Raw genomic sequence first — 144,179 nt, 5'->3', positions numbered from 1 at the left:
GAAAAGGAGAGAGTGGATGTTTCTTTCCTTCAGATACATTTTTTAAGGCAACAGGGGAAAGAAACAGAGGACAAAAAGGATCTGCAAAAATTTGAAAAGGAAAGGAGCTGGTTTGAAGAAAGCTGAAGAAAAAGAAACTGACATCTTTGGACAGCCCAGATCAGCAATGGGGTCAGACAGGGTTTGGATCTGGGTTGCTAAAGAGACAGCAATAGATGTAGGCTGGTCCCTGGCCGGAAGGCCTGTGTAAACCACCTCCAGCACTCTGGGCTTGAGCTGTAGGCCTCCTTCCATCCTTAGAAACGCTCTTTCTCAATGGAAGATACCTACTTGTGGCCTCAGTTCTGTTTCTCTTAGTGGCCATCATTTGCTGGCCTCCTAAAATGATGTCTCAGAGCAGGACAGGTTATTTTAAGGAGTAAGTAACCAATAACCAACCCAAGAAAAGCAATCCCTAAAAGTTACCTGAGTTCTGAAAATTTCCCAATTAGGAACTTATTCCTTTATCTGTAACCAGCTTCAGCATGCATCAGAATTACTAGGTGGACAGTGAGCTATGCCTCACCCTGGTCTGGGATGGGGCCTGATATTTCCTGACAATCTGCATTTCTAACAAGTTTCTGAATAGTGCTGATGCTGCAAGCTCTGCCATTAAGGGTCCTTGGCTTGGAGTATCACCCTTGTCACCGGCTCCATGTTTCAGGACAAGTGGCTTGGTGAGATAAGAAGATTCTACTTGGAATTAGGCGCACTAGCTTTGTCTCTTGTTAGGTGTCCTTTCTAAGTCTCAGTTTCCTCATTTGTAAACTGAAAGTTGTACTGAATAGAATTATCTTTCTCTGAATTTTGCTTTAGACACTTTGTGAAATTAATGGGGGTTTTTTTTGGTCGGGGCGCTCCTGTCTCCTGTGACTTGGAATCACCTAGGGGCTTGTCAGCAGAAAGACACAATCTTTATTCAACCACCACTTTGAGTAGGGACTGCTAGCTTTTCTTTCAAAAACCGTTCTCTCCTTTTCCCATTACTACTAGATTCACTAAAGGCAGCTGATTATATAGCGTTCATAATAAAGACTACATTTCCCAGCCTCCTTTGCAGTCAGATATTACCATCTGACTACTACTGGCTGCTGGGATGTCAGTGGCTACGTTTACATCTTCTAGTTTATCCCCTTACTTTTTCTTACATAGAAAAAGTATGTTCTACATTGTGCCCTACTCCCTTCCTGCCAGTAGAACCAACTTCAATCAAAAATTATGTATTGAGTAGCTACCATGTGCCTGGCATTTTTCTGGCACTTGTAACACCTCAGTGAATAAACAAGACAAATATCCTTGCCCCAGTGAAGTTTACAGTCTAACAGGTGGAGACATACAATAAACATACCTTTGTTGGCCACCATTCAACCAGGCACCATAAAGCATGTAATGTATGGTATGCTTGGCCTCAATGCTCAAGCCAGATGGATTTTCTCAGTCCTCAGGGTGGGTTTCTCTGAAGTGGGCCAGCAAGCTTTGACCGGGGAATATACACTGTGTGGCAAACTCCAGCTCTGGGCATGTGCCAGTGTAAACTAAAGGCTAAGGAATAACCCTTTCTGTACCACTTCACTCTTTACAAAATGCCCTGAGACTATTGAAAAACCAACAAACGAGCAAGGCACCCACCTCCATGCCTCAGTTCTTGATGGAGGAAACAAGGGGTGGTGTGAAAGCGTGAAAGAGGATTCATTTTGGCTGGATTTTAACGGAGGAACACTAATTTGGGAGGCCCAGTGCCGTGAAGTATGAGAACTGTAACAATGACCATTTCTCTGGTGCCTTAGGAACTAAGGTGCTGGGTGCTGCATGTACCTTACCTGGCATCACCACAGCCAAGAGTATAACTAAAATATTCAACAATCAGGAAGGTGCAGACACCAAACTCTCAAAACTGACCCTGCCTATAGCTCTGGGACCAGATCTGCTGCTCCTGCTGCTGTGTCAGACAGGCCCTCAGGCTGCTGATGCAATGGATCAGCAGCTATGCCTGGAAGTCCCAGAAGGGGATGTTTAGAATGTTTAGGAGTAAGGGAAATCCAGGAGCTCAGTGGTTTTTCACCAACCGCTATAGATACATCTGAATATTCTAATAACTGGAATACCTCTACTGGTGTGTACCAGCTGAATAGTGACCTGCAAGATAAATGTTGTCATCCCAGTTTCACAGATGAGGGTGCCAAGCCTCAAGGCCTGAGGAGATTTCCCTGAGAACTCATGGCTAGTGAGTGAAACGCTTCACTGGGGAGGAAAGGATGTCAGAGTTGCTGGGAGGATGTGGGAGTGTCGGGGCCTCAGCTTCAGAGACAGTAAAAGGTTTCAGCTAGGAAATCTCTCCCCTGACAGTTCTTATCCGAGGAGCTTAGAGAAAAGCAGCTACTCATTGAAAAGCTTATGAGTGTGGATCTCAAGGCAACTTCTTCCTCCCCAGGGAGTCCAGGGTAAATACCACGAAAGCTCATCAGCCCTGCCCAGATGCTGAAGCCTCCCTCCCCATGAGGGACAGTGCAGCATTCCAGCTGCTCAGCCGGGCAGCTCTGTGTGCAAGGAACGGAATAGAATGGAATGTCCAGATATTGCCGGGCAGAGGGCCATGGAACAGAACATTTCAACGTGGCAGCAGGAAAGGCCTAGCAGAAATCAAACCAATTGGCTGATCATGAATATTTAGGAATCACTCGGCATGTAGAGCATTAGCAGGTGTCAGAGGTCAGCTGGGAGGCCTTTCACTAGTGTCAAATCACACAGCCAGTGAGGAGAAGGCGGAGGCCGAGTGTCCCACCCCTGCTTCACCCACAGTGCTCCTCTTTCATTTGGTTTATACATTAGGGTACTGATTCCAATTGCACAAAATGGTTCCACTGCTTTAAAAAAAAAAAAAAAAGATTTTTGCTGTTGATAAACCACTGACCTCATTCACTTGCCACATTTCACTGATGAGAAAACTGGGTCTCAGGGCTGGTGACTGGCTGTCCTACCATGGGAGCGGCCTCCTGATGGCCAGTCCAATACTCTACCCCCTTGGTCTCCCATGCATCCAACACTGCCGGGCAAAGGGGTGGAAGAAGATAAGAAAAGTGATGCTCACCTTCACTGGGCAAACGGTGGGCAGACTTAGTTGTGAGAAAGGATCAAAATACCCAAAGCTATCATCCCTGGATGGATTATGTCTGGCAGACAGTCTGGGCTGCAGAAGCTCAAGGAGGGAGAAGCTGGTTGTTCTGGAATGTTAGTGGTGAGAAGATGACTTGAGCTGGACCCTGAAGGATGAGGACTTAGAGGAACAAAAAGGAGAGAGAGGGGAGACATTGGGGAGGAAGGTGTGAGAAAAGGGCTCAGCAGCAGATGGTGGAAAGGTCCTGAGAAATGTAGTATTTCCTACCATATCAGTAAACAAGAATGTCACAGTCATCAGCAATTGCAGCCCTCCAATATGAGTTCATAAGCCCTAAAGGCACTTAGGAAGGAGAAGAACACCTGAGATTTGGCAGCCATCAAGTTGTAGCCACTTCCTACAGTGAGCTAAAGGGAACTCAGGATGTGAAAAACACAGGATACTGGCCCCAGATAGCTGAGATGCATGTGAAAGGTATGGCTTCAGTGAGCCCAGACTCTTGCATCTTCCCATACATAGAAATGTGCTAAATTCCTTAGCTTGGGATGTCTGGTTTTCTTTAAGTCATAAAAATACTTTGATGTTCAGACTACCTGCCCTTTGTTGCAAACTTCTATATAACCTGATTCCTCCCCTCTGCCCTCTCAGAGCAGTTCTCTCATGGTTACTCGAGATGGCTGTCTCCCAGGTTAAAGTCCTAAAAATCCCCGCTGAATAAAATATTACTTTCAACTTTTAGGTTGTGTGTATTTTTTCAGTCGACATCCTGACTTGAGGAGGTTGGGACAGTAGCCGTGCTTCTCTGCCAGTCACTTATTGCCTCAGACCACCGCTGTTCCTCCATCATATGACAGAGTTATATCAGAGCCCTGGTTCCCAACTCTCCCAGTCATCAGAATCACCAGGATGGGAACTTTATGATAACTTAGGTCCTGGGTTCTGCTGGTTTTGAGGGAGATGCTTTAAGTACTAGACTTTGAGAATCTTGAGCCCTCTGAGTTCCCTTTTGGCTCTGAAATTCTACAACCTTAAGATGCTTCCACAGGCATTTGACTCTCTCCCCATGGAATTAAAAAAGCATACTATTCTCCAACAGATGTGTGCCTGTTCAGAGTGTCAAGGAATAAGAGCTGCATCTTTCAAGGAGGAAAGCAAGTCCTACCTCCTGATCCACTCAGGCTCTGCAAGTCCCCAGGCACTGAAGTCCTTTGCTAGCTGATGAGGTTTTCACTCCTAGTGTTTATCTAAAGTATGACAACTATTGTTTGAAGTTGTCTGTGCCTAAGGCTCCTTCTTAATGCCAAAGATTCCTGCTTACCCAAAAATCCCCACAACCTGAACATTTCACCCTGTCTCCCATCTCCAGAGTGCATGGACACCCATTAACAGCTGACTAATGCTCAAATTTCAGCACCAGAACATTTATTTTTTTCAACCTGAAAAAAAAATGTTTTTTACTGGACATTTAATCTGGGCTCATTGGGAAAAAATTAGGAATTACATATTAGAAATAAAGAAAAATTACCTCAAACATCACTTTAATGAGATATTCTTGTAAACCTTTTTCTAGCCAAATGAAATCTTTCCCACATTTCTCACCTCATGTTTCTTTGAGGGAATAGAAGCCCTCCCTCAGACATAAACTCTTAGTTTCTCACCACCAGGCCTGTGAACTTCATCTCCATCTGCAGACACACCGCTACCTTCTTTCCTATTGCAACAGAAATGGACTTGCTTTTGTCGAAAACCAGCCCCTGGGATACCATCTTCTCTGTCCTCCAGTGATCCTACCCTGGCCATTACCCAGTGCTACACCCTCAGGGGCTCGTTATCTCCATTATTCCCAGAAGCTTACAAACTCTCCTCAGTTTAAAAAATCCCTTCATGGAACGTAAATTGGTGTGGCCACTATGGAAAACAATACAGAGCTTCCTTAAAAAACTAAAAAACAGAGTTACCATATGTTCCTGCAATCCCACCTCTGGGCATATATCCAGAGAAAACTAATTCAAAAAAATACATGAGGACTTCCCTGATGGTCCAGTGGTTAAGAATCTGCCTGCCAATGCAGGGGACACAAGTTTGAACCCTGGTCCAGGAAGATTCTACATGCCTCGTGGCAACTAAGCCCATGTGCCACAACTACTGAAGCCCACACATTCTAGAGCCTGTGTTCTGCAACAAGAGAAGCCACTGCAATGAGAAGCCCATGCCCTGCAACTAGAGAGTAGCCCCTGCATGCAGCAGAGGAGATCCAGTGCAGCCAAAAATAAATAAATAAAATATTAAAAGCTACCTGCAACCCAAAGTTCATAGCAGCACAATTCACAGTAGCCAGGACATGGAAGCAACTTAAATGTCCATTGACAGATGAATAGATAAAGATGTGGTACATATACACAATGGAATACTACTCAGCCACAAAAAAGAGTTAGGGAAGCCTGGCATGCTGCAGTCCATGGGGTCACAAAGAGCCGGACATGACTGACTGACTGAACTGAACTGAAAACAAAGAATGAAATAATGACATTTGCAGCAACATGGATGAGCCTAAAGATTATCACATGAAGTGAAGTAGGTCAAACAGAGAAAGACAAACATCACATGGTATCAGTTACACGTGAAATCTAAAAACTGACACAAATGAACTCATTTACAAAGCAGAAACAGACTCACAGACATAGACAACAAGCTTATGGTTACCAACGGGGAAAAACATAGGAGGGAAAAGGGGAAGGGATAAATTAGGAGCTTGAGATTAGCTACATAGAGACAAACTACTATGCATAAAACAGATTAAAAAAAGAAGGTCCTACTGTATAGCACAGGGAACTATATTAAATATCTTACAATAAACCGTAATGGAAAATAATCTGAAAAAGATATATATATATATATATATAAAATATAAACTGAATCACTTTCCTGTAACCAGAAACTAACATAACATTGTAAATCAACTATACTTCAATAAAAATAAATATAAATATTTCCTCCTGGACCACTGTATTCATTTCCTATGGCTACTATAACAAAGTACCACAGATTGAGTGACTTAAAACAACAAAACTGTATTATCTCACAACTGTGGAACCTGGAATCCACACCAAATTGTGTGGAATTTGTGTGAAATTGTGTGAAGTTGTTCACCATTGTGGAACGCCACAATCGAGGTGTTGGCAGGACCATGTTCCACCCCAAATCTGCGGTGAGACTCCTTCCCTGACTCTTCGCAGCTCCTGGCGGCCACCAGTCCTTTATGCTTCTTGGCTCGCAACTGCCTCTCCAAGTTTCCCCTCTGTCCTCAGGTGGCATTCTCCCTGGGTGTTTCTTCTCCTCTCTTATAAGGACACTAATCATTTTGTGTTAAGGGACCACCCTCCTCCAGTATGATCTTATCTTAATTTACATCTTAAGATGTAAATTTCAAAATAACAGTCACAGGTATTAGGGGTTAGGACGCCTACATAACACTCGGAGGGACACGATTCAACCTGCACAACACCACACTGCTCCTGTGTCTACTCCATCTCCATCTCCCTCCCCTGCGATGCTTATTCAAAGAGGTCCATCTCACTGTCTTTGTCTCTGGACCGCCCCATCTTACTCTTCAGCCCTCCACAGGTCCGCTGTACCATGGGGATCGCTTGTGTCACTTGCCAAGCCACCATCACCAGACTACTCTTACAAGCTCCTAACTGGTCTCTCTGCTTTCACTTTTGCCCCTCAAGTCATTCTTTGCACCAAGCCAGAGTGATATTCTTAAATAGAAATCAGGTCATGATTTGCTCTACTTAAAACCCCCCTTTATATCACACTTATAAGAAAAGCTAAATTCTTACATGACCTACAAGATCGATTCTTTCTCACCTGCCCCCGCCTACTTCTCTGACATCCTTTCTCCCCCAAAGTCCCCGTCACTCACTGATCACTGTTCATCATGACCTTGTTTACTTCCTTATGGTCTCTTCCCTCTCCCTCCCCCAGAATGTGATCTCCAGGAGAACAGACACCTTGTCCCTCTTTCTATGTGCACCCTCAGTGAAGAGGCAGTAGGGTCTTTTGCTCAGCGGGCACCCAAAAACTACGTATTGAATGAGTACAAACATTGTGGTAGATGGCCTCCAGATGACCCAGTGATCCCTCCCAGTCGTCATGCTGTTGTGCAGCTCCCTCCCACATTGCCAGGGTAAATCTGCAAAATCAATAGAGCATTGCAGAAGTGACAAAGTAGGACTATTGAGGGAGGTGTGAAAGATGTTTTGATCTTTATCTTGTTCTCTAGGATCCCCCAATCCGGGGGAACCCAGTGGCCATGCCACGAGGATACAAGAGCTGTTCTATGCATAGATGTGCAGGTAACAAGCTGAGACCTCCTGCCAACAGCCACGTGAAGGCGCCATCTTGGAAGTGTCCGCTATCCCCATTTATGGGGATATGTCTTTAGACACAGGTGATCAGAGAGCCCCAGCTGACATTTCAACTATACCCTCATGAGGGACTATGAACCAGAAGCCACTTCTGAATTCCTGACTCACAGAAAGTGTGAGGCAATACATGCTTATTATTTTAAAGCACAACGTTTGGGGAGTAATTTGATATGCATCAACAGATAGTTAATACACTTGTAAATGCTATATTTTTTCTTTAAAAGATAAGATCATAATATTCATACTGCTTAGAAAACAACTTTTTCCTTTAAATAGTATATCATGAACACCTTCCAAGTCAATAAATCCTTATCTACAGTCATTTTAATGGATACTCAAAATTTCACTGAGTAAATATACCACAACTTAGCTAGCCACTCCTCTAAATCTCGAGTTTTTCACTACTATACTAAAAATTGCAATGGCCATTTTTGTGAGTAATTCTTTATGACATTTATGGGTTTCTTAAAATAAATTCAGAAGTGAAATTACTGGGTCAAAGGGTATATTTTGAGTGGCACATTTCCAAATTGTGTCTCTGCATCACCAGCTCGATGGAGGTGAGTTTGAGTGAACTCCAGGAGTTGGTGATGGACAGGGAGGCCTGGCGTGCTGTGATTCATGGGGTCTCAAAGAGTCGGACACGACTGAGCAACAACTGAACTGAAATCTTGCATGCTTATTTCCGGGAGGGTCTGAGAACACCTGCTTAGTAGGCAAGTTCTTCAAAAACTTTTACTATGTTGCCCATCTGATAAGCTTTCAAAATGACCTTTGATTGTTTGAACACTCATCTCTTTGATTCTTAATTACAGCAGCCTTGAAACCATGTTTATGAGCAGCCCTGGGTGGGGAGGTCTCAGAGACAGAGAGGGCTCTGCCAGCCCACACGTTTGCCCAGCCCACCATATCCACCCCAAACAGCCCTTGGGAAGGACTGGACTGCCTCTGTTTCTAAGCTATCCCCTGCTTTTCTTTCCCTAGGGCACAGGCAGAGGAGGAGTAAGGGGTTTCCTTCTTGACGCCAGGCTTGTTTTGCCCCCGCAGATGAAGGGCCTGGCATCACTGGCTCCCAGACCACTGACCCTGTCCTGTGGGGTGGTGGGGTGGGGTTCAGCTGTCTGACCTCTCCACAGCTAACTGGGTTACTGTCCGTTCTCAGATAAGGAAAAATGCTGTCTTTGTTTCCCCACTGCATTCTGCCAAGGTGCTCAAGGAGAAGAAAAGAAATGGTATTCAAATGAGTAAAGCCACCAACAGAACTCAGGTTAACTCTGCTGTCAGACTAAGCTATTTAGAGCTCCACCTATTAGAAGGAAGATAGATACCGCTGTTTTCAGGGAGGCTTCCTGACCCTCCTGCTTGGGGTCCCCACAGTGGGGAGATCTCTACTGGGCATGCTTCTCTCTGCTTCCTGGAGCATGGGGAGAAAGCAGAGGAAAGGTGGGGAAGGGAGAGCAGGATCAGGCCAGAGGGGAAGAGAGAAAAAGCAAAGAAAGCTATGAAGGAGAGAGGAAGGCAGGAGGAAAGGGGAAGAGAAACGTGGCATATGGGTTATGGGAACACACGCCGGGTGTGTCTGGCAGTTAGTGACATCACCAAAACCTACAACTCAACTCCTAGGGCTGGGAAGAGTAATGTGGATTTATGGTAATTCCCAGGGAAGAAGGAATGCATTGTGTCACACCCCAGAACAGCAGACCCTAATCAAACTTTCCCATTTTCCTCTCCCCTTACTCTCCCAAAGCCTATTTTTGAAAAATCCCTTTAATTTCCGGATCTTCATCTCAGCTCAGGTACCCTATGGAGCACGAGCAGGATGATCAACCCTTGGTCTGCAAGTTGGTCGAGGCTCTCACACCTGGAGGCCCTCCTGCCTTCCTCTCCATTCCCTGTTGCACCCTGGCTTATTCCAGAAGTCAGTTCCGCACTCGGCCCAGAGCTGTGTGGTTTCTTGGAGTCCCCACAACCACTGAAAGACCCAGCCTACTCACCCAGCATCTCCCTAGCTTCCTTTTTACTCAGCCGCAGGACAGATGGTGACTGCCTGGTGGATGTTAGGGTGTCAGGGTGTTGTGAACACACTTGCCTGTCCTCTGGAGCTGTCTGTTCCTGGACCAAATGGGGGATGGCCAGCTTCCTTCCAGGTAATGAGAATTCGACCTTTTATATACCCAGTGTGTGTTTACACATTCTCCCACAATTCAGTTATCTTCTAGAGCTGGGGCCGAGAGGAAGGGGAGAAAAGGAGCCCCCCGGCCCTCCCCTGCGCTTATAGGCACTGAACCGCAAGAAAACTGAAACCGCAGGTGAATGGCTTGCTCAAGGTCATGGGGTCAGCAGAACTGAGGTAGGATCGCAACTTTGATTCCAGAACAAATTCAAATCTCTTCCATACCCCATGCTCAGGGCCAGGTTATAATTTCCCTAGGCCCTAGACACTTTGTTTTTGTAGGCTCCTACTATCATAAAAAATATTTAAAATGAGCAAAGAAAGTATAATAATCATTTCTTTGTATTTTAGGGACTTTAACCAGGACATCTTCTAGTTGATATTAGGAATGTTTGGTGGATTTCCAGACTTTAATTTTTTAAACACATCATGGGCTCCAATCTGGTCAGCCATCAACTAAGGCTGAGGCATCTCTGACTGAAGCGTTTTGTTTAATTTTGTTTTTTAAAATCATGTATTTGCTACAAAGTATTGGACTTGTCTCAATGGGAATGGTGTGGGAAAAAAACTGAAAAGGCCTTATATGATATGTATCATACTTAATAAATCAATCTTGTAAAAAAAAAAGATACTTTATGATTGCTTTGGTATAAAGACATTTATAATCCTGGCTGGATTTATTATTCTATATTCATTATTTTTTCTGATTTTAAAATTAAAACCTTTTTATGGCCCCTAAGGCTACCCATTCCAGTGTTCTGGCCTGGAGAACTCCATGGACTGTATAGTCCATGGGGTTGCAAAGAGTTGGACGCAACTGAGCGACTTTCACTTTGCTTCAAATTCCCAACGGCCCCAGACAGTGCCTGCTGTCCCAAGGGACCAGGGGCCTACCCTGCCGCCTTGCCCTGAATCCTCTGCACAGATACAGCTTTTCCACAGCTGTGGAGGGAGATGAGATTATTAAGAAGGAAAAAAGATCTAGTTGATTAATAATGTAAAACACCTGTGTGCCTTACAGACCTCCAGCTGGAAAACACACAAAAGCCACAGTTGACCTGACAAATAGCCAAGGGGCTGGAGCTGGGTTTCCCCTGGGAAGCTCACCCACCGCTTAGTCCCCACCTCCCCAGCCCACCCTGATGAAACCAGCTTCACCAAACATCTGTCTCCTGCCACTACAAGCAAGCACTCCTCTTTCTCTCCTGGTGAGTCAACACCGAGGCTTTTCATCATGAAGATCACGAGGAGGTACACTGTGACCAGGCAGAGCTCCCCCGTTCCAAAAGGGTACTGGGAGATGGCGTTCAATTAGGAAGCTGAGCTACTCTTTCCATGTGAGCCTTTGAAGATGCCAGGATATGGCTTCTATAACTCTACTGCAGGTAACTGCAAGAGTCACAGCCCATCTTTTTGCCTTCAGGGAGGAGGCGTCTGCAGCAGAGATGGCAAATGTGGGCTGCACGTGCTACCAGACCCCTGCCCAGATTGGAGCAGACATTTTCCTTCAGTCATGCATTCTGTCTGCAGAGACTGGGATCGGGCTTGGAATCCTTCGCAGCCCAGATAGCACAAGTCCACCCATGGGAGACCTGCTAGCCCTCTCTGATCTCAACCAATCTCTTCAGCCCTTACTCCCTCCTCTCTTTTTGTAACTTTAAAGGAATACGTGCATGAGAAACCCAAACAGTGCTGCATATTTTTAACCCTTGAAATAATTATAGGTATATACATACACCTATGTATATAATCACTGTTCCCACTTCACAAGGGCAGGAAATGAGGCTTGAAGAGGTTAAATATTTAACCCAGAACATAATCACTAATAAATGGTAGAGCTGGGGTTTAAATATAAGCTGACTCAAAAGCCCAGAACATAGCTTAATGGAGATGTGAGCTCTAAAAGAGATGCCTTGAATTAATGATGAAACATTGACTCTGGAATTCCTGGCAATGGGGAGTTAGGGAAATTGAGGTATCATGAACCACATCACATGAGACTGCTTAGTGAGACTGAGATCTTAATTTGTCTTCCCATCAAAGGCTCAAGATGCAATATGAAGTCTTTAAAAGAAAGGGAAGCAGGCTTCTCTGGGGCACCTGCAACTGCTTCTCCAGGGCCACATCTGCCTCACTTCAGATGCTCTCAGCGGCCTGCCTATTGGCTCCTTGGGAGTCCCTGGAAGTATCTGCAAAGGAGTCCAATCTCCTGGGTGGCCTTTGCATTAATTGCTGACCTTCTTCTCAACCCTGAGGACCCAGAGTTACAGGAAAGCTCCCCACATCTATAATTCTACCAGTCATCTCCCTGCAGGAAAGCTTTAGATCTGTAAGTCATGCCCCTGAAAGAGGTTAGAATGAAGTAGGAGAAAGATAAGCAAAGACCCAGCCCCACCCAGCCTCTGGGAAGTATGGTGGTGAGACGGGGCCACTGGAGGTGGACCTGCCCCTCCGGGTCAGCCCCTGCAAAACAGAGGGCACCAGAGGGGGTAGTCTGAGGGGAACTGCTACTCTCCTTTCTGCTCCTCCTTCTCAGTCTCAGCATCCCATCCACCTCTACGGTCTTCCTCTCTGGTCCATGCCATTGCAGTTCACAAGTCCCCATCTGTGTGACCCCCTCCCCTATCATGGCACTTGACCCAGACTCCTCTACGGGAAATGAGGTGAGGAAGGGGAGAGGATATGAGCCCTCACTAAGCACTTAGTATGTGCAAGTACTGTATATATCTTGTTTCATTTTTGCCTTTGAACTGGCTGTACAATTTGAATTTCATAATACAAATGAAAGCTAAAGAGATTAAGCAATTTGTCCCCAGAGCTAGAAAGCAGTGCTAAACAGTCTTGTTCTGAGTCTGTCTGACTGCATTGTCCAGACAAGACCTTCCCACCCATCTCCCGGTTCCTGTCCCAGGCTTCAAGCTATCACCTTGCTGAGTTTTAGCCCTTCTGGATAACAGTCTCCTTTCAGTGGGGTCACCAGTGCATCAGAATCACTGTCAGGGCATGTTAAACACACTCTCTTTCCCAGATCCTGATTTCAGAGTGTGGGTGGAAACTGAGAATTTGCATTTCTGTGTTTTTTCTGGGGGTAGGGAGCTGGTTTTTGTTTTTAAGAATTTTGGCCGCCACTGAGTGTGGATGCCTAGTATGCCAACCTGGGATCAAACCCGCAGCCCTGCAGTGGGAGCACTGAAAATGCAGAATCTTAACCACTGGACCGCCGGGGAAGTCCCCAAATTTCCATTTCTAATGAGCTCTCAAGTGCTGCTGCTGCTGGGATGCAGGGAAACCACACTTTGAGAACCGCTGCTTTAAATCATAAGATTGGGTATCTAATGGTGGAGTTTCAACCTTCTAGCAGGAAAATATGTGGGGCTCCAGGGCTTTTTCCAGTGACCCTGCAAACGCATCAAGTAGACAGCTGTTTCCGTATCCCTGGCCAGCCTGCTTTTCCTCAGGTCTTTGATGTGCTTCAAGGTGGAGCCAGAGAGCGCTCTCGGTAACATGATCTTTAGAGAAAGGCACTTGGGTGCCTGGTCTCTAGCCCTGGCTGCGCTGAGGGCTGGAACTGCCCAAGCACGTGAAAAATAAGAGGAACGGCTAGGGCAGCAGCTGCGGGCTGTTTCAGAGACTGCGGCTAAGCTTTTCATCAGCTGGAGCCCTATTTGCCCTCAGGGTGAGTCTGACGGGGGCTGACAGGCCACAGCAGATGCTGCGCAGTCACAACAGCTGTCTCCACCTGCCCTGTAATCAACACAAAGCAGCAAGGAAGTTAAAAGGCTCCTTTTAACTGCTCCCCTCGGGGATTCCCACCCATGGCTGGGAGAGCTGACACACAGAGGGTGGAGGAAGGAGTGTCCTGCTCACCCAGGCTGCCCCAGAAACACTCTCCTTACTGGGGTAGGAATCCCAGGATCAACAAGAGTTAAGGAATGATGGCAGCGTCTAAACGCCCATGAAGGTGCAAATAGCAGCCCTCGCCCATTCCAATAAGAGCTAACATTTTTGGGGGCTGCGCTGGGTCTTTGTCACAGCGTGTATGTGTGTGTGTGTTCTCAGTAGTGTCTGATTCTTTGCCACTCTTAGGACTGTAGCCTGCCAGGCTCCTCTGTCCATGGGATTTTTCAGGCAAGAATACTGGAGTGGATTGCCATTTCCTCCTCCAGGAGCTCTTCCTGACCCAGGAATCGAACCTGTGTCTCCCTGCATTGCAGGTGATTTTTTACTTGCTGAGTCACTGGGGAAGCCACAGCGTGTGGCTACTAAGTAGCAGAGCTGGGATCTGAGTTGAAACCTGTCTTCTCTGTTACACTGTCTCCCTTCTGAAGGTGGATTCCCACTGTTGGATTCATTCATTCATATTAATGTATGCATCCACCCGCTTAAACATTTTAGGCACTGAGAATAAGAAAGAAAGACCGAGTCTTTACACTCAAATTCACAGATGTGGAGAAGAAAAGCGAGTGATTCACAAAGGGAGGAATGCTATAAAGAGCGAGTATAAGAATGCCAGGACTGGGGTGTTAGATGAGGGCGGCTCACCCACGGGCAGGCACAGGGCCTTGGAGATGCTGTTAGCGGCAGTAATACTTGAACAAATGAATGGAGTTAGTCTCCTGACTCCCAGTGAAGGTCTGGCTTAGTCTGGATGTGGCACAGGTGAGGGCCGACTCTCCCACTGAGTAGGCTGGAGAGCTGCTTCATCCAGTGGTTCTCAACGCTGTTGCACAATGGAACCCTCTGGAGAGGTTCTGAAAGGCCCTGGGCCCTGGCTCATGCCCATCAGTCAGGATCCTGGGGCAGGGGCTCCCCAGGTGACATCAGTATGTAGCAGAGTTTGACAGCCACTGTTCTAGACGGCCCATGGGTCCTCCAATAGAGCTGCTCAGGCTCTCACCCATTGCTTGTTCCTGTTTCGCATCAAATGAGCCAAGTTTCAAGGAAAACTAGAGTGGGCCTCTGGTGAGTCTGAATTCTCAAGCAGAGGAGTTTTAAAGGCCTGGGAGTCTTCCCTGGTGGTCCAATTGTTCAGACTTCGCCTTCCAATGCAGGGGGTATGGATTCCTGGTTGGGGAAATAAGATCTCACATGACTCCAGGTCAAAAGATTAAAACAAAACAGAAGCAATACTGTAAGAAATTCAATAAAGACTTTTTAAAATGGCCCACATAAAAAAAAATCTTTAAAAAATAAAATTAAAGGCTGTGAATACCAGTTATGCTTTTGTGACTTCTTCCAGCTGAAGGTTGAAAATTCAGATGAGAAAAGTGGTTGTGAGAAGGGAACAGCTGGATAAATAACGTAGCGTGAGAATGTAACTCCAGATCTAGATTTATCTTTAGCTCTCTCCATGCACAAACAATTATACAGTGAGATCTTGGGATCTGGTATTCTGACCCATGACTGATGCCAAAGAAATGGTTGCCTCCTAGCAAGGAACTCAGTGCATCTCAGGAAGATGTGGAAGAACCTTTTTGGTAAGAGAATGGTAACAACAGCAATGACTACTTTTGAGTTCCCAGCTTAGAACTGCTCCAGGTCAAATACTACTCCTTCAATCCTTACAACAAATTCAAGAGGTAAATATTAGGTTGGTGTAAAAGTAATCATGGCTTTCACATTGTTGAAATTTGACATTTGATATTGGAATATATTCTTAATAAATATGGTTAGGTTATATATCATCGACTGTATTCACCTGACCACTCACCAAGTGCCTACCACGTCTTCAAGCATCTCAGCAACTTTTTGCAGGGAAAATGCTTCCACAATCAGCAAGAGGCAGAAAATGCTTTCTAGGAGTTCGTCAAATCCCAAAGCACAAATATTTATGTTACAGGAATAAACAAACTTCTTTCTCGCTGGCAAAAATGTGTTTGTTGATTATACTGGTTCCTATTTTGATTAATAAAGATGTGTTTGAGCCTAGTTATAATGATTTAAATTTCATGGTTTGCACCAACCTAATATTATTATTATTATTGGCATTTTAGAAAGGAGGAAATGGAGGTCTAGAGAGGCCACTCAACCAATAAGTGGCAGAAGCAAGATATGAACTCAGCTTCCAAAGTTCTTCCCACTGGACTATGCTTACCTCTATTGAGTTTAAGGGGTAACTGACACAAAAAAGGGAAATTTAACCTAAAATTTAAGGGGGATGAAGCAAATCAGATAGTACTGAAAAACCAGATGCAGTGGAAGACTCTCTCTTCCAAACAGTTCTTCTCTATTTGATAACTTCCATCAGTAACTGTAAAATCATACTTACCATCTTTTAAAAAACCCTCCCTTGACCCGAATGCAGCCTCTGATTTCTTCCATTTCTCTGAAAAGCACAAAGTTGCTTGTATCAATGTGAGAAGTGTGTGAGATGAGCTGTGGGGGTGGCATGGGAACATCCTCTGGACTGGGGGGCTTTGTGTCCTTCAAGGTGCTGTGGGGAGGTTAATCCTGTCTTCCTTTTCCCATTTGTCTCTCTGCCTCTCCAGGAAGGCCTGTGTTGAGGCTAGGGCAGATGAGGGCTGCAGGTGGCCAGGGAGGATGGGAGTGGTAGGGAACGGAGGCTAAGAGCTGAGGTCAGAGCCTAGGTCCTGCTTACAGGAGGTCAGGCCAGAGCTGCCTGAGATGTAGTCATTTTTCAGACCATATTCTCCCAAGCACAGTTATACCCTGGGTTATTTATTTGGGATCTGAAGGAAACCAACATTACAGAAAACCCACAGTATGCTAGACACTGTGCAAAACGTTGAACATACTTTGTTTCATTTACGCATTAAACAATGTTGCAGGACAGGATGTCTTCTTTAAAGAGGAACAGAGCAATTAAAGCTCTTGATAGAGTCTCTCCGGACATGTTGAGCCAAAACTTCAAACCAGGAAAGGGCCTAGGAGGAACCTGCCTTGCTGGCTTTTTCTCAAAGAGTATCCCAAAGAATTGGTAGGCTGGAGGAGATGGTGGCTCAGTGGCCAAAGTGACCTGAAACCACCTTAGACTGTCATTTCATGTCTCATCCCTTGGAGATGGACAACCTGACTCCAGCACAGATGCTGGGCCAGCCCCCGGGAACGTGGCACCCTGATCACCAAATCCACACACCTCATAACCACACGTCAGGAGGAGCACCAGATGCCATAGAAGTGGTTTGAATTTTGGAAGAAAGGAGATAAGTGAGACTGTTTATTTCGACCCTCAGACCTGAGAAAGACAAGCTCTGCATCTGGGAGAAGAATCCCAAGAATTCGTGGAGATGCTCCACAGACCCCTGAAGAGTTCTGTTCCCAGTTGCTAAAGGATAGAGGTGTCCTAAACATGGGTTTGATCCCTGACCTGGGAAGATCTCACATATGGCAGAGCATATAAGCCTGTGTGCCACAACTAGTAAGCCTGTGCTCTAGAGCCTGGAAGCCACAACTACTGAAGCCTGAGTGCCTAGAGCCCGTGCTCTGCAACAAGAGAAGCCATTGCACTGAGAAGCCTGCGCAGCACATCTGGAGAGCAGCCCCTGATCTCCGCAACTAGAGAAAAGCCCAAACAGCAGCAAAGGCCCAGCAGAGCCAAACATAAATAAATTAAAAAAACTGTATATTTTTAAAAAAGGATAGTGGTCTCCTAATGTCTAAATGTGACTTATTTCCCCATGGCTCCTCATGAAGGGAAGATGGAAGTCTGCCAACGTTTGCAGCTCCCCCAGCAGTGGGGCAGCTGTGTTGTGATAGTGGGGTGATCTGGAATAGCCAGGGATGCAGTTCAGAACCCACAGATGGGCATGTCCTCAGTCCATATCCAGAAAATCCCATCAGCCCACCGACCACACTCCCCTCTGAGGCAGGGCTTCCTGCTCTCAGCACATCTGAGTTGCCTACCTCAAGACATCCCTGAACACAGAACACAAGAGAAACTGGTGTTATCCTTTTCCAAGGAAGGCTTAGAAATGGCTTCACCCATTTAGCAACAAGCAGGGACCACAAGGCATGTCCTTGCTTTCAAAGACTGTACTACACAGCTGAGAGCGTGGAAAGAAACCACAGAGCAAGTTATTAAGGATCAAAAGGAACACCCCAGACAATAAGCACTTGAGCTATTGGAAGAAGACCCATCTCTGGAGACCAGGATGCTGTTGAGAAGGCTTAATGACAGATGTAGGACTGGGGCTGGACCTTGGGTAAGAAGGATTTTTCAGAGAGAAATGGAAAAGGTTTTTGTTTTTATTTTTTTTCCAGATGGAGTGGCTGGCAGGAGCGAAGATGTGAGAGCAGGAAAGTGAAGATCAGGCTTGGAGACAAAGAGGAGGATACAATTTGAAGGGCAATCAGGGTATAAGCGGAAACAGAAGCAGGAGATGTTGGGGAAACTGCCTGCCAGGCCATTGAGGGTGGTGAGGACGGCCGGGGACTGATGGATGGGAGGCTCGGGCTTGATGCTGTGGACACTGGAGAGAAGTTGCAGGATCTTGAGTCTGAGGGTTGTCTGTTCAACCTGGCAGAAGCGTGCAGAGTGGACCATGAGGTGGCAACAAGGATGTAGCCATGCAGAGGTAAGAAGGGAGTGGAGATCAGGACCCGGGTTGCTCGTGGAGGCCACAGGCACAGACCACGGGGGAGAGAGGCAGGTTCCAAGGGAAGAAGGCGTGAAGGGGTGATGTGGCTCACTGTCCTGTCGGAGCGGAGGGAGAGACAGGAGTCTGAGGTGGCTCCCACTCTCCAGCTAGAGTGACTGAATAAAAGGAGTCATTGAATCAAGAAAGGAAAGGCGGTATTGGGGGAGGGGCTGGCTTTTCAGGGGAATCAGCAGGAAATGTAGAAGCACTCTGCGGTGTGTGGAATAGGCAATGAGGAAACCGGAGTGGGAGATGGGTCTTGAGAAGGTTTCTCTGCAAATCTGGGGGTGACGCAGCAATATCAGATGCTGCCTGGGGAAGGCTCAGTGCAAATGCACACCCATCCCCACCTCCCAGACCCTTCTTGATGTCCCACCCCTAAGTCATGTCCCACCCCTCAGTCATAAGACTGCCCTGATGTCCTCATCTCACATCATCATTTAATTATTTCACTCCTAGATCATAGGTGTCATATAATAACATCGTGGCAGCCAACAGCAATTGAACAGTAAAAAGGTTAATTGCATTTATTAAAAAAAAAAAAACTCTGCCAAAGGAAGGTACTCAAACCATTGGGCAGACCAGTTGAAAGCTACTGTCGTGACTAAATTGAATTTCAAGTGAATTTTACATCCATAGTTCATTTTGCTAATTTGATTCTCTACATCCTGTAATTTGTTGACAGTGATTGATTATTTAAGTGAATAATATCTGTGTATGGGAATCATTTAGTAATAGAAAATGCCGTACATGATCATAACATTAATGAGTATTGTTTACTTGAATTTTCATCACCTACTTAGTCCGTTGAAGGTATTGGGAAATCAGAGCCACCCCACAAATTCAGGGGACCAGCATGACTGGTCCCAAGGGCACTGGGGTGATTTTCACAAGGACAAGTTGGGTTCCTGTATCTTTAAGACATCAGACCACAGCTTCACATCATTCGTGGGCCATCTAGCACTACTTTTTTTCTCAGCAAAAAAAAAAAAAAAAATCAGAAACACATGTTTCTGGGTTTGGAATCTCTGCATGTCTTTTGGATGGACTACTGGCTATGCTGGTGATGAGAGAAACATGACTTGTGTGTGGGGAGCACAGAGGAAAGGTGAAGAGAAGTTACCTGAATAGAGCTATGACTAAACATAGACACACAGACACACACAGACACACACACACACAGACACACACACACACACCCAGGACCTGAAATTCTCAAATCTCAGTGTGCATCAGAATCACCTGGATGCTAATTTAAAGTGTTGATTCCAAGACTTTACTCTTGAGGACACATAGGAAGGTGTCCTAAAATCGGCATGTGAAATAAGCACCTGCATGTGTGTTCAGTTGTGTCTGATTCTTTGAGACTCCATCGACTGTAACCTGCCAGGCTCCCCTGTCCATGGGATTCTCCAGGCAAGAATAGGGGAGTGGGTTGCCATTTCCTTCTCCAGGGGATCTTCCCATGGAGGGATCTTCCCAGGGATTGAACTGGCATCTCCTGCGTCAGCAGGTGGATTCTTTTACCACTGAGCCACCTAGGAAGCCCCGAGAAAAGCACCTTGAGTGATGCTAATCCGGGTGGCTCTTAATGACACTTTGAGAAACACTTTGCATCCCTAAACATTCATTGTGACCTGCCTGACACTCTATTCCCAACTTTTTCTGATCCATTCTACTCCTTGCTTCTCCTCTTCACCCTCAAAACAACTGCATGAAATAAGCCCTGGTCTTATCTCTGCGCTCTGATCGAGGAAACCGAGGCACAGAGAGGTTACACATTCAGCGATTACAAGTCCAGATCCTGGTAACAAACCTGCAAAAGAATCTTGCGTTTGATTCTGTGTCACCTTGGGCAAGTAAATTACTTCACCAGTCTGACTTCAGTTTCTTCATTGGTAAATGGGCTGTCGGTCCCTCCCCAGTAGAGGATTAAGTGGGATTAGGTAGTGTATATAATACCTAGTGCCCAGTAAACATCCAATGAACTGCAGCTGTTACTCTTAGCTGGCTCTGAACATGAACCCCACCCAGAATCAGAGCAAGAGAAGCAGGGAGCATGGACAACAAGATGGCCAGCCCAGAATTTTGAATGATATGAATGTATGACATATTGAGAAAATTAATAATAATTAGAAAAAGTGTACTAATAGCTATTTATTTATTCATTCACAAAACAAATGTTTGCTGAATCCCTGCTTTATGCCAGGCCCTCTTATAAGTGCTAAGGACTCAATAATGAACATACAGGCAAATTAAGAAGAATGAAATAATGCCATTTTCAGCAACGTGGATGGACCTAGAGACTGTCATACTGACTGAAGTAAGTCAGACAGAAGGAGAAATATTGTATGACATCGGTTATATGTGGAATATAAAAAGAAATGATACAAATAAACTTACTTACAAAACAGAAAGAAACTCACAGACTTGGAGACTGAATTTATGGTTGCTGGGGTCAGGGCAGGGAGGGATTGTTAGGGAGTTTGGGATGGACATGTACACATTGCTTTACTTAAAATGGATAACCAACAAGGTCCTACTGTATAGCACAAGGAACTCTGCTCAATGTTATGGAGTGGCCTGGATGGGAGGAGAGTTTGGGGGAGAATGGACACATGTACATGTATGGCTGAGACCCTTTGCTGTTCACCTGAAGCTATCACAACATTGTTTGTTATCAGATATTATTGTTTAGTCACTAAGTCATGTCCAACTCTTTTGCGACCCCATGGACTGTAGCCCACCAGGCTCCTCTGTCCATGGCGTTTCCCAGGCAAGAAAACTGGAGTGGGTTGCTATTTCCTTTCCAGGGCATCTTCCCAACCCAGGAATCAAATCTGCGTCTCCTCCACTGGCAAGCAGATTCTTTACCACTGAGCCACCAGGAAATTTGCTATACCCCAATGCAAAACAAAGGTTAGGAAAAAAGAAAGAAACATGCAGACAAGAATCCCTGTCCTTGAGTGCTTACATTCTAGTGAGAGAGAAACAATAAATGTAATAAGTGAAGGAAGGATAGGGCATGCTAGAAAGTAACAGACACTATGAGAGGATTCAAGCAGAGGAAGCAAAGCAGGAATGCAGAGGGCTTCATTTTTAAAACAGTGGCCATGGGAGGCCTCTCTGGTGTGGAGATGACCTGCAGTGGCTTGAAGCAGGGCTGGGGTTTCTAGCCAGAGATGGAGGTCGAGTTGCGGCAATGAGCGCTCCAAATCCTAGCCACTGGACCAGTGGTCAGTGACAAGGCCCTGGCTTTTTTGGCTTTGCAGAAAAGAATTCCCACAAACACAGAAAGTAGTCAAACAAGGAAAGTGTCATTAGGAGGAAAAGCAGTACAGTATATGTGGATAGACACACAGGTGGACTCAGAGTTGTGCCCTCGTGGCAATTTAAATCATTTATAATGGGGCATTTCTTCCCGGTTTCCTTTGATTTTGATTTTCCCAGTTCAGAGTCCATATTTGGTTCATCTCAGGATCCTCCCATGTGTATGCACACATCTCTTAGCCAAGATGGAGTCTACTGAAGAGGCCAATGGGTAGTTAGCTTCACATAGCATCTCCCCGCTTTGGACCTCCAAGGAGTCTGTGCCTGTGTAGACGAGAAGGTCTCTTGAATAAGAGAAAGAGAAATGTGTGGCCTCTTATCTCCTATCTGGGGAGGGCCCAGCCTCCTTCCTCTGCTGCTACTAAGTCACTTCAGTCGTGTCCGACTCTGTGTGACCCCATAGACGGAAGCCCACCAGGCTCCCCCGTCCCTGGGATTCTCCAGGCAAGAACACTGGAGTGGGTTGCCATTTCCTTCTCCAATGTGTGAAAGTGAAAAGTGAAAGTGAAGTCGCTCAGTCGTGTCCGACCCTTAGCGACCCCACGGACTGCAGCCTACCAGGCTCCTCCGTCCATGGGATTTTCTAGGCAAGAGTACTGGAGTGGCTTGCCATTGCCTTCTCCGCTCCTTCCTCTATTGTCCTGCTATTTTTGTCTTGGAGTATCAGTCCACAGAGAACAAACTCCAGCTGTTTGCTCCGAGGGGCCAATCAATCTCCTATCTCAGTGAAGTTGCAACAGACTTCTGGGAGGCCCAGTAGTGAGCAGCAGACATCGAGGAAAGAGCTTTTCAGGCAGAGGGAACAGACAGGGCAAGACTTTAAGCGAGAAGGTACTTGCATATTCAGGGAACAGAGAGGAGGCCTGTGTGGCTTCAGTGGATAGACAAGACAGAGAGAAGCAGGAGAGAGAGTCAGAGAGAGTAAGGGCAGGGAAGTGGAAGATTAAATAGAGCCTTTAAGGTCATGGTTAAAAAAAGGGGGGCCTTTTATTTTTAGTTACATTGGAACCACTGGCAGTTTTGAGTAGCGTGAACTGACATATCTTAAAGGATTGCTCTAGTTTGTGTATTGAGAAAGGTCCATAGGGAGGTAAGAATGGAAATGGGAAGGTGAATGAGGAAGCTATTACAATCATCCAGGTGAGAGATTACGGTGACTGCATTTGTGTCCTAGGGCTGTCGTAACAAATTACCACAAGCTAGGTGACTTAACGGAGAAGGCAATGCAAGCCACTCCAGTACTCTTGCCTAGAAAATCCCATGGATGGAGGAGCCTGGTAGGCTGCAGTCCGTGGGGTCGCTAAGGGTCGGACACGACTGAGCGACTTCACTTTCACTTTTCACTTTCACACATTGGAGAAGGAAATGGCAACACACTCCAGTGTTCTTGCCTGGAGAATCCCAGGGACGGGGGAGCCTGGTGGGCTTCCGTCTATGGGGTTGCAGAGTCGGACACGACTGAAGTGACTTAGCAGCAGCAGGTGACTTAAAACAATAAAAATGTGTTATCTCACAGTTCTGGAGGCTAGAAGTCCCCAGTCAAGGTGTCAACAGGACTGTGCTCTCTACAAAGCCTGCTGAAGAGAACCCTTCCTTGCCTTCTTCCGCTTCCAGTGGCTCCAGGTATCCCTTGGTTATGGATTACAAAACTCTGATGTCTGTCTCCATCTTCTCACGGATTTCTCCGTGTGTCCATGTGTCTCTGACCCCCTCTGCCCTTCTCTAATAAGGACACTCGTCATTGGATTTAGAGCCTACCCCAAATCCAAGACAATCTCATCTTAAGATTCTTAATTACACCTACAAGGAAACCCTCTTCCCAAACAAGGACACATTCACTGGTTCCAAAGGTTAGGATTTGGACATGTCATTTGGGGGCCCATAATTCAGTCTACGACAGTAGCTTAGAACCAAGAACGATAGCAGTGAAGGTCCTGGGAAAATTATTGATAAATTTTGAAGACAGAGCCAACAGGATTTGAGGAGTAAGAGAATGAGGAGTCAAGAATGAGTCCACGGTTTTTGGCTGAGCAAATGCAATGATGGAGTTGCCACTGATGGAGACTGACAAGGCTGCAGGTGGATCGGATTCAGAGGCAACTGTGGACCAGAAGTTCAGTTTGAAGATCTTAAGCTTGAGATGATTGTTAGGCATCCAAATGGAGATGCCAGATTGACAAATGGAAATAAATACTAGAATTAAGAGGAGAGTTCTAGGCTAGAGGCACAAGTTTTTGAGTCAAAAGCAAATAGATGATATTTAAAGTCGTAAAGTTGGATGCAGAGAAGGCAATGGCAAGCCACTCCAGTACTCTTGCCTAGAAAATCCCATGGACAGAGGAGCCTGGTAGGCCGCAGTCCATGGGGTCGCTATGAGTCTGACATGACTGAGCAACTTCACTTTCACACATTGGAGAAGGAAATGGCAACCCACTCCAGTGTTCTTGCCTGGAGAATTCCAGGGACGGGGGAGCCTGGTGGGCTGCCGTCTATGGGGTCACACAGAGTCGGACACGACCGAAGTGACTTAGCAGCAGCAAAGTTGGATGAGACTGTCTCAGTGGTGAGCGCCTCGGGAGGATAGAAAGAATCTGTGCCCAGGGCCTATGCTGGGCTGTAAGCAGAGGTACATTTCATGGTTCCTGCTCCCAAGTAACCCACAGTCCAAGGTGGGAGACAGATGGAACAAAGATCAATGCTCAACTGCTGGCCACTCTTCTCAAACCAGCAGCCAGGTCACCATGGGAATGACCAGTTTTCTTTGACACATCCTCCAAGTGGCCAGTGGTCAGGGCTTCTGTTTTTATACACGCTCCAAAAAGGACCTGGGCCATAGCACCTCCATAAGATGCTATTTCTCACTACAGAGGATGGTTCCTATTTAAAGATTTTTTTCTAAACAATCAGTTGGATGCATCAACTCAGATCAAAATAACTCTGCCTAATGGAATGGCATTGCCAACCTGTATCCCTGTCTGCAGCTTTCAACCCTCATTCCTATTTGTTTAAAAATGAGAAGCAACAAATATAGTGGCAGCTTGTCATGAAATATTTTCTCCCTAAATCCAATATACCATGTGTGATTCAAATCTAATTATACTCTTTAAAAATTAAAATGAGTCCTTCTGTTTCTAGTATGGCCATTTGTTCTTATCAAGTTTGACTTCACAATGAAATTATAAGGTCTGCTGAGAACTTTTACCCATTCTGGAAAACAGTGTGTTTCTGCAGAGGGTTGATAGGGCCAGGTCCTGGCATAGGCAGGAGTGGTCATTACAAGCAAACCCAAGGGCAAGGGTGTCATATTTTGCTGACTGTCAGTTTAGTTATGTTGTATGGCCACAGAATGTAAGTCCTTGAAGTTATGCTTAGGATGTAAAGGGAGGCAATGTTTTGCCTACAGTACTGGAGTTTCAACTGGTACAACTAATTCATACATTGATTCAGTTCAGTTCAGTTGCTCAGTTGTGTGTGACTCTTTGTGACCCTATGGACTGCAGCACTCCTTGCTTCCCTGTCCATCACCAACTCCCAGAGCTACTCAAACTCATGTCCATTGAGTTGGTGATGCCATCTAACCATCTCATCCTCTGTCGTCCCCTTCTCCTAACCTCCCTTAATCATTCCCAGCATTAGAATATTTTCAAATGAGTCAGTTCTTCGCATCAGGTGACCAAAGTATTAGAGTTTCAGCTTCAGCATCAGTCCTGCCAATGAATAATCAGGACTGATTTCCTTTAGGATAGACTGGTTGGATCTCCTTGCAGTTCAAGGGACTCTCAACAGTCTTCTCCAACACCATAGTTCAAAAGCATCAATTATTTGTGGCGCTCAGCTTTCTTTATAGTCCAACTTTCACATCCATACATGACTACTGGAAAAACCAAAGCTTTGACTAGATCGACCTTTGTCACAAAGTAATGTCTCTGCTTTTTAATATGCTGTCTAGGTTGGTCATAACTTTTCTTCTAAGAAGCAAGCATCTTTTAATTTCATGGCTGAAGTCACCATCTACAGTGATTTTAGAGCTCCCCAAAATAAAGTCTGTCACTGTTTCCATTGTTTCCCCATCTATTTGCCATGAAGTGATGGAACCAGATGCCATGATCTTAGTTTTCTGAATGTTGAGTTCTAAGCCAGCTTTTTCACTCTCCTCTTTCACTTTCATCAAGAGGCTCTTTAGTTCTTCTTCACTTTCTGCCATAAGGGTGGTGTCATCTGCATATCTGAGGTTATTGATATTTCTCCCAGCAATCTTGATTCCAGCTTGTGCTTCATTCAGCCCAGCGTTTCGCATGATGTACTCTGCATCTAAGTTAAATAAGCAGGGTGACAATATACAGCCTAGATGTACTCCTTTTCCTATTTGGAACCAGTCTGTTCCATGTCCAGTTCTAACTGTTGCTTCTTGACCTGCATACAGATTTCTCAGGAGGCAGGTCAGGTGGTCTGGTATTCCCATCTCTTGAAGAACTTTCCACAGTTGGTTGTGATCCACACAAAGACTTTGGCATAGTCAACAAATCAAAAGTAGAAGTTTTTCTGGAACTCTCTCGCTTATTTCAATAATCCAACAATGATTAAGGCGTGCATATTCTCCAACCTCTGGAGAAGGAAATGGCAATCCACTCCAGTATTCTTGCCTGGAAATTCCCATGGATGGAGGAGCCTGGCAGGTTACAGTCCATGGGGTCGCAAAGAGTCGGTCACGACTTCACTTTCATTTTCATTCTCCAACCTAGTCATTCCTCATAAGGGAGCAAAGCCTACAAATAAATGTACAAACACATCACAAGGATATTACCTGCAGCACTCTTAGCATAAAGAGCATAAAATGGTAAGCAACCTAAAAGTCCATCAACAAACACATTTTTTTATACCATCCATAAAACGGAATACTATGTATCTTATGAAAGACTGGATGTTTAAGTTTACTAGAACTGCTGTAACAAACGCCACAGGCCAGGTGGCCTAAATTACAGAAATTTATTTTCTCAAAATTCTGGAGACTAGAAGTCCAAGGTGTCAGCAGATTGCTTTCTTCTGGAGCGTCTCTCTTTGGCTTGCGGGGGGCTGCCACATGGCTCTCTGTGCACACGCCCGATCCTCTGTGTCTCAATCTCTTCTTAAAAGGACACTGGTCATATTGGATCAGGGCTCACAGTAATGACCCATTTCAACTTAACTGCATTTTTAAAAAGGCCTTATCTCCAAATACAGTCACATTTTAAGGGACTGGGGGCTAAGGCTTCAATATTTGAATTTCGGGAGACACGATTAAGTTTGTAACACTGGACAAGCCCATATACTCTGACTTGGAAAAACGGCTATGAAATTCTGCTTGAAAGAGAAAGAAGTTGCAGAAGAGTACGTCCAGGATGATCCTAATGTTGCTATAAAAATAATGCATGTTTGTGTGTGTCTAGAAAAATGTCAGCAAGGGCACACACCCCAAATAGTTAACAGTGGCTTTCTCAGGAGAGGTAGAATTGGAGGGCAGAAAACTCCAACTTTTTACTTTATAAATGCCTGTATTGCTAGTTTGATTTTATTTTTATTTTTATTTTTTTTTTGCCACAACCAAACAATAAGTCTGTAATTCAGTTTTTTCAAACCCGGCAAGAGAAAAAGAAGGCTACTTTTGCTCACTGGGAAGGTCCAAAGGCAGTGTCTGCCTCAGTATTTTTGTCATCAGCACCATATCAAGTGCCTACTGTGTGCCTAGGGTTTTACTTTATATCTCATTCGATCCCCCACCATAATGCCATGAGCCACATACTAGTGCTCACTCTTCATAGAGAACTTGTGCTCAGGGAAAGTAAACAACTGGTCCAAAGTTATGCACCAAGTAATTGACAGAGGCAGGAATCAGGTCTGTGTCTTCCAGGGGCGGTGCCCTGGGCCATGCGAACTGTTTAAACCAATTCTTTCCCTTTGTCAGAAAACCAACTTGGGGTGCCTGCTGCTGACCATGGTGGTGGTAGGGGATTAGCGACATTCCCTTAGGGAAGGGGGTGCCCCCTGTTCGGCTACTGGGGCTAGATCAGGAGGTAGCCAGCATGAGCTCTTCAATTGCTGCTCCTTCAAGCTAACATTCATAAGTGCCCACGGTACGTCTGGCTCTGTTATAAATGTTTAACATCTATTAATAGATCCCTCAAAACCACCCCATTTGATAGATGAGAACAGTGAGCTATTTCACAAAAAGAGAAGGCATCTGAGTGAGCATGTGCTGCTGGCTTTGTGCAGGTGGGTGAACAGCTCAGCACCCGGCCTGCGATTACTCACAATAATGAGGGGGCAGGAAGAGCATGAATAATACAAATTCCCTGATAATCAAATAAGGTTAGCTGAAAAATGGGGGCCAGATGGCAGTGGGAGTGAGTGGACTCACCATTAAGTGAGCTCATAGATGCTACAGTGCCAAGGACAGTGCCTGGCACAGTGTGCAACCCCCTGGTCAAGCAAGACCCCAGTCTCAGGCACAGGCAAAGGGCAGGGTGCCCAACATGGGTGCTGGGCATGGGCCACGCTGACCCTCCAGCTGTCGGGTGTGGTTGTACATCAGAGCTGAGGCCGAGATCCACACCCAAATACACAGTTCAGTAGTTCAATCAGGAACCAATCTGGGAATTCCAGACCACAGCTGGGAGTTCAGACTTCATGATATGGAGTGAAACCTGGGGGTTCTTCCTGGACACAGGAGCAGAGCTGCAGATAGGGTCTCTAGAATGGGTGGGAAGTGAGGATAAAGGAGCTGGCAGGCTTGAGCTCAGAGCAGGTGCTTAACACAGGCTAGTTTCCTTCCATTCTGAAGCTAAAGAGTATTATTAGTGCATTGGTGACATTAGGGGCGCCTTGGAGCTCCATATTTCTAGCCAATATTTTTATCAATGACTTCAGGATGGGTCAGAGTTCATCTGGGTATCGGGAGCTGGTGATTTCCTGGAAGGAGCATTGGTCAGAGTTGCACACAAAGGCAGGGAGAAATAGACAAAACTCTCCAAGACAGAATGGGGACCAACAGGGAGGAATGCAGTCAGGCAGCAAGGTTCAAAATATCATTGTGATAGGGAAAGAGTAAAGAAACAAAATAGGTGATTAAGTAGTTAATCCCACTATGAGATTGTAAATAGAAAAAACAAGGGTGACCCTTTTAAGTGAATGATTACTCAAGAAAGCAGGCTTGCTTAGCAACAAAACTATGCAACAGAAGCACGAGACATACCCCCAAGACAATAAAGCAGTGTGGCATGAGACCCACCTACTGCCCAGTGAGCTCAGCGAGTTAATGATCCCTGGGCCATGCTCTCTGCACACATAAAAACAATGTGGACCTAGCTTGACCACATAGGGACAAGAAAACTCTCCTGCCCAACCTCAAGGAGGACCTGATGATGAAAGCATATCTGCTCAAGAAAGACAAAAAAGCTCTTCTCCCTCTCCCCACTTTTCCTTTGATTATAAAACTGTAGCCCAGTAAGTTCTTGGGGTGTGACATCCTCTCATCGGCCTGCTTGCAAGCCTCTCAAGGGTCCTATTCTAATAAATCACCTCTTATCTATTACTCTGCCTCTTGCTGAATTCTTTCTGCATTGAGACATAAAGGACTAGAGCTCTTGAGGCCCCTGAACACCCTGAAACACCAGTTTCAGTTACACAAGATGGATGAATGTGTAGGCTGGACAACTCTTTACATGAGGACTTGAAGTTACTCACTTGGTCATGAGTTCCGTGTTAACTTAAAAGATGTGACACAGCTGCTAGGAAAGGTACTGCACATTTAGCCTGCATTCCTAGAAGCATGGTATTTAGGTCAAGCGAAATGAGGATCCCACTGTCCACAGGACTGGCCGGGCTTCATCAAGGTTCTGGGGTCTAGCTGATGAACAACCACAGCAGTTGTAAACCAGCAGCCCAGGGGCTGGATCCAGCCTGCAGATACACTTTGTTTGGCTTATAGAATGCTGTAGAAAAAAGCAAAAAAGAAAAAGAAAAAACTGATCTGAAAAAATCAGAATTTTTCAAATAGAAACCCAGGCTTCCAGCAGCTTTTGAAAAAGTTCAGACGCTCTGGCACCATCCTTTATGACAACACCTGGCTGCATCTGAACACTGCTTTCTTTAGGTCATGCGTTCGCTTGGCAGTTTGCCACAGTGCTTACAATCCCTTGTTGTCCCCACATAGCGAGATGGAGGGTTAGTTGTCTTTTATTACCGAATTCGCAGAGAAAAACTTTTCAGTATCCTTGTGTCTATGAAAAGTGAGAAAATAAAAAATGAAAAGCTCATGTGACTTGCTGTACCTGGCCTGCTGCTCTGTTTACTTTCATTACTGGTCTGGTGTCTGCAGAAGTTTGAATTTGTAGTCTGAATGCAGTGTACATAGAGGAAGAAGCACCGCATATGGGAAGGTTTCACGGGGAAGAGGCACAGTAATTGTAGCCTTTTAGCTTGGAGAAGAAAAGGCTCAGAGGATGCATGATTCAGGAGTGCAGATATTGGAAGGACCATCAGAGGGCAGAGGGACTGGCTTACGTTTTACTCTGGTGGGCAGACAGATGACGCAAGTTCCAGAAAAACAGATGTCAGGTTAATACGTGGATGAGTGTTTGAGAACATAGGTTTCCAAGTAGGAATGAGGCATCTGGAGGAGTAGAGAGCTAGAAGAGGCAGAAGTTGTCAAGGGATGAGACAGAAAGAACTAAGGAGGAGGCAGTACACATTCAGGAATTCTGGTCCAGCCTTCTATTCAGTATGGCCTTGAATAAGTAGCTTGATTTGATGCCTGTAAGACAGATATTAAAATTATGCTACCTTTTAGAAACTTGGTAAGGGTAGAACTGGGCCTACCTGGTGACTCAGAGGGTAAAGAATCTGCCTGCAATGTGGGAGACCCGGGTTCAATTTCTGAGTCGGGAAGATTCCCCTGGAGAAGGGAATGGCTAGCCACTCCATTATTTTTGCCTGGAAAATTCCATGGCAGAGGAACATGATGGGCTACAGTCCATGGGGTCACAGAGTCGGACACGACTGAGTGACTTTCACTTTCAAGGGTAGAATTAAAGATAAAGTAATCAAGGAACTTCCCTGGTGGTCCAGTGATTAAGAATCTACCTTGCGATGCAGGGGACTTGGGTTCCATCCCTGGTTGGGGAACTAAGATCTCACATGTAGTGGAGCAACTAAGCCCAAGAGCCATAACTAGTCTGTGTGCCATTTTTATGTCACAAGGAAAGATCCTGCAGGATGCAACTAAGATCCAATACAGCCTAATTAATTAATTAATTTTTTAAAAATATAATCAATAAAAATTAAGTCAGTTATTTTGTATAGCACTTGGCTTGTAGTCAATATTCAATAAATGTTCAGTTCAGTTCAGTTCAGTCGCTCAGTCGTGTCCGACTCTCCGCGACCCCATGAATCACAGCACGCCAGGCCTCCCTGTCCATCACCAACTCCCGGAGTTCACTCAAACTCATGTCCATTGAGTCGGTGATGCCATCCAGCCATCTCATTCTCTGTCGTCCCCTTCTCCTCCCGCCCCCAACCTTTCCCAGCATCAGAGTCTTTTCCAGTGAGTCAACTCTTCGCATGAGGTGGCCAAAGTATTGCAGTTTCAGCTTTAGCATCAGTCCTTCCAATGAACACCCAGGATTGATCTCCTTTAGAATGGACTGGTTGGATCTCCTTGCAGTCCAAGGGACTCTCAAGAGTCTTCTCCAGCACCACAGTTCACTATTATTATTTGCAATTGGGTGAAAGTTTAGATAATTGATTTCTAAGGACACTGCCAAATCTAAGTTCTGTGATTTTCATGTCTTATTCAGCTTCATTTCCTCCCTCCCAAGAAACTGCTGAAAAGAAAGAAAATGAGTGAATTTCAATCTCATTTTCTTTTACTGCTTTCCTCCCACTCCTTCCAAGGCACTTCTAACTCATGAAATGGCCACAGGCTAGCTTTGTGAACTACAGACTTTATTTTTAGCTCCTTTTATGATCTCTTTTTTTGTGCTCCAGAATCCTGAAAGTCAGCTAACGTTGGCAGACGGTGTGTGCATTTGAAAATGTCTGCCCATTGCCATTGCCTCAAATCTAAAGTCGATTGCCCTGGGATCTCTTATCAGTGGTGAGGTTATCAGTGGACTGGATCAAATTCAAGGCCAATCACTTCATAAGAAGCTTCATAGGAAATCAAACAGCCTGGAACCAGACCATTGTGTATTGGTTTGATACAATTTCCAAGCCACTTGTTTATGACAAGTGGAATTATTTGAACCCACTTACATGGCAAAGATTTTTAAAAAGTGGTTTTTTTAGTGGTGAAGTGGTTTTGATATCAGAATGAAGTAAGGAAGCCATATCAGGATGTCATCATCTCATCTGTTGTCAGCTGATGAGGCACTTCAGTTCAGTTCAGTTCAGTTCAGTCGCTCATTCGTGTCCAACTCTCTGTGACCCCATGAATCACAGCACGCCAGGCCCTCTTGTCCATCACCAACTCCCGGAGTTCACTCAAACTCATGTCCACAGAGTTGGTGATGCCATCCAGCCATCTCATTCTCTGTTGTCCCCTTCTCCTTCCGCCCCCAATCCTTCCCAGCCTCAGAGTCTTTTTTTTTTTTTTTCCGATTTTATTTATTTATTTTTTTCAAGTTGAACAGACTAAATTTCTTTAAACAAACTTACTTATACTCCAGAGTCCTTTAAAAACTTAATAGCATTTATACATTGAAGGTATTTGATTTTCTTGTAACTAGCACTTCAACTGCAACAAGCATTTGAAGCAACAAGCATTTGACCCAACAAGTAAAACTTTCTACAGTTCATAACTTTTTATAAATAAAATAAATTAAATGTACAGTGAATAAGTTCTCTGAAATATTTCAATATTTCTGCAGGTTTAGTAACATCGTAAAATACATTTCAACTAAAATTCACAAATCTAAAAACCTGTTAGGCATTTTTAGGCGTTTTAAGATGGAAATGAAGACCAATGTTACATCGTAATATGCCAATTACAAATAGTACTTCACATAGCAAATACTACAGTTTGTCCCAAACTTTAAAAACTATTCATGAACTCAACACTGAACTATTGATGGCTATGAGAATTGTTTCCTAGCCTTTTTGAAAATTTCAACCCATTTACGTTTAAGGTAATTATTGATAAGTACGATCCCGTAGCCATTTTCTTTATTGCTTTGGGTTCAAGTTTATACACTCTTTCTGTGTATCCTGTCTATAGAAGATCCTTTAGCATTTGTTGGAGAGCTGGTTTGGTGATGCTGAATTCCCTCAGCTTTTGCTTGTCTGTAAAGCTTTTGATTTCTCCTTCATATTTGAATGAGATCCTTGCTGGGTATAGTAATCTGGGCTGTAGGGTATTTTCTTTCATCACTTTAAGTATGTCTTGCCACTCCCTTCTGGCCTGAAGAGTTTCTGTTGAAAGATCAGCTGTTATCCTTATGGGAATCCCCTTATGTGTTATTTGCTGCTTTTCCCTTGCTGCTTTTAATATTTGTTCCTTGTGTTTGATCTTTGTTAATTTGATTAATATGTGTCTTGGAGTATTTCGCCTTGGGTTTATCCTGTTGGGGACTCTCTGGGTTTCTTGGACTTGGGTGATTATTTCTTTCCCCATTTTAGGGAAGTTTTCAACTATTATCTCCTCAAGTATTCTCTCATGGTCTTTCTTTTTGTCTTCTTCTTCTGGGACTCCTATGATTCGAATGTTGGAGCGTTTAACATTGTCCCAGAGGTCTCTAATATTGTCCTCATTTCTTTTAATTCGTTTTTCTTTTTTCCTCTCTGTTTCATTTATTTCTACAATTCTATCTTCTAGTTCGCTTATCCTGTCTTCTGCCTCTGTTATTCTACTGTTTGTTCCCTCCAGAGTGTTTCTGATCTCATCTATTGCATTATTGACTCGTTTTTATTTCTTCTAAGTCCTTATTAAATCTTTCTTCCATCTTCTCAATCCTTTTCTCCAGGTTATTTATCTGTAACTCCATTTTGCTTTCAAGATTTTGAATCATTTTCACCATCAAAATTTGAAATTCTTTATCAGGTAAATTCCCTATATCTTCTTCTTTTGTTTGTGTTGGTGGGCAATTATCTTGTTCCTTTACTTGCTGGGTATTTCTCTGCCTCTTCATCTTGCTTATATTGCTTTGCTTGGGGTGGCCTTTCCCTCTTCTTGCAGTTTGTGGAGTTCTCTTTATTACGTAGTTTCTTCGCTGTGTGTGGGGTTGGACAGGTGACTTGTCCGGGTTCCCTGGTTAGGGAAGCATGTGTTGGTGTTCTGGTGGGTGGAGCTGGATTTCTTCTCTCTCCTTTATAAGACAATGGGCTGCTTTTCTGGGAGCCTGATGTCCTCTGCCAGTATTCAGAAGTTGTTTTGTGGACTTTACTCCGCGTTCAAATGTTCTTTTGATGAATTTGTGGGGGAGAAAGTGGTCTTGCCGTCTTATCCCTCTGCCATCTTGTTCCTTCCTCCCCAGCACACTGGATTCTTATATTCCACTTGGTCGTGGAGTATCTCTTCCCAGCTGCTCCAGCAAGGCGCAGCCGCTGTACCTTACCTTGGATGAGGGGTATCTCCTCAAGGCCGCTCCTCCTGCTTTGAATGTGGATCAGCTCCTCTCGGCCCTCCGGTGCCCAAGCAGCCACCGCCTCCTGAACGTGGTACAGCTCCTCTCGGCCACCGCCCTAACCCTGGGCGCGGGGTAGCTCATCTCAGCCACGATTCTGCACGTGGTCGGTTGCGCCGGAGCCGGGGGTCTCCCGCGTCTGCGCCGCCGGAGCCGGGCGTCTCCCTCAGAGTCTTTTCCAGTGAGTCAACTCGTCGCATTAGGTGGCCAAAGTATTGGAGTTTCAGCTTCAGCATCAGTCCTTTCAATGAACACCCAGGATTGATCTCCTTTAGAATGGACTGGTTGGATCTCCTTGCAGTCCGAGGGACTCTCAAGAGTCTTCTCCAGCACCACAGTTCAAAAGCATCAATTCTTTGGCGATCAGCTTTCTTCACAGTCCAACTCTCACATCCATACATGACCACTGGAAAAACCATAGCCTTGACTAGATGGACCTTTGTTGGCAAAGTAATGTCTTTGCTTTTTAATATACTATCTAGGTTGGTCATAACTTTCCTTCCAATGAGTAAGCGTCTTTTAATTTCATGGCTGCAATCAGCATCCGCAGTGATTTTGGAGCCCAAAAAAATAAAGTCTGGCACTTAGTCGCTGCTGAAGGCCCTGCTGGGAGCCTATCAGTAAGAACAAGTGGAGAAGCAGCTATGGCAAGGGGATATTTAGAATATAAATAGCAGGCGTTGTAGTGAAGAGTTTAGGTCTGGGTAAAGCCACCCTTTGCTGATCTAGCTCTCCAGAGATTTTGAGACACTTGCTCCTGCATGCCCAGGCTACTCTTGTTTGGCAGAGGTGTTAAGCTGAGTGACAGTCTCAGGAAGAGAAGAGACTGCCTCAGGGAGGTACTCCTTGTACGCAGTGGTGCAAGCCCTGCCACAGTCCCTGGAGTGATAACCCCCGAGCAGCCTGGCCTGCCCAGCAGCACCGTCGCCTTTGTTTCCTAGTAACCTGCTCGAGCAGCAAAGGACTTTTATTTTTGCACTGGTAGCTAGAAGTCAGCTCTCAGTTGACAAAGCCGGCTCTCCTTAGAAACCACAGCTCATAGAAAGGTACACCTCAAACTGTATTTGGACTTTATTTCTGTCATCTCCCCTTGCCTGGAACAACAGAGTGATTAATCTATCATTTTTTGGAATGTGTTATTTCTTTGTTGGCTTATTAAGAGACATGATCCTGGATGCTATTGGCTTGTGAAATTATTACAATTCCCACAATGAACCTGTGCTAAATAAACTGCTGGCAAAGACAAACCAGTCTCTAAGCTTCATTTGCCACTCCCCAAACAAAACACAGACAAATACAAAATGCTGAGCCCTTAAATTGAGACAGAGACCTCATCCTTGGAGCATGGGACAGATGTGATGTAGAGGCTTGGTGTACAGGCTGCTGGGCTAGTTTAATGAGAAGGAGGAAATCATGAAATGTGTTTGAAACACATTTGTTTTTCTAGCAGTGGGGACACTGTGAAATATATATCCATCCCTCTTTCCTCCTTACTAGTCAAAACCCCATTTTTATGGAGGATGTCAATGTGCCACATCAGTTGAAGTTCCTTAGTCTCTGCAGCTGATTTTGACCAATGATTAAAAGTTTATTTCTCCTGCCACAAGCATGATAAATCTCTTACTTGTTTAGGTCACTGTTTATCAGATGTTCTGTTACTTCCAGCCAAACAGAATCTCTATAATTTGCAGATCCTCAACTAGGTGTCCAACAATTCAAGTGTGATTCACTTGGTGTCAAACCCCACTCGTTAAGGGCATAGCTCCACATGACTGCACCACCTGATACGCCAGTCATGAGTCCTGGGCCACCTATCCTCTTGACCAACCAGCTATAAATCAGGGGTTCTCATGACCCCCTCCTCAGGTTTGATGACTTGCTATAACAGCTCACAGAACTCAGGATTTTCTGGTTTATTATAAAAGAACTCTGGAACAGCCAAATGGAAGAGATGCACAGGGTTAGGGATGGGTGTATGTGTAGACACAACTGACTAAACCATCGGCCACTGGTGATGAAACTCAGTCTCCAGCCCCTCTTCCTTCCTTGGAGGTTGGATGGGTTAAGGTTCCACATTCCAACCTTCTAAACATGCCTCAGTCTTTCTGGTGACCAGTCCCCATCCTGAAGCTATGTTGAGATCCCAGTCACCAGTCATCTCATTAGTATACAAAAGACATTATCATTCAGGAGATTCCAAGGGTATTAGGAGTTCTGTGCTAGGAACCAGAGACAAAGACCAAATATTTACTTTTTATGCTACTGCAGAATCAAATCTGATTCATAGGCCAACTGCTCACTAATGTCTCCATTAATTTTTATGAATAATAAAGTACAGATGGTTCCTGACTTGTGATGGTGAGACTTTACCAAGGTGGGAGAGTGATATGCACTCAGTACAAGCCTAATAAGAATTTTGAATTCTGTTCATTTTCAAGGCTTGTGATATACAGTAGGGATACTCTCTGGTGAAGCTGGGCAGTGGCAGTAAGCCACAGCTCCTAGTCAGTCCTGAGACCCCAAGGCTAGACAACCAATACACTGACAATCATTCTATACCCTCACGACCATTATGTTTCTCACTTTCAGTACAGTATTCAACACATTACATGAGATATTTAACATTCTTGATAAAATAGGCTTTGGTTTAGATGATTTTGCCCAATTATCAGCTAATATAAGTGTTCCGAGCAATTTAAAGGTAGGCCAGGTTAAGCTATGATGTTTGTAGGTTAGATATATTTAAAACACATTTCAACTTAAAAGACATTTTCAACTTATGATATTCTAGATCTGTGATGGGTTTGTCAGGATGCACAATCCATCATAAGTCACAGAAGATCTTCACTCTAAAACTTAGTGGCTTGGAACAACCACTTATTTCTCACAACTCTGATTTGATGGTAAGCTAGAGAGTCTTCTGTTGGTCTCTCTTGAGGTCTTATGTAGTTGTAGTCAGACTGTCCAAGATGGTTTCATTCACCTGCCTGGCACCTAGGCAGGGATGGCTGAAAAGTGGGGACCTGGGCTTTCCATATGGCAGCTGGATCCTAAGAATAAGCATTCCAGTGCATGAGGACTTATCAAGACTTTGCTGGGGGGCGGCGCGAGGCGGGCCCCGGTTATTGTCCGGGCTCGGGCGGCCGCGGCGGCAACGGCGGTCGGTGCTGCGCTAGCGGCGGCGGCAGCTCGGCGGGACCGAGGACACGAGCGGCCGAGACCATGGCTGGAGGCAAAGCTGGAAAGGACAGTGGGAAGGCCAAGGCCAAGGCAGTGTCTCACTCACAGAGAGCTGGGCTACAGTTTCCTGTGGGCCGCATCCATAGACATTTGAAGACTCGTACCACGAGCCATGGAAGGGTCGGTGCCACTGCTGCAGTGTATAGTGCTGCGATTCTGGAGTACCTCACCGCTGAGTTTACAGATAATACAAGAACTAGAAGAACAAGCAAGTAACACAAAGTGGAGACATTGGCAGCAGCTCCAAGATAAGGGATATTCCACAGAGTCAATGTGCTGGACTTAAGGAGTTGACATCATTAAAAGAAAGAGATCAAAGAAAAAAAAAAAAAGACTTTGCTGGGATCAGGCTTTCTAATGACCCGTTGGCCAAGCCCAGAGTCACTGTGGGAGGAAACTCTACAAGGACCACCGAATAAACACTCTGCCACATCAGGGATGTTGTAGAAGCGATATATCCTTTATGTGCAGGATAGGCCTACATAACCCTCAGGGCACTTCTAATAGTAGATTCCTTCTCCTTTACAACGTTTTCCTTTGTTTTCACCTTCCTACCCCTTCTTACTCTTTTCCTTTTTCTCCCCTTATAGCTAATCCTCATCCTAGAAAAGCAAAACACATGCCAACTACCTGCAGACGCCGACCAATGAATTAGGGCCTAGGAAGTAGGAACTGAACTCTTTAAACCTGTGTTATAAATTAATAGCTCACAAGCACGTTTTGACTGGGGCTCAGTATTTATTTTTTAATTTTTAAAAAGTTTTTTATGTGAATCATTTTTAAAGTCTTTACTGAATTTGTTACAATGTTGTTTGTGTTTTATGTTTTGGTTTTTGGCCACAAGGCATGTGGGATACAGCTGACAACAGCTACATTGAAAGGTGAAGTTCTAACTACTGGACCACTAGAGAAGTCCCGGAGCTCAGTTTTTAAAAGTTGGCAAATTCCATATTAGAATTCAGATTCCCAGCGTCTCTAGAAAATTCAAAACAGCAAACCATTCCTGGGCCTACATTCTTCCCTGGCAACAACAGGCAAAAGCAGAATTGAGGCTCCCCTTCTAGAAGGGCTAGGCCTTTGCCGACTGCCACGTTCCCTCTCCCCATGTTGTTATTTAGATTGGAATCACAGGTTCTAATCTGAATTGTCTACCTCATTCATTTCTGTTATCTGTCTGGTCTCTGAAGGTTTTTGCATTGCAACCGCTGCTGGAAACCTCCTCTGACTCTTCCCTTTTTTACCATTACCATCCCCTCCCGTTTACCGCCCCTCTCTAAAATGTGCCCACTATTTTCCACTCATTCACCACCATTCCATTTTTGCACCCTCTCTAAAGTCTTTTCCAGCTTGAAATCAGCTCATCAAATAATTCCTCGCCTTTCATTTAAGCAGGGCCCAAAATCTCACCTCCTTTTAAAAGTCTTGCTTGACTTAATAATGATAAAAGAGTGTGGGTCCATCTGGATTCAGCATGTTTAAATCCAAGAGCCCTGGATTCAACTCCTCCTTCATAATGCCTCAGGCGAAAGCTTGATTACAAATATCTCTGTTTCTGGTTACAGGTTGGTGTCTAAGACACAAGCATAGAGTCATCACGTGAAGCAACAGTCTATAATGTGAGGATCAAGAAACACAACTCAGTCTCTTTTCAAAGAGACATATTTGGTCCAAGTTTGGAGCATCATTGAGGGCAGTGGTCCTCAAAGTATGGTCCTTACAGCAGTAGCAACAGCATATCTCTGTAAGCTTGTTAAATATGCAAAGGCTCAGCCTCACTCTTGACCTAATGGATCAGACACTTCAGTATGGAGGGTGCAGCAATCTGTGTTTTAAGAAGACTTCCAGGTAGTTCTAATGCACTCTGTAGTTGGAGAACCACTGACTTAGATCATCTGCCACCATCAGAATTTATGGTTCCAATTTGAGCTAAGTAGAGTAAGAGGACACTCCCCCTCTCCCCCCTGCAAAAAAAAGATCCTCCGGAGGAGGAAACAGCAACCTACTCCAGTATTCTTGCCTGGAAAACCCCATGGACATCCTGGGCTGCAGTCCATGGGGTCAGAGTAGGACACCACTGAGCGACTGTTCACACTGAACCCCTCACCCTAATGCACAAATGTCAGTTGTTTTACTGGCTTTTAGACATTTTCCAATCCCTTGCAACTGCAGGTTAAGTGATTCCCAAAGTGGCTCAGCATGGGCACTACCTGAGGAGTGAGCTCCAGCCCGCCCCCTCATTCCTGATGAGTAAGTTGAGCCCAGAAGTGTGCCGCTCTAATGAGCTCCTGGTGATGCTGGAGATCACGTGGCCTTGAAAACCCTTTGTAGAAAGTACCTGCTAATGGGGTCACCTCTTTTCACCTCCCATTACACACAGCTGGGGCGCTTTGGCACTTGAATTCCTGGAAAACTGTTTTCAAAGTCTCTCGATTCTGCTGCTGATTTTGGAAGGCCGCTGAGTGGCCGTGTGGCACTGTGTGGAGTAACATGTTGCACAAAGGCCGTGTACAAACTGCTGCTCTCCAGCCCAAATGCCCACATGGCCAAATAGTTTGGTTTTTTTCTCTCTGGGGCTTTCTGTAATGGCATTTGACCCGTAATATTCTTTCTGCCTGGCCACAGGGGATTGTGTGCAGACCTTCTGGAGGGTTAATAAATAAATGATGGGCTTCTTTCTGGCCACGGGAAATCATCTCAAGGTCAATGCTATTGCAGAGCCAGGCTTTCCAGAGCTTGCTAAGATTAAAAAATCATCAGCTCCCACTAACCACATCCCTTCTTTTCTGAAACTTTGAAGCTTCGCTGCTGCAGAAAAGGAGCACAATTAAGCCTCGATAAAATTTTAATAGCGGGAATTATGCACTCTGCAACCAGCCTACAATTAGCCGTTGCTATGCTACGGGCAGAACCTAATCACGATAATGAGGCAAACAAAGGGAGGGAATTCATCAGGGCTATAAGGGTAGCGCGCAGCCGTTCCATCTCGGAGCACTGATTTCTGAAACACAGCAGCTGGGCCCCTGGGAAATCTCAGCCCCATGCAAGGCTAGCATCACCAGGGTGGAGTGGGTGTGAGTGCAAGCCTCTGAGTAAGGAGGGCTGTCTTGCAGTCCCATTCCTACCACCACCAGGAGATGCATTCATTGAAACAACGATGAGGCCCTTATTCTGTGCAGGGATCCACGCCCGATTCCGCAAGAAAGATACTGGTACCCAAGACACAAACCCTGCCCTCTCGGACTTCGCTATTTCAAGTGTGGTCCTTGGACAAGCAGCCTTTGTGCCATCTGGGAGCTTGTTAGAAGTGCAAGCTCTAGGAATTCTGGCTGTCCAGTGGTTAGGAATTCATGCTTCCACTGAAGGGGCCATGGGTTCGACCCCCGGTTGGGGAACTGAGATCCGTAAGCCATGTGGCACAGCCAAAAATAAGAAGGAAAGAAATACAGGCTCTCAGGCGCACCCCAGACCTCCCGAACCATACCTGGATTTTAATAAGATGCCCAGGTGAACTGTGTGCCCACTGAAACTAAGACACCTCCTCCGGGAGTGTTCCACCTAGTAGTAAAAACAGTTGTTATTACAGTGATACTAACTATTGTTTCTGTCAGGTTCTGTGTGAGGCATTCTACTTGTGTGATTATCTCATTTCATCCATCATAACTCTATGAGATTATGTACATGAAGAAATTGAGGCACAATTCAGTTCAGTGTATGATAAAAAGTCACAAATGAGGAGGATGGTTTTAAGAGATGACAAAGGTCAGTAGCCTCATTTGGCTGAGGTGATCAGAGATGGAGAAAGTAGCATTTAAGCTGGAATTTGAATGATAAGTAGGATTTATTTAGAAAAAGTGGTGGGAAGGGTATGCCAGGCAGCTGGATCAACATAAGCAAAGTATGACTTGAAGACATGAAGGATGTTTGTGGAGCTAAGAACACTTCATTAAAGTATGATTTGTTTGTGAGGTGGCACTAAATTATGGAAGGCCTTGAAAGTCAAGATAAGGGTTTGAACCTTACTAGGAGGTAATAAGGATTCACAGAGGCTTCCCAGGTGGCTCAGTGGGTAAAGAATCCACCTGCAACGTAGGACATGCAGGAGGCACAGGTTCAATCCCTGGGTTGGGAAGATCCCCTGGAGTAGGGAATGGCAACCCACTCCAGTATTCTTGTCTGGAGAATCCCATGGACAGAAGAGCCTGGCAGGCTACAGTCCATAGAATCGCAAAGAGCTGGACACAACTGAAGTGACTAAGCATGCATGCATGCATGAGGGTCCATGGAGCGTGTTTGAGCTGGGGATGTGTCATGGTCAGGCCAAGTTCTAGAAGGAGCTTACTCGGAGATTATGTACTGAATAGGGAAGGCTGCGAATTCCAAACCACCACTGGTCTGAGAATCAGAAAGGAAGGAGTGTCACAAGATCCTGCAAGAGGAGTGGGCAGGGCTGTGGGGTGAGTGAGAGCCTCCGACTCTGGGCTCTAACCTTAGTGACTGAGAGAACACTGAGATGGAGGAAAGGACGGTTTGGGGAGAAAAATGGTGGCATGCTCTGAGATGTATTGCATTTGACATGATCTGCAGCCTCCCATCAGCAGCATCAGTGTTCCTTCGACAGCCATTTATTAAAAGGGACAGCAAAATGAATAAGGCACAGAAGCAAACACATGAAGCTCCAGGAGCTGAGCACCCAGAGCAGGGCTCGAGTGCAAGGCTTTACAGACATTGCTTTTCTGACTACACTGCGGCCCCTTGAAGTGACTTGTCACCCATCATTCAAAATCCAGGACACACAGAATAATCACCTGGGGGTTTTCAAAAATACCAGGACCTGGGTCTTATCCTGTGAGGGATCTGTGTACTGTCACTGCACTGAGCGAGGGTCCCGATCTAAGGTGGTGATTCTCAGTTGAATCTTGGTGGAACTTCCAATTCTGTTGATGCCCTTCAGCCAAAGGCCACCAGGAAGACATCTATAACTAACCCAGCTGAATCTGTTCCTCATGATAGAGAAGAAGAGTAGAGATTCCCCGTGGGGAATCCTGGGGCGTTATCCCCACTGGAGGGTCTTAGAAAGAACCCATCATAGCACTGAGCTGTGGTGGGGTGACTTAGTAGAGGGTGTCAGCCTTGCTCTAGAACAATGGCTTCAGAAAGTAGGGCTCTTCTATGACTATTTCAGTGACTCTCATCTATGGGGAGGGGAGATGAGAGTGAAGAAAATTGACGTTGGTAAAGAAGTAGCGGTCACCCAGCTTGGCCAAGAGTAGGGGTATTGGTGGGTGGCAGGCCTTCCCTGGTAGCTCAGCTGGTAAAGAACCCACCAGCAATGCAGGAGACCCCAGTTCAATTCCTGGGATGAGCCCCTGGAGGAGGGCATATCAAACCATTCCAGTATTCTTGCCTGCAGAATCCCCACGGACAGAGAAGCCTGGTAGGCTACAGTCCATGTGGTTGTAAAGAGTCGGATATGACTGAGCAACTAAGCACAGCAGAGCAGAGAATGACTTTGTTTTTGTCTTAGACAAATTTTTTTTTTTAACTTTTAACTTTATATTGGAGTATAGCTAATTAACCGGAGAAGGCAATGGCAAGCCACTCCAGTACTTTTGACTGGAAAATCCCATGGATGGAGGAGCCTGGTGGGCTGCAGTCCATGGGGTTGCTAGGGGTCGGACACGACCGAGTGACTTCATTTTCACTTTTCACTTTCACACATTGGAGAAGGAAATGGCAACCCACTCCAGTGTTCTTGCCTGGGGAATCCCAGGGACGGGGGAGCCTGGTGGGCTTCCGTCTATGGGGTCACACAGAGTAGGACACGACTGAAGTGACTTAGCAGCAGCAGCATAGCTAATTAACAACATTGTGATAGTTTCCGGTGAGCAGCAAAGGGACTCAGTCATGCATATACATGTATCCATTCTCCCCCAAACTCCCCTCCCATCCAGGCTGCCACATGAAATTGAGCATAGTTCCCTGTGCTGTGGTAGGTCCTTGTTTATCCACTGTAAATATAGCAGAATGTACATGTTGATCCCAAACTCCCTAGCTATCCTTTACCTCCATTCTCTCTCCCTGGCAACCATAAGTTTGTTCTCTGTATCTTTTTTTGTTGGTCACACTGTGCAGCATATGTGGGATCTTAGTGTCCCAACCTGGGACTAGAACATGTGCCCCCTGCAGTGAAGTTAATCACTGAACCACCAGGGAAGTCTCAAGTCTTAGACAAAATTACAAAGTGGCCTTGCTTCATCTCATTTTATCTTGATCTCAGAGTAAACTTTGAGGCCGGTGTTCTGTGAAATCATTCATACCTAACAGGCGTATAACCCAACTTTGCTGTGAGCGTCAGGCCAGCTTCTGAAAGTCAGGGCTGCCACGTTTTTCCTTTCTCACACCCCATTCCCCACCCTCCTCCACCTCCCACAATGGATAGAGAAGAGGGGAGAAGGAAGCAAGCAGAAGGTTTAAATTTAAGAAAGAAAAGAGGAAAGAGAAGGAAACTGTGAGGCTGGCTGTGGGGAGACTTAACCTTGTGGATTCAGCTTCCCCGCTGAACACAGGTGGCTGGACAGGAGGGCCTGGGCTGAGCCACCAGGATGACAGGGATGCCATTCGCTGTCCTTCCACTGCCCTGCAGCCCAGCCCTCACTCAAGGTCAGCAATGACCTTGCCACCCATCCCCCCTTGGAACAAGCACACTTTCCCACCATCTGTTTGGCATCAGTCAGTTGGTGATGCTCAGCGTGGTGTGAAGGGGAACCTGCTCATGGAAGAGAAGAAGGGTGAGCAGTGGAAGGATCCCGGCCCTCGCAGCGCTGCGTGTGTACACTCTCATGCTCGCCTGCACACCTGTGTGTGCTCACTCCAGCTTAGAAATATCTTGGCCAGACCCTTTCTACCCTGTGTGCATTGAGGGTTCTCCCTCAATCTGGAGTCTGACCCCAGAGCAGGTGTCTGTGGCCTCTCCACCCCAACTCCAAAATATAGAGAGGAGAGAAGGAGGGGCCTCAGTGCCACCCAGCCCCTCAGAGCCCCGACCTGGCTCGTGGGCTGCCATCTGCGAGGCCTGGCCATCCCTCCACTTTGGGGCTGGCACTATGAAACCCTGACGATTCTGGGGCTGTGGAAGCAGCAGCGCGCAGGTGGCAGCAATAGGCCACGTCCCTTGTGTCTTTCTCACTTTGGCTCAGGTTTTTCCTCCTCCTGGAAAATCTGTGCCACCCTGCCCTAGTCAGCCTTCAATACTGAATGCAAAGGCCAGTCTCCCCCAGCCGTATCATTATCCCCGCCTCTGCTCCCAGAGGGAGGCCTTTGCTCCCCATTCTCCTGAAAAAAACTCTTACACTCTACTTCTTACTGTGTATTACTTACCCGAGGTCTCTCCAGCTGGACAAGGAACTGGCTTGTTTATCATGTGGTCCTCAGCTCTGAGAACTCAGCCAGACTCGTGGTGGACCTTTGGCAAATGTTTGGAAAGAAAAGGAGGGGTGGAGAGAGGATTGGTTGCTACCCTAAACATGCAGCAATGTCCTACGGATGATGGGGGCTGCAGAGGCCCTCCCGCTGGCAGTCAGCGCATGCCTGGTGGCTGCTGCAGACAGCAGCGGGCTGCTCACCTGGGTCAGGCTGCAGCTGGGTGCCCCTCCCCTTTCTCTCCCTACCTGATTAGAGCTTCCAGGGAGTCTGGGGTGAATGAGGCAGACCCGGGAGAGTCCCAAGCTCAAGAAGACACTAGGCCCCAGAAAAGCTGCAGGTGTTACCCAGGAAGGCCTCAGAAGAAGGGTTGATCTCAGGTGGCCTCAGCCAGCAGCAGCTTGAAGTAGGGCTTTAGTTCCGTGCCAGAGACTGAGGTCGGGTCCCGGCGGTGTGAGCACCAAACCATAACCACTAGACTAGTGGTCAGTGACAAGGACCCGGCTTTTCAGCTTTGCGCAAAAGAATTCCCACAAAGACGAAAAGTAGTGAAACGAGTAAAGTGTTTATTAGGAGGAAAGGAATATAGTACGCATGGATAAACACTCAAGTGTACTCAGAGTTGTACCCCTGTGGCAATGTAATTCACTTGTGTGGGTAATTTAAACTCATGTGTTTCTTCGAGATTTCCTTTGGCCAATCATTTTGTTTTGCCTGGTTCAGAGTCCCTATTTGGTTTATCTCAGGATCCTCCCATGTGTGCACACGCATTTCTTACCAAGATGGATTCCACTCAAGAGGCCTATGAGTACTTAGCATGACTTACTTATGGGGTGGCACCCCCTCCCTTTTTGACCTCCGAGGAGCCTTTCTGTGCATGTGTAGTCGAGGTCTCCTGACTTTGAGAATGAGGCATACGTGGTCTCTTATCGTCTTTCTGGGCAGGGCCCCGCCTCCTCCCTCAATTGTCCTGCTATTTTAGTCTCAGAGTATCAGTCCACAGAGAACCAGTGCCAACTGTTTGCTCCGGGGGCCCATCTGTCTCCTGCCTCAGGATGACTGGCAAGCAGTCCCCTGTTGACACAATCTGGTGATGATTTCACCCCAGTGATTTTGGTTCCTCTCTGGAAATAGCTCCTCACGGAAGACACAGAGAAAATCCAAATTTCCCGGGAAAATAAGACGGAGGAATTGGGGATTAGGAAACGTAATTTATACTCATGTGTTAAATTACACTCACCCCCTGAGCTCCTGGGGCAGAAACAGAGCTACAGCAGCATTCATCTGGGGCTGTGGGGTCCCTGAGCAGATGCAGGCTGTCCCCTCCTGGCCTTCATCTGGGTCCCTGCAGGGGGGACCCTTGCGCTAGGAGAGTCAAGCGGAGCAGAGCTTCCTCAGTGCAAACTCAAAAGTCAAACTTCTCAATTCCACTCTGCCCTGGAGCTCCAGTGGAGATGCTGATTGCAAATGAGGATCAGCACAGAGTATTCAGAGCAGTTGTAATTGGCGAGATGCATAAAGAGAACAGGAAGTAGCATTTTGGGGGAGGGGTGGTTTCCTTTTAGCTTGAAGTGAGCATGATGGGCAGCACCACAGGACTCACCACCTGTCAAGTCCTACCTCAGCCCCCTCAGGGACCACAGAGTGTTAGAGGTTTGCCAAGGGGAAGGGGGTGGGGGAAGAGAGTTGGAAATAAACATCTGAAATGGCCCTGAGTCCACCCCGTGGGGCATGAAGGGACACAGGGGAACAGTCTTGGCCGCTGAGATTTCAAAGGGGCCTGGCACAGTGCAGAGAGCAACAACTTGGATATTAGAACAGAGTTCAATCCTGGTTCCACCACCGACGAGTTCTGTGATCTCAGATAAAGCACTTGAACTCCCCAAGCTTTGTTCCATCTCCTGTACAGAGAGAGCATGGCCTTCCTCCAAGGCTGTGGGATTTGGATTTAATTGAAGGACATGGTCTATAAGTCAAGAAGGAGCACAGCACCTAGCATATTGGAGATGCCCAGGAAAGGAGGTTCCCTTCCCACCCCACCCCACCCCTTGCAGCATGTCTTCCTAGCACTCCACTCCTCTCCACCCCGCCCCCCACCACCAACACACCAGACAGCATGGTTCTCACAAAATTAATGATCCAGGAATTCACCAGAATCTAAACACTCTGTGGGTGTGTCTTTGGCAAAGAAGCAGCAGCTGGCTGGAGGTGGTGGTCAACAGGTTCCAAACACTGACTCTCCTCTGAGTGAAGCAGAACTCGAATTCATCCTCAGGCCTCTCCATCCAATGGCTGGGAGGGCCTCAAGCGGGAGCAGACTGGGATTGGACCAGGGTCTCACCTTCCCCATCATGATCTGATGGACTCTAATCACCTCTCTAGCCAGACTTCCAGCCTCCAGGTTTTCATCTCCAAGTGATTCATCTCAAACGCCACCCCCATGGGCCCCTCATCTGCTGTTTAATTGGAGAAGGGGGTGCTAAAGGCCCCAGAGCCTTAATTGCATCTGTTAATGGGTAGGTGCCATTATCTCTGCCACACTCCTGCACACTGCCAGGCAGACAGAAGATGATTAAGGGGCTCTTGAAAACTCCAGCTCCCTGTAGCCCTTTCCACTAATTGAGCCGTGGAGGAAGCGTTATTGAGCTCTCCACTCCTTTCTTTAAATTAACTCCTGGCTCCAAAGTCCTCCTCAGAGCAGTGTGTTGGCCACGTGGCTCAGAGCGTTCAGTTCCAATCCCATCCATCACCGTCACTTAGGCAGCCCAGTCAGTTCGTCAGTGGGACCATTCATCACCTACAGACTGGGAGTGAACTGTGGGTGGGGGGACCTTCATGGGCTCCAGAGGGTGACATCTAGCCTGATTGTAGCACCTGATTTAACTGAGAGGTGGATTAAAGGTGTCCCACCATCTTCTGTCCTCAGCCACCCATGTTCAGCCCCAGTCCGGACCACCACATCGCCTAGTGACTGGTCCCCTGACTTACTGTGTTCTTCACCCAGCAGCCAGGGGGATCCATTTGAATTAAAAATGGGTTTAAGTACTGATTACCCAGAATGCACTCTAAACCACAAGTCATGTCCTACGAAGCCCCAGGGCTGTGGTGCCTGGCACATTCCCCCACATCAGCTGCATCACCCCACTAGCCCTTGCTAACTCCACTTACTAAGGCCCACCCACACTGGTCTTATCATCCCAGTTCCTCAAAAATACCAAATGCCTTTCAGCCTCAGGGCCTTTCTTTGACTTGGAAGCCTTTGCCTTCACACTTTTCACCATCAGCTTCTTCTCACCCTTCAGGCCTCTGTTTAAATGTTGCTTGAGAGAGGGCATATCTTAAGTAATTTTCCATGTCCTTCCACGGAAGGACATATCTTAAGTAATTTTTCACTTTCTTTCTTTATTTAACACGTTTGTTTACTTCAAAGTATGTATTACAATTTTTCATTATCTTAGTTTTCTTCTTTTGCTCTTTATTTGTGTGGTTTCTGCGTTACTAATCCAAAGCTTTGTGAGGTCTGGATCCTGCTTTCAGTTCACTTCCACACCCCAAATGTCGACTGGAGTGGTTGGTACTTCTGTAGTCATTCAGCATTTATTGAGCTCCTACTAGGTGCCAGGCACTCTTTTAGGCACTGGGGAACACAGTAGTGAACAAATAGGAAAAAATATCTGTCTTCCCGGATCTTATATTCTAGAGGAGACAGGAGAGGCAGGCGATAGGCAATAAACATAAACACAGTAAGGTGGTGCAGTGGTTAAGACTTTGCCTTCCAATGCAAGATGTGCCGGTTCAATTCCTGGTTGGAGAACTAAGACCCTACATGCCTCTTGCCTAAAAACCCAAAACATGAAATAGAAGCAATGTTGTAAAAAATTCAATACTCTTAAAATGGTCCACATCCAAAAAACCTTATTAAAAAATACCTAATAAGGAAATTATATAGAACATTAGAAGGTTACTAGGGCTCTTTCTGGGGCTTCCCAGGTGACACAATGGTAAAGAATCTGCCTGCCAGTGCAGGAGACACAGGTTTGATCCTTAAGTCCGGAAGATCTCCTAGAGGAGGGAATGGCAACTCCCTCCAGTGTTCTTGCCTAGGAAATCCCATGGACAGGAGAGCCTGGCAGGCTACAGTCCATGGAGTCACAAAGAAGTGAACATGACTCAGCACCCACACAGGCACGCAGGTCTCTTTCTAACAACCAAGGCTAAAAGCTAAAGAGAAAAGGAGTGTGTGTGTGTATGTGTGTGTATTGGGTGTGCAAGGTCAGTTAGCCTAGAGAACATCCTGTGCCCCATGGCATGGTTCAGTCAGGTGAGTTTGGGTTCTGGCCTGCCTGGCATTCATTCATTCCCCTTTCTTCTAGAAACAGCATCCCAAGGTTTTCAGGGGGACCTCTCCCTACCCCACAGGATATAGGTTTGGTTGGGCTGTCAATCACAGCCTCTGCCTTCTCAGGTGGCACTGGACCCAGGCCCTTCTGAACCTGAGTCCTAAAAGAGGAACAAAGATTTAAAAACAGAAGTTTCTTGGTTCTGATGAAATGATTGTTTGTTCATTCCTTCCACCCAGACCCTTGAAGCGGCCTGCTTCCCGTTCTTTCCAATCACATGTCGTACTTTTCCCTTGTTGCTGGCACCGCACTACGGTCGCTCCATGCATTCTTTCCTATTTACAGAAGTTTCTATTGCTTGCGGCCAGAGATCCTGACTTATGCTGATCCACGCTGAATGCATCAGTGCAAACTGATACAACTACAGACCAGTCCTCTTGTTTGTTGGTGGGCGACCTTGGACCTCCACTTCCTTGTCAGTAGAATGAGGACACTAATAGCATGTTCCTCTCAGGGTTATTGTGAGGATTAAAAGCATCTGCCTGTCAAAGTGATATCACTTTCTTGTCATCCTCCACATTCTCTTCCTAACCTCTCACACAAGTCCAGGAGGATCTGTGGCAAAGTAGGGACAGCTGATCCCCACAGAAGTTGCTATGGGAACCCCAGCCACTTGGGCAGCATCTTGGGCGGGGGGGTGGTGGTGCCTGCAGCTGCTGAGGGACTGGCTGCAATGACTCTGCCTTTTGGAGCAGAAAGGCCCAGTTATTCTCCTCCCCACACATCCCGTTCTTAGTCACTCAGCTGTATCTGACTCTTTGCGACCCAAGGACTGCAGCCCACCAGGCTCCCCTGTCTGTGGAATTTTCCAGGTAAGAATACTGGAGGGGGTTGCCATTTCCTACTCCAGGGGATCTTCCCAACCCACAGATGGAACCCATGTCTCCTGCATTGACAGGCAGGAATGCCAATTTTACTTTACTACTGTGCCTCCTGGGAAGCCCCCCACCCCCTACCCCTAGGTCCCAACACAATTCAATTCACAGAACTGCCAACAGAGCATCTGTGCAGCTTGGGAAGACAGGCGGAGGAACGTACTTTGTAGAGCTCTCCTCTTCCGGGCTCAGGGGAGGCAGTCCGGGAGAAAGAACATCCCTCAGCTCAGAATTCTTAGACTGGAAACAAGGCTTCAGAAGCCATACAGTGTGGATCAATCCGACAGCAGACCTTCAGTGAGTCAGTTCTAGGAGCGCAGCACCGAACGGGCTAGACAGTGAGAGGGACAGAGCAACAGAAAACATGAGGAGAAGGACGTCAGTGAAAATAAAAATGGAGATCAAAAGCGACAGCCACAGTGATCATTTGTGGAGCACTCACCACGTACTAGCCACTCTGCAAAGATTTTTCCATGCATCTCTGTAGCCCATACTGTCAACCCTGCCTGGAGGCGTTCCTGGGTCCTTTCATCTCCATTAGGCTGAGCTCAGAGAAGTTACAGCGCATGCCCGAGTAGTCCCCAGCCCGGAAAGATCTGACCTAGTGCCATTTGATCATCATACAGACCAATTCACTTCTTCACTCACTCCCGGGAGTTGGTTGAGTATTCGTGGGTTTTAGGCTCTGTACTGCATATGCATGGAGTCCCATGGGAGCAGCTCACCTGTACAGAGGTGACGCTGATAGTGGTCAGGGCGAGAGAAAGCAGAAGGACATGACACCAGCAATGCCTTGAACATCAGGGTGGAGTGGGGAGACACTGGCTGAACTGGGTCTTGAAAGACGGCTGAGTGATAGTTTAGCAAAGGAAAGGTTGGAGGCCGAGGAGGGGGTTTCATGTGGTGAGCAGGCGGGGGCAGCTTCTCTCTGGAGTTCCCCTGCTGGAGAGCTGAGTGCCTGGGGCTCCAAGCTGGGAGCTGAAACCAGATTGCAAAGGGCCTTATATGGGATGCCAAATGATTTGAATTACCTCTGGTAGGAGAGGGGAGGCCTCTGAAGGGTTTTAAACCAGGAGTGATGTGGTCAGATTCGCCTGATACCCAGCCCATCCCTGCTGTTGTGTGTGGGTGCGTGCGTGCTAAGCTGCTTTGGTCGTGTCCGACTCTTCGACCCCATTGACTGCACAGCCTGCCAGGCTCCTTTGTTCCATAGGGTTCTCCAGGCCAGAATACAAGACTGGGTTGCCATTCCCTTTTCCAGGGGATTTTCCCAACCCAGGGATTGAACCAGCATCATTTCTGTCTCCTGCACAAGCAGGCAGGTTGCTTACCACTAGCGCCACCTGAGAAGCCTGCTCTTGTGAGTTCAGTTCAGTTCAGTTCAGTTCAGCCACTCAGTCATGTCCGACTCTTTGCGACCCCATGAATCACAGCACGCCAGGCCTCCCTGTCCATCAGCAACTCCCAGAGTTCACTCAAACTCATGTCCATCGAGTCGGTGATGCCATCCAGCCATCTCATTCTCTGTCATCCCCTTCTCCTCCTGCCCCCAATCCCTCCCAGCATCAGGGTCTTTTCCAATGAGTCAACTCGTCGCATGAGGTGTGTAGGATGGACTAAAGGCTGGACAAGAATACAGCCGAGATCCAGCCGGAATGGATGGGGTTAAAGGGACTGGGACTGTGGTGGGGTGGAGGGCTGCAGGGGACACTTAGACACATTTCAGAGATGGAACCAGTAGACTCATTGGCAGGAGGCTAAGGACACAGTTGTGTTTCTTACCAGAAACCAGGTGTGTAACTGTAGTGATTGTGTATGCAAGTGTGTGTCTATCAACACATATGTTAGATGCACGCACGCCTGCGTGTGAGGACGTGGTCTGGAGGCACTTCGGGGGCCCTGTATGCTCCTGTGCAGGTAAGCAGTGTGTGCGCTCAGGCACATCAACATGACCGCATCTGTGTGTCTGTCCACTGCGAGCCCCTCCCTGGCCCCTTGTTGTGCTCCCGGCTCAGGGAAGGTTTCTGTGTGCCAGGCACCTCCAGGGACTTAAGCTGCTTTAGAGGCTCCCACTGCTAATGCGAGCTGCATCTTCCATCCCTGTTTGATGCTGCAACAGGAAGCCTGAGGCAGTTCTTCAAAGGGAGCAACGGGGGACGGACAGAAAGAAAGTAAACATCAGGATTAAAACTGTGAACTCACCACTCCCGGGTGCAGCAAACTTCCCCACCAACAGGCTTTGATTTGACAACTGCTTTTTCCCCAGGCCAGGATCCCAGGCCGAGAGGGTTCTGGGAAGGGCTTGTGGGAGGGGGCAGGGACTCAACAGCTCCGGGAAACAGGCAGCCAGTAGACCTGCCCCCAGGGGCATGGACAGACGGAGGGCCCCCATCCTTTCTTCCCTCGCTCCCTCTCTCTCCTCTTCTCTCCTTCTTCCTTCCCTTCTCCTTCCCTAACTGCCATTTCCAGAGGACTCTGAGACTTCAGACTGGCTCCCATCTGTGTACTATTAATAACTCTGATGCTTAGTGATGATGTGACCATGGGCACGGAGGCCTCTGTTTTACAAGACAGCTACTCTTCCCTCACGGGGTTGTTTGGATGAGGTCAGCCCAGCTGCATCTGCACAGCGCGGTGCCAGGACCATCAGAGGAAGCAGCCGACGGCAGCCGTCACAACTACCATTATTGTTGTACAGGGATCGATAAGGCATCTCCCCACCTCATACAACTTCCTCCACATTGATCGTTTACAAAAGGCAGGATGCTCGGAGGGGCTCAGAAGGGCCCACTCTTCCTAGAAAAGGGGTGGGATCCCAGAGAGCTTCCTGGAAGAGACAATTTCTGAGTCTCGAAGGAGGACAGCTGAATTTCACCAAGGGAGTCCAGTGTGAGGGCATCCAGGCCAAGGACAGAATTCTGCTGAGGTGTGAGAGGGAAGCCACAAAGACCCTGCTGAGCCTCAGGCCTTGGGCCTGTGCGGGAAGCCTGCTTCAGGCCGCAGGGCCAGGCAAGTCCTATGACTGTGCAGCACTCCTGGAAGAATTCAACCAAACCAGAGGCACTGGGGCTGAAGAGTCTCAGAAAATCTTTCTAGGCCAAAAGATCTTCTCTACCCAGGTGGCAGGCTGCCCGGGGAGGTGCATCTTCAGTGAGGGATCTGCTGGGAGGGTTGTGGCAAGCACAGTGGTCAGCCCCTTCAGGAGAGCCTCAGCTGCTCAGGGAAGCCCTGCCCAAGATCCTTCCCTTCCCCCACAGTCCACATCTGGGGACTGACAGAGTATAACCATCTGGCCATTGCAGCCCACATCAGGACAATACTGAGGGGTGAAGAGAAGCTCCAGGACATCTCTGAGGAGTCAGCTGAGGCTTCCATGGGCTGAACTCTGTCCAGAGAAGGCCCTGAGCCCAGGGCGGGTACTGGAGAAGGAGATAAGAAAGATAAACCAGGGGCCAGAATGTCATGGGGGAAGATATGAGCCCCTCAATGGACAAGACTCCATCTTCTTCATCCCCAGATCTCTGGCCCTTAGCAAGGGAAGTGCCCTGCATTTGCCCAGCAGAAAGCAAGAGACTAGAACTTTCTGGAAGTAAACTCTGAGAGAGGAGGATCTGTAAGTGGTCATTAGAGTGAGATGAATGAATGAAGTTCGAAAATGTGTAAATGATAATAGCTCCATTTCTCAAGCCTCCAGCAGGAGTCAGGCATGTTTACATATTAGCAGCTCGTTTAATACAGTTAAGTAGCTTCGATCTGCTGATTTGCTGATGAGACTAGTTTAACCTGCCCAAAGTCACTAAGTGGAATTCACACCGAGCTCTGCCTGACTCCCCCTGTGTGCTTTCCCCCTAAGCCATGCTGCTTCTCATTAGGGGAGCCAGAGAGAGCAGCTGTCCAAGGTCTTTTGTAGGCAGGAAGCCCACCCTCTCCCTTCCAGGTGAGGGAGCACAGACACAGGATCAGAGGGGCTCTGAGGAAACGGATGGGGATAAAGGTGAAATGACGGCACTATTGCCCTTATCCTGCCCGTAACCTCCCTCAGGTTCTGTAGCACCTCCTTCCTCCATTCCTTTCTTCCACAAACACTTACTGAGGATCTGCTGTGTGTCAGGCCCTGTGCTAGTAGCAAGCTGAACACAATAGACACAAAAGTCCTGCCTTCATGCAGCTTCGGCTCAAGTGATGAACACAGGAGACAGCCATAATCAAGTGACTCCAGGATCAGGAACGGAGGGGTGGTGGAGATATTCCTACACGCCTGCTCCTCCTGTGGCAGATGGGGACCCCAGCGCGGGAGGAATCCCGGCGTTGGTACATTTGTTCTGTTCCCAGAGGCCTTTGTGTTGCTGGGTGAGCCTGAGCTGCAGGCTGCTGTTGCCAAGCACCCAGAAGCCATCCTCCCCTTCCTGCCTTTTGTTTGGTGAAAACACATCTTTGCAGGAATTATACTTTATTGTCTGAAAAGAGGGAGGGAATGGAGGGGGTGAGAAGGAAGCAGCTGAAGTAGAAAACTGGGAGCATTTCCCAACCAGGAAAGGGACAGGTATGGGAGATGGGGACTGCACCCTGGGGGACCTTGGATGGGAGTGGCCATCGGGGACCCTACTTGTCACACAGACTCCCGACTTTGACAAAGATGCAAATAGTCCCCTACACACACACACACACACACACGCACGCATGCATGCATGGCAGAGACATTGTAGAGATAGACTTTACCTGTGGCTTCTGGGGTAGAACATAGACTAGAGGACCTATCCTGACCAATGTGGATTCTCAAGGTCCCCTGAGACCTTTGCTTGAGGTGGGTGGAGCCCCAACGTCCAGTGAGATGGAATTTCCCAAGCTGGAGATGACGTCCAGGTCCTCACCTGGTTCTCACTTCCTGTTCAGACTCTTTTCCGGACAATTATATTTTGTCCAACCTTCCCCGTTGATCCTCCACCCATTGCCTAACTCCAGGGTTGACCTTAGTCCAGAATCCATGACTGCTTTTCCAGCAACTTCCCCCTGCCTGTGTCTGAGTTGCGGCGACAGGGGTAACACCCTGGGAGTGGTGAGAGTAGCACTACCCACTGGGAAACTGTGAGGATTAGATGAGACAACCCATGGGCTGCAGTTCATGCAGTGCCTGGTCCATGGAAAGTGCCCAACAAACATGATCTCTTGTTATTAATGATCTCTCTAGGCAAGCGAAAGCGGTCATACAGTCATAGAGGTGTGGAAGGGCATGGCATGTTCAAACAGTTTGACAACTAGTGGGTGCAGTGCTGGGCTCACATGAAGATAGCAAAAGCAGGCAAGGGGCCTAGTGTCTAGACCATGTATGTGACCACATGTGCCATGCTAAGGGGTTTGCTGTTTATTCCAGCAGGCCATGGGAAGTACAGTTTTTTAATCATGCTCAGTCGCTGAGTCACATCTGACTCTTTGCAACCTCATGGACTGTAGCCCACCAGGTTCCTCTGTTCATGGGATTTCCCAGGCAAGAATACTTGCCATTTCCTTCTCCAGGAGATCTTCCCAATCCAGGGGTCAATCCCACATCTCTGGCTTTGGCAGGTAGATTCTTTACCCCTGAGCCACCAGGGAAGGCCATTTTATAGGCAGGGATGTATATTTTAGACAGCATACTGGGCCACAGTGTGGAGGATGGATCTGAGTGGGGAGAGACTCAAGAACTTGCTTTTCCATGCCATTGACCCTGGTTGACTAGGACAGCCTTTCAGTATCTGGGCAGGCAACATAAGGAGAAGGAGAGTCCAGCGTATTTTCCAACAACATCTCACTTTTAGCAACTTTAGAATCATGTTAATTGTTCTGTCAGGGAGGTGATACAGCAGGAAAGGGGGGAAAACCTGTAAGAAGATTACAAACTAGAAAACCCACTGATGTGGCCCTATAGGTGATAGTGATTCAGGGAAGTGTCAAAGTTTCTGAAATCCTGACACCTCCCCTCCCATCCCATGCTCTACCCACTGACCCAAGGAGGAATATTCCTCAGCTTGTGCATTAATTGGGACTCTGTATTGCAAGTAACAAAACAAAACGCTGCTCAAACTGACTTCAACAGTCAAAGGAAGTTATTGCCATACATCACTGAAAAGCCTAGAAGTATGGATTTCCCAGGTAGCTGCCAATGCAGGAGGCATAAAAGTCGTGGGTTCAAGCCCTGGGTCGGGAAGATCCCTTGGAGAAGGAAATGGCAACCCACTCCAGTATTCTTGCCTGGAGAAACCCATGGGCGGAGGAGCCTGGTGGGTTACAGTTCATAGGGTCGCAAAGAGTCAGACGTAACTGAGCGACTTAGCAGGTATGCATGCTAGCTTCTGGTGAAGCTTGATCTAGTGGCTCAAACAATGTCAGCTAAGACCCGGCCTCTATGTCCTGCCACCTACAATTTAGGTTTCAGATTCAGGCCTCACTTAGGGAGCTTCCAGTAGCTCTAGGCTTTCTATCAGTTTTAAACGGCTGTATTGGAGCCTGACTTCACATTCTACCCTACGCTTCCCAAGCCAAGGGGGAGTCTTTCTTCTAGTAGAATAATTCCTCTTTCCCCCAAGGCCTCCCTTTCCCTCATGTCTCCTTGCTTCCTGTTGGCCCCGAGGGTTTATACACCATCCCTAGATCAGTCAAGGTGAAGGTGGGGGGCTGGCATACACAGCTGTCTAAGGACCACCCCCACTACCACCACCACATTCACTCAAACCACATGAAAGACAAAGGAGAAAGGGTGACTTCCCAAAGGAAACTCCGCAGGTAGTGGGGTAGGAGGACTTCCCTGGTGGTCCAGTGGCTAAGACTCCGAGCTCCCAGTGTAGGGGGCCTGGGTTCAATCCCTGGTCAGGGAACTAGATCTCACATACCAAAACTAAGAGTTTACATGCCAGAAGATCCTGTGTGCCACGACTAAGACTTGGCATAGCCAAAAATAAGTAAGTGCTGTTTTAAAAAAGGCAGCGGGGCATGGACGCAAGGCCACTATGATTTCTCCTCCTGTGTGTCCCCCTCCCTTTCCACGCCCCCTCCTCTCAGGCTTGGGGTTCCCATCCTTTACGGTTAGGGCCTGCCAGTGCTGTCATAATTCTTCTCTCTCTGGAGCTGTCTCTTCCGCCTTCCCTGACTAACCATTTATTGATGGCCTTGATTCCCCATGACCAATCTAGATGTCACTCCTGTGCCATGAAACGGTAGACGCAGCTACCACTGGGCCTGCCCGCTTGGAGGTGGCCCAGAACCCCACAGCTGGGTCTGAATCCCAGCTCATTCTCACTCCCCTCAACGTGTTTCCTGTTTGTGTTCTTGATCTCCAGTGGCCTCAGCCTGCAGCCATTTGAAGCAGAATTTCAGTTACCAGCCAGAGACTGAAATCAGGCCACAACAGTGAGAGCACTGAATCCTAACCACCAGACCACAAGAGAACAGTGACCAGTGACAAGGCCCTGGCCCTTCGGCTTTGTCAAAATGAATTCCCACGAAGAAGAAAAGTAGTGAAACAAGTAATGCTTATTAAGAGGAAAAAGGGTACATGTGTATAGACACACATGTGTGGGCTCAGAGAGTCTTGTCTTCAGGGTAGTTTGAGTCACATTTATGGGTCATTTATTTTGGGTTTCCTTTGACCAATCATCTTGCTTTGCCTGGTTCTTCTATCTCAGGGTCCTCCCATGTGTGTGCATGTATCTCTTAGCCAAGATGGATTCCAGCAAAGAGGCTTATGGGTAGGTTGACATCACTGACTATGAGGTGACGCCTCCTCCCTTGTGACCACCGAGGGACTTTTCAGAGGACGTGTAGTCAGGAAGGTCTCCTTGGCCTCAAGAATAAGAAATATGTGGTCTCTTATCTGGGTCCGGTTTAGCTTCTCCTCCTCTTCACCTTGGAGTGTCTGCCCACAGGGGCAGACTCCGGCTACTCAGCCTGGGGTCCAGCTAGCCCCTGCCACATTCTCCCCCTCATCACTGAGTTGGATCACCCCTGACTCCTTCCCTCCCTCTTGGCCCAAATTTCATCGAGCCCCAGGCCATAAATCTCTCTAGATTCCAGCTCCCTTTTTTGGAGCTCGAATGCCCTGCTCATGTTAGGTATTCAGGAAGTCCTAGGTGACCACTGGTCTCTATTTTAGCCAAGGCACCATCCCCCATGCAGAAGACCTGCTCACTGCTCCTTTCATCCCCTTTGTGAATGAAAAATATTGTCTGCCATATCAGCAAACAAAGGATCTGCAGCCACCAAGCCGTCACATTACAGCTGCCCTGATGGGACACGCTGAGGAGACCCAGGATAAAAGAGCACAGGATACTGGCCCCAGAGAGCTAAGGAGCACATCAAAGGAAAGATGTCAGTGAGGCCAGACTCTTGCATCTTTCCATCCATAGAAAAGCACTAAATCCCTTAACTTGATATATCTGGTTTTCCTTAATTAACAGTAAATTTTTGATGTTCCAACTACCTGGTTCCTATTGCAAAAACTCCTATGTATCCTGACTCCCCTCTTGCCTCTTGGGAGCAGTTTTTCCAAGTTATTTGAGATGCTCAGACATTATCTGAGGGGCTGAAGTCCTCAGTTTTGTCCACTGAGTAAAACATAGCTCTCTGGTTGCAAAGGCTGGGGCTGAGGGGAGGGAGAGGGATGAACTGAGAGTCTGGGATTGATATGCAAACTATTACATTTAAAACGGATAAAGAAAACAAGCTCACACTGTATAACACAGGGAACTATATTCAATATCCTGTGGTAAACCTTAATGAAAAAGAATATTAAAAAAGAACATACATGCATATGTATAACTGTATAGCAGAGATTGGCATAATATTATAAATCAACTATACTTCAATAAAAACAAGTAAGATTGACAACAGCAATGACAAAAAACCCCAAACAAACCCAAAACCGCATAACTCTCAACCCTTAGGTTGTACTTTTTTTTTTTCAGTTGACACCTTGTGGCTTTGTCCTGAGGTCAGGGTCTATGCCATGGACACTGCTGTACTGATCAGAGCCCAGGACAATGCCAGGTACTTAAAGACTTCTACCAAAATGTGTGGATAGAACAAACAAATGGATGAATGATCAAAAAATGTAAGAGAATTCTTCTAGGGAAAAAGAGGCAACCTCCCCGAAGGCCTAGGGAAGAGCAGGTGACTCTCACCAACCACTGGAGAAGGGAAAGGAAAACCACCTTAGTATTCTTGCCTTGAGAACCCCATGAACAGTGTGAAAAGGCAAAAAGATAGGACATTGTAAAAGGAACTCCCCAGGTTGGGAGGTGCCCAATATGCTACAGGAGAAGAGTGAAGAAATAGCTCCAGAAAGAATGAAGAGATGGAGCCAAAGTGAAAAAAACACCCAGTTGTCTATGTGACTGGTGATGGAAGTAAACTCCAATGCTGTAAAGAACAACACTGCACAGGAACCTGGAATATTAGGTCCATGAATCAAGGCAAATTGGAAGTGGTCAAACAAGATGGCAAGAGTGAACATCAACATTTTAGGAATCAGTGAATTAAAATGGACTGGAATGGGTGGATTTAATTCAGGTGACCATTATATCTACTACTGTGGGCAAGAATCCCTTAGAAGAAATGGAGTAGCCCTCATAGTCAGCATAAGAGTCTGAAATGCAGTACTTGGGTGCAATCTCAAAAATGACAGAATGATCTCTGTTCGTTTCCAAGGCAAACCATTCAATATTACAGTAATACAAGTCTATGCCCCAACCACTAATGCTGAAGAGGCTGAAGTTGAATGGTTCTATGAAAACCTACAAGACCTTCTAGAACTAACACCCAAAAAAGACGTCCTTTTCATCATAGGGGACTGGAATGGAAAAGTAGGAAGTCAAGAGATACCTAGAGTAACAGGCAAGTTTGGCCTTGGAGTACAAAATGAAGCAGGGCAAAGGGTAACAGAGTTTTGCCAAGAGAATGCTCTGGTCATAGAAAAGACCCTCTTCCAACAACACAAGAGATGACTCTACACATGGACATCACCAGATGCTCATTACTGAAATCAGATTGATTATATTCTTTGCAGCCAAAGAAGAAGAAGAAGCTCTGTACAGTCAGCAAAAGCAAGACTGGGAGCTGACTGTGGCTCAGATCATGAGCTCCTTATTGCCAAATTCAGACTTAAATGGAAGAAAGTAGAGAAAACCACTAGACCATTCAGGTATGACCTAAATCAAATCCCTTACGATTATACAGTGGAAGTGACAAATAGATTAAAGAGATTAGATTTGATAGAGTGCCTGAAGAACTATGGACAGAGGTTTGTGACACTGTACAGGAGGCAGTGATCAAGACCATCTCCCAGAAAAAGAAATGCAAAATGGTTGTCTGAGGAGGCCTTACAAATAGCTGAGAAAAGAAGAGAAGCGAAAAGGAAAGATATACCCATCTGAATGCAGAGTTCCAGAGAATAGAAAGGAGAGATAAGAAAGCCTTCCTAAGTGGTCAATGAAAAGAAATAGAGGAAAACAATAGAGTGGGAAAGACTAGAGATCTCTTAAAGAAAATTAGAGATACCAAGGGAATCTTTCATGCAAAGATGGGCACACCAAAGGACAGAAATGGTATGGACCTAACAGAGGCAGAAGATATTAAGAAGAGGTGGCAAGACTACACAGAAAAATTATACAAAAAGATCTTCATGACCCAGATAACCACAATGGTGTCATCAGTCACCTAGAGCCAGACATCCTGGAGTGCGAAGTCAAGTGGGCCTTAGGAAGCATCACTATGAACAATGCTAGTGGAGGTGATGGAATTCCAGTTGAGCTATTTCAAATCCTGAAAGATGATGCTGTGAAACTGCTGCACTCAATATGTCAGCAAATTTGGAAAACTCAGTAGCAGACACGGGACTGGAAACAGTCAGTTTTCATTCCAATCCCAAAGAAAGGCAATGCCAAAGATGCTCAAACTACTGTACAATTGCACTCACCTCACACGCTAACAAAGTAATGCTCAAAATTCTCCAACTGAGGCTTCAACGGTCCATAAACTGAGAAGTTCCAGGTATTCAAGCTGGCTTTAGAAAAGTCAGAGGAACCAGAGATCAAATTGCCAACATCCATTGGATCATTGAAAAAGCAAGACAGTTCCAGAAAAACCTACTTCTGCTTTATTGACTACGCAAAAGCCTTTAACTGTGTGGATCACAACAAACTGGAGAATTCTTAAAGAGATGGGAATACCAGACCACCTTACCTGCCTCCTGAGAAATCTGTATTCAGGTCAAGAAGCAACAGTTAGAATCAGACATAGAAGAGTGGACAGGTTCCAAATTGGGAAAGGGGTTCATCAAGGCAGGATACTATCACCCTGTTTATTTAACTTATAAATAAGGGTACATCATGCGAAATGCTGGGCTGGATGAAGCACAACCTGGAATCAAGACTCCTGGGAGAAATATCAATAACCTCAGATATGCAGATGACACCACCCTTATGGCAGAAAGCAAACAGGAACTAAATAGCTTCTTGATTAAAGTGAAAGAGGAGAGTGAAAAATCTGGCTTAAAACTCAGCATTCAAAAAATGAAGATCATGGCATCCTGTCCCATCCCTTCATGGCAAATAGATGGGGAAACAATGGAAACAGTGACAGACTTTATTTTCTTGGACTCCAAAATCACTGCAAATGTTGACTGCAGCCATGAAATTAAAACACCCTTGGTCCTTGGAAGAAAAGCTATGACCAACCTAGACAGCATATTAAAAAGCAGAGACGTTACATTGCCAACAAAGATTGATCTAGCCAAAGCTATGGTGTCCCCAGTAGTCATGTATGGATGTGAGAGTTGGATCATAGAGAAAGTTGAGAGCTGAAGTATTGATGTTTTTGAACTTTGGTGTTGGAGAAGACTCTTAAGAGTCCCTTGGATGGCAAGGAGATCCAATCAGTTCATCCTAAAGGAAATCAGTCCAGAATATTCATTGGAATAGGACTGGTGCTGAAGCTGACACTCCCAATACTTTGACCACCTGATGTGAAAAACTGACTCATTGGAAAAGACCCTGACACTGGGAAAGATTGAAGGCAGGAGGAGATGGGGATGACAGAGGATGAGAAGGTTGGATGGCATCACCAACTTGATAGACATGAGTTTGAGCCATCTCCAGGAGTTTGTGATGAACAGCGAAGCCTGGTGTGCTGCAGTCCATGGGGTCGCAGAGTCAGACATGACTGAGCAACTGAACTGAACTGAATTGACCAACCATGTGTGGGGCCTCCAGCAATTGAAACCCACCTCACACACATTTAACACTAAGAGGGCTGCCCGCCGTGGGAAGGACACTACAGAGGCACTTCTGGTGGGAGCTGGCCACCCTAGCAGAGGATTCCTAAAGACCCTTCCAGTCTCCATATTCTGGGATTCCAAGACCTCAGCTTTTCCTTTCAGCTTAGTACATTTGGCCACAGGAACCACCTGGAGCAGCTATAAGTTGGACTGCCCCATTTCTTGTTTGAATTCACCAGAAAACTAGCACATTAACACAGGGGCCTTGGGAACAAAGTGGGCTTGTTTTTGCCCCAGCTTGGTCACACATGCGGGGTGAACAGGTAGGCTAAAGACACCTAGGATTTCAGTTACTGCAGCAACAATAAAGTTGCATCAGGGAGAGAGCAAATGTGCCTGCTTGGCTCTAAAGACTCACAATGTTTATGAACCTTCTGTGACTTGGCAGAGACCGCAAGCTGGTGGCAAACATACAAATGTGGAAATATTAATAGATGTGTGGCTTCGTGACTTGGTTTTCTCTACGAGGTTGCCGTGCTTTTATAGCCAAAGACTTGCTCTTACTTCTGTCCTGTTAAACAGGGCCTCCTTCAGCCCTTGACAGGCTTGGAAAGAAAGACAAGGAAGAAGAAGAAAACTTGGTTTTGTTGTGTTCTTGCCTGGGGTGATCCCTGGGTATTCCTAAATTTATGATCTTATTTAAGCCTCATCATAACCCCCAAAACAAGCATTTTCATAATCCCGATTTTACAGATGAAGAGACAAAGGCCCAGAGAAGTCTCCTGACTTGCCCAGAGGTTGAATGATTAGGGAGTGGCAACACGGGCCGTGCAGGCAGGCATGTGTGCATGCTCAGTCGTGTCCGAGTCTTTTGCGACCTCACAGACTATAGCCCTCCAGGCTCCTCTGCCCATGGGATTTCCCAGGCAAGAATACTGGAGTGGGTTGCCATTTCCTCCTCTAGAGGATCTTTTCTTCCCGCCCCAGGGATCAAACCTGCTTCTGCTTCATTCACAGATGGATTCTTTACCACTGAGCCACCAGGCAACACTGGGAGCTGAATGCAAATTTGTTTTCCCCACAGCTCTGGAGGCACCAGGTTGACAACACAATCCTGTTTAGATCTGAGGCCCTTGGTAACCCATGTCCTGGAGATTTAATTATACCTCTTTTGGCTCTGCCCCTCAAGGAGAAGCCTGAGCAGCAAACCTTAAGGAACAAACCCAGTGCTTCCTGTTTGCAAGAAAAAAATATAAATATATCATAATACATTCTCTGCCAGATTTCTCCCTGTGTGGTCCACCTTTTATTGTGCTGGTTGAACTCTTTTTTTTTTTTTTAATACAAAGAGGTGCCAAGAAGCAAACTAAAAATGAGTTAAAATCTCCTTGGTCAAATCAGCTTTTTTTGACATTAAAAAAAATCATTAAATATATTTATTTCATCATTTTATAATATATACATGTATCAAATCATTATGTTATACACCTCAAATGAATACAATGTTATATCAATTATATCTCAATAAAATTAGAAAAAAAATCTAAATTGAGAAAATGCAAGCAACAGGAAATTTTAAAAATTAAATGCTCTTCCCCTGTATTCCTCCCCCAAAGGCAATCTTTCCAACATTTTCTTGGGATTCCTTCCAGTAAAAAAGAACATATGTAATCTGATATGTATGACTCAATTTTGTTTTTACACAAATGGGGTCGCCTGATACTTCTGCAGCTTATTCTTTCTTTTTTTGTTTGTTTGTTTTTGACCCAGTAACCCATCTGAGAGAATCTCTCCATTTCAGCACAAAGCCATCCATGTTTCTTTTCCTGAACATGTAGGGTTCATATTCTTTGCTCATTGGCTAATCTGATTTGGGATCTTTTTCTCATCAGACTCTCTTATAAATTAGTCAGTTCTTGGTCAACTTTATATGTTCCAAATATGTTTCCCTTGTTTTTTAATGTTTAATTTCAAATCCATGGAGGTCTTTCTTGTTTCTAGAGGTAGTTTGAATGATTGCCTCACATGGACTGTGGGCATGGCGGAGGGAAGCTGTATTGCTTTTCTACTGCTGCTGCAACAAATCTCCACTGATTTAGTGGCTTAAAACAAATCAAATGTAGTGACTGACAGTTCAGGAGTCTGGATGTCTCAATAGGGTCACAGGGGCTGTGTTCCTCCTTGAGGCTGGAGTAGAGGTGGGGAGAATCCACTCCTCACCTTTCCCAACTGCCAGAGATCACCTTGCTTATGGCCCTCTCCTCCACCTTCGAACCCAGCAACGCTGCATCTCCTTTCCTCTCAGGCTTCTCTTCCCATCCTTTCATCTTTTCGCTCTCTGAGAGCTTTATCGCCTCTTTACAAGGATCCTTGTCATTGCGTTAGGCCATCTAGATAACCCAGGGTAATCGCCCCATCTCAAAACCATTAATCACATATTCACAAACGTCAGGCATTAGGACAGAGAATCTTTGGGATGGGGACAGGAGGTATCATTCAGAGAAACGGAAGAGGGAGGAAGAAACAATAGTATCGCTCCAAAGCCAAAGCATAGCTCTCCCTCCATCTCCAGAACTCGGGAACGCTCTACACTTGGTGTGACCTAAGCCTCATCACAGACCTCTTCTTGCAACCCTACCTAAACAGAGACATCCTTACTCTTCAAGGCTTGTCACATCACCATGTCTGATTCCTGTTTGCCTCCCTGCCATAGGGCACAGGAACAGGTTATGGAAAGCAGACACCTGTGCTAGGAAATTAACTCCCCCAGCTGAGTCTTCCCCCCCTCACCAGGTTATAAGCTCCTGGAAGCCAGGGGTCAAAGCCTAGGCTTTTGTTCAGGGACTTCCCTGGTGGTCCAGTGGCTAAAACTCCATTCTCTCAGTACAGGGGGCCCAAGGTTCCAACCCTGGTCAGGAAACTAGATCCCACATGCTGCAACCAAGAGTTCACAGGCTGCAACTAGAGCAACTAAAGATCCCAAGTGCTGCAACTGAGACCTGGTACAGCCAAATAAATAAGTAAATATTTTTTCTTTAATATTCGTTTTTAGGCTGTTGTTGCAACCCAGCCCTTGAATGCAATTGGAAAGAAAAGGAAGGAAAAAAGGAAGCGGTATGGGGGATGCTGGGGGTGAGGGTGGAGGCAGCTGCTTCTCCCAGGCCCAGCAGGTCTCCCTGCTAAGTCCGGGGCCAATGCACTCTCTCCCTCCTCACCTGGGTTCCCCCTCCCCTGGGACCCAGCTTGACTCCACTAGCCCCTTGGGTGACTGGGTCTTCTCAGAGGACAGGGCCCGTAGGCAGGTCCTGCAGACATCTGCAAGCAAAAACCTTGCAGGAAGATTGTGCCCTATTTTCTACTTAGGTGAACGATGGAAACAGGAGAGCAATAAAAGCATTTACCATGCAGTTGAAGCTCTTTGGGGATTGTGCTGGGAGCAGGATGAGGAGAGCAACGGGCAGTTTCTGAGGTGGGTAGGAAGTTCTGCTATTGTGTCTTATTCAGGTACTTCATCTCAGAGGCAGGGGAGTTGACAGGATGACTTCTCAACATTTCTCTCAGCCTGACATGGTCATAACCTCCATATCCCCACCCCTGCAAAGCTGCCTCAGGCCTCTTACTCTGAAACCTCCAGCCTTGAGACTCCTTGGGCAGATGGCCATGGAATTTTTTACCCTGTGATTGTAAAAATAGCACATACCTCTTAAAATGACAAACTCAGAAAAACACAAATAAGCAGGAAAATATGATAGCCATAATCCAGATATTCAGCAGGAACCATGGTTTCCATTTAAGCCTATTTCCTTTTGTGAATTTGTAAGTCCTGTGAAAGGCTTCTTTCTGGGGTCTTCTGGGAGTTCAGTTCAGTTCAGTCACTCAGTTGTGTACAAATCTTTGCAACCCCATTGATGGCAGCACATCAGGCCTCCCTGTCCATCACCAACTCCCGGTGTTTACTCAAACTCAAGTCCATTGAATTGGTGATGCCATCCAACCATCTCATCCTCTGTCATCCCCTTCTCTCACCTTCAATCTTTCCCAGCATCAGGGTCTTTTCAAATGAGTCAGCTCTTCGCATCAGGTAGTCAAAGTATTGGAGTTTCAGCTTCAACATCAGTCCTTCCAATGAATATTCAGGACTGATTTCCTTTAGGATGGACTGGTTGGATCTCCTTGCAGTCCAAGGGATTCTCAAGAGTCTTCTCCAACACCACATTTCAAAAGCATCAATTCTTCGGCGCTCAGCTTTCTTTATAATCCAACTCTCACATCCATACATGACTACTGGAAAAACCATAGCCTTGACTAGATGGACCTTTGTTGGCAAAGTAATGTCTCTGCTTCTTAATATGCTGTCTAGGTTGGTCATAACTTTCCTGCCAAGGAGTAAGTGTCTTTTAATTTCATGGCTGCAATCGGCATCCGCAGTGATTTTGGAGCCCCAGAAAATTAAGTCTATCACTATTTGCACTGTTTCCCCATCTATTTGCCATGAAGTGATGGGACCAGATGCCATGATCTCAGTTTTCTGAATGTTGAGTTTTAAGTCAACTTTTCCACTCTCTTGTTTCACTTTCATCAAGAGGCTCTTTAGTTCTTCTTCACTTTCTGCCATAAGGGTGGTGTCAGTTGCATATCTGAGGTGACTGATATTTCTCCCGGCAATCTTGATTCCTGCTTGTGCTTCTTCCAGCCCAGCGTTCCTCATGATGCATTCTGCATCTAAGTTAAATAAGCAGGGTAACAACATACAGCCTTGACGTACTCCTTTCTCTATTTGGAACCAATCTGTTGTTCCATGTCCAGTTCTAACTGTTGCTTCCTGACCTGCATACAGATTTCTCAAGAAGCAGGTCAGGTGGTCTGGTAGTCCCATCTCTTTCAGAATTTTCCAATTTGTTGTGATCCACACAGTCAAAGGCTTTGGTATAGTCAATAAAAGCCCAGTAGATGTTTTTCTGGAACTCTCTTGGTTTTTCTATGATCCAACGGATGTTGGCAATTTGATCTGTGGTTCCGCTGCCTTTTCTAAATCCAGCTTGAACATCTGGAAATTCATGGTTCATGTATTGTTGAAGCCTTGCTTGGAAAATTTTGAGCATTACTCTACAAGTGTGTGAGATGAGTACAATTGTACGGTAGTTTGAGTATTCTTTGGCATTGCCTTTCTTTGGGATTGGAATGAAAACTGACCTTTTCCAGTCCTGTGGCCACTGCAGAGTTTTCCAAATTTGCTGGCATATCAAGTTCAGCATCATCTTTTAGGATTTGAAATATCTCTACTGGAATTCCATCACCTCTACTAACTTTGTTCGTGGTGATGCTTTCTAAGGCCCACTTGACTTTGAATTCCAGGATGTCTGGCTCTAGGTGAGTGATCATATCATCGTGATTATCGAAAAAACCTGTGACGAGATACCCAATGTATCTTCTGGGAATAGGGTGTCAAAAGATCAACTGGCTACATCTGTGTGTCCCCAGTGACACGTGCTGATTTTGTCCCACCCCCACCACTCGGGATGGGCTTAGACAACCTTCCTCTGAGGTGCCCCTGGGCCCTTAGGGAAGATTTCAGCTCCATACTGAATGAGAACAGATCTGGGGTTCTATTTGGCAGGGATGGGAGGGAAGGTGAAGTAGGCTATTGCATGAACCTCCCCAAAGTCTCCTACTTGGAGAGGAGACCTCTTGCTCCTTTCCTCTCTTCCTGTTGCCCCTCTGACTCTTCACCTCCTTCTGCTCAGAAATCCAGCTTATCCCCTTCTGGGAACGACCTCTCTTCCTCAAATGAGGAATTCTTAAAACTACTCCTATGCCTCCCACATTCCCAGCCTCTGGCTTCAAATGACCAAGTCTTTTCCCAAGCTGCCAGATGTTTCTGTTCCAGAGAGGAAAATCTGGTTTCCCGGGGAGGTAGTGTGCAGGGGGCAAAGGGGAGCCCTGTGTTCTGGGGTGCAAGTGCGGGAGGCAGGGAGAAGGGGTGGTCTTCCATATAGCTGCTTCACCCCACAGTGCATCTAAGAAAGAACCTACCTCCCTACACCAAGACTAATTTCTTCCAGGGAAAATCCCCACAACCATACCAATAATATTTGACCCACATAAGAAATTAATATTCTTCCCATTACTGTACTCGTAACTCTATTTCCTGTGAGCAAACACTCTGACCTTATTAGCCCAAAAGAACATTTACCTTCTTTCTGTCAAGGTTAGATGACAAGATATCCTTCATTAACTTGACAAAAAAGCATATGGCTTTAATTGCTTGGAAGAGAAATAGCGGTGGGTGTGGGGCGGTGGCGAGAGCAGGGTGAAAAGTCTCTTTTCACTCTGTCACACATATCTTTAACAGACTTGAAATCACACAGTTTTGTAGCCTCTTTTTTTTTTTTCAATATGGTAAGCATTCTCCCACATTTTAAAACCCTCTCTAAACACCTTATCTTATATAAGCCCCATCTTAAATGATGGTATAACATTCCACTGTAGAGCAGAGCACAGACTGGAATTTTTAGGGGAAGAAAGTCAATGTTTCAGGATTATTCTTGCTAAAATAAATCCTTATGAGGCCTCATAACTAGCTTAGGAATGGCTGGAGACTTTCCAAAGAAATTACTAATAGTAAACAGACTTTTTAGATTGGGAGTGAGGCTCTAAGTTATCAAATGGTGTGCAGAAGGTGTTGATGCCAGCCCTGCTGTAACCACATAAGCTGGGTCAAGAAACATATCATAGGAGGAGCCAAGGTAAAAGTGTTAAGCAGATACAAAAGACACATTACCTGCCTGATTGACAGCAGCCACCAATCTGTCCCCAGTGAGCAGAACTGGAGACATTTCACCCGGACACAGGCAGATAGTTGCATTACTGGGCAGGAGTGGGCAGGCCGGGCCAGCAAACTTCTTACTTTGAACTCTGACCACCTCTGAGACTGCGTAGCCCTTGGTTCTCAACCCTGACCGCATTAAGGGAAAAAACAAAGAAAATCCCAGGATTATCACATTCAGATCAAAGAAAAAAATTGATCTTTTTGCTCTGGAGAATCCTAGAGAAAGATAATGCTCTCTGTTCTTTTTTTTTTCAGTTTCATTACCAAAGAAAGCATTTCTGGAGGCAGAAGACAGGGGTGGGCTCTAAGACCTCTAATTGGCCCTCCCTTCCACCCTGGGGAAAATCAGGAATCTATGTTCCTTAGGCAGAGCTTGGCAGGAAACTATGCCCAGGTTTTTTGTTTGTTTTTAATCTTGCAAAGCCTGTTTTCAGGGCTCACCATCAGTGAGACTTGGTTATTGAGACAGGAATCTTGAAGTGGCAAGAACTCTGCTTCCGGTTGCCCCAGGTCTTCCTGGAGGTCTCCATCAGACTTTCATCCAGATACTTACAGACGACATTTCAGGGAAGCAGTAGGGAGCTCACTGTCCCATTAGGACCCCCTATGTCCTTCCCAAAAGGCCAGCCTAAACAGAGATGGCTTGGGACACAGCAGCAAGCTGCAGAAGAAATGCAACTCCACTTTCAGTTCAGTCGCTCAGTCCATGCAACCCCATGGACTGCAGCAGCCAGGCCTCCCTGTCCATCGCCAACTCCCAGAGTTTACCCAAACCCACGTCCATCGAGTCGGTGATGCCATCCAACCATCTCATCCTCTGTCGTCCCCTTCTCCTCCCGCCCTCAATCTTTCCCAGCATCAGGGTCCTTTCAAATGAGTCAGTTCTTCACATCAGGTGGCCTAAGTATTAGAGCTTCACCTTCAGGGTCAGTCCTTCTAATGGTCACGTCACAGCGTCCCACAGCCTGCCCTGAAATAGTCCACCTCCTCCTGACCCTCCCCACCTCCCCACCTCCGACATCTAACCAGCCAGTAAAAGCTGTCAGCACGCCTCCCGAGTTCGTCTCTGACCCACTTCTCCTCCTCCCCGCGCCAGCTCCCCAGAGCAGAAGCAGTCTCCTCACCAGTCTTGTCGTTGTCGTTCAGTCACCGTCGTGTCCAACTCTTCCAGGCTGCCCTGTCCTCCACCATCTCCCAGAGCTTGCTCAGATTCATGTCCATTGATTCGGTGATGCCATCCAACCATCTCATCCTCCGTAGCCCCCTTCTCTTCCTGCCTTCAATCTTGCCCAGCATCAGGGTCTTTTACAATGAGTTGGCTCTTTGCGTCAGGTAGTCAAAGTATTGGAGCTTCAGATTCAGCATCATTCCTTCCAATGAATATTCAGGACTGATTTCCTTTAGGATTGACTGGTTTGATCTCCTTGCAGTCCAAGGGACTCTAAGAGTCTTCTCCAACACCACAGTTCAAAAGCATCAATTCTTCAGCACTCGGCTTTCTTTATGGTCCAACTCTCACATCCATACACGACTACTTGAATAACCATAGCTTTGACTATATGGACATTTGTCAGCAAAGTAATATCTCTGCTTTTTAATACATTATCTAGGTTTGTCATGGCTTCTCTTCCAAGGAGCAAGTGTCTTATTTCACGGCTGCAGTTACCATCCACAGTGATTCTGGAGCCTGAGAATCTAAAGTCTGTCACTGTTTTTATTGTTCCCCATCTATTTGCCATGAAGTGATGGGACTGGATGCCATGATCTTCATTTTTTGAATGCTGAGTTTTAAGCCAGGTTTTTCACACTCCTCTTTCATCTTCATCAAGAGGTTCTTTAGTTCCTTGTTGCTTTCTGCCATAAGGGTGGTGTCACCTGCATATCTGAGGTTATTGATATTTCTCCTAGCAATCTTGATTTCAGGTTGTGCTTCATCCAGCCCAGAATTTCACATGATGTACACTGTATATAAGTTAAATAAACAGGGTGATGATGTACAGTCTTGACAAACTCCTTTCCCAATTTGGAACCAGTCCATTGTTCCATGTCCATTTTTAATGGTTGCTTCTTGACCTGCATACAGGTTTTGCAGGAGCCAGGTAAGGTGGTCTGGTATTCCCATCACATAAAAGAATTTTCCACAGGTTGTTGTGATCTACACAGAGACCTTAGTATAGTCATTGAAGCAGAAGTAGATGTTTTTCTGGAATTCTCTTGCTTTTTCTATGATCACTGGTCTACCAACCTACAATCTTTCTGCCTCAGTCTGTTTTGAGGCCACAGACAGCATCGTCTTTTTATGCTGAGAACTTCTGACTTGAAAATGGCGTCCAGTTAGCAATCCCCCTTTCTATTAGTGGAAATAATCTAAAAGTGAAAAGGAACTGAGAAAGGAAAAACTCCACTTTGAGTGCAAGTAGGAGATGCTTAAAACACATAATAGATAGAAGAGCTGCCCCCAAATCAGAGGCACTCAGGTAATTCCCTGGTGGTCCAGTGGTTAGGTCTCCATGCTTTCACCAGGTTCAATTCCTGATCAGGGAACTAGGATCTTGCCAGATGCATGGCACAGTGCGGGGGAGGGGGGGGTGGGGGAAGCAGAGGAAGTGGAGTGAGGACAATTTGCTGCAGTCTCAAGGACAACCTGCAAAACACCCATTAGAAGGCAGAGGGCACACCTGGAAGTGCACTACAGAAAGCCCTCGTTTGCAACAGCAGGAAGCAGGTGTGCATGCTGGTGGCTTGAGTTCTGCTGGATCAGGACTAAATGAGGCAAGCTGTTTGTGGGAAGTGATCTGTCTCTGTGGCAACAGGGGAGGAAAGGCTTTACACTGGGAAAAGCATCACCACTGGCTGGAGACAATTCAGGCTATGGTTGCTAATATTAACCCTGGGTCATAAGGAAAATTCAGACCACCTAGAAGGCAGCCTTGGCCACTCTCAGACAGAAGGTCCATGGGAAAGGGAAAAAGAAATCACCTGCTCTAATGGTGAATCATCTAAACAAAGATTTGACAAGGAAAAAGGAGGGAGAAAAAAAAGAAAACAGCAGCAAGGCAAAGGCGCATCAAAAAAATATTGCCACAGACCATATGAAAATTCTAACCAGAAAATTAAGAAAACATAGTGAAGAGACCTCAGGAAAGAGATGGAAACAACAGGAGGAAATGAATCTTGAGCTGACAGAGCTCAGGGAAGAAGTGGAAGAAAAAAAAAAGAACCGTTTAATCTTCATTCTTAAAAAGAAGTCTAACATCTTAAGGAGAAAAAAATACCGCTAGAAAATCAGTAAGAGATTTCTGGTTCAAGATGTTGGAGTAGAAGGATGTGTGCTCATCTCCTCCTCTGAGAGCACCAAAATCAACTAGCTGTTGAATGACCATCGACAGGAGGAGCCTACCAAAAAAGACACCCCACGACCAAAGACAGAGAAGCCACAGCACAAGTCACTAAGAGAAAGTGAGAGAAAAAAGGGAAGTCAGAAAATTAAAAGAAAATAGAGGATTGGAGAGAAAGTGATAGAAACAAAAGACAAAGAAGTTCTGTTATATGTGCATTCAATACCTCTGAAAGGACGCAGAAGAAACTGGTAACATGATTTGCTTTTAGGCAGGAAAATTAAGTCATGGGGGTCAGTGGACGGGTGGATGAGAGGAGGGCAAGGGTGGAAGGGAGAATTCTCCATCTTTTAACATTTTGACCTGTGTGAACGTATTAGCTCCTCAAAAAAATTCTCACTAAGCAATCCTTACAACCCCCCAACACACACACACTCACACACACACACTCACACACACTCAAATCTGACTGTGTAACTCTCTTCACTTAAAACCCTACAATCGTTCTCATCAGTGCTAGTGTCAGGCGAGTGTATGCTCCTTGGTTCTGTCTCGTCACAACAAAGATTTGGAGTGACAGACATTAAAGCTCTTGGCGCGTCACATCTCTTGGGTCTTGGACAAACCGTGTTATAGCTGTTAGACAAATCAGTGTTACAGCTCTATTTTATTTAGAAGATAGCAGGAGAATCCATCCTCGAAGCGTGAGGGCATGCCAACCCAAAGACACTAAGAGAAGAGAGTGGAGGAGCGTGCCAGTGCGCGGGAGAGAGAGAGAAAGAGAAAGCGCTTTGGCTCCTCCTTTGATATGTTTTTCCTCCCCGTGAGCCTGCCCTATGCAAGTTGGGCTTAGCCAGGAGTGCTGTTTGTTCTACCTCGGGACTTCACTCCGGTCCTCGGACCTTCCTTTGTTCTGTTTTCGAGGGCTTTTCCCTTCCTTGTCTTTTAGCCACCACCATTTTGGACTCCTGTTTCCTTTTCTAACTACTTACCATTAGGATAAAGAGCATACATTTCACAATGGCTTATTAGTAGGGCAACCATAGAATCTACTGCCCAACAAGACATTAAAAAAACAACCACCATGATTTATCTGGCTGTGCTGGGTCTTAGTTGTGGCATGTGGGATCTAGCTCCCTGACCAGGGATGGAATCCAGGCCCCCTGCATTGGGAGTGTAGAACTTAATGCTTCCTTAATGCATTTTTGCTTCTGTACTTTGCTTACTGCTTGCTGCTCACAGGACCAAACTTACTCCGTTTTAGAAGTGGACGCCATCTTGGGTAGGGATTCCTGGAAAAACCGCAACCAGGGGAAACTCCCTCCTTAGGGCCAATCAGAGAATAACAAGAAAGCCCCAGGTTGAGCAAATTTAAAGAGTCCAACCAGAAAGCACCAAGTGCTCTTTAGGTAAAGGTCAACCAATCACTTCTAGGCTGATGCAATAGTCGCTAACTCTTGCAGTACTTTTGCATGCAATATACTATATAAACCTCTGTATTTTGAGAGTCTGGGCTCCTATCCGGATCCACTGCGTCGGTGATGGTGGGGGTCCCTGCTCGAGCTTGAATAAACCGACCCTTGTGCGTTTGCATCGGAAAATGGTTCCTGTGGTGGTTATTGGAGATTGCGCAACTTGGGCACAACAGGAGCGTGGAGTCTTAACCACTGAATCACCAGGGAAGTCCCCATAGTGCACTTTTGAGGTTGAAAGGCGATGAGACATGTAACCCAAGACTAAGACTAAGGTCACTGGCAAGGCAGGTCGCGATGTGGTACTTACTGCCCTCTCCAGCCTCAGCCCCCACCTTCCAGCCCATGGGCTCTCACCCTAGCCATGCTCCAGACCTCCCCACCCACGCGGCTCTCCCTACCGTAGTGTCTCTCTTCCAATCCCCACACTGTCTCAGGGATGAAGGGCGATCAAAATGAGGAACTTGCTGCCTCCAGGCTATCCGCCTCTGCCCAGGAATCGGGGATTAGGCTCTAGCATACAGCTGCCTGCCTGTGTTCAAGATATTTCATCTTCATATTTCAGATTTCCATCCAGGGACAGATTGATAGCTAGCTCAGGGAATGTGTCTTTTCCATCCGGACTTTTAAAAAATTAATTTATTGGGCTGTGCCGGATCTTAGTTGTGGCATAAGTAATCTTTAGTTGTGGTATGCAAACTCTTAGTTGTGGCATGTGGGAGTTCCCCGACAAGGGATTGTATCCACACCTCCTGCGCTGGGAGAACGGAGTCTTAGCCACTGGACCACCTGGGAAGTCCCTTTGCATCTGGTTTTGTACATTTATCTTGGCTCCTCCTTGGCTCTGTTTCCTGTGCAGAGCCAAATCTGCAAGAAGACCCTTCTGTACCATTTCAGCCATGCCTGGCCTCAGTACCTTCTGTGCACAGCTGTGACAAGCTGGAGCCACACTCCCAATCTCCCAGCATGAGCACTCACTAGTAGCAATTGCTCTGGAAACTGTGTAATTCCCAGTGTGTAATTTCCATTAACAACTTCTTTTAAAATCCCATCAAGCTACCAGGTGCTACCCCAGCACTCCAACAGGCAAACACCCTAAGAACTCCCCCGTTAGAAGAAAAGAAAATGTTTTCCTCCTTCAGCTCAAAATTTCCAAAATTGTTACATCACTATACGTGGCCTCAGAGGAGAATTGAAGAGGGAGAAGACTGGGGTCCTAGGACACCTGGGGAAGAGCACTGCTCTCTTCTTATCCTGTGACTGGCCTCTGAAGCCCCACCCACTCTAAGAAGTTGAAGGGAAGACCCCCCCAACTGGCCTCAGTGTTTTGCCGGAAAGTTTTGACTCAGGTTCAAATGATTTGTTAACAAAATAAGCCACTTTTACATACAAATAAATAATACAGATATTTATTAGAGAATTATCTGGCTTCCTTTCAACATACTAACATTAAAAGAAAAGAGAAATAGAAAGAGCAGAGAATATATCACCAAACTGGGTTTTGACCAACATCCAGACTCAAACAGCACTGGGAAGTCATGTCATAGCACATCTGAAGTCCCAATTGGGAAAGGGTCCCAGGCAGCATGTCCACTCTGCAGGTGAGACTTCCAAGATTGCAGTTCAGGGTTCCTGCTTCTAATCCCGGGACAGAGGCAAACTGATAGCATCATCAATCTGTCACCAAAGTGCAAGTCTGGTTTCCTGTTAATGCTGTTTGTTTTGTTGTGTAAAACTTGGAAGGTAGTTAAACCTGGGGCTTGGTTGGCCAAGGCCCCTCCAGGGTCTCAACAATCTCAAGATTCCTCCCCCATCTTACTCTGGTGCTGCCAGTCTTGCACTCACCGCAGGCAGTCACTCCCAGCCAGGGCAGTGTCCAGGCAGGCTAGAAGGAAGCTCAGAGGCCTGCTCTGCTTTGTCTCTGAAGACTAAACCAGACTATTCACTTACTTTCCCTAACGCTCAGCTGGAGCTACGTGACCCCTGTGAGCCTCATCTCTCCCTCCGTCAGCGTTTTCATGAGGATCAGAGGTGACACAACTGAAGCTGCAAGTCCTGCACGTCGTGCGTAATAGGCAGCCGTGATGGCTGTTCCCCACCTGCCTTCTGGTATCCCTCATCTAGAGAACTTGATTGTGTTGTCAGGACTTCTCTACAGCATTACTCAATAAACTAGAGTCGGCAGCCCTGCTGATTGGGACACTGGTTTGCTGGGAATGGAACGGTAGTGTTGACATTTGCAGAAAGCTTTCTTGCTGAACTTTAAACACTGCTGGTCTAATCCAGCTAGCCTTGCCTGCTAGTGATATTCCTATAGCTATGATGGACACGCTGAGTTCTATCAGACGCCCAGGGAGACAGCAGGATGATTGGCTCCTTTTAGAGTTCCAGCAAAGTTAGATAGACACCAAGTCCATTTTACCAGGAAGGGAATTAACATATATTGAGTGTTATCTGTCTGGCACATAGGAGGAATTCAATAAATATCGACAAGCTGAATAATGTGAAGGAATAAATTAATTAATTGTGCAGGCCAGGATGAAGTATGCATTTTTACTTCATACTGTTTGTCTTGCTAGGTATGAATGGCAAACTTCAAATGCTGATGTATTTATTTGGGTGCAGTGGTATGTCAGGCCCTTTGCTAGGTTCTGGGGACACAACTATATGCAAAACCAAGCCTCTCTGCTTTCTGAGACCTCTCAATGCAGAGAGGGTGACAGAGAAGAAATGGGAGTATTACCTGTGTTAGTCAGTCTCCTGAGGCTGCCATAACAAAATTCTATAGACTGGGCCACTTAAGCAATAGGCATTTATTTCCCCACAGCTATGGAAGCTGGAAGTCCAAGGTCAAGGTTAAGCCATTTTGGTTTCTAGTGAGCACTCTCTTCCTGTCTTGCAGATGGCTGCCTTGTCACTATGTCCTCATAGGGCCTTTCCTCAGCATGTGCAAGAGAGAGAGTTCTCTGATATCTCATCATCAGTCCTTCTCAAACTCTTCCAAAATTTTGAGGAGAAGGGAATGCTTCCACACTCAATCTATGAGGCCAGGAACACCTTGAAACCAAAGCCAGATAAGGACACCACAAGAAATGAAAACTATGAATCAATATCCTGGATGAATATAGGAACAGAAAGTTTCAACATAGTGTCAGCAAACTGAATTCAAGAACACTTGAGAAGGATTATATACCACAACCAAATGAGATTTATGCCTTGTATGGAAGGATGGCTCAACATAAGCAAAGCAATAAATATAACACATATTAATGAAACAAAAGATAAGAATCACATGATCATATTAACAGACGCAGAAAAACCATTTGACAAAATACAACATCCTTTCATGATAAAAACCCTTAGCAGATTGGGTACAGAGGGAATACAACTAAACATAATAAAGGTCATGTATAATGAATGCACAGCTGGCATTATACTCAATGGAGAAAGACTGAAAGTGCTCTTCTAAGATCAGGAATAAGACAAGGATGTCCGTTTTCACCATTCCTACTCAATACAGTATTGGAAGCCCTGCTGCTGCTGCTGCTGCTAAGTCGCTTCAGTCGTGTCCGACTCTGTGCGACCCCATAGACGGCAGCCCACGAGGCTCCACCATCCCTGGGATTCTCCAGGAAAAAACACTGGAGTGGGCTGCCAACTAAGACAAAGAAATAGCAGGCATCTAAATTGGGGGTCGGAGAAGGCAATGGCAAGCCACTCCAGTACTCTTGTCTAGAAAATCCCATGGATGGAGGAGCCTGGTAGGCTGCAGTCCGTGGGGTCGCTGGGGGTCGGACACGACTGAGCGACTTCACTTTCACTTTCACACATTGGAGAAGGAAATGGCAACCCACTCCAGTGTTCTTGCCTAGAGAATCCCAGGGACGGGGGAGCCTGGTGGGCTTCCGTCTCTGGGGTCACACAGAGTCGGACACGACTGAAGTGACTTAGCAGCAGTAGCAAATTGGGGAAGAATAAGTAAAACTTATCCTTTCAGTAAGTATTACTTATACAGAAACACAGGTGATATGATCTTGTATATAGATAATCCCAGAGACTCTACCAAAAGAACTGTTAAAACTAATCAGTGATATCAGTAAAGTTGCACCATACAACATCAATATGTAGAAGTCAGTTTTATGTCTATTCACTAAGGATAAAATATATGAAAAAGAAATAAAAATATCCCTTTCACAATAGCATCAAAACAATAAAATACTTGGGAAAAAATTTAACCAAGGAAGTAAAAGATCTATACAACAAAAACTGTAAGACTACTGAAAAGAAATAAAAGACACAACAATTAGAAAAATATCTGTACTCATGGATCAGAAGAATTAATATTGCTAAAACGTCTATAGAATCAATGTAGTCTCCAACAAAATATCAGTAATAGTCTCCACAGAAGTAGAAAAATATCCTAACATTTATAGGGAAGCACAAAAGACCCCAAATAGCCAAAGAAATCCTGAGAAAACAAAGCTGGAGGCATCACACACTTTCGGGCTTCCCTGGTGGCTTAGCTGGTGAAGAATCCGCCTGCAATGTGGGAGACCTGGGTTTGATCCCTGGGTTGGGAAGATACCCTGGAGAAGGGAAAGACTGCCCACTACAGTATTCTGGCCTGGATAATTCCATGGACTGTATAGTCTATGGGGTCACAAAGAGTCGGACACAACTGAGCAACTTACACTCACTCACACATTCCTGATTCCAAACTGTACCACAAAGCTACAGTAATAAAAACAGCACAGTACTGGTACAAAAATAGACACATATACCAAGAACAGAGCTCAAAATTAACCCCGCTTATATGGTCAACTAATATTTGACAAGGGAGCCATAAGCACCCAATGTGGATAAGACAGTTTCTTCAATAAATGGTGTTGAGAAAAACTGGAGAAATACATATAGAGCAATGACACTGGACTGCTAACTTATACCACTCACACACACCAAAAACTCAAAATGGATTAAAGACCTAAGTGTAAGACATGACACTATAAAACTCTTAGAGGAAAACATAGACAGCACTCTGATATAAATAGCAGCAACATTTTTACTCTTCTAGAGTAATGGAAATAACAACAAAAATAAACAATTGGGACCTAATTAAGCTGAAAAGCTTTTGCACATCAAAGAAAATCTAGAACAAAACAAAAAGACAACCCACAGAACGGGAGAAAATATTTGCAAATGATGTGACCAACAGGGGATTAATCTCCAAAATTTACAAACAGCTCATGCAGCTCAATATCAAAAAAAACAAACAACCTAATAAAAAATGGGGAGAGGATATAAATAGACATATGTCCAAAGAAATATACAGATGGCCAAGAAGCACATGAAAAGATGCTCAACATAACTAATTATTAGAAAAATTGAAATCAAAACTACAAAGGGATATCAACCCACACCTATCAGAATCAGTTTAGTTCAGTTCAGTTCAGTTGCTCAGTCGTGTCCGACTCTTTGCAACCCCATGAATCACAGCATGCCAGGCCTCCCTGTCCATCACCAACTCCCGGAGTTCACTCAAATTCATGTCCATCGAGTCGGTGATGCCATCCATCCATCTCATTCTCTGTCATCCACGTCTCCTCCCGCCCCCAATCCTTCCCAGCATCAGAGTCTTTTCCAGTGAGTCAACTCTTCACATGAGGTGGCCAAAGTATTGGACTTTCAGCTTTAGCATCAGCCCTTCCAATGAACACCCAGGATTGATCTCCTCTAGAATGGACTGGTTGGATCTCCGTGCAGTCCAAGGGACTCTCGAGAGTCTTCTCCAACACCATAGTTTAAAAGCATCAATTCTTCAGTGATCAGCTTTTCACAATCCACCTCTCACATCCATACATGACCACGGGAAAAACAATAGCCTTGACTAGACGGACTTTTGTCGGCAAAGTAATGTCTCTGCTTTTTAATATGCTATCTAGGTTGGTCATAACTTTCCTTCCAAGGAATAAGCGTCTTTTAATTTCATGGCTGCAATCAGCATCTGCAGTGATTTTGGAGCTCAAAAAAGCAAAATCTGTCACTGCTTCCACTGTTTCCCCATTTATTTCCCATGAAGTGATAGGACCAGATGCCATGGTCTTTGTTTTCTGAATGTTGAGATTCAAGCCAACCTTTTCACTCTCCTCTTTCACTTTCATCAAGAGGCTTTTTAGTTCCTCTTCACTTTCTGCCATAAGGGTGGTGTCATCTGCATATCTGATAGCCATCATCAAATAGTCTACAAACAGTAAATGCTGGCAAGGGTGTGGAGAAAAGGGAACCTTCTACACTGTTGGTGGAATGTAAATTGGTACAGCCACTATGGAAAACAGTATGGAGGTTCCTTAATTAACTAAAAGTAGAGCTACCATAGGATGCAACAATTCCACTCCTTGGCATATATCCATAGAAAACCATGATTCAAAGGATACAGGCACCCCAAAGTTCATTGTAGCACTGTCCACAATAGCCAAGACATGGAAACAACCTGACAGCCCATTAACAGATGAATGGATAATGAAGATGTGGTACAATATAAAATGGACTATTACTCAGCCATTACAAAGATGGACCTGGAAATTAGCATACTAAGTAAGTTACACAGAGGAAGACATATATCATATGATATCACTCACATGGGGAATCTAAAAAAATTGAGAGTCAATTCTTAGGTAGGTTGATAAGAGGTCTGGAGTCCCCGAGGAGAGGAAAGAGGTCTGGGGCTTTCAAAGAGGAGATAGGGGTCTGGAGTTTTCAAGGAGAAAAAGGACAAACTTTTTTTTCTACATTCCTTAGTCACAGCAGTTAGTCACATAAAACATTTTTTTTTCTTTAAGTCCAGAGCAGATGTTTACACAACAAAACATTTCAGCTTAAACTCTGTACTAAGGATTATATAACAACAATGTATCCTGCTTGAGGACATGTTTCTCCTTCTTGAGAACCTTCTGACTAATCCTGTTATCTTAAAATGTATATTATGGGAGTGGGTCTGGTAAGATCTTTCTGTTGTTAGTTCTAATCCTGTCATCTTAAAATGTAAATAGAGGGTCTGGTTCAGTTCAGTTCAGTCACTCAGTCCTGTCTCTTTGCTACTTCATGGATGGCAGCACACCAGGCCTCCCTGTCCATCACCAACTCCCAGAGTTAACTCAAACTCATGTCCATCGAGTCGATGATGCCATTCAACCATCTCATCCTCTGTCATCCCCTTGTACTTCTGCCTTCAATCTTTCCCAGCATCAGGGTCTTTTCAAATGAGTCAGTTCTTCACATCAAGTAGCCAAAGTATTGGAGTTTCAGCTTCAGCATCAGTCCTTCCAATGAATATTCAGGACTGATTTCCTTTAGGATGGACTGGTTGGATCTCCTTGTGGTCCAAGGGACTCTCAAGAGTCTTCTCCAACATCACAGTTCAAATGCATCAGTTCTTTGGCGCTCAGCTTTCTTTATAGTCCAACTCTCACATTCATACATGACTACTGGAAAAATCATAGCTTTGACTAGATGGACCTTTGTTGGCAAAGTAATATCTCTGCTGTTTAACATGCTGTCTAGGTTGGTCATAACTTCTCTTCCAAGGAGCAAGTGTCTTTTAATTTCATGGCTGCAGTCACCATCTGCAGTGATTTTGGAGCCCAAAAAAATAAAGTCTGCCATAGTTTCCACTGTTTCCCCATCTATTTGCCTTGAAGTGATGGGACTGGATGCCGTGATCTTAGTTTTCTGAATGCTGAGATTTAAGCCAACATTTTCACTCTCCTCTTTCTCTTTCATCAAGAGGCTCTTTAGTTCTTCTTTGCTTTCTTCCATAAAGGTGGTGTCATCTGCATATCTGAGGTTGTTGATATTTCTCCCAGCAATCTTGATTCCAGCTTGTGTCTCATCCAGACCAGTGTTTCTCATGATATACTCTGCATATAAGTTAAATAAGCAGGGTGACAATATACAGCCTTTGACATACTCCTTTCTCTATTTGGAACCAGTCTGTTGTTTCAAATAGGGTCTGGTAAGACCTTTCTATTGTTGATCCTAATCCTGTTAATTTAAGATGCATATTGTGGGAGTGGGTCTGGTAAAAGTATGTGAGGCCTTGCTAAGACTAGTGAGGGGTGCACTCTCCGCCCCCTTCTGATCTCTGTGTCAGAAGCATTCTCTGTCCTTTTCACTGTAATAAAACTTCTGCTACACCATAGCCCTGAGTGGTCAAGCCTGGTCCCTGATCCTGAAGCTAAATTTTCTTCTTCGGAGATCATGAATCTGACCCCGTTCACTGTAAGCTATCAAAATCTTACAAGTGAACCTAATTCGTAAAACACACTCAGAGACTTAGAAAGCAAATCTATAGTTACCAAAGTTAACCAAAGGGGAAAGATAAATTGGGAGACCGGGACTGACATACACATACCACAATATTTAAAATAGATAACCCAAACAAACACTAAAACAAAATAGATAACCTCCAAGGACCTACCCTATAGCACAGAGAACTCTGCTCAGTATTCTGTAAAAACCTAAATGGGAAAAGAATTTGAAAAAGAATAGATACATGTATATGTATTACTGAATCACTTTGCATACACCTGAAACTAACATGATATTAATTATCAATTATACTCTATCCAAACACCCCTGAAGAAGGACAGCCCCCTTCCCAGGCTGATTTAAGGGGATTGATTGAATCAAAGGCAGTCACGTGATTTAAGGTTTTTTTTTTTTTTTTTTAAGGTTGGTCAGGCGACTAAGAACACCTGTCCCCGCAGATTTTGCATGAATTCACAGTGGAGCACTCGACAGTGTAGCGATGAGCAGGCCTGCGCCACCCAGCAGACCACAGCCATTTTGGAGCTCCAGACTCTAAAAATGGCAGAGCAACTTTCCCCAGGAAAGAGGACAGACCAGTTGTGAAAAAGACCTTTCTTTTCAAAAAGCCTGGGCAAAAAGTGGCTGCAGGCTGCAGGAAACGCCCCATCTGCAACCAAGAGTCCGGAGAGAACAGCTGCAGTGACAAAGGGAACTGTGGCTCGCCTGGAAAAGTAGCAAGGTCCCCACAACCCCATGATACAGAAGGCCCGTGGCAGTGGTACACAGAGGTGGCATATGGTGACTGGAGCAGCGAGGAGGAGGAGAACGAGCCCACGTGTCTGGGTGTGGTCTGTAAGTCCACTCGCTCGGGGAAACCCATAGAGCCAGAGAATGTGAGGGCCACTGCTGTCCACGCTAGACGCAGAGGAGCTGAAGCCCAAGCCATCTTTGAGCACAGCCGGAAGATCCAGGAGGCGCTGAGGGGCAAGGAAGATGATCTATTGGGTGATTTGATCTAATAATCATTAGAGCTAATAAGATCTAATAATCAATCATTGTCAGAAATACATGAAGCCCAAGGATATGTCTATGGGCACTGCTTCCTCCGGAATGGTGAGGAAGGGCCCCATCCGAGCTCCCCAGCATCTCCATGTGCTGGGATTACCAGCTCGACATTTCTAAGGACTATGAGGAGATTGGTTTTTGCGGCTTCACAGACCGCTGCAAATTCCTCCATGACCTCTCAGATCACAAGCAAGGGTGGCAGATCGCACACGAACTTGATGAGCGTCCCTGTGGCGTCTAAGAGGACGAAAACTACGAAGTGGGAAGTGACCAGGAGGAAACACCATTCAAGTGTTTCCTCTGTCGCCAGACCTTCCAAAACCCAGTGCAGGCATTATTTCTGTGAGCTCTGTGCGCTGCAGCTTTTTCACACCACCCCTTGCTGCTATGTCTGTGACCAGCAGACCAATGGTGTCTAGAGAAAGAATTGATCACTAAACTGGAGAAACACTGAGCTGCAGAAGCGGGTGGTGCTTCTGATTTCCCGGAAGACCCCATAAGAGTCCAATTCCCATTACTTAAAATTTCCCATTAGTCTCAAATCTCAAATGTTTTATTATTTTGGAAATGTTAAAAAAAAAAAAAAAAAAAGAAGACGATGACCCATTGACTTAATGGGGTACAGGAGAATTAAGAAGACAGAATGACTTAATGGGTATCTGGAGAGATAAGAGGGCAGATGAATTTAATGGAGGTCAGGAAACCTAAGGGGTTTGATTGGTAAAATGGATGCCAGGAGGTTTAAGAAGGATGATTGATTTAGTAGGGGTCAGGATATTTAATGGAGCTGATTTAATCAATGGGAGTCACATGTTTTAGGGGCTGGTTTAATATGTAGGTGTCACATGACACAAGCATGTTGATCAAATCAGTGAGGGTTACCTGTTTATGGGGACTGCTTTAACAATGGGAGCTGTGGACCTAGCAGCTGATTGAATCAGCCCAAGGGGACAGCACCTATATAAAAACTGTGTATATGTGTCCACAAAGGCACTTTGTGTATACAAAATATATACACGGTTGTGTATGTACTATGTGTTCAGAAAGGCATTTTGGGTACACAATGCATATACACAACAGTGTGCCAGAAGGGGTGCACATGGGGAGCCCAAACCCACTCCCACAGGCGACAGCACCCTCTCTAAGCTCTCATCATTATTTCTTGTATTTCTGTTTTTTGCTACTACAAACAAGGAAGTAATATTATTGCTGCCTAACACATCACCCCAAAATTTTGTGACTTAAAACTATAATAAATATTTAACATGGCTCACAGGTTTTGCCAGACAGGAATTTTGGAGCTGCTTGGCTGGATGGCTTCTGGCTTTGTGTTTTTCATTGGGTTGCAGTCAGAATGTTGGCTGGGGCTACAATCCCTGAGGTTTGACTGTGCTGGAGGGTTCACTCCCTCCAGGGCTGGCAAGTGGGTGATGTCTGATGGTGCCATGCCATGGTAAGGTACTTAGCATCTTGTGTCTGACTCTTTATGACACTATGGACTGTAGCCTGACAGTCTCCTCTGTCCATGGGATTCTTCAGGCAAGAATACTGGAGTGGGTTGCTGGCTGTCTGATGGTGGAGAGCCCTAATTCCTAGCTCCGTCAGTGGCCCTCTCCACGAGGCTGATTGAGGGTCCTCACAGCATGGCGGCAGGTTTCCCCCAGAGTGAGTTATTCAAGAGAGAACAGAAGCAGCAATGCGTTTTAAGACCTAGCCTCATAAGTCACACTTTGTCATCTCTGCGTCATTCTGTTCATTAGAAGTCAGTCACCGAGTCCAGCCATTTTGAAGGGAGGAGTGTCAAAGAGTTTGCAAACTTGTTTGAAAGCCATCAGTACTACCCTTTTATATAATCTTTATGTACTTGTGTGAACACATCCTTACAATAGATTTTCTGAATTAGAATTTCTGGATCAAGTGACATGTTCACTTTTAATTTTGATAATTCCTCTATGTGTCTAAAGCTGCCCAACAAATATTTGCTCTGTTATTCGTTTTAGCAATGAATCTCCCAAGTTTTATCTAGGCACAGCTTGAGAAGGTGTTTCCCACACTCCCTTGCTACAGACAAGGGAGACAGGTAACTAACTTCTGGCCAGTGGGATGTATTGTGTTAGATTTCTGAGTCATGCTTTTAAAAGTAGCCATTGGCCTACTTCCTCTTTCCCCATTGAGAATGCTGTTTGGAGAGCAGATGTGGTGGTGGTGGGAACCAGCTTCCACCAGCTGATGAAGACAGTGCCTTTGAGGATGGTGGAACAATGTATAGAAAGAATCTGGGCCTCTAGATAACCTCAAGGAGCCAAGCTACCCTTCTTCGCAGGACATCCTGCCAGCTTAGATTTTTGTATGAAAGAAAAATAAAACTTCTATTTTAAGCCACTCTTGTTTACTGATGATTTGCCTTCTAAAGAGGCTTCACCCACAGCATCTGCATATCCATTCCCCCATCCTTGCCCACACACAATATTCTCAAGCTTTAAAAATTTACCACTCTGCTGGACTCCCCCTTCACTTACAACTTCATCATCCCCCTCCTTTGCAGCTGAACCAAGTGCTAGGAATAAGAGGAGGGATGCTGACCAGAAAGCCTACCACAGTCAGGTTAATAGAAAACACAAAGGTAAAATGTTGCTGTCGAGCAAAGGAAACTATAAGCAAGGTGAGAATACAGCCCTCAGAATGGGAGAAAATAATAGCAAATGAAACAACTGACAAAGGATTAATTTCCAAAATATACAAGCAGATCATACAACTCAATACTGAAAAACAAATAACCCAACCAAAAAGTGGGAAAAAGGCCTAAACAGATATTTCCCCCAAAGAAGACACACAGATGGCCAACAAACACATGAAAAGATGCTCAACATCGCTCATTATTAGAGAAATGCAAATCAAAACTACAATGAGATATCACCTCACACCAGTCAGAATGGCCATCATCAAAAAGTCTACAGACAATAAATGCTGGAGACGGTGTGGAGAAAAGGACATGCTCTTGCACTGTTGGTGGGAATATAAATTGATGTAGCCACTATGGAAGAAGGTATGGAGATTCCTTAAAAAACTAGGAATAAAACCACCATATGACCCAGCAACCCCACTCCTAGGCATATACCCTGAGGAGACCAAAATTGAAAAAAGCACATGTATCCCATTATTCACTGCAGCACTATTTACAATAGCTAGAACATGGACGCAATCTAGATGCCCATCAACAGATGAACGGATAAAGAAGCTGGGGTACATACACACAATGGAATATTGCTGCTGCTAAGTCACTTCAGTCGTGTCCGACTCTGTGTGACCCCATAGACAGAAGCCCACCAGGCTCCCCTGTCCCTGGGATTCTCCAGGCAAGAACACTGGGGTGGGTTGCCATTTCCTTCTCCACAATGGAATATTACTCAGCCATAAAAAGGAACGCCTTTGAGTCAGTTCTAATGAGGTGGATGAACTGAGAACCTATTACACAGAGTGAAGTGAGTCAGAAAGAGAAAAATAAATACCGTATTCTAACGCATATATACAGAATCTATAAAAGTGGCTCTGAAGAATTTATTTTCAGGGCAGCAATGGAGAAACAGACATGGAAAACGGACTTATGGACATGGGAGAGGGGAGGAGAGGTGAGATGTGTGGAGAGAGTGACATGGAAACTTACATCACCGTATGTAAAACAGATGCCAACGGGAATTTGCTGTACTGCTCAGGAAACTCAAACAGGGGCTCTGTATCAACCTGGAGGGGTGGGATGGGAAGGGAGATGGGAGGGAGGTTCAAAAGGGAGGGGACATATGTATGCCTATGGCTGATTCACGTTGAGGTTTGACAGAAAACAACAAAATTCTGTAAAGCAATTATCCTTCAATTAAAAAAAATAAATTAAAAAAAATGTTGCTGTCAAGAAAGGTCCTCTTACAACTCTAAAGTACATGTCCATCACCGAAAGAGCCTCTGCAGAGAAGCTGTGCCTGCCCTCAGAGGCTTGACAGCTGAACTGGGGACAGCAAATATCTGAAAAGAGACAACCATCAGGGCAAAGTGGAAGGGTCTGGCTGTCCAGTTATCGGGGCTGAGCCAGGCACCTGGAGGAGGGAGCAAAGATGGAGGACATTAGCCTCCCCAAGGCATGGTTCACGAGTTTCTCATGCTACTCTGGCCAGAAGCGGGGCGGAGGGAGTGGCTCACCTGGGAGAAAGCTACGGCAGATGGCCAACGGCACGGGTGCTGGTGTTAGAGTGCCCACATGGCATTCCATCTCCACCACACTTCACTCTACGGACAGATGATGCTCTGAGTGCCTCCTGAGAGCCGGACACTGTGGGCAGTGCTGAGAGTCCCGTGAGAAAAGCTTCCCTTTGGGGCGCTAAGATGGACAAGTCAAGGCTAGGCCACCATTTCCTCACCTGCAGAGAGGGACATCTGCTGGGAAGACTGAATGGAATAACACGTGTATGGGATGGTGCCCACGGCCCGAAGTGGCAAAGGCTCAGTACAGGCAGCTGCAATGATTAAGAAGAGCCATGAAATATCATGATATCACTTATATGCAGAATCTAAAAAAAGGATACAAATGAACGTATTCACAAAACAGAAATAGATTCACAAACAAAAAACGAATTTATTTATGGGAAAGCAGGGGGAGGGATAAATTAGGAGTTTGGGATTAATATATACACACTATTATATATGAAATACTTAACCAACAAGGACCTATTATATAGCACAGAGAACTATACTCAATGTTTTGGAATGACCGATTCATGGGGTTGCAAAGAGTCGGACACGACTGAGTGACTGAACTGAACTGATAGGGAAAACAATATGTGTGTGTGTATCTGAATCGCCTTGCGTACACCTGAAGATAACACAATGTTGTAAAACAACTAGAACCCCCAAATTTCCTCTCTGTGCCCTTTTGTTCCCTCACTGGTGACTCCTTCAAACATTGGGTTAATGCCCATCCCTGCCTAGGGAAAAAACCCCACAAAATCCTGCTTTTGTAAGAGCGTTCTCCTCTCCTTGAGAAACAGCTGATGTAGTTTTACGCCCTGATTCTGTTTCATTAACGCTTTAGTGGGGGACATGCTGCGTATGATTAAACTAGAGGAATGAAAGTCTAATTGCGAAATTTTAGGCATCAGACAAGCTAACTGCGGACACCTGGCCCAGCTGGAGGTGCCGCACTGATGCTATTGAAACCATAACTTTTAGGCACTGGCCCAGCCTCTTCTCCTCCCCTCCCCGCCCCTCCTGTCTCTTCTGTCCTCCTCCTCTCCTCTGTCTCCTGTCTTTTTCTTGCCTAAACAGCCATCCAAATCCCTGATGACTCAGTGTGATCGCATTTCCACAGGCAGGTGCACATCTTGTTTAGTCACATTACAAATAAATCACTTGGCCACACACAGTCAATGCACCAATCTGTTCTTTTCCTCTGCTCTTCAGGAACAGACTTCTCAAAAAGCACAAGATGGTTGGATGAAGTGTGAGCGAGGAAAGGAGTAAGGTGGAGTGGGCAGAGCCCTCTGAGCTGGCCATCCAACTTCCCTTCTAATCAGAGAGTGAATCAGTTACGTCTGCAATTATGTCAATAGCTCAGCATCGTGACTGCCGCCTGGATCCCATGATGGCGAGCTGTGGAAGAAATAGGTTTGGAGTGGAGAGGTGGCGCTTGTGTTTACTGGAAACCTATCATGTGCTAGGTCCTGTGTTTACTGGATACCTACTTTGTGCCAGGCCCTATGCTTGCTTTTGCATCTGTTCTCTCCCATGGCAGGGATCAGGATCCTGACTGGGGGACCCTGGCCAGTTTCAACTTTCAGGGTCTTGTTTCTGTAGACTAGAAACCTTATACCATTCTCTAATGATTCTGTTTGGTATGATGGAAGGGTCTTGGGGTTGGAGAGACCTAGCTCCACCACTGTGAGCAGATGACCTAACACCTCTGAGTCTCAGTTTCTTCATCTCTAAGTGGGTATGAAGATCGGATCAGATGAAATAACACATGTAAGACATCTCATAAATAGGCAGCTAAAAATGATGGTGTTTGGGGTCACGGAGAGTCGGACACGACTGAGCGACTGAACTGAACTGAACTGAACTGAATCTCTCCTTCCGGAGAAGGCAATGGCAAGTCACTCCAGTACTCTTGCCTAGAAAATCCCATGGATGGAGGAGCCTGGTAGGCTGCAGTCCGTGGGGTCGCTAAGGGTCGGACACGACTGAGCGACTTCACTTTCACTTTTCACTTTCACACATTGGAGAAGGAAATGGCAACCCACTCCAGTGTTCTTGCCTGGAGAATCCCAGGGACGGGGGAGCCTGGTGGGCTTCCGTCTATGGGGTCGCACAGAGTCGGACACGACTGAAGTGACTTAGCAGCAGCAGCAGACAAAGATAATCATGATGGCGTTATCACTCACCTGGAGCCAGAAATCTTGGAATGTGAAGTCAAGTGGGCCTTAGAGAGCATCACTATGAACAAAGCTAGTGGAGGTGATGGAATTCCAATTGAGCTATTTCAAATCCTGAAAGATGATGCTGTGAAAGTGCTGCGCTCAATATGCCAGCAAATTTGGAAAACTCAGCAGTGGCCACAGGACTGGAAAAGGTCAGTCTTCATTCCAATCCCAAAGAAAGGCAATGCCAAAGAATGCTCAAACTACTGCACAATTGCACTCATCTCACACGCTAGTAAAGTCATGCTCAAAATTCTCCAAGCCAGGCTTCAGCAATATGTGAACCGTGAACTTCCAGATGTTCAAGAAGGTTTTAGAAAAGGCAGAGGCACCAGAGATCAAATTGCCAACATGCGCTGGATCATGGAGAAAGCAAGAGAGTTCCAGAAAAGCATCTATTTCTGCTTCATTGACTATGCCAAAGCCTTTGACTGTGTGGATCACAATAAACTGTGGAACATTCTGAAAGAGATGGGAATACCAGACCACCTGACCTGCCTCTTGAGAAACCTGTATGCAGGTCAGGAAGCAACGGTTAGAACTGTACATGGAACAACAGACTGGTTCCAAATAGGAAAAGGAGTGTGTCAAGGTTGTATATTGTCACCTTGCTTATTTAACTTATATGCAGAGTACATCATGAGGAACGCTGGGCTGGAAGAAGCACAAGCTGGAATCAAGATTACCGGGAGAAATATCAGTAACCTCAGATATGCAGACGACACTACCTTTATGGCAGAAATTGAAGAGGAACTAAAAAGCCTCTTGATGAAAGTGAAAGAGGAGAGTGAAAAGGTTGGCTTGAAGCTCAACATTCAGAAAACGAAGATCATGGCATCTGGTCCCATCACTTCATGGGAAATAGATGGGGAAACAGTGGAAGCAGTATCAGACTTGTTTTTTGGGGCTCCAAAATCACTGTGGATGCTGATTGCAGCCATGAAATTAAAAGACGCTTACTCCTTGGAAGGAAAGTTATGACCAACCTAGATAGCATATTAGAAAGCAGAGACATTACTTTGCCAACCAAGGTCCGTCTAGTCAAGGCTATGGTTTTTCCAGTGGTCATGTATGGATGTGAGAGTTGGACTGTGAAGAAAGCTGAGTGCCGAAGAATTGATGCTTTTGAACTGTGGTGCTGGAGAAGACTCTTGAGTCCCTTGGACTTCAAGGAGATCCAACCAGTCCATTCTAAAGGAGATCAATCCTGGGTGTTCATTGGAAGGACTGATGCTGAAGCTGAAACTCCAATACTTTGGCCACCTCATGCGAAGAGTTGACTCACTGGAAAAGAGTCTGATGCTAGGAGGGATTGGGGGCGGGAGGAGAAGGGGACGACAGAGAATAAGATGGCTGGATGGCATCACTGACTCAATGGATGTGAGTTTGAGTGAACTCCGGGAGTTGGTGATGGACAGGGAGGCCTGGCGTGCTGTGGTTCATGGGGTCGCAAAGAGTCAGACACAATTGAGCGACTGAACTGAACTGAACTGAACTGATGGCTATGTCATTCTTTTAAAGGTTGTTCCCTGCCCTCTTCCCTCCTGTTTCAGCTGGATGTAAAAATAATGGGGCTATTACAAAGTGAGGCTTTAGGTCTGCAGTGGGGACCTCAGAAAAGCTGGTCATTTCATGATCTTTACTTCCTCCGTACCATTTGGTAGAAATAATACTACTCACTTCCCTGCTGACTTACAAGCACTTGTGATTGTGTAGCCTCCTGGGGGAAGTTCCCTTCAGCACCCATTGGGAGGGGTGCCAGAGTATGTGTAGGATCTGTTTGCAGAGGGACTTTTTAAGTCCCCACCAAAGATAGCTTGTGGGGTGGGGGTGGGGAATTGAGGTTGTCAGGCCCTTTGTGTACTGAGAAGAAAGGTTTAAAAGGCTGGAAGCTAGCTTCAGCAGAGGTAACTGGTTGGTAATTAGCAGGTTAATGATTCACATCAGGGATAATGCAAGGCTGAAGCCAGGGGGCAGGAAATGACTTGAAAGTCTCCCTCTCTCTGCTCCCCACCCCCTAGTGTTTGGTGGAGCTTTCAGGCCTCTTACCTAGGAAGGGCTGGGTCCTATTTGTCTCCTTAGCTCTGGGAGTCAGGGCCAGGCCAGAAACTGATGGGTGGCGCCAAAAAAATACTGACTTGTAAAAACTAATGAGCAACTTTGCCCTTCCCTTGAGGAACAAGAAGGGGTATAAGTGCAAGTTGAAGGAGATAGAAGGGCAAGTGATCCCCACTCCATGCAGAGGAAGGCTGAGGGCCAGGGGCATCTTTTTTCAAACTTTTAGGATGCCACCTGAGCTTGTGGGTCCACCAAGCCTACTCCACTTAGAATCTTAGCATACGCAGATTTTTACAGATACTGAATCAGTTAGGAATATGTTTAGTTGTAAGTAACACAACTCCCCTGATAGCTCAGTTGGTAAAGAATCTGCCTGCAATGCAGGAGACCCTAGTTTGATTCCTGGGTCAGGAAGATCTGCTGCAGAAGGGATAGGTTACCCACTCCAGTATTCTTGGGCTTCCATTGTGGCTCAGCTGGTAAAGAATCCACCTGCAATGCGGGAGACCTGGGTTCCATCCTTGGGTTGGGAAGATCCCCTGGAGAAGGAAACAGCTACCCACTCCAGTATTCTGGCCTGGAGAATTCCATGGACTGTATAGTCTATGGGGTCTGACACAACCGAGAGCCTTTAACTTTCACTTCTAGCACAACTCCTAACAGTGGTCTAAATAAGAAAGACATTCCCTCAATCCACAGCGAACTACTGAGAGGCGACTTCATGCCTGGCAGTATTCTGGGAGCGGGGACAGAGCAGAGTAAAGAAACTTCCTGTCCTAGAACAAGGAGGCACGCCCTGGTGCAAGCAGAGGCTTCACACGGCCTGAAGTGCCCGGGCCTTTCTGCCTTTGCCCTCCGTGCACCCTCTGTACTGGCTTCCGCCTCCTAGGATCACTTGGGATGTCCGGGAATCTCAACCAGACAGGAAGCACACGAGAGAGGTGGCACCAGCCTCTCCGGTTCCTTTTATCAGGAAAAAGAAAACGTACCCAGAGTCCCCAGCGGATTCTCACCATCACTGCGGAGAAGGGGCAGGGGGCTGCCTCAGCGTTCTCAGGAATAATTAATCTGGTCATTAGTTATCACCTGGGGTTGTCCAGCACAAAGTCAGGGGTCAGCTTGCAGAGGAGAAGAGGGAAGGATTTTGGGATCAGGTTATCTTGCTCCTTAACTGTTCACAGGGTGTGGCCCTGACAAAGAGACAACTATCCTATTGCAAACCTTAAGTAAATAGCAAAGCAGTTAAAAACACTGGAGGGACTTCCCTGGTGGTCCAGTGGTTAAGACTGCCTTCCAATGCAGGGGGTGTGTGTTCCATCCCTGGTCGGAGAACTAAGGTCCCACATGCTGTGGGGTGCAGCCAAAAAAATTTTTTAATGTTAAAAAAAATGACATTTTTTCTTTAATACAACCCAAGATGGGGCAAAAAGTCTTTATGTATTCTGCTTACTAAGCTCTTTTCCAAGGGCTCTGTAGGAAATGCGAGGGTGGTGGAGAAAGGATCCAGTCTCGGGGAGCTCTCAGGCTAGCTGGAAATGACACACACAGCTGAAACCACCTGGGACCATAAGAGTGAAAAGGCTTTGGTAGGATCTGAACGCACGGTATCGAATAGAGGCACAAGTAAAGGCCGTCATGGTCCAAGGTTTGCTCACCGCCTGCCCTGCGCACACCCCCTGGGGAACATGTCACAGCTCCTAACCCTGTGATCCTATAAGTGCCAGGCCCCTCCCCAACCCCAGCCATGGCTGATGGGATCAGACGTGGACCCTGAGCCCAAGGCAGCCAATCCATACCCGGCAGGAAGGACGTGAGCTGGGCCACTCAGGTGCTGTCTTGAGAATCTGAAGAGACACAGAGACTGCCGCTCAGGGTGAAAGGTCCTGATACCTCATGGTTAGAGAGACATGTCAGGAGACCACACAGATCCTCAAGAAGGAAAGGGCAAGGATTTCCCTGGCAGTCCAGTGGTTAGGACTCTGTGTTCCCACTGCAGGTTTGATCCCTGGTCAGGGAACTAAGATCTTGCATGCCTTGCTGCGCAACCAAAAAAAAACTTTTTTTAAAAAAGAAGGAAAGGGCAGCCTCACTCCTGACTTGACCCATCCTGAACTGGGGTTGGGGTTACCATTCCATTGTGACCATCAATGTTCCCTTTATGAGGTCTGGTTTGAACAGGTTCTGCGCCTCAGCTTGAATGGCATGGCATGGGAAGACTTCAAGCTCACCCCTCGCCCTGTATCCACCTCTCTCCCATTCAAAGGGCAGCCTCACTCCTGACTTGACCCATCCTGAACTGGGGTTGGGGTTACCATTCCATTGTGACCATTAATGTTCCCTTTATGAGGTCTGGTTTGAACAGGTTCTGCGCCTCAGCTTGAATGGCATGGCATGGGAAGACTTCAAGCTCACCCCTCGCCCTGTATCCACCTCTCTCCCACTCCCCCGTCCATCCCCCACCTCTGCCTTAGGCCAAGTCCTCGTCCACCAGCTGCTCCGCCTGCACTTGTCCTCCCCTTCGTTTCATTCCCTGCGGACAGTGGTCTTTCTAACATGACCCTGCCAGGCCCTTGCTTTACATCTTTGAGTAGCTCCTCATAGCTCAGTCTCCAGTCCTATCTGACTCCCTCCCTACCTATGCTCCTGACCTGCCTAGACTGGACTGAGGGTGACTGAGTCATCCTAAGATTAAACAGTCACGCCTCTGTGCTTTTGCACATGCCCGGACTTCTGTGTACAAATACACCCTCCACGCGTTTCCCATGCCTCCTCCAAGATCAAGGTCAGGGGACATCTCTCCAACCCTAACTTTGATTCCCCTCTGCTTTGGCCACTACAGCAGTTCATGAGGCCCTGTCCTGAAATTTGCCTCATTGCATTGGCACCATGCTTGTTTGTCCTTGTCCCCTGGCGCCATGCCTGTGGATTGAATGAATGAATACGCCTCAGCTGACTTGATCGGGTTCTGTTGGAAGAGTGGAGTGTGAGGAGGGGACTTTCCTTTCTGGGAGATTAGCCTCAGTCCAGCCTAGACAGGGGTTTCAGGTGCTTTTTGAGGCCCTCCTGCCTCATGCGCTGAAAGCCCACCCACCTGTTTGTTCCCCTGGTGACATGGGGACAGCCTCATTGAAACTGGCCTTCCTGTCTTCAGCACGGGACGGAAATCCCCCAGGAGCACGTCCCTGTTTCCCTCTTCTAGAGAAGAGGTGCACAGACAGAGCTAAAGAGCCAAGTGCAGCGAAGCACTCAGATTTGATAAACAGGCAGGAGATTTCAGGAGCAATCAGGGGAGAAAACAAGATTCATTATCCCCGGAATTCACAATGCAGAGTTGAAGAGCTGGAAGGGCTGTGATTCCATCTTCCCGTCTTTCCAGGCCTCCTGCAGCCCAGGAAGATTTGCTGCTTTGGGAAACAATGCAGTGATGTCCACATAGCAGGTCAAGGCTTCCCTGGGGACATGGTGGGTGGCGGGCAGTGTTTGTGGACTCCTGGGAGCCTGGTAGTCCTCCCTAGGAAGGAAGGTTGTCTATCAGGCTCCCAAATGTGTCTAGTGATAATGGACCTGAAGACAAAGGACTGCAGACCCCCCCGATGGCAGAGGGGCAACTTGGAAGAGGGTCCTCACCAGAACCGGACCATGCTGGGACCCTGATCTCCGACTCCAGCCTCCTGAACTGGGAGAAACAGATTCTGTCATTTATAAGACTCCAGGTTATGGTATTGTGCTATAGCAGTCCAAACAGACTAAGCCAGAAATAACTAGCATCTATTAAAACTTGCTACCTGCCAGGCATTGTCTTGAGCACCTTATACGCATTGATTTATGTAATCATTTTACCATTTCCCTATCTGACAGGTACCATTATTATTGTTGTCCCCATTTTACAGATGAGGAAACTGAGAGCAGACCTTGAAATCTTTTGTCCACTGTTCAACTCCAGCACCTAGAACCTAGGAATGCAACAGACTCATCTAGTAGCAGCACCAAAGTGTCCTCTAACACAGAGCCTGGGGCCAGCAATGACCCCGATGATGGCACAGTGGGACCATGGGGATGCGTGGAGGCTTAGATGCCAAAAAGCTCTGCCTCTCCCTCCTGTCCTCCTTCCTCCAGACGTATTTGTCAGGGCCTTCCTATTTGTGGAACGTGTGCATGGAGAGGAATCAGATTTCCCTTCTGCCCCAAGTGGATTACAATTACAATGTAATAAGCGGTGATAACCTATGCAGAAAAATTCCGGTAAAGTAATTTTTAAAAAACCCAAAGAGAAGCAAACAATGTCCTGTAACAAGCTTGTCATCCTCAAATCGGCTCACTCATTCAAGGAAGCTGCGTTGAGCTAAGCCCTGGGATGCAGGGATGAGTGTGAGCTAGGCCCCCTTCTGGTGGGACAAGGCTGCCTCCCTCAGGGTAGCAAAGGCTTGGGGAGAGCAGCTGAGCAGAAGAGGCTCCAGACTTGAGCCCTACCTCCCATATCCCTCTTCCCTCTGCTCCAAAGGGTGCTTTCCCCAGAGTTGGCCCAGTCCAGTCCAGAGTGCAGGCTCCAGGGCTCCAGCCTGTTGAGGAAAGCAGGTCAGTAAGCCTTGTCCCAGGCCTTGGGGCTGCCTGTCCCCTTTCAGTGTCTCTCTGGCCTCCCTCCCTCCCTCTGTGGTGCCTGGCAGAGGGCTCCAGCTTCCCCGGGCTGGCTGCTCACTCACGCACGGAGCCCAGAGCCGTCCACAGACAGCGTGGCCACCTCCCCCAACCCCAGCCCCAGAGCTCTGCGCGGTGATTGATGGCGCTGCTCTGCTCCTGGTCCCAGAGAGCTCCTTTGAATAATAACTTGGCAAAATTACTCTTTTTTTTTCCTTTCCCTATTTCTGATTCATTGGCTCTTTCTAAGTCATTCATCTCTTGAGTTAGAGGAAGAAAGAAGAAGAATCAGGAAGAGGAGGAGGAAGTATCGCAGGGTTACCAGGGACCCTGAGTCCCACCTCCTTATTCTACAGGGGGAGCGGGAGGTGGAGTGTGGATTCCTGTAGGAATGCTGACCTCCACTCATAGAAGAGAAGCAACTGTGGGAGGGATGGGAGACGGGGGAGGCAGGGATCTTTCTAGGGACCCTTAAGTTGCACCTTGAAGGCAGCTGCCTACTGCATCCACATGTAAGGCTGATGCAGTCTGCCGGCAGAGATGTTACTTTATCCTTGAAGGGGCAGAGCAGAGCAGGGAAAGGGAGTAGAGAGAGACGGGGCTTCAAGTGAGTTGTGGTGGCTCACCAACACCATCACATGATCACCTACTATGTGCCAGGTATGGAGGAGACAAAGATGCATGGACACTGTTCCTACCCTCAAGGGGTTCACAGACAGGTCCAGGTAAAGCTGATCCCTGCGACAGGTGCTGTAGTGGAAGTAGGTCTGATGCGATCACACAGAGGAGGTTGTTCTACACCGGGAGGGACCAGCAACGAAGTCTTCACAGATGAGCTGATAAAATGTTCTGAGATCTCAATCTGAAGGTGGGGAAGCATGCTCCAAATGTCAGGCACCGCAGAAGCAAAGGCTTGAAGGTGTGAAATGGCATAGTGTTCCGGGCAACGCTGAGTTCTACGGCAGTTTTAGAGCATGAAGGTGAAATGGATGTTGGCCAGACACAGGAAGAAAGCCAGTAATGATACTGCCTGCAGAACCGAATCAAGTGCTCGTGCAGCAAGGCCTGAGTGCCAGTCTTGGGAGTCTGATGACTGTGTCAGGACAGCTATCCAACAGGAAGGGGTCTAACCAGATCTGCCGCAGTGGGGAGGATGGACCAGACCGGGAGGCTGGAGAAAGGGAGACCAGCCGGGAGTGGATGTACGAGTCCAGGCGACAGTCCATGGAAGGACTGAACCGAGGCAGGAGTGGCACGGGAGGGGATGGCTGTGGGAAACACGCTGGCAGTGCTTGGTGGCTGGCTGAGGGATGAAGACGGGGGACAGAGGAGTCAGGGCACCCGGCCGATGCCACCAGCCGAAACAGGGATCACAGCGCAGAAGCCTTCACGAACCACTGCCAAGCACCTGCTAGATGGCAGTGCTATTCCAGACACAGAGACAGAGACGAATAATTCATTTCCCTTGGGTGTACTTCTCTATTCTTTAAAGACAAGCTTAATCTGTATACACATATGTCCAAAAAAGTTTGGGAGAATCTCAACTCTTTTACCAAAAAAAAGAAAAATACACCCATTCCCTCCCTCACTTCCTCCTGCCCCCCCCCCCCCCAACACACTGAAACCCACTCCCTGATTTATTTTGTTTTCTCCAGGAGGCAACACTCATGCCACTGGGGTGACTCCAGGGGGTGTAGGGTTAGGGCATCTAATTTGGGGCCACTCACAGAGCTAATGTTGGGAGGCGGGAAGCTCCCTTGACAGTGGTCTTTCTCCAGCCATCTCTGCCTTTCTGCTGGAGTCTTCTTCCCCCCTGGGATGGATTTCCCTGTAAAATAAATGTCTTGTCTGAATTAATCTTATTTTTAAAAGGAGAGAGTCATCATATTGTAAAGACAGATCATAAAAAGATGCATCAATCTGTCAGGAAGGCTGGTTAATGTGAGTATTTGTTTAGCAGAGTCAGTGCCCCCGAGGCAGTCTTTCTGGACCAGCCCTGGGCCTGGAAGGGCCTTTAATTTGAATACTTAGAGCACATTTGGCCTGCAACTTTGCATTCTGAATCTGGGCACTGGCGCAGCCTTGCTCTGTAGAAGAGGTGACAGCGCCCCCAGTGGAAGGGGCCCATTCCCAGGGCCAGCAGTGCCCCAAACACTCCCATTGGAGAACTAATCAATATGAGGGGTCTTTAGAAGACATCTCAGATGCTCTTTCCATTCTGCATTATTCTTTCTGGACTGCTTTTATTCTTCTCAGGTTTCCCTGGTGGCTCAGCTGGTAAAAAATCCACCTGCAATGCAGTAGACCTGGGTTCAATCCCTGGGTTGGGAAGATCTCCTGGAGAAGGGAAAGGCTACCCACTCCTGTATTCTGGCCTGGAGAATTCCATGGGCTGTATAGGCCATGGGGTTGCAAAGAGTTGGACACAGTTAAGTGACTTTCACTTCAGACACTCTCTCCATCCTGCTTTATTCTTTTAAAAGCGACACAGGCCATCACACAGGTACACAGATAAAAACCGAGTAATATGTGAAGTGCACGGTATAAAAGTCTATGCTGTGAAACATTCCGTGGGTGATACAGAAATACATGAAACAGAACAGAGAAGGCTGCTCAAAGCGCTCCTTGCCCTCCTCCCCGTTGACCACTGGGCACTGTTAGGTGTATCCTTCTTTCCCTCTTCCAACACATTTCTATTGACTTCCTGCACGATACACAGACACTGTTTGTTTTTTGTTAGAAGGAATGGAAACACATCAAAACATGGCATTTGAATTTTTAATTAACCTTCTATTTTGGATTTCTTTTTATTTTTAATACAGCTATAAAACTAATACATGTTTGTCATAAACACTTCAAAATTGATAGAGGGGTAGAAAATAAAAAGGCAAAATAAAAACCCAACACTATCCTTCCCACTCACTCAGAGCAAACAGATAAAACACATTTCTGTGTAACTTTTTGGAAAGACTATGCATGTACAAGCGTTTAAATGCACATATCATTCATCTGTTCATTGAGGCAGGGAGAGTTCCAAGAGGTCACAGGGCAGATCAAGGTCACAGAGCAAATGCAGAGGCTGGCTCCTGGATTTCAAAGGGCAAAAGCCTTTCCACACTGCACAGTTCCCAGGAGTTTGCCCACAGCTCATCTCGACTGGAGTGGCTAATCTCTCCAAGCTTCAATACTTCGGCCACCTGATGCGAAGAGCTGACTCATCAGAAAAGACCCTGATGCTGGGAAAGATCGAAAGCAGAAGCAGAAGGGGAGGACAGAGGACGAGATGGTTGGATGGCATCACGGACTCAGTGGACAGGAGTTTGAGCAAGCTCGGGGAGATGGTGAAGGGCAGGGAAGCCTGGTGTCCTGCAGTCCGTGGGGTCGCAGAGTCAGACACGACTGGCTGAACAGCAACAACCTCCGCCTTGTCTGCAAGGCGGCGACGCTCCTCAGCACCGCCGGCTCTCTGTGTTAATAGGCTGCACGTGCGGGGGGCTGTCAAAAGGTTTGTGTCACTGATGCTGCCGTCCCCTCCAGAGCTGGCGTCACAGCAGAGCAGCGTCGTGGAGCCTGGCAAAGCGATTCGTTCAGCGGGCTTGTGTTCTCGCTTTTGTTCCCCAGATTACTGTGACAGTTACACGCGGAGGACGCTCCCCGAGGAGGATTCTGTTTAAGAAGCCCCTCCCCTGGGGTGGGGGGGAGCTGATATCCGCTCCGGGCGTCTACAGGAGGCCCTGGGGCCACCGGCCTGACCTCTGGGAGCGCTCAGCTTGATGGAGTGGGCGGTACACACCCTGATAACCTGCCCTGATCTCGAGTTCACCTGCATCCCCTCTCTGTTCGCCTACAGCACTGCCAACACCTGGGTGGAAGGCCAGAAGTCAGCCAGTCGAGGGGAGGCGCTTGTTTCTGGTTGATGGCAGGTTGGCCCCCATCTGAGCATCTAGGAAACATCCAGATGGACGGCCTGGCTGATCTGTGCACCCACATATTCGATCCTGTCACCTGTGACGATGTGAGGTGGCAGAGCCAGGGCCAGTGAACTCCCCCACCCTCCAGCCCACCGCCCCAGACCTGCTCTGACCTTGCAGCTAGAAAAGAGGAGAGCCCAGAACTTGCACACTGGGTACAGGGATGGGACGGGTGGGGGGTGTGTGTGTAGCAGAGGGTGGGGAGGTGGAGGGCTGTGTGTGCATTTGTGTGTTTGTGTGTTGGGGTAAGAGGCTGGCAGCTAAAGATACTGACTTTTATTCTTTGCTGTGCCTCAAACCACTTCAGTATCCTTGCCTTGAGAACCCCATGAACAGTATGAAGAGAGAATGAGATGGCTGGATGGCATCACCGACTCCATGGACATGAGTCTGAGTGAACTCCGGGAGTTGATGATGGACAGGGAGGCGTACTGTGATTCATGGGGTCGCAAAGAGTCGGACACGACTGAGTGCCTGAACTGAACTGAACTGATGACATGTGGCAGTTCCCGACCAGGGATGCACCCTGTGAAGCTGCATAAGACTCTGAAGCACAGAGTCTTAACCACTGGACCACCACAAAGTCCCAAGAAACTCTATGCTTGAAAATGAAGTTTCTTGACTTCACTTCTGCCTGAGTCCTGGCGTGGAGCTGTTGCCTCCAGCAGAGAGTTCTGGGGTGGGACTTTCTTCCCTGGCTCTTCCTGATTCACTACCATTCAGAAACCAGTCTCCCTCCCAGCAAAACAAACCCTCTTGAGATCGCTGGTTCCGCAGTGCCCTCCAGTGGGTAACTAGAATATGTCTGGAGAGAAAGCCTTGGACACACATGGTAACAAGTCACACCTGTGGAGCCTTCAAGGATTTTAGAATCTAGGTGCAAGTTCCTCCACATGCTCCCAAGCACGTTGGGAGATAAAATTGCTGTTTGTATACAGTGGCAGATCAGTGGAAATCTGTAATGAGAGAGCAAAGGACTGCAGACTGGGGGACCAGTGTTTCAGGGGAATATGAACAGTTGTCCTGGGCAAACTGTAAGATAATAGTGACTGTGTGTGCATGAGTGTGTGTGTGTGAAGTCCTGTTGGCACACACTAGAATGCTCTGCAAACTCTTGCCATATGGCTTTCCTCTATTCTCTCTACCAGCCCCCATCGGGACACCCTCTTGGCTTACATCTACACGCCACTGAGCGAGTTGTTTTTTCCCCCAAGCTTTCCCAAGTCTGATGACAAGGCAAAAACACAGACTCAAGAGGAGGAAATGGGCTCCAAGAGTGTGACCCCAGGCTGGTAAGTTAACTGTTCTTGCTCCGAGTTTCCCCATGGGAGTTAGATGTCTATCCCAGGCTTGTTGGAAATGAAACACAATCGCGCACAGAGGCCCCAACACAAGGCCTCTCATATGCTGATGCCCACCCCAGGAGAGGCCCTGTGAACCCAGTACCTCCCTTCCTGCTCTCCACACGGCTCTCTCGCGTGGCTGCCTCCTTCGCCTTGGCTGCCAGCTGGGTCCCGCTCTTCCTCTTGCGCGCCTCCTCCTGCTCCTCCTGCATCTGGTATGCGATGCCCTGTGTCCTGCCTTTTCTCTGTCCCAGTCCTCATGCTGTTCTGCCCCAAGGAGCACTCCAACATCCTTATCCACCGTCCCCTTTTCTTGCTGCTGCTGCTTTTTTAAAAAAATATTTATTTGGTTGTGCTGGGTTTTAGTGGTGGCACGTGGGATCTTTAGTAGTGGCATGTGGGATATCTTAGTTGCAGAATGGCAACGTTTCGTTGTGGCATGTGGGATTTAGTTCCCTAGCCAGGGATCAAACCTGGACATCCCGCATTGGGAGTACAGAGTTTTAGCCACTGGGCCACCGGGGCAGTCCCCTTTTGCTGCTGCTATTTGAAAAGAACTTCTCTCACCGGTGTCATTTCAGTGTCACCCACGAGATGACTCCAAGTGTCCTCCACACGCCCCTCACCTGCTGTGCCCCAGGTCCCTCTCTGACGCCCAGCCCTTTATAAGAGGTGTCACCATCATGGTTGTCACCTTTACCGGTTCTGTGCCCAAGACTTCTAACCCACGGAAAAGAAAGGTATATTCTACAATCCCGTTGGAAAGTGCCTGATTCCAATCCCCTGAAAGTCACTTTGGGGAGGAGAGTTTAGACTGTCACAGAAGAGATGGAACCCAGCAAGACCAGCTGCAAGGCGGAGGACATGTAGCAAACTGTGAGGTCCCCAGAGGCTTGCAGTGTGGGGCAGAGAGAAAACACTCAGCTCAGGTCTGAGGGGTGAGGCCAGCCCTTCTGCCCCTGCCTACCACCCAGGACATCTCCTCCCCAAAGAGTCTCCCAGGGGAGCTTCTGTATTTGCTGTCCTTGCCATCTACTCCTGTCTGGACAGGGAGAGATGCAAAAAGAGGCTCCAACACGGACATAGAGGGAGCTATGAAGTAGAGAATGGGCTTCCCTGACGGCTCAACTGGTAAAGAATCCGCCTGCGATGCAGGAGATTTGGTTTGATTTCTGGGTCAGGAAGATCCCCTTGAGAAGGAACAGGCTGCCCACTCCAGTATTCTTGGGCTTCCCTTGTGGCTCAGCTGGTAAAGAATCTGCCTGCAATGCAGTAGACCTGGGTTTGATCCCTGGATTGGGAAGATCCCCTGGAGAAGGGAAAGGCTACCCACTCCAGTATTCTGGCCTGGAGAATTCCATGGACTGTATAGTCCATGGGGTCACAAAGAGTTGGACACGACTCAGTGGCTTTCACTTTCACTTTCATGAAGTAGAGAGAAGATGCAGAAACTTGGATGCTGGAGCAATAAAGAGCCACCCAGGGACGGAGGATGAACGTCCTGAGCACTGCTGGCGATGTCTCATTTCACTCCCAGTAACTGTGATCAGGGAGGCGGGGCATCAGGCCCATCCTTCAGGTGAAGAAACCAGCTCCACGAGGTTTCCAGGGCTCACCGCTGGGGCACAGCTGAACTGAGCTACAAGTCACAACCTGCTAGATTCCCAGGCACGGGACTTCTCTGTGACCCCCATGAAGAGACACACACAGAGACTCTGTCTCCATCCCACTCCTCTAATGACTCAGTGTGTGGAGAGAAGGGAAAAGCATCACGCCAAGCAAGGAAGGGACGCACACAGGGGAGAGACACAAGGAGACAGAGAGAAGAAAAGGGACACAGATATAAAGAGAGGTGGGAAGACAACGGCGTAAAGAGGGGGAAATCAGCTGCTCACCTCTCCCTGCAGACATGGATTCTGGATGAAACGCACATTCCAGCCCCCAACCCCAGATCTGCAGGGTCAGAATTTCTGGGCAGGGTCCCAGGAATCTACCTTTAAAGAAAGTTCCTCTGAGTAGCAAGGTGTGCTTTGAAATGCAGCAGAAAAACCAGATAGCCTGATGGATGAATAGAGGGAGGGGGAGATGGAAAACATGCAGTAAGCCAAACACAGCAAACGTTCACTGAGGAACCCAGAAAGTGGGTAACACTGTTCCCTGGACAAGTCTTAGTTTTCTGTATGTTTGAAAATTTTCATAATAAAATGCTGTGTGTAAGTTCCAGAATGACCGTGATGGTCAGGTGGGTCTGGGACCACTGTAGTAGGAAGGAAGGTGTCCTCAAAGGACTTCTGGAGAAGGTGTTGCCCTGGGGAAGGCCTCCTGTGCTCACCAACCATGTCACTTCCACCCCTCTACCCCCTGGCCAAGTCTGCCCAGCTTCATAGCAATTCTCAGACTCACAACAGCACCCTACAAGGCCCTGCCTTCTCCCTGGGCTCTCAAGGAAGTCCACCTGCCTCATAGGGCCTCCTATTATGCATGTGGAGCTGGATTTGCTGGGTCCTCTTGAGGCTGGTCCCTGCAAGGCACTAGCAGCAGTCTGATCAGGCTGGTGGGCAGTGGGTTTGGGCAGAGCTGGGAGAGGCCGGGCTAGAAGTTCTCTTGGAAAAACTTGAAGCTGAATTGCTCACAGTGGCCCTTGAGGATCTTGGCCAGAGCTGGGGAGCCACAGAAGAAGACCTGCACCTTGCCTTTCTTCTCAGCGGCCACCTTCTGGAACACCTAGAGTCCACAGAATTGGGAAAGAGCAGAGGGAGAAGGGGGAAAGTTCAGACCCACCAAGTGACTCACCTAGTGGGACTGAGGGCATAATGGGCCAAGGTGGCTGTCCTCCCCATGAGGAGCTCCAGGGCATAGCTGCTTGGCTTCAGCCATTAATTTAGAGGCTATATGCTCATTGCATAACCTGACCCAGACCCCAGGGAGGGCTGGATCAGTAGCAGATAAGACCCAGGCCCTCCACTCAAGCAGCTGCATCCATAGGGGAGACATACTAACCAGCAGCAGTGCTGGGGGGTGATGGCAGAGCCCAGCAGGCACACTGAGCTCCAACGCCCCAACTTCACGCCAGCTCACAGGCCTCCATCGAAAGGAGGAGAAGTCAGGCTTTCTCACCCAGGGAGGACCATTTTCCACCCCAAGTTCTGCTTAAGAATTGCCTTGCCTAAAGTTTTCTTGGTATTTGAACCCTGCTGGCATCCCCTTCCCCAACAGATCTTACCATCTAAACATGGATCACCTATAGCAGTTTGAAAAGCAATACCTTCTGGTCATTTCAGGCAAACACTGCACCCCAACTGGTAAGTGCTCAGGGAGGAAAAATAATAATAACACCAATATGAGGAATAAAATAGAAAGACTGGGATAAGGCCTGATATCTCCTCAGAACTCTGTCCACTGGGTCCTTTGGACTCTGTTCTGCACGGGGTTTGCAGGCTGGGAGGGGCCTTGAAGGTCCCATGGACTAACTTTCTCTGTGATCAGATGGGGAAACAGAGGCTAGTGGTGGAACAAAGTGAGGTAGTGACGGAGCCAGAACGTAGGTACCCTGCCTCCCATTCCAGCCCTGAGAGCCTAGCTGGACTCTGGATACTGGCCCTAAGCTTTGCCTCTGGTTGCTTGGCCTAAATCTCCCTAGCCAGTGCCTTAGGCTCTCAGCCCCACTAGTCCCTGCAGGCTTCAGGACTCCAGGTGGCCTTTACCTTGTTCCAATCAGGCCGCCCAGGCTGGGTGCGTGTCTGGAGGCCTGTGATGGAATCCTTCTTCTCCTTCTTGGCCAGGAGGTCGAGGGCTATCTGCAGACCAATGGCCTTTATGTCATTCTTGCTCAGCGCAGAGGTCATGTACATGTGCAGCTCCAGAAAACGGCCTACGTGGTGGGGGGAGAGGGCAAGACTGAGGGGCCAGCACCTGTGATGGGACAGGGCAGGACACCAGCCACTCTGCCCCAGGGCTTGGAGCAGGACTCATACAAATACCACCAGCTAACATGTTCATCCAGTACCTCCATCTGACCAGCACCATAGAAAGGAAAGATGGCCACCTTGGGCTGCTTGAGCTGGGCAGGCCCTATGCACGGCACGCATGAGTTACCTTACAGCCACTGTCCAGTGTAAGCCTTACAACCACCCCAGGAGCTAGACCTCGTATTTGAGTGTGTGCGTGCATACTAAGTCACTTTAGTCGTGTCCAACTCTTTGCGACCCTATGGACTGTAGCCTGTCAGGCTCCTCTGTCCATGGGATTCTCCAGGCAAAAATACTGGAGTGGGTTGCCATTCCCTTCTCCAGGGGATCTTCTCAACCCAGGGACTGAACCTGCGTCTCCGGCATCGCAGGCGGATTCTTTACCATCTGAAGCACCAGGGAGTAGATAAGAGGGCAAATGCAATTGATATGCAGGGAAGGCTGGAGCAGACAGAGCTGCCTCGTGGGCTGGTGCAGATTGGGTGAGGTCTTGGCAGACGGGTGAGACTCAAAGGGGAGGTGAAAGGAAGGTACACTCAGAAGGGAGCAGCAGGAGCCAAGGGCAGGAGACTGGTGTTTGTGGGTCACGATGTGACTGCCAGGCTGGAAGAGGGCATCCTTGAGTGGGCGTGACAGAGACTAGGACTGAATACACACTGAGGCCAGAATGTGAAGGATCTGGAATGCCCTGCTAGGGAAGGAGGGCAGGCAGAGGGTACTGGAGCAGGGCATGATGAGATGAAAAGAGCATTTCAGGGAGGGGAGTCAGAGGACTGAAGGGACAGGGCAGAGACTGGCATCACGGAGACCCATTAGGTGTGAGTGTCCACAGCTCCATATCTGCAATGGGACAGCTTTGTGAGATGTTGATCCCGCCAGCTTTAGGAATTGGTGCATTCAGTGGGCATCTCCGTGCTCAAGCAGTTTCCTCTATGATCCCAGAGGTGGCAAAAAAATGTAATCACTTTCCCTGTGTGCCAGGATGGGGAGAAGACTGCTGAGCGCCGCCCACACTCCTGCCTCTCCCTCAAGGATTCAGGCCATCCCAGCTTGTTCTCTAGTGTTTTATTAGCCCACTTTTCCTTTGGCTTAAAATCTCAGCCACTGCTAAAATGAAAATGGCCCTATTAACATATGGACACCAAGGGAGGAAGGAGGGAGGGATAAATTAGGAGACTGGGGTTGACATATATACGTGCACTCGTGACAAGTCGCTGCAGTCATATCTGACTCAGTGTGACCCCGTGGACTGCAGCCCGTGAGGCGCCTCTGTTCATGGGATTCTTCAGGTAAGAAGAATAACCCACTGGAGTGGGTTACCATTCCCTTCTCCAGGGAATCTTCCCGACCCAGAGATCGAGCCTGTGTCTCACGTCTCCTGCACTAGCAGGCGGGTTCTTTACCACCAGTGCCTCCTGGGAAGCTCTCCGACACTACTGTGTTTTTATAAAATAGATAACTGATGAGAACCTGCTGTGCAGCTCAGGGAACTACTCAGTGCTCTGTGGTGACTTAAATGGGAGAGAAATCCAAATAAGATGGGATATATGTACACATACAGCTGACTTATTTTGCTGTACAGTGGAAACTAACACAATACTGTAAAGCAACTATACTCCAATAAAAAGTTTTTTAATGCAAATGACCCTAGAGGGACACCACATTGTATTTCACATGTCACTGAACTTGAGCGGTGCTGGCGGCACAGGAGGGAAAGAGATGGACCATAAGGGATGCCCACCCCTCCTGCACAGTCACTACCCCCCACCTGGGGGTCAAAAAGGAGATGAGGAGACACCAGGGCGGGAGGGAAAGGAGGTGCTGTGGAGGTCTCCACTCTCTCCAAGACACTTGTGTTCAAGACAGTCCTCCCATTTCTGGGACACTCCCTTAAGGAAATCATCCAAAGAAAGGGGGGAAAAAAATCTATGAGCACATGCATATTAATTGCAGCTTTACTTGTGATAATAAAGAATTAGGAATAAACCAAATTTCCCATAGTAGGGGCGTGGTTGAATAATTTATGGCAAACCATTAACTGTACTATTCATTAGATAAGTCATTAAATACTACTAGTACTGATACATTACTACTATTAAATTTATGGGGCAACTACTACCACTATTATTACTTCTAATGTTAAATTTATTGAGCAGTTACTACTACTGCTACTACTAATCTTAGGACTATCTCTGCTACCGCTAACTTTACTGAGCAGGTATTAAGTTCCAGCTCCTGTTCTAGGTGCTATACAGATGATCTCTCATCCAATCCTCATGACAACCCTAAGAGGTAGGTACTTAGTGTCCATATTTTTCAGATCAGGAAGTAGAGGCAAAACAAGGTGCTCAAGGTTCTAGAGTTATTTGGGGTTAGAGTAGAAGGTTCAAGTCAAACAAAATGACTGCAGCTTAAGCTAAAGACATCAAAAATTATAAACCACAAATAGTTTAACTCAAACCTTGGTGTATAATTAAAGTTGAAATCAGAGGCCATGTGCTTCAGCTGCAATTAATGAGAAACCTTGGAAGAAATTTGAGGTAGCAAAGTTGTTGACTCAAGTGACTTTGAGAATGCAAAGCGCTGGGTTCACTGTAACCCTCTGCTTACACAGATTAGGAAGAAGCAAACAGTAAATATTTATATACCAGCAACCAGAAAATTTAAATTAAATCTAAACTTCCCCTGAGGCTATCATCATAAAAGCAAGTTTCTTATGAATTAAAATACTTAAGCATTTAGAACAACGTCAATGTTATATAAATATTTGCTTTAATTATTATTTACAAGAAAGGGCAAGAAGCTTTACTGGAACATCTAGGATTTAATTGTCATCTTCCAAAGACTGTTGACTTGCGCTTTAAGGCTTTGGATGTTTGTTATAGTAAACTACATGTGTTGGAATGTTTTGGTAGAAAACTGTGTTTGATTACTTGAGCTTATAAACTATGTTTATCATAGGAATTTGAATTTACTTATGGCAACCCTGTGATAATTAAACAGCCAAATAATATCTAGTTCTAGTGAACTCAACAGTATAAAAAAACCTCACCAATTCTCTTGAGGTTAGAAACATATCTAAAAATGTTCCTTCTTTTATAAGATTTTCCACAAGTAAAGCATAACAAAACAAAATAATGACTAACAGATTAACTTTAAGTACAGTACAAAACCTCAGTATTCCACAAAAATGTCCCAAGAGGACTGTTATGTATCCCAGAGAAACATGTTATCACACAGTGCTCAGTAAAAAATGTACACTTGCTGGGTGGGGAGGGGAGACTGCAGGGGCTGCGAGAGGACTTGAAACATTCCAGTTTAACAAACACATAAAAGAAAGGACCATCCATAAAAGAATGTGGACATGCCAAGCTATATAATCTTTATCTTAGACCACTTTCTGAATTTTTTGATTGCCACCTCATCAGGAAAAATATTGAGCACACACCACAAATAAACACATATGTTTATCTCTACTTACGGATTACATCTATTAAACATCAATCTTGGAGGGACTTCCCTGGTGGTCCAGTGGTTAAAAACCTGCCTTCCAGTACGGAGGACGTGGGTTTGACCCCTGGTCAGGGAACTAAGATCCTGCATTCTTTGGGGTGACTAAGCCCACACTTGTGCTTACTGAGACCGTGCACTCTAGAGCCCGGGCCCCACAACAAGAGAAGCCTGCCTGCCACAACTCGAGAAAAGACCCCACGCACAGCTGAGACCCAGTGTGGTCAAATAAACAATTAACAAATTAAAATGTTTTTTTTAAAACCATATCTGAATAAAAGGAATCATAACACTCTCTCTTCTTGAACAACCAGAAATATGAGCAAGATTTATAAAACAATGGTTTCCATACACTGATCAACGTGTTGTGCAGAATTGTCTTTGCTGAGAGAGGAAACAATGAAGTGAGCCTTACGACCGACTAGTGTCAGCCTCACCGAGTTGAGGAGACAGATACTGGAGTTCAGAGAGGCCAAGACAGCTAGAACGTGTCAGGCACAAAACTAGAAGAAAGGCACCTGCAGACAAAAAGAGAGAGAAGGAAGAAGAGAAAGAGAAGGGAGGACAGGGATTCACCGGCTCTAGAGAGCTGCATGGAGTTCCCCCTCAGTCTCTGGGGGAGTGTCAGTCTATACACACGTGAAAGAAAACTGCCAGGAAACAGGAGGCGCCACAGTGCCTGGAGCTCACACAGAGCTGGGGATAATCTGCATTCCACCATCAAGGATGCAGAGAGCCTGTAATATACAAGGCAGTAGAATGAGTCCTCAGAGGCGTAGCACCTTAGCTCTGGGGCCGAATTAGACTCACAGTAAAGGCTGCTCTGGACTCACCCTAACAGAAGCTAAAAGCAAGGCTTGAAGGTATCCAGACCATCCTAAATAATGCAACTGTGCGCCAGGACAAAGTACAGTACTGTTTAGAGAAATACCACAAAATCCAGAACAGGACAACACGTGACTCACAACGTGTGACATCCAGTAACAGATGTCAAGTGTGCGAAAGAGCAGCAGAATGCAATTCATAACCAGGAGAAAATTAGTGATGAGAAACAGATCCAGAAATGTCAGAGATGATGGACTCAAAGATACTACAACATATATTATAAACAGGCTTGAGGATGTAAAGACAAAACAAAGGGCCATGATGAGGAGAGAGGTAGAAGACATAAAAGATACCCAAATACAAGTTCTGTGGAAGAAAAACACAATAACAGAAATGAAAAGCACAAAGGATTGGTTTTTACATATTAATTTTAGAATCAGCTTCTCAATACCTATTTATAAAAACCTGCTGGGACTCTTACTAGAATTGGAAGGATCTCAGGTGGCTCAGTGGTAAAGAATCTGCCTGCCAATGCAGGAGATGCCAGAGACATCCAGTTCGATCCCTGGGTCAGGAAGATCCCCTGGAGCAGGAAATGGCAACCCACTCGAGTATCCTTGCCTGGAAAATCCCATGGACAGAGGAGCCTGGAGGGCTACTGTCCATGGAGTCACAAAGCGTCAGATAGGACTGAGCACTGCACTGTACTGTACTATGCTGCAGAAGAAAAGATGTACTTGAAACCATAGCAACAGAAACTATCTAAAATGCGGCATAGGTTGAGCGGGAAAAAACCAACAAGCAGATTACCTATAGCCTGTGAGATATCAGTATAAAACCTGTGTAATTGAAGTGACAGGAAGGGGCAGGGGAGACAGAAAAATATGTGCAAAGAAAGAATGGCTGAAACTTATCCAAATTTGATGAAAACTCTAAGTCCATATGACCGAGAAGTTCAATAAACTCCAAGTACAAGAAATATAAAAAAAACTATTTCTCAGAAATGTTTTATAGTTTTTAGTGTTCAGATCTTACTCATATTTTGCTAAGTTTATCCTTAAGCATTTCATGCTTTTAATATTTTAAAGATTTTCAAATACTAATTATTTGTTGTTGGAAAAGGTCCTGATGCTGGGAAAGACTGAAGGCAGGAGGAGAAGGGGATGACAGAGGATGAGATCCTTGGATGGTATCGTGGACTCAATGGACATGAGTCTGAGCAAACTCCAGGAGAGGGTGAAGGACAGGGAAGCCTGGTATGCAGCAATCCATGGGGTCGCAAAGAGCTGGACATGGCTGAGCAACTGAACAACAACGACAAATGGAAACAGAATTGACTTCTGCATGTTGACCATATATCCTGGACCTTGTTGAATTCATTATAAAACTGATCTAAATAAACAGCTAAAACTATAAAACTTCTGGGAGCAAACAGAAAAGAAAATACTTGTGACCTCATGTAAGGCAAAGATTTTAGATAGAACACAAAAAGCATGAATTCTACAAGAAAAAAAATCTGATAAATTGGACATCACTAAAATTTCAAAATTTTGTTCTTCAAAAGATAGTTTAAGAAAATGAAAAGACAAACCACAGACTGGGAGAATATATTTATAAAATGTACACCTGGTTATAGACCTGTTTCCAGAATATATGATGAACTCAGAGCTTAATAAAAAGAAAAAAAAATCTGGATTTAAAGAGCAAATAGAATATTTGAACAGACACTTTATAAAGAAGGAACACACGGCAAGACCATGAAGATATCCTTAATGTTATTAGTAATTAGGTAAATGCAAATTAAGAGTATATTGAACCTAAAATAAAAAATAAATAAATAATTTTTTAAAAAGAGTATTTTGAACCTAGAGGGGTGGGATGGGCAGGGAAGAGAGGCCCAAGAAGGAGGGAATATATGTATATTTATGGCTCACTTACGTTGCTGTCCAGCAGAAACCAACACAACATTGGAAAGTAATTACCCTTCAATTTAAAAAACTGAAAGCAAAACAGACAAAAAAGAGCATATTGAGATACCCCTATACACCCACTAGATGAGCTAAAATTAAAGACTGCCAACATCAAATGAGGCTGTAGTTGATGATGTTGTAGAGCAACTGGAACTCCATTACTGATGGAAATACAAAATGGTAAAGTCACTCGGGAAAAACAATTTGATACCTTCTTATAGAGTAAAACTGAACATATATCATCCTACCCAGCAATACAAATTCTAAGTATCTACCCAAGAGAAAGGGAAATCGTATGTCCACAGAAAGAGTTGCACAGTCAAAAGTGGCTAAAAAGTGGAAATAACTCTAATATCCGCCAACAACTGAATGGAAAAACAGATTGTGGTACGTCCACAAAATGGAACACTTCTCAACAACAAAAAGCAATTAACTACTTACTGAAAGATGCGACAGCATGGGTAAATCTGAAAAGTTCTATGTTAAGTGAAAGAAGTTAAAACATTCCATTGTTATGAAATTCTAGAAAAGGCAAAACTATAGTGACTGGAAGCAGATCACTGGTTGCCAAGGGCTGTGAGTGGAGAGAGGGTGTTGATGCAAAGCGAGAGGAGGGAGCTTTGGGGGCAAAAGAAATGGTCCGTGTTTTGACTATGCTATCTAGGCTCCCTCATGTGACCTCCCTGCTTTTAAGGTTATACAACTGGACACATTTGTCAAAGTGCCATTATATTTATTGGACACTTAAACTGATGAATCTTACTGTACATATATTACCCCTCAAAACATTTCTTAAAGAAGTGTGGATATGAGTCATCTGAGAAGCAGGTTAAAATGTAACTTCTCTAGCCCTACTTCCAGAGAATCTGATTTGGAAGGTCTGGAATGAGGCCTGCGAACCTAACTTTTTCATAAGTGCTCATTTTGAACAAAAAGAAATGTCATTAAAAAGAGAGAAATGGGTGGAAAGTGAAAGTCGCTTATTCGTGTCCGACTCTTTGTGACCCAATGGACCATATAGTCCATGGAATTCTCCAGGCCAGAATACTAGAGTGGGTAGCCTTTCCCTTCTCCAGGGGATCTTCCCAATCCATGGAATGAACCCAGGTCTCCTGCATTGCAGGTGGATTCTTTATCAGTTGAGCTACCAGGGAAACAGGCTAGACATTTTTATAAAATGTGAATAAGAAAAAAGTATCAGAAGGAAATCCTTCAAAATGTCTGGGTAGCTAGATGGGATTATGAATGGGCTTTTTTCCCCCCTCTCTTAAGTTTCACAAATTATTATGTTTTATTGGGGGAAAAAAGCAGCTCCCTCTCCCCTACATTTCTGATAGAAATGGAATAAACACTTTCTTACAGAGACCCCCTACTGCCCCCCCATCATCCTCCAGCCCACCCTTATCCTACCCTCCTGCGTCTCCTCGGCCTGCTCCATCTCCAGTTTGGTCAGCAGGCTCACAAACCACTCGAAAGACTGCTGGTCTCGGTTAACCCAGATGAAGTCCACCTAGGGAGAAGGGCCCAGATCAGGTTGGGGTGGGGTTACCTCATTCACTCTTAGCTGTGCTCCCTAGGCTCCCGCATGTGACCACCCTGCTTTTAGCACAGCACACACTATCATTCCCATTTAACTGGGATAGTGGGAGGGGAGTGGGATGGGGGTGTAAACTGAGGCTCACAGAGGTAAAGAATGAGGCTACAGAGCAGCATGGGACCAGAACTTGGGTTCTAGACTGCCAGGTCAGGATTTTCTCTAATAATCCATTGCTCACAGCAAGCAATGTTCTGAGCTGTTAAGTTTATTAAGCCAGAAGAACTTTTTTTTTAGAAACTCTTTTAAGTGGCTTACACAGACTAATGAATTTTTTTTAATTTATTTATTTTAGTTGGAGGCTAATTACTTTACAATATTGTAGTGGTTTTTGCCATACATTGATATGAATCAGCCATGGGTGTACATGTGTTCCCCATCCTGAACCCCCCTCCCACCTCCCTCCTCATCCCATCCCTCTGGGTCATCCCAGTGCACCAGCCCCGAGCATCCTGTCTCATGCATCGAACCTGGACTGGCGAACTGCAGCATTTTCATTTTAAAACCACCATCAGGTCACGGCTAGCAAGCATCATGGTTGTGACTGCATCCCGGCTGCCTGACTCTCAGGCTCCGTGTTCTTTAATGAGATGCCTGCCTTGGGGGGGCGGGGCGGAACTAGCTCTGGTGTCTGGGGAGAAGCTCTGGAGTCCTGCCTGTAGGAGGCAGTGCTCACTCACCTTCTGGAGTTTCATTTCCTCGTCCTGACTACTCTCCATCCAGGAGTGCTGGCAATTGGGGCAAATGTGCTTTCTCTTCTGGTGTCTGAGGGGAGGTGAGAGGAGGGGATTTTGAGTTTGGGGTGAGTATGAGATTTCTCAGGACCCCAGTGCAGGGGACAGGGAGGGAGGGTGGGGTGGCAGGGGGAGGGATGAGACCCCAGAAAAGAGCAGGAGGAGGAATAGAAGAGGAGAGAGGTCAAAGGGGAGACGGAGACAGGTGACAGAAGGGAGCGGGGAGGGGTGGGCATCTCTCAGGATTCTGCCCCAGGATACAGGTACAGCCTGCCCACTCACCTGTATAAGATGCTCTGCAGGATGGAGGCAAAGGGCGTAACGCCAATGCCTGCACCAATGAGCACAGCATGCTCGGAGGCAAAGATCCTGCGAGTGGAGGTCCCGTAAGGGCCATCGATGTAGCACTGCACACAGGAGGGGTCAGAGGAAAGAGAGGGGTGGGTGGGTGGGCAAGAAGTGGACCCCGACACATCACGCCCCCTGTATATGTAGGCAGCTGTCTCCTGGGCTGGGACCCGGGAGTAAGTGGCTCCTGCTCAGAGCACTGTTCACACACTGCGCTCTGAGCTTGAGTTTGGGGGCACCCTAGCACTCCCACATGCAGATCTGGTGAGAGCAGGGTCCAGCCAGCACAGATGTGTGCCCTGTGAGGGTGGGCAGGGGTCAGATTCCCATTATCTGGAGACCTGGGAGTCAGGCTGTGGGGACTGAAGAGCCCAGGAACTGAGCGCCCCAGCAAACCCTCCCCATGGGCAGAGGCTTTGCTTCCTCCGCTTGGGACAGCGGTTTTGGTCATGGCCACCCCTGGAACCTCTCACCTTGATGTTACAGAACTGGTGGTTCTCAGAGGACATCTCGGAGACCTGCAGAGCACAGGGCAGAGAAAGTGGGTCTCTGGGAGTGGGTGGGCCAGGCATCTCTCAGAGGTTTACTCGCCCTTGCAGTCTGAGCAACCTTACAAAAAGGGAGTTGCCTTTTCTACCCAAACCATTCCAAGAAGCATGGGGTGCTTTTGAGGGAAAACATCAGTGATGTGCTGGTAAACTGACTCCTCAGAAGAAGAAAGGACCACCAAAAACAAAATGCTGATTGTTAGTGTTGAGATTACTGATGTAAACACGGTCATCATGGCTCCCACGAATGACTGGTTTTAATAACTGGCTGCCCCCTACCCACCTCATGTTCTAGAGCCCTTGAGCCCCAGTTACTGAGCTGGCATGCTGGAACTACTGAGCCCATAAGCCAGGAGCCCGTACTCCACATCAAGAGAAGCCACTGCAATGAGAAGTCCCGGCACTGTAACTAGAGAAAGCCCAGGCAAAGCAATGAAGACCCAGCACAGCCAAAAATAAAAAATACATAATAACAACAATTAAAAAAAAACAGGCTCTCAAAATTCCTGAAAACTTAACAACCGCTATTGTGGTCCAATACAAGTCAGCTTCAGTTGTGACAGGAGAACACTCAGCTCCACCTGCCTCATGGGCTCAGCTACATCCGATTGCTTTCATGTTTCTAGACACCCCTGGCCTTGAACACGCTTTCCCTGTGCCTAGAGCACCCCACACTTTCCTCTCCCCCCAGCTGGCAAATTCCTGTGCATCCCTCAGCCTGCACCTTGCTTAGAGTGGCCACCTTCTTAGAGTCTTTGTCCAGTGGCTCCGGGCAGAAAAACCAGGTGCTGGCCTGGCTCACAGCTCACCCCTGCCCTGGGGACCCTGTTCGGGACTCACTGATGGGGAGCCACTTGAGGGCAGGGAGCAGGCCTCCTCTGTCTACTCTGCCTGACTCCTCTGGCCCTGAGCACAGGCAGACCAGATTCCTTGAGGTTCATGTGCTTCCTTCCTTAAGATGAAGGAAACAGACCCGCAAAAGGGCTTCAGACGCCTGTGATAGCTTCTCTCTGGTTAGGAGTGACCTTCACAATCATCCAGGCAAATCCCTCCTTTCACAGAAGAGAAGCTGAATCTGGGAGTGTGACAATGACTCTCTCAAGTTCCCATAGAGCCGGGGTGGAGCCTGGGTCTCTGTCTGCCTGTCCTGCGCTCACCACGTCACACCACGTTGCTCCTTTGCCCAGGGGCAACTGAATTCTGTGTCCTCCACGGTGCTGGCCTTGAACCACTTGTGATGGCTCTTTTGGGAGGTGCACTGTGAGAGGGCTACTCCTCTAACAGTTTTTTAAAATCCTTCTCATTGCAAGGAGAAAGCCTTACATCATGGTTATTATATCCCCGTAACTTCTAACATTGACTATTCCCTCTTCCTTCTTTTTCCTTTTAACAAAGCGAGAAAGAAAGAAATGGAGGCCATGAGAGAGGGAACAAGCCGAGGAGAGCAGCTTCAGGCTCAGCGCCTCATTCAACAGGCAGAAACACCGGGCAAGAATTCAATACCATTGTTTTTGCTTTTAGACTTATCTTTTTTATGGCACATGATACTTATTTTCCATTACACATACTAAAAAGATTAGTATGTTTAAAATACAATTAAGTTTAAAGTAATGTTGGGCTGTAAGGAGAAACATTCAGTGGGAAATATTACCTATGGGAAGTAAATATGGTAAAAGTGACAAAGGTGCCTGCCATACAGGCGAGAGGCTGCAGAAACATCATGCGGTGTGCGGTCCTTCCTGACTGTGGCCCTCTCTTTCAAGTTCCAAGGACCCACCCACCATCCCTGGGAGAAAAACCTTTGGCTCTCCAACCTCCAGCCCCAGCTTCTTCAGCCTTACCAGGGCCTGGTCCTCGGCGGTAGCTTCCCTCTGTGCCCGAGTCCTATCCTTTGTCCCCGTGTTCACCAGGCCTTTGTGTCCCTGCCACGGAGTTCCCTCCGGCCTGTATGATGTCAGCTCCACAATCACCTCCTTGTTGGAGGCTACTGCATCCTGTGCTGAGGCTCCGAAATCGATGGGCTGGGGCTGCAAGCCCTGCTTGGTTTCAAAACAAATATTGCTTTATTATTTAAATCATGTGTGTGTTAGTCGCTCAGTTGTGTCCACCTCTTTGCGATCCCATGGACGGTAGCCCACCAGGCTTCTCTGTCCATGGAATTCTCCAGGCAAGAATCCTGGAGTAGCTTGCCATTCCCTTCTCCAGAGGAACTTTCCAACCCAGGAATCAAACCCTGGTCTCCTGCATGGCAGGCAGATTCTTTACCATTTGAGCTACAAGGAAGTCTATTTAAATCATAAATCAATACAATTTTTTTTAAAAAATCAGAAACTACAGAATTTTAAAGGATAAAGTAAAAAAGCACCTTGAATCAGAAAACACAACTTCTCTAACCATTTTCTCTGTCCTTCCACACCCTCTTTTACATAAACAGAACATACTGCTTTGTAACTCGGCTTTTCCACCTATTACCTCTTGGCTAGCTTTACATGCTAATGTATATACATTTACATAATCTTTTTTAGGCAACTTACTCTTCCATTAGAAGGGTGATTGATAACTTTTTAAAACTTTCACTGTTCGCCAATGACACGATCCTCTACACAGAAAACCCTAAAGACTCTATCAGAAAACTACTAGACTAATCAATGAATACAGTAAAGTTGCAGGATATAAAATCAACACACAGAAATCACTTGCATTCCTATACACTAATAATGAGAAAATAGAGAAATTAAGGAAACTATTCCATTCACTGTTGCAATGAAAAGAATTAAATACTTAGGAATATATCTACCTAAAAAAACAAAAGACCTGTACATAGAAAACTATAAAACACTGGTGAAAGTAATCAAAGAGGACACTAATAGATGGAGAAATATACCGTGTTCGTGGATTGGAAGAATAAATATTGTGAAAATGAGTATACTACCCAAAGTAATTTTTACATTCAATGCAATCCCTATCAAGCTACCAATATTTTTCACAGAGCTAGAACAAATAATCTCACAATTTGTATGGAAATACAAAAAACCTCGAATAGCCAAAGCAATCTTGAGGAAGAAGAATGGAACTGGGGGAATCAACCTGCCGGACTTCAGGCTCTACTACAAAGCCACAGTCATCAAGACAGTATGGTACTGGCATAGAGACAGAAATATTGATCAATGGAACAAAATAGAAAGCCCAGAGATAAATCCACGCACCTATGGACACCTTATCTTTGACAAAGGAGGCAAGAATATAAAATGGAGAAAAGACAGTCTCTTTAACAAGTGGTGCTGGGAAAACTGGTCAACCACTTGTAAAAGAATGAAACTAGAACACTTCCTAATACCTACACAAAAATAAACTCAAAATGGATTAAAGATCTAAATGTAAGACCAGAAACTATAAAACTCCTAGAGGAGAACATAGGCAAAACACTCTCCGACATAAATCACAGCAGGACCCTCCAAGACCCACCTCCCAGAATTTTGGAAATAAAAGCAAAAATAAATAAATGGGACCTGGTCGCAGAGAGTTGGACACTACTGAGCAACTGAACTGAACTGAATTAAAATTAAAAGCTTCTGCACAGCAAAGGAAACTATAAGCAAGGTGAAAAGACAGCCTTCAGAATGGGAGAAAATAATAGCAAATGAAACAACTGACAAAGAATTAATCTCCAAAATATACAAGCAGCTCTTGCAGCTCAATTCCAGAAAAATAAATGACCCAATCAAAAAATGGGCCAAAGAACTAAACAGACATTTCTCCAAAGAAGACATACAGATGGCTAACAAACACATGAAAAAATGCTCAACATCCCTCATAATCAGAGAGATGCAAACCAAAACCACAATGAGATACCATTTCACACCAGTCAGAATGGCTGCTATCCAAAAGTCTACACGCAATAAATGCTGGCGAGGGTGTGGAGAGAAGGGAACCCTCTTACACTGTTGGTGGGAATGCAAACTAGTACAGCCACTATGGAGAACAATGTGGAGATTCCTCAAAAAACTGGAAATAGAACTGCCATATGATCCAGCAATCGCACTCCTGGGCATACACACCGAGGAAACCAGAATTGGAAGAGACACGTGTACTCCAATGTTCATCGCAGCACTGTTTATAATAGCCAAGACATGGAAGCAACCTAGATGTCCATCTGCAGACGAATGGATAAGAAAGCTTTGGTACATATACACAATGGAGTATTACTCAGCCATTAAAAAGAATACATGTGAATCAGTTCTAATGAGGTGGATGAAACTGGAGCCTATTATACAGAGTGAAGTAAGCCAGAAAGAAAAACACCAATACAGTATACTAACGCATATATATGGAATTTAGAAAGATGGTAATGATAGCTCTATATGCTGCTGCTGCTAAGTCGCTTCAGTCGTGTCCGACTCTGTGAGACCCCATAGACGGCAGCCCACCAGGCTCCCCCATCCCTGGGATTCTCCAGGCAAGAACACTGGAGTGGGTTGCCATTTCCTTCTCCAGATACGAGACAGCAAAAAGACACAGGTGTATAGAACAGTCTTTGGGACTCTGTGGGTGAGGGTGAGGGTGGGATGATTTGGGAGAATGGCATTGAAACATGTATATTATCATATGTGAAACGAATCACCAGTCCAGGTTCGACGCATGATACAGGATGCTCGGGGCTTGTGTGCAGGGATGACCCAGAGGAAGGATAAGGGGAGGAGGGAGGTGGGACGGGGGTTCAAGAGGGGAACACATGTACACCTGGGGCAGATTCATGTCAGTGTATGGCAAAACCAACCAATATAATATTGTAAAGTAATTAGCCTCCAATAAAAATAAAATAAAATAAAACCTTCTGAAAAATAAATAAACTGCTTCCCTGTTGTTAGGCATTTTGATTATACTCATTTTCTCATTACTGTTAACAACCATGGTGTATAAAACAGCTCTTTCCGACTTCTTTTCTTCACGGCCTTTATTTCCATGTGACACATTATGTATCTATTGCGTACGTACTGTCCGCCACCCCCTTTGGACTGGAAGCAGTGACAATGGGTATTTTGCTTATTGATGAATCTCCAGCAGTTAGAATAGTACTTGGAAAACAGTAGATCCTGTGCTCAATAAGTGAAGTGAAAGTTGCTCAGTCGTGTCTGACTCTTTGCAACCCCACGGAGTCCATGGAATTCTCCAGGCCAGAATATTGGAGTGGGTAGCCTTTCCCTTCTCCAGGAGAACTTCCCAATCCAGGGATCAAACTGAGGTCTCCTGCATTGTAGGTGGATTCTTTACCAATTGAGCTATCAGGGAAGCCCTAAATATTTGCTAAGTGAATGAAGGAATGAAGTGGTTAAGGAGCTTGCATACAAGTCCAAATAACTTTTTAGGATTAAACTCCTAACAATGGTATTGCTAAGTCATTGGGTAGGAAGGCTTCCCTGGTAGCTCAGATGGTAAAGAATCCGCCTGCAATGCGGGAGACCCAGGTTCCATCCCTGGGTGGGGAAGATCCCCTGGAGAAGTGAATGTCTAGCCACTCTAGTATTCTTGCCTGGAGAATTCCAAGGACAGAGGAGCCTGGTGGGCTACAGTACATGGGGTCACAAAGAGTCAGACCCGATTGAGCAACTAACACTTTCACTTTTAAGCCACTGTGTATAGATATTTAAAATGCAGACACATATAGCCAGACTGTCCACCAGAAAGTCTGTGCTAATTTACTCTTTGGCAGTGGTGCCTAAGACCCCAAGGAAACACAGCTTTTAGTATATCTACCCACCAATTGTCAGTGTGTCAGGACTCACCTGATTTTGAAAATCAGCTTCCTCCTTCAGGAGATTTCTTCTGATTAACAGGAAAGAACACCCTGTCTGTTTCTAGCTACCTCTCCATTTCCCAAAGTTCTGCTCTTGGCACTGTTCTAGAAGGGCCCTCTGGTCTGGCCAGGCAGGATTCCACATGGTTTTCTTCTCTGGACTTTATATTCCACAAGGGCAAGGCAGGGCTGGGTCAGGCCTGGGGGAATCTCTTCCTTTGACCTTCAGCAGGGTTTCCACATATTAACCTGATTCCAGGCCTGGTGGCACAGCCTACTAGTGTTCAGACACCCTCAGCCTTTTGCATCGATTCCTGCTTCTTCAAGTGCTGCTCTGATCTCTCTGCATTCCTCCCAAACCTCCCAGAGGCTGTATTCAATGGCAGCTTGTCAACTGTATGGGTTTCATCGGGGCTCAAAAGATAGCTAAACTCATGGTGGTGACGAGGATGGAGGTGGCGGTAGTGCTGATAGGGGTAATGAATGGTCCACCTGGCCCATGCTGCCCAGTTCATGCAATACTTTACATGTATACATTCCATGGGTTCTTAAAACAATCACGTTAGAAAGGAGAGCCAAGGACAGGAACCACCTCTATTTCACAGGTGAGCAACTTGAGGCTCAGTAAGGCTAAAAGGTGTGCCCATGCAGTTAGAAAGTATTAGAGCAGAGAAGTAGAGATGGATTTTTCTCATCTCAGTTTCCCCCTCTTTGCCTTGTCCCCTGCCTTCTAATGGAGCGCACTGGACCAGGAAGGATCAGGTGTGGTCCGGCTTCAAGGAGGCTCTTGGACCACACATTCTGAATTTACCTACCTTCTGTGCAGTCCCAGCCAGTGTTCACAACTGCTCAGGGGTTGCCAGCTACGAAGGCAACTCGGTCCCCATGGGTTTGTCACCATGGTGGACCCTTTCTCCCTTTCAGTCACTCACCTGGGGCTTCCTCCGACTCCTCTTCATCTCCAAGCTTCTCGAGAGCCTCTTGGAACCACAGAACACTGCGTCTGATTTCTTGAAGGACTCAAACAACCTGCTGGTCCACTGGCCCTGGGACCGGATGTGTAGCCAGATGGTGTCTGAGCAAGAGACAGGGCAGGAGGAAAGGGGTCAGTGCTGATCTCCAGCAGGAGGGAGTGGGACTGGGCATCAACCCCTTGCGCTCTCCTCTGAACGCCCCTCCTCAGGTCCAAACTAGTAGCCACAGCCATGAACCTGGGAGAGCTGGCCTCTCTGGAGCAGACCTTGCAATCTTTCTCGGTGAAGTCAACCTAAGGGCTCAGTTTCCTTGCCAAGGCAGGGGTCAGAGTGGCCCTGAGGACACTGGGGGCTCCCTAGAGGCGGGGGCCTTGCCTCCTCCATCAAGCCAGAGTCTCACCAAGGTTGGGGACCATCTCCCTCCCACATTCTATGAGATGCCTGTCAATGGTTCTGAACACATTAGGTGCTCAGTCAGTAGTGAGACCAATAGCCTTCGCTGCCCTCAGTGTCTGGGATACGGTGGGTGTTTGCTTAGGTTCCCTATTAAGTGGATGACTGGTAGAAGGGTGGTGAGGGGTACCAGAGAGAACACACATTAGAGCAAGGAGGCCCCTAAGAGACTTCCTGGTCTGGAGTTCTCATCCTTTTTCTTTTATTTTAAATCATGAACTCTTTTGGCAGTCCTGTGAAGGCAAGGATAAACTCCTTCTCACAATAAGGTTTTTAAATACTTTGAATAATATATGTAGAAATTATGAATGAAACCAATGAAACCTCTTCAAGGTGCAAAGCAGCAGGAGGGCTGCACTGCGCCCTGTCTGCACAGATGCACCCTGAACTGCCTCACACAATGACTCATACGGAGAAGGCCTCTTAAATGTCAGTTGAATTCAGTCAGCCAGAGTTGCCAGCCTAAGTCCCACCCCTGATCCTGGAAACCAGCTCTAAAAAATCAAAGGATTTACCAGCCCCCACATGGACTCATTTACTGCAGGAGACTCAGGACTAAGAGATTCCAAGCAGAGACCCTGAAGAAACCCTTCTAGAAATGGTCAAACAGGGACTTCCCAAGTGGTCCAGTGGCTAAGACTCCCAATGCAGGGGGCCCAGATTTGAACCCTGGTCAGGGAACTAGATCCCACATGCCACAGCTAAGACCCAGTGCAGCCAAATAAATAAATGCTTTTAAAAACTGGTCAAACAGATTACACATCTATATTTTAATTCTATTATTATTAATACACTGGAATAGCATGCAGCCATGAAAAGGAAAAGTTCTTCTTTTAAAAGAACTGACAGGCAAAGATCTTCGTGACATATTATTCATGGAGAAAAAGTAGACGGCAAAACAGTGTAATCCCTTATATCCAAAACCATAATCCCTTATATGCAGAATTATCTCTATATCTGATTATTCATGGAGATACATCAAGATCTGGAAAGGTATCCACCAAATGATTGATAATAGTTTTCCTTGGGTAGAATTATTTGAGGGATTTTAATTTTCTTTGGCACATATTTCTATACTGTCTGAATTTTCCAGGAGCATATCTGTTTTTCATGAAACAGCAAAAAAAAAAAAAAAAAAAAGTTGGGAGGGGGAATAAAAATAAGAAGAAAATAATCCACCTTCTCTAACCCTCACCCCCAACCCACTGTACATCCAGGCCTCCACTCATGTGATTCCAGGGCAGGTGTTGTACAGCTTCTCATGGGGAACCCTGGCCTTGGGTCTGTGCCCTGAGCTGTGGGAGCTGGGCCAGGGGTGGGGCCTGGGCTGGGGTGGGAGGAATCCTGAACAGAGCTACAGCTTTTCATGTAGGATGGTCAGAGGACCCCGGCAACCAGAAAGCTTTACCTCTCATGAAGCCAAGCAAGGGTCTCGCTGCAATAGGCCATACAAGGCCTCCTCTGTCAGAAGCACTTCTTGAGGGACTTCCCTGGTGGTCCAGCGCATTCCGTGCTCCCAGTGCAGGGAGGGGCCTGGGTTCAGTCCCTGGTCAGGAGCTAGATCCCGTGTGCCACAACTAAGAGCTCCCATCCCACAACTATGATGCAGTACAACCAAACAGATAAATAAAAATAAATATTAAAAAAAAAGCAGCGCTTGAGATGGGAAGGCCAATCTCTGGCCTGGCCTGGAGGTCAGAGGTCCAGGCTGTGGCCCCACCAACAGCCCAGGACCAGAAGGCAGGCACAGGGGACATGCATGGGTGGGGCTCAGAGGACAGCCAGGGGAAGAGAGGGTTGGCTGAGTAGTTCTGTGGGCGCCTGGCACCCAGAGGGTGAAGTGGCCAGGGATGGGGGAGAAGGATGGCACAGATTCTGTTGCCTTGGGGCTCCCCAGGTCTCATGCCCACATGAAGTGGGGAAGCCTGGCTTCCTGTCACAGCCCTCTGGAAATGCCCTCTTGCCCCTTCATCTGAGCCACTACTCCTTTGCTTAAGACCCTTGCAGGCTCCCAACTGCCTGCGCCATTCCACTTTTCACTCTGCATTCGAAGACCTTCCTGACACCACACTGCTGCTGCTGCTGCTAAGTTGCTTCAGTCGTGTCCGACTCTGTGCAACCCCATAGATGGCAGCCCACCAGGCTCCTCTGTCCCTGGGATTCTCCAGGCAATAACACTGGAGTGGGTTGCCATTTCCTTCTCCAATGCATGAAAGTGAAGTGAAAGTGAAGTCGCTCAGTCCTGTTGACTCTTCGAGACCCCATGGACTGTAGCCTACCAGGCTCTTCCGTCCATGGGATTTTTCCAGGCAAGAGTACTGGAGTGGGTTGCCATTTCCTTCTCCAGACCCCACACTAGCTCTTATCAATTTTGCCAGCCACTCTGGTCCTTTCTCTGACCTTCTCTTCTTGCCCCTCACCTCTGCTTCCTTCCTCCCTGTTCCACCTGACTCTTAACCCAAACTACATCAGACCCTCCTATGGTTGCAGATTTCATGTTTCCCCTTCTGCCTCCACCCCGATGCCCTTCCCTACCTAGTAAACTCCTATAAACCCTTCAAGGTTCAGCTGAAATGCTACCCTGCCCACTTCCCCCACCAGATCAGGCCCTCCCTGGTGACCCTCACAGAAGCCAGTATAGCCCCGATCACCCCATTTAGTCAGCATCTGCACATCTGCCCCCGTGTTCCAGAGGGAGATCTGGGAGGCCGAATTTGTGTCTCGGGTCTTGTTAGACTCCATGGCAAGGACTCAGTAATACCCACTAAGGGACTGGTGGAGTTGGTGCAGGCCTACCTTTCTGCTCAGGAGCACTGCTGATGGTGAAGGGGTGCCACTCGTAGCGTGCGATGCTGGGGATGTTCAGATACAAGTAGTCACCAGGTCTGTAGTGGAAAAGAGGGGGCCTCTTGATGAGGAGATGAGTGACCTGGGGAGAGAAAGAGACCAGCGTCATCCGTGCAGACGCAGAGCCGCCAGGGGCCCCAGGACCATAGGCTGGCCATCTTCTCCCACCATCACGCAGGCCAGCCTGACATGAGACCTTCCGTGGCTCTGAGAGGGGACTCACCCTACAGCACATGGCTGGCAGGTGGCAGTCAGAGAAGGGGAGGCAGGCTGTGTGTGAAGCGGGGCTCATGGTGCGACCCCACTTCTTCTGGTGTAAATACTGCTTCCTAGTGGCCCTCCTCCTCTGTGAAGCCCCCTGACTGCTCCAGCCCCTTTTCTGGAACTGCTGTGGCATTGGGCTGGCATTCCAACTAGGAAAAGTCATTTCCCCCAGGATCCGACGGCCTCCTGGAGAGTAACTTTGGTTTCCTGAGCACTCACAGGTGACAGAGCCGTGCGGAGCTCTTTAAGTGCTATCTCTAGTCCTTACGACAACTCCCTGAGACGAATGTCAATCTTTTTCCACTCTACGAAGGAGAGGCTGAGTTAGAGAGGTTAAATGACTTGCTCAAGAGCACCAGCTAAGAAACCATGGGATCTGAATCTAACCACTCTGATGCCAGGGCCTAGACACAAACCTCAGTCTCTTATCCAGCTTCCATGTCCTCACTTTCAAGTTGTCGAGTCAAGCCCCCCAAAACTGCCTGCCCTTTCTCCAAAAATGGCCCCAATTACTCAGACACCTGCAAGACGGCCTTGACTCCTCCCCCCCCCCCCACTCTCAATGCAGCCAGCTACCTCTCGAGTCTTTCTGTGGTATGGCCCCTCCCCACCCTGGTCAGGGTCAAGGCTCTCATGAGCTCTCATCTGCATATGTGCAACAGCCTCCCCAGTGGTCCTCTCTAAGCCATCTTCCACAGAGCAACTAATCCAGCTGCAGCATAAACCAGCTCAATACCACCCTCCTTTCCCCACCCTGCTCAGGGGTTCCCGCAGTCTGCAGAGTGAGGCTGCTCATCGTCAGGCCCTGCCCACTCCTCCAGCTTCTCCCTGGCACCTTGGCTCCAAATTACTTGTAGTCCCTTCAGTACAGTATGCCTTTTTGTTACTCTCTGCCTTTGCCCATGCTGTTCCTTCTCCCAGCAATACCCTTCCCTGTCTTGTCTGTCCAACAAACTTCTATTCATCTCTCAAAACCCTGATATGGCAGCTCCCCTCTCATGCTGAAGCTTCTCTGATCTCTCAAAGAGTTTAACGCCCCCTGAGATTTTCTTCTCTTGCCAACACAGCCCGGCACTGATGAAAGGGCTGACTCTTCTATTATCCTGTGTGTCTATGGAGAGTGGAAGAGTGCATCCATATCTCTGCATCTCTGTCAGCAAGTGCAGGGCCTGCCACCTTGCAGACATATAATATACACTTACTGAAGTTCTATGCACATCTGGCCTTTAGTAGTACCCTGCCTACCCGCCATTCCCCTTCCAGAAGTCTCACTCTTGCAGGGCTGGACCAAGTCTAGCACTTGCTTGTCTCCTCCGCTGTGCTCCCTATTTCCTGGAGGTGGAGGTCTATCAGAGCACCCAGCTTCTGCTCCCCACCACCTGAGACACCTCATGGCTCCTCGGGCCCCCTTTGTACCTTGGAAGGGAGGAGATTGACTTCCACAATGTGCAGGGCCGCCATGCGGGACGCTGCCAGGCTGATGGTTTTCTCCAGGAAGAACAACGTGCCAGGGACCAGCAGCCATTTCCAGAAGTTGGGCCCGTGCAGGATGAGCAGGAGCCACATGGGGAGGTAGAACAGGTGGGTCCAGTAGAACACCTGTGGGGGAGGGGGAAGTCAAGACGTCACGGCATGGGGGTGGGACAGAGCCAAGGTCACGGTCATCCTCAAAGCCAGGACTGTGCCCAGAGCCTTGGCCATACACACCCTTCACTGGGAACAGGCTTGGGTAGGAGATTGGGGGTGGGGAGCTTTGTTGCCTCTTTGTTCTGAGGCCTGACTCAGAGAGTCTGTAAGTGAATATTCTTAGCACCAGTGACAAACACCTGGAACATCTGCCTGGGTGTGTTCTGGGCAGGGTGGACTGCCCCCATTGACGGGCTCATCAGCACCAGTGTCCTGACCCATTGACCCTTTCTCAGGGGGAAGGAAGGAAACAGAGCAATGATGTTCTGGCAGTAGAGAAGAAAGATCAAAGGCCTGAGTTTTAATAACTGCTCTGCTTCTAGCTGTATGGCCTTGGCCTGGTAAGTTACTTCTACGAGTCAGATTCCTCATAGGTCAAGTGAGGATGCTGATTATGACTTCAGTGGATCATTGCTGTCTCAGAGTAGGTGATTGTATATATATATATGTCTATTTCTGCTATGATCAAATCAGTCCAGGGTACACAATCTCCAAACTAGATCCTCCGGGACCTTTTATATCTCCAGTAGGCTAGAGAGAGGGAAGGAAGCAAGGCTAGACCTAACACCACGTGCCAAGTGTGTATAGTTATTGACTTCACTTGTATTATCTCATTAAATTTCTAAAATAACTCCAAAGGTAGAGAATCACAGCTCCGCTTTACAGATGAGGGCGGTGGAATGACCAATAAGGAGTGGGGTGGGGATTAGAACTCTCAAGAGCTTGTTTCTTGCCCTCTCTGTGCCATCTTGAGCCTAGTTTAATCTAATTAGAGCAAGAGGATAAGCCCGCAAAAAAGGTAGAATCTTCTAGAGCAGAACATTTTCACGCGCCAGACTTAAATCACAGTTCAGTGGCAGAACCCAAGTCACATGTCCATAGTATGCAAACCACCTGGAACTTCCTGGGCTCTGGAGTAAGTTGGAAGGGGCACAGCATGAAATGAAGGTGCGTGACTCACTTTGCTGAACAATAGAAACCAACTATACTCCAATAAAAATTAATTTTTTTAAAAAAAGGAAGAAATGAAGGTGGGAGCCCAAGATAGGCCAGGCAAAGGGGAAAGGCTGGGGCACCTCAAAGTGGCCACTCCTGCGGACACAGGAGCTGGAGCAGGCGAACATGAGGAGCAGCAGCAGGAGCAGAGCCACGCCAGTTGGGGAGGCCAAGCCGTGGACCCAGCCGATGCCAGGCCTCGTGGTGAGCAGGAGTTCCCAAAACCGGAAAGGGCTGGCCTCAGACTGAGCCTGGAGCGCTGGAGATGAGCACAACACAAGCTCAGCCCACTGCACCTTCCTGTTGGGGTTTCCACTTCTTCCCATCCAGCTTATCCAGGACACCCTTCTCGGCCCATCGGGACACATGGGCGGGATAAATCAGTGGTTTGTGGAAAGCCCAGAACCCTACCCCACCCCAGCCCCAGGCTACTCACCGAAGTTCACCACGTGGGCCACGGTGTGCACGAGGGAGAGCCCAACCACCACGTAGCCCATAAGCTGGTGGAACTGGATGTTGCGGTCCAGCGGCAGGACCTGAGCCAGCCACGTGGCCCGCAGCCACGTGAGGCAGCGCCTGAGCATCAGCACCTGGCCGAGCAAAGCAGTAGAGAGCCCATCTGGCTCGCTCTCTAACCTGGCCTCCCCTTCGCAGCAGGTGTCTCCCTGCCTCCCCCTGAGATGGCTGTGCTTACTGATGGGCGGGGCTAGGGAACATCACCACCTCCCCTGCCCTCAAGTCTTCCACTGCTGCCCTAGATCCATAGCTGCGGTCCCAAAGTAGGACCTCCAGAACTGGGCAGGGAAGAGAAAATCTTACAGAATGTCTGTTCGTATTCCTTTTATCTCAACACGTGGATAGCACAAAAGCTTTTACTAATATTTAGGCTCTGTGTAGACATGGAGTGCTCATTTAGTCATAGGTCCGACAGGCACCATGTCCCATGTAGTTCTTGAGAGGTCCTGACGGGAGACGGCGCTTTTCAAGGGGCTTATGGCTAGGCCCTCTCCCTTACTCATTTGCTTTAATTTACGCCTGTCCTATTGTGTGAATTTGCGGGTTACATTAACTGCTTTTAACTTAAGTAACCTAACTACCCCTCAGAAAGGACAAATAGCTTAAAAAGATTCCTTACAGAGAAAATGCAGATTGAAAATAGTGTTAATAAGACAAGAGCAAGTGACCACGAAAATGAGTCATGTGTCTCCCACTCCTGGAGTGAATTCTTTGTAGCCAGTTATGAGGTTAAAAATAAAACCCACTCTAGTAAGAAGATGATAGTGTCAAAAGGAGTATTTGAACTAGAGATGTACATCTCTGATCATTAAAGATGAACCTTGCCTTATGGTTATATTGTGCCTAAACCTATTGCCTAACAATAACAGGGCATGCATACAATTGTAAGTGAGCACATATTGGGTAATTGGGAGGGGTTTTGGTTTTTTCTTTATTTTTGTTGTGTTTTATTTCATTCCAGTTGTAGAAGTGTGTTATCAAATACACTTGGAGACCTCAGGCTCTGGTCCAGAGGATCACATTCTGGCATTCAAGGCCTCTTGAAGTATTCTCTTTCTGGCTGGAGCCCTGCACAGCAGCTAGCCTGACCTCCTCTGGGTCCACCATAGGGTTATTGTCAATAACCCTATGGAAAGTGTTTAGCACTGTGACTGGTACATAGCAAGCACACAAAAATGCCGGCTGTATTATTTGCCCACTGTGTGACAACAGACAACTCACTGCCCTCTCTGAGCCTTAGTCCCCACCACTGAGTGTTGGCCCAGTGAATTTCTAAGGTGCCATCGTGCGCTGCCAATGCAGGTGTCCATGCGTGGGTCATTTAGTCTAAGAGGAGCCTACATCAGTCCCCCTGCCCGCTTCCCTGCATTGTGCCCACAGAGCCCTACCGCGATGAAGCTGCAGTCAAAGTTGAGGCACTGGCCGCAGCCCTTGGCCACCATGATGCTGGCTCCGAAGGCCCGGTAGGCACTAGCTGCCAGGGCAAACAGCAGCACGTGGAGGCCCACGAAGACGGCCAGGCAGAGCGCATGGCTGCGGTGGTTGTGCCAGTAGGCAGAGGTCAGCGGGCGAGGCTGGCGCCGGTGTTGCTGGGGAGCTGGAGGCGTTAGCCAGTGAGCAGCACTGCAAGAGAGGACTCCGCTCAGAGGGACGTGGTGCCCGGGGACCACCGACCGGAGTGGGAACCTGGAGAGGCACTCCCTCTGCAGCCACCTGGGAGCCTGGGGCAAACAGGCCAGCTTCCTTTTACATCAGGAAAGGGAGGTCAAGTGACTTGCTTACAGTCACACAGCTAGGTAGAACTGGGATCAATCTCCTGTCTGTCTGCTACCACACCCACGACTTTTTTTTTTACTACCTCGAGTGGGGAGACAATCATAATGGATGGAAGAATCTGAGAAATTTTTGAAGTTAATACACAAAAAGAATGAAGTACAAAAGTGGCACTATTCAGAACTTGGAGTCAGACAAACTTAGGTCTGCTGTGACACCCTTTTTATATTATTTTTTCCACAGCGCCTATCAAATTTGTACTTGTCTAGTTTATGTACTTGTTTATTGGTATAAATTACCTCTCTCAGCCTGGAATGCAGCCCCAGCAGAGCTCTGCCATTACTGAGAACAAGGCTTGGTACAGAGTAGCTGCTTGAACAAGCTGAATATATTATTTGTGTGCTCCTAGGCGTGTTAAAGGAGATCAGTTCTGGGTGTTCATTGGAAGAACTGATGCTAAAGCTGAAACTCCAATACTTTTGCCACCTCATGCGAAAAGTTGACTCACTGGAAAAGACTCTGATGCTGGGAGGGATTGGGGGCAGGAGGAGAAGGGGACGACAGAATGAGATGGCTGGATGGCATCACCGACTCGATGGACATGAGTTTGAGTGAACTCCGGGAGTTGGTGACGGACAGGGAGGCCTGGCCTGCTGTGATTTATGGGGTCGCAGAGAGTTGGACACGACTGAGCGACTGAACTGAACTGAGGCGTGTTACTTCAGGTGAAATAACTTTAATGTCTTTTTGTTACTTTATTCTTTGTGTAACTTCAGTTTCCTTTTCCATACTATGCAATGATACACTCCTAAAAATGCCCAGCACATAGTTGGTGCTTAATATTGAGTTGATTCTTAAGGAACCCTGTAGAAAATGCACGCATGACAACAGCTGCCCTGCAGAGGGCAGGACAGACCTTTGGCCCCAAGAGAATGCGGGCAGAGGAGCTAAGCTGGGCCAGGGAGGGAACCTGAGGGGCTGGGCTGGGCTGGGCGGGGCCGACCCGGGCGGGGCAGGACCAGGCCGAGGGATCCTCCTGGTGCTCAGGCCACACTTCGCACCTGGGGTCTGATCCCGGCACGGGCTGTGTCCCTGCACCAGACAGGGCGGTACCTGATGGTCAGGTTCTCCATGACCTCGGGGAAGCGCTGCAGCTCGTCTCGAAGCTCCTCGAAGGTGATGGTGCCGCTGCAGTCCTTGTCGGCAGACTCGAAGAGCGCCAGCGTCAGCTGGTCTAGCTTCTCCTTGGGCAGCGAGATGGCGCTCTCGTACAGGCACGACTGCAGCACGGTGCGCAGCTCGTCAGCGTCGATGGAGCCGCTGCCTGTTTCAGGTGAAGGTGAAGCCTAGTGGGGACCTGAACCCACCCCCCTCCCGCCTCACTCTGTACTTGCAAACTCCCTCTGCCTTGCACAACCATTGCACCGTGGGGTTAACTTCCTGTTCCTTCAGGTTTCTGCCAACCTGATGTCTTTAGGAGTAAAGACCAGGCAATCAAAGGACATACGGCACCTCCAGCTCACAAACCTTCCTTGGCTTCCTACTGCTGGGCTCAACAGAGGCAAACACCTTCCCAACCATGGAGAATCTTTGGCCTCAGTGCATGCCTTCCTCTAGAATCTGCAGCCTCCTCTCTAAGTACCACTCAACTTCCAAGACCATCTGCCCAGAAGATACACTTGCGTACTTAATCTGTAAGGAACTATGTGCCCAGAGCCCCAATTATTCAGAGGCAAATTGAATACGAGGTGGTGGTGCAGAGGCTTCCCTTTGTTCCCCAACTTGTAGCAGACTCTGCTCATCCATCCATGTTGTCCTGAGAGGCCACAGCTGGTCCCTTGAATCCAGTATTGTGACCTTATGGGAACATGAGTGGCTAAGAGTGATGTGAAAAGGAAGCCAAAAGTACAGTTGACCCTCAGTACAGACAAGCTCCTCATCTGCAAATTTGATCATAGTTGGTTGACTCTGTGGATGCATGAACCCACAGGTATCAAGGGTCGACTGTATGTCTACATTTTGTATAAAGGACTTGAGTGTCCATGGGTTTGGGTATCCACAGAGATCCTGGAACTAACTTGAGAAACAACTATATGAACTGAGATGGGATCGGAGGCATTATTTTTCTGTATATGTTTTCATTCTTCATAAGTAGTAGGACACTTGATTAGAAATTTCTTGACTTGTTTTGGATATAGACACACATGAGGTAGCAATATGCTTCTGCCCCTTAATGCGTGATGGTGGGCTATAAGTCCTTTAAAGCCTTGTGACTTTGCTCATCTCTAAAATGGGGCTAGTTATTCCTTCCTTTCATTATTGGTTCAAGGATAATAGATAATTATAAAGCAGAAAGGACTGATGCTGAAACTGAAGCTCCAGTATTTTGGTCATCTGATGCGAACAGCCAACTCATTGGAAAAGTCCCTGATGCTGGGAAAGATTGAGAGCAGAAGGAAGAGGGGGTCAGAGCATGAGATGGCTGAGTGGCATCTCCAATGCAGTGGATATGAACTTAGCAAACTTCAGGAGATGGTGAGGGACAGGGAGGCCTGGCGTGTTGCAGTCCATGGGGGTCACAAAGAGTTAGACACGACTGGGTGACTGAACTACAACAGCAATGTAGTATTTGGAAGAAAGTAGCTGCATATAAATGAAAGTCTTATTGGTACTGTGATCAATACTTGGGCCAAAGTCAAAGCCTGTAATCACAGTACGATGCAGTCTAACACACCACTCTCCAGTCACACCTCCTGTCCTTCATCTTAGGCAAGAGCCCAAGGCAAGAGCCATGAAGGCAAGAGCCATGAAGAACCATACTTTAAATAAAACCTTAGTAAAGCTCTGCCAAGAAACTCGTGAACCCTGGACCTTCCTATCGTGCTCCTCAGGGTCCATGTAGCCCCAGGAGTAGTCTGAGATTTAGCCCATTTGAAATGACCTATGGAGGCCTTTTCTTACTACTGACATTCTAACGGATGAGGGTGTGAACCAGGCCCTGAGTTATATTATTAATCTTGGATGCATTCAGAAGGCGATCTATGACTATGTCCAAAAGGCACTGCAAGCTCCCACTAAAAATGCAAAGGAAGGAGCAGTTCCTTCACAAATAAATTCAGGGACCACGTTCTTAAAATCTGGAAAGAGGGAGCCCCCCCAATCCCAAGACAAACTATTGCACAGGATGGGTTGAAGCCTTCCCTATCTGATCCAAAAAGGCTATGGATGTCTGTACGTCTCTTTTAAAAGAAATAATTCCTTGATTTGGACTTCCAAAGCCCTTCCAAAGTGATAAAGGCCTTTTTCATAGCCAAAATCACAGAGGAGCTAGAGCAACCCCATAGGCCAGAGGGCTGTGCCCAGGAGCACAACAGCAGCTGCGCTGAGCTTTCCCAGATGCAAATCCAGCCCTATGACTCCCCTCAATGCTCGTCAGTGGCTCCCCACTTACTCGTTGCACTGCCACTCCAAAACATGACCTCTGGGCCTGCCCAGTCTGCTTTACCAACCACCCCAGTCTCACTGGGTGCCTTTTTCCCACTCAGACTCCCTTCCTTTGATGATTCTGCGCTTTCAGAGACTCTTTAAGCCACAAGTTGCCAATGATGTAAAAATCAGGATAATTATTGCAGTGTCATTTATGATGCCAAAATAAGGAGGGAGACCAATGGAAGTCTCCATTTTGGAAATGGTGTTTGAGTAAATAAGCAACAACTGACCCCTGTAAAGCTGTGTCCTGAACTAGGCATTGTTTTGAGTTTACATAACTAATTTAATCCTATCAACCTCTCAAGTATGTACTATTATGATGATCATTATTTTCATGTGATATGTGGGGAAATTAAAGCATGGAAAATTTAAGCAATTTGTCGAGGGTCAACAACTGGTGGAGCTGAGATTTGAACCTGGGTGATTCATGGGGTCGCAAAGAGTCGGACACGACTGAGCAACTGAACTGAACTGAACTGAACCACCCTTATGGCAGAAAGTGAAGAGGAACTAAAAAGCCTCTTGATGAAAGTGAAAGAGGAGAGTGAAAAAGTTGGCTTAGGGCTCAACACTCAGAAAACTAAGATCATAGCATCTGGTCCCATCACTTCATGGGAAATAGATGGAGAAACAGTGGTAACAGTATCAGACTTTATTTTTTTGGGCTCCAAAATCACTGCAGATGCTGATTGCAACCGTGAAATTAAAAGACGCTTCCTCCTTGGAAGGAAAGTTATGACCAACCTAGATAACATATTAAAAAGCAGAGACATTACTTTGCCAACAAAGGTCCATCTAGTCAAGGCTATGGTTTTTCCCGTGGTCATGTATGGATGTGAGAGTTGGACTGTGAAGAAAGCTGATCGCCGAAGAATTGATGCTTTTGAACTGTGGTGCTGGAGAAGACTCTTGAGAGTCCCTCGGACTGCAAGAAGATCCAACCGGTCCATTCTAAAGGAGATCGGTCCTGGGTGTTCATTGGAAGGACTGATGCTAAAGCTAAAACTCCAATACTTTGACCACCTCATGCGAAGAGTTGACTCACTGGAAAAGACTCTGATGCTGGGAGGGATTGGGGGGCGGGAGGAGAAGGGGACGACAGAGAGTGAGGTGGCTGGATGGCATCACCGACTCAATGGACATGAGTTTGAGTGAACTCCGGGAGTTGGTGATGGACAGGGAGCCCGGCGTTCTGTGATTCATGGGGTCGCAAAGAGTCGGACACGACTGAGAGACTGAACTGAACTGAACTTGGTCTCAGAGTCAGAGATCTTAACTACTAGGCTGTGCTTCATGGAATCATAGGGTCAAAGTCACATACTGGCATATGACGCAGTCACTACAGATGATGCTATAACTCCATTGAGTTTCTGCTTCACACCTGTTAGATAGCTTTTATCAAAAAAAAAAAAAAAACCCAGAAAATAAGTATAAGTATTGGAGAAATTGGAACCTTTTTGCATTGCTGGTATGAATGTAAAATGGTGCAACCACTGTGGAAAAGAATATGGCAGTTCCTCAAAAAAAAAAAAAAGAATTGTCCTGTGATCCAGTGATTCCACTTTTGGGTACATGCCCTAAAGAATCAAAAGCAGGGTCTTGAAGAGATATTTGTACTCCCATATTTATAGCAGCATTATTCACAATAGCCAAAAGGTAGAAGCAACCCAAGTGTCCGTTGACAAATGAATGGATAAACAAAATGAAGTATATACATACAACAGATCGTATTCAGTCTTAAAAAATAATGAAAGCCTGTCACGCGGTACAACATGGGTGAACCTTGAGAATATTATGCTAAGTTAAATAAGCCACTTACAAAAGTACAGATATAATATAATTTCACTTATATAAGGTAGCTAGAGTAGTCAAATTCTTGGAGAAGCGGGGAGTAAGGAGTTATTGTTTAGTTGGTACAGTGTCAGTCTGGAAAAATGAACAAGTTCTGCAGATGGATGGTGGCGATGGGTGCACAACAATGTGAATTTACTTAATGCTTCTGAGCTATATACTTCAAAATGATTAAAGTGATAAATTTAATATTATGACTATTTTACTATAATAAAAATGATATTGTAAAGCAATACAGTCTCATATGAACAATTGTTTATATTGTTGAGTGAAAAAAGGCAGTGTATATAGTATTATAGTCCCATTTTTGTTTTTAAAAAATGTGTGATGAATGTGTATATGCGATCAGTTATAAGGCAGTATAGAAAAATGCAATGGGTGATTTTTGCTTTCTTTTTAAAACCATTCTATGTTGTCTAAAATGTTCGTAGTGGGCTATTACTATTATTAAAAAGCAACAAACCAATTTTCTTTTTTCAAATATGGAAAATAACAAAGGAAAGTTCTGGCTTCTCATGAGCTGAATCAAGGGCATTTGTCTGCCTGCCGGAGTCCCACCCTCTAGAGACGGGTTGGGGAACCCATAGAGAGAGAGGGGAAGTTGTCAGCCTCACCCGGGGACATTAGCCCAGTGCTGGGCAGTCACTGAGACGGGCCCGTCCCCTCTGTCCCTCCCTCTGAGTCCTCCTCCCGTCCCACAATGGATGCTTACCGTCGATGTCATACACCTGGAAGAGGAATCTGAGTTTGTCCATGGGGCTCCCGTGGATGAGCAGGGTCAGTGCCTCCTGCAGCTCCTGAAGTGTGATGGTGCCACTTCCATCCGAGTCAAACAGGACAAAGAATCTCTCAGCAAAGAAAGACTGTGGCCAGAGGAGGACAGGTACAAATGTGGTCATGGAGCCTGGGCTTTGAATTCATTCAGTGTGTGTGTGTGTGTGTGTGTGTGTGTTTGTGGCCAGAGGAGGACGGGTACAAATGTGGTCATGGAGCCTGGGCTTTGAATTCATTCAGAGTGTGTGTGTGTGTGTGTGTGTGTGTGTGTACACATGCCATGGGTGGTGGGATTCAGGGAGGACTCAAGTGACTGAAAACAGCATGTGATCTGCCCAATGAAGCCACACCAGGGGACAGTGTCCATGGCCCATCCTGTCAGCTAAGAACAACTTTGGGCTCTGGTAGGAGAACTGTTCAGATCCCTACAGTGAGGATAGGCTTGTGTCTGGGTCCTGGGCTCCCTTCTGGCTCTCCAGCCTGGTAATGTGCATAGGCTTTCTGTCTCTACAACCCACTGCTCTCTTCAACCTTGCAGTCCAGACCTCTGGTGGCCCCTTACTCAACACGGGAAAAAGGTCAGATTGAGTGTCCCCCTGAAGGCTCCTCCCAGGTCCTGTCTTTTTCCCCTTAAGGTGACCCCGAGGGACAGTGAAGCCAGGAAGGATTTATAAAGAAGGTGCCACTTGAATACCTGTGTCTTTGCCTTGTTGTTTGGGCTGCCTATAGCCTACAATTAAGTGTTCTTAATGTAGAGTTGTTCTTAACAGCACTTGTTCTCAGTTGCTGGTGCAACTAAGAAATGAACTAAAATGTTCACTCCATTCATCATCATTCAACCATTCATTCATTCAAGAATCATATCTGAACAAGCCCCTGCTTACCAGGCAGGCCTCATGTTAGGCGCTGAAAACACAAAAATTAAGAAGACAGGTTGGGTCAGGGTCACAGATATGCCAGGCCAAGATCCACTCCTTGAGACAAGGAGAGGAGCCTGAGGGCTTTAGTGTCTGATCTAAGTTCACAAGCGTGAGGTCCACTGTGGGCAGTCAACCCTGCCTTGGCTTCACTCTTTTTCACCTGGGTCCCTTTAGTAATGCCTTTATCACTCTCCTGATATTCTACCATCCTGAATGGCCTTCATCTTAAGGTATCTTACAGCCCCTATTAGGCAGAAGGCCTTTTTTCCCTTCCCCATATTGACTATGAAAGGACAGAGTGTTTAGAGTTCAAAGCAGTGCCCCTGGTACCAGCAAGTGAGGGGCCCTCCCATCAAAACAAGGGGATTCAAATGCTCCTTGTCTCACTCCCATCAAGGATACAGGCCACCACAAGAGGCCAGCCCAGAGGACACCTGTGGAGAGGTTGGCATTTGCAGGCTCACTCCACCCTCCTCTCTGCTAATGTCTCCACTTTTTGTCAGGCAGGCAGGCTGTTCTGGGGATGAGCAGAGGATCTATGACACCGAGAGAGAGGACTGGGGATGGCGTGGCAGTGCAAACAGGCCTTTAATGGATGCAAACCACGGAAAAATTTGTTTTTTTGGCAGGAACCTTAAGTCTTGGCATCACCTCTGCCCATGAGGCTGGCGGTAAATGTAAGGTCAATAATATTTCTTACAATTTGACAAGCTACTGATTTCCAACTTCATGTGTTGTTTGGAAGATCCCAGGAGGCCATGGCTACCACCATGGAAGGAAGGGCCCCAGTAACAGAGACAGAAATATTCTCTGGCCCTGATAAGGAGTAGAGCCTCAAGCCCAGAGGAATCTGAGAAGCACCTTTTCCTTCCTTGTAAGGTACTGTGTCCTGCAAACCAGATTGCTCTTCCTCTACAAAATATAGGCATGGGGTCCCCACTTCTGGAGCAGACACTTGCCTCTTTCACCTTCAGGGCGTTTTTGAAGTCTTGCAGGTTGATTTCCCCATCTTCTCCTGCAATGGTCTTAAACTGGTGCGTCACCCACTGAAGCCACTTGGCGTCCTCCTCGGCACTCATGGTGCTGGGAGACAAAGGAGACAGGTGTGTGGGTTTGGGGTGTCCAAGGGCTCAGGAGGCCACCTCAGGACCTCTGTCTTCCTCCAGCTGGGGTCTCGGGCTTCCCATATGGTTGAACTAGCTTCAGGGTGGGAGCAGTGCTTCCCCACAGCTGCTTCTTGATATTTTTAAGTCTCTTCCTTCCATCTAGGGCATTGGCTGACCCAGGCTTAAGTCTCTTTAGGTTCTGGGATGACAGGGCCCCAGTGAACTGGACCTCAGACTATGGGCTTAAGTTCAGAGAATGGCTCGCTCCATGGGTGTTATTAACATGGTAACAGTGACATCCCACCTCACATTTACCCGGCTCTTTACTTTGTTCCGAATTCTTCCCACTCACTCTTTGCTTTGGTCCTTGTTACTAAATGTAAAATACTAGAGTGCTCTGAGCTTCCTTCCTCCCTAAGACATTTTACAGGGAGGAAACAGGCTCAGAGCACTTCAGTTATTCAGAAGAATTTATTCAGCAGGTCAACTCCAAGGCCAGTGCTTTTCCCATCACACCCAAGAACCTCCACCCTCTGCCTGGAACATTTCAAGTATAAGCTATGCAAGGGCTGAGACCGAGGGCTTGACTCTCCAGGTCTGGGATGTATCAGCAATGTCACAAGGGCAACAGCCACCTTAAACCCTCACAGATGGGCTAGCTATGCTGTGATGAGAACAGAGATTAACACTTTCTGTGGCATCAGAACCCAGCAATCCAAACTTGAGTCAATGATGAGTCAATGAGTGAGAATTTATGTCATCTTATTCTCTAAATTTCCTTTGTGAGAACGGCTTTTGTCTATATCCCGTGAGTTTAATATAACTTTAAATAATTTAGCTATAATCAATCCTCGTTATCTGCAGGTTCCATACAGCGAAATAAGCCGACTGGCTAAACTTTATTTGTAACCCCAAATCAATACTTGCAGCATTTCTGAGGTCACCATGGACATGGGTGCAATGGGCATGCATTTGAGCCACTTGATGGGCATGTTTCCCGTTGAGGCCAACACAGGCAACAATCTGCCTGCTTGTCTCAGCTCTCAGACTATAAACAAGTGGCTTTCCCACAATCTATTTAGTGTTGTGTGTTTCACATTTTTGCACTCTTCATTGGTGATTTTGCTCTTTAAAATGGCCCCCGGGAGTAACACAAAGTATTGTCCAGTGTCCTAAGCACAAAAGCTGTGATCTGCCTTATGCAGAAACCACCTTGTTAGGTAAGCTGTGCCCAGACACGCGTTCTAGTGCTGTTGACCGTAAGGTCTGTGTTAACGAACCAACAATGTCTGCTTTTAAAGGAGTCTTTAAACAGAGACACACACAAAACAAAATCATGTATTGATCATTATATGAAAACTTTGTGCCCATCAGCTGGAAGGAACAAAATCCTGTATTTATTTTCCCTAGGAATAAAGGTACAGAATTTCCTCATTCAGGGTTTGTGGTGACTTTACAGAATACAACTGCCACAAAAAATTAGAATTATTAGAATTATTAGTATATATAAATAAGATTAAAAATAAATGAGTTAAAGTGAAATGAATCAGAGAAAGACAAATGTTTTATGTTATCACTTTTATGCGGAATGTAAAAACCAAAACATACTGTGAACATAATGGAAAAGAAACAGATCCACAGATACAGAGGACAGTGTTTACCCGCAGGGGGAGGACAGGTGGAGAGGAAAGACAGAGGTGAGGGGTTAAGAGGCACAAACTCCTATGTATAAAAGAAGCTACAAGGATATACTGTACAACACAGGGAATGCAGCCAATATTTTATAATGTTAAATGGAGTATAACCTTTCGAAAAAAGAAATAAATGGGCTAACTTTCACTTAAGAAACTAGAAAAAGAATAAAACATACACATACACGAATAGAAGGATAGACTCAAGTATAAAATCTGAAATTAAGAAACTAGAAACTGAAAAAAAAGGTCAAAATGGTAAACTGATTTTGGTTACAGCAATGGCTTTTCAGATGCACGCATATGTCAATACTCATCAAATTGTTCATTTTAATAATCGTACATCAATTATACCTCAGTGTAGTGAAAAAAGGGCTTCCCTGGTGGCTCAGATGGTAAAGAATCCACCTGCAATGCAGAATGAAGGTGAACCAGGTTTGATCCCTGGGTTAGCAAGATCCTCTAAAGAAGGGAACGGCTACCCACTCCAGTACTCTTGCTGGAGAATCCCATGAACAGAGGAGCCTGGAGGGCTACAGTCCACGGAGTCATAAACAGTCGGACATGACTGAGCAACGAAGCATGCACGCACATAGTGAAAAAAGCAAGTTGGTTCTATGAAAATACTAAGTAAAAAGCATGATCAGAGAAAGTGAAAAAATAAAATATTAATATTGAGAAAGGCAATAGAATCCAGAAAATGGCTACAGAAATATGAGTATTGTGTGCAAGTGATTGGTGAACATAGAGAAATGAATTAATTTCAAGAAGTAACACTCTGAACAGACCAATAATCATTTAAATAGTTAGTAAGGGGGTTAAATGTCAACATTTAAAATAATGCCAGGCCCAGCTTGTTTTCACCGTTGAGCTTTCTCTAATCTTCAGAAAATAAGTCCAATGTCAAACCATCTCAGATTGTGGAAAATGATGGTAAGATCCCTAGTTTATTTTACAAAGCTATCATTACCCAATCCCACTGAAGACAGCATGCTGAAAGAGAACATTCTAGACAAGTTTCACTTATAGAGATGCAAAACTCTAAAATATAACCTAGTTAAATCCTAAAGTTTACTTAAAAAATTAGGGACTTCTCTGTGGTCCAGTGGTTAAGACTCCAAGCTTCCACTACAGGGGGTGAGAGTTCGATCCCTGGTCGAGGAACTAAGATCTCACATGCCACATGGCATGGCCAGAAAGTAAAAATCAATTATCATCATCATCAGGAAGGACTTATTTTAGTAATATAAGTATGGTTCACTTCTAAGAAGTCTATCAACAGCCCTCTGCAGCCCAACAGGGCAGTCTCCTAAGAGCATGGTTCTCAAACCCTGGTTAGTGCTTGTCAGAAACAGGGGAAGCTGGTGAAATGCCCATTCTGATTCACCAAATTCGGGGCAGGGCCCAGGAATCTGCATATGTAGGCAGCCCCCTGACTGACTGTGACCCACACAAAGTGGTCCATGCTCTCACCTGGAGAAGCACGGCCCTGAGGGTTAAATAGTCTCACCTACTGCTTCTCTTGGGACCCCACAGGAAGACATTCCACAAAGCAGAGCGAATTCTAGGAAACAGGCTGCACACAACTGCTAACGCAGGGAGCATGGGAGTCGGGTATCAAATGTTAACCTCCCTCGTCTCAGAAATATTAGTGTGCCTGGCCTACAGGATGAGAAAAGAAACTCTGCAAAGGGGCTGGAGAAGAGACAACTGGTGGGAAGTAAAAAGTGAGGGAGGGTGGGGAAAAGGAGGTCGTCCTCTACAAAACACCAGGAATCTGCAGGTTTCAGAGCTAAGGGGACCCTGGTGCTGACAAGAGGCCAGAACTGTCCCCAGGAGACCAGGTTCTTAGGTCCACTGGCCCCAGTGTGTAAGAGTTTCCTCATCTGTGTGTTCGTGTGTACTAAGTCACTTCAGTTATGTCCAACCCTTGGCACACCCATGGACTGTAGCCCACCAGGCTCCTCTGTTCATGGGGTTCTCCAGGCAGGAATACTGGAGTGGGTTGCCATTTCCTTCTCCTGGGGATCTTCCCACCCCAGGAATCGAACCCATGTCTCTTACGTCTTCTGCATTGGCAGGTGGGTTTTTTTATCACTAGTGCCAACTGGGAAGCCCTCTTCATCTGTAAATGTGACAGTCAATCCTTCAACCAAGGGTTGCCACGGGGACCCAATGAGATTCTATTTCAAAAGTGAAACTGGTAACACTGCACAAATGTTAGGTATGGTTATTAGTCTGGTTATTAGACTTGGCCAATTCCTTATTTTATAGATGAGAAAACAGGTCCAGAGAGGGCAGGTGACTTGCTCAAGATTGTACAGCTTGCTAGTAACCAGACAAGAGCAGGCTCGGGTCTCCTTACGTCTGCCACAGGTAGTCGACCCTTTGTGGACTCCCAAAAGAATAAGCACTGCTGCCTTTCCCTTGTCCCTGGCATGGAAAGTGAGACAAATGAGCCACTCACCCTCTGAAGCCTTCAGAGTCTGTCCAGGCTGTGTCTCCCGGCGCACTCATCTTCTTCACTGTCTTTTAGACCACAGGTCCCGGAAAGGCTGCTGTCCGTACAGCAGCCTGCGTCCTGAAGCCCACAGTTTATCTCTCCCCAGCTACTCTTCCTGCCTTTCCTAAAAAGCTGCTCACACCCACAGCTGCTCACTGAGCCATGTGCTGTCTGGTGGCCAGCTTGTTTCAGAGAAATTTTAAGAAGGAAGCCTGGTGTTCAGTGGGGCAAGCCTTTTCCTGGGAATGATGTTGGCTATATTCCATCCAGTCCAGTACCTTCCGCTTTCCCTCCCTCAAGGAGATTGGGCAGGTAGGCGATCTAGAAATGCACCATGAAAAAAAGTGCTCCATGAGACTTCATGGCCCACAGTCCCATCAGTTACCAACAAAAGTGCTGAGGACTTCACACATGGTGCCTAATTGAATATGTAACCTAGCCCTGCTTGGGGGTGTTAGCATCATCACTCTGCAGATGTGGAAAGTGAAACTCAGAGAAGTGAAGTAACATGTCTAGGTGGCTCAGCAAGAATTCAATCTGGAGATTGCATTTAATCATGTGGGGAGTGCAACTCGGACCCAGTGTCCTGTGTAAAAATTAGTTGGGACAGTCATCTGCAAGGGGTTTCTGTCCAAGAGGTCTGGGGGAAATTGGTGGTCTGAAAGCTCTGTTTGTTAAAATATAAAAAGAAATTGTGCATTCATTTAGATAAGGCCATCCTGAAATTACAATTCCAAGTGCTTTTCACTTTTTCTCCTGTCTGGTAAGATGTCAGCTCAGGCTGATACTCCTAGACATCTGTTGCACATTAGGACCTCCTATTGGTTATTTTAGATGATCCTGGTTCATTTCCAAAATGAGGGAAATAATTATTGCTTTGTTTTAAAGACGTTTCTCCAATTGTTTGGCCCCTGGTGGAATATCTAAAGGGCTCCTGAGTGACTGTCAAGGTAGCCCCTGAACCTGAAATGCTCCCTCAAATCCCTCTGCTGTCACCCACATGCTCCTCTGCTCACAGGCTCAGCAGTTCTCATTTGACTAAGTCCCAAGGGAA

General features: G+C 46.6%; 1 protein-coding gene and 2 pseudogenes across 5 annotated transcripts; 2 read left to right on the top strand and 1 right to left on the bottom strand.

The window, feature by feature from the left end:
- Positions 1-37,441: 37,441 nt before the first annotated feature.
- Positions 37,442-37,799, top strand: LOC148776612 (histone H2A.V pseudogene; annotated as a pseudogene).
- Positions 37,800-83,016: 45,217 nt separating this feature from the next.
- Positions 83,017-84,058, top strand: LOC129563439 (E3 ubiquitin-protein ligase RNF113A-like; annotated as a pseudogene).
- Positions 84,059-98,327: 14,269 nt separating this feature from the next.
- Positions 98,328-143,516, bottom strand: NOX5 (NADPH oxidase 5). 5 transcript variants are annotated; one of them, XR_008687264.2, is made up of 18 exons: positions 143,090-143,516; positions 138,785-138,908; positions 136,844-136,994; positions 131,905-132,115; positions 130,407-130,641; positions 128,939-129,092; positions 128,583-128,761; positions 127,237-127,419; positions 125,506-125,638; positions 122,215-122,357; positions 117,330-117,527; positions 115,414-115,458; positions 114,875-114,999; positions 114,539-114,623; positions 113,675-113,774; positions 105,696-105,862; positions 102,095-104,715; positions 99,135-100,247 (listed from the first exon to the last, which is right to left on the bottom strand). XR_008687264.2 is itself a non-coding variant. In XM_088839946.1 (17 exons), the coding sequence occupies exons 1-17, from the start codon at positions 143,137-143,139 to the stop codon at positions 98,401-98,403; spliced, it is 2,388 nt and encodes a 795-aa protein (XP_088696072.1). In that variant the 5' UTR covers positions 143,140-143,516; the 3' UTR covers positions 98,328-98,400. The 5 variants fall into 5 exon arrangements, 4 of the variants coding, with proteins under 4 accessions (XP_088696072.1, XP_055292232.2, XP_055292233.2 ...); XM_088839946.1 differs by lacking the exons at positions 99,135-100,247; positions 102,095-104,715 and adding an exon at positions 98,328-98,505; XM_055436257.2 differs by having other exon boundaries at positions 99,135-104,715.
- Positions 143,517-144,179: the final 663 nt, after the last annotated feature.

The sequence above is a fragment of the Moschus berezovskii genome, chromosome 9 (assembly GCF_049115385.1).
Source record: "Moschus berezovskii isolate FMDL1 chromosome 9, NW_MosBer_1.0, whole genome shotgun sequence".
Lineage (NCBI taxonomy): Eukaryota > Metazoa > Chordata > Mammalia > Artiodactyla > Moschidae > Moschus > Moschus berezovskii.
Note: the sequence above shows the minus strand (reverse complement) of the source record. Positions and strands in the feature narration are given on the sequence as shown.

Excerpts from the sequence above, each read along its gene's own strand:
- NOX5 (XM_055436257.2), bottom strand. The coding sequence starts at position 143,139 with ATGAGTGCGCCGGGAGACACAGCCTGGACAGACTCTGAAGGCTTCAGA. Across the intron at positions 130,642-131,904 it reads ATGGAGAACCTGACCATCAG|TGCTGCTCACTGGCTAACGC; the intron begins GTACCGCCCTGT and ends CCTCTCTTGCAG. Across the intron at positions 105,863-113,674 it reads GGCCGAGGAGACGCAGGAGG|GCCGTTTTCTGGAGCTGCAC; the intron begins GTAGGATAAGGG and ends CCCACCACGTAG.